The sequence below is a fragment of the Scleropages formosus genome, chromosome 25, assembly GCF_900964775.1.
Source record: "Scleropages formosus chromosome 25, fSclFor1.1, whole genome shotgun sequence".
Taxonomy (NCBI): Eukaryota; Metazoa; Chordata; class Actinopteri; order Osteoglossiformes; family Osteoglossidae; genus Scleropages; species Scleropages formosus.
Genome location: NC_041830.1, coordinates 1,601,922 through 1,746,100, shown reverse-complemented (window position 1 = coordinate 1,746,100; position 144,179 = coordinate 1,601,922).

Here is a 144,179-nt window from a genome sequence, read left to right as displayed (position 1 = left end):
CCCATGAAGAGTCTAGGTAAAGGACCAGACACTATTTGATTACGACATTTCCTTCTGGCCTTGTTACACATAGAAATAAATCGGCTCTTTAACACCTCAGATTGCTGATAACGAATATCATTACAACCAACATGCACCATCATAGTCGACACGGCATTATCGGCCAGAGAACTGATACGAGCCGCCATGTCGGACACACGTGCACGTGGGAAACACTTTACCTTTACATTTACACTTCGATTCCCAGGTCCCCGAACCTTAACATTTTGGACAGCTGAATCCCCCAAAATGAGCACATTATTATTATTATTATTATTATTATTATTATTAGGTGAACTGCTTAGAGCCGAAAATCTATTTTGGGTTTGGACGGGAGAACCCGAACCAGGAATCTGTGGCATAGGCTTTGCTTTATTCGACTTTTTACTCCGAACAGTAACCCAGTCGCCGTCTCAGCGCTCCGGGGTCCCCGGCTTCTCATTAGCTGTACTGGGGCCTGTAAGTGTCGATGCCGAGTTTGACACTACGGGGGCATCGGGACACACCGAGTCCAACCAACTCTCCGTTTCTTGTATAGAAATCAAATTCTAAGTTAATGCGCTCTTCTAAATCGCGGACCTTCTGCGCCAAGTCATTATTTGTCACGCTGTAGCATGCCAGGGCAGTCCGAAGGGGGGGCAGAGCCGGGGAAGGAACAATGGCAGCTGACAGTAATCAATGCTTCTATTTCTTCCCCCAGCTTGATCAGTGAAGGGGGTGAGTCTGAGGACTTCAAGGGAGAGACAAGCTCTGGAAGTGAGACAGCACAACCCTGAGAGTGACAGCGACCCTGAACTCCACGTTCCCTACCGAGCACCCCTAGGAGACACCAGTTCCCTGCACCCCCGTTTCCCCCTCCCCCATTTTCCTCTGAGCCCCGCATTCAATAAACCCTCCCCCCCGCTAGCAACTCACGTGACTCTGTCGGCCCCTTCTTCTTACACACGCATTTAGAGCAAATGAAATGTTCTACAGTGTTAGCAGGTTCAACTAAGCAATACATGTTACATGATACACAACACACCAGTGTGCCGTCAGATAATATATTTAGGATGGAACTTACGTCGACATGGGACTCAATTCTTTCCAAAGATGCTGTCTCAGCTACCAGTGTTTGACTCCATGCTCTGCCTCGCTCTGGACGCTTTTAAGCCCGGATTCCAGAGAAGTTTTGTTCTAAACATGCTTTTTAATTTGATTTTGTCAAAGATTAGGCAGGCATTTGGCATGATTGGTGAAAAAAGGGTGATTATTGTATGGCTCAGGGAAGCATTTTTAAATTGAAATTAATGATAATTGAGAGTAGGGGGGCGTGGTGAGTTTGGACGGTGCCCACTGTGTGGCGGGTCTAGGCTTCGAGCCCTGCTTGGGATGCCTTTTAACAGACTGGCAGCCTGTCCAGGATTAGTCCCCTCCCCCTCCGGCCTTGTTCCCTAAGTTGCTTGGTAAGGCTCCAGCTTACTGCAACCCTACTCAGGACAATCAGTTATGGACAATGGTTGGAAATTCATAGTTTTCTTTAACATGAATTCACTTAAAAAGTACATTTTCAGGAATGCATTACGCTGGCTATGCAAGTGAATCTCAAATCTGAGAAATCCTGGAAGTCTGAAGGCAGTTAGCGTAGCAGTACACTCGCCCTCCATTATTCGCTCTCCTCTTGTCTGGTTTTTCACATATCCAGTCCATGACCACTTATTGCCAATTGGGCCAGGCTGGCCTTTTTCCCATCTGCCACATCCAGTCCGGATGCAACATTCAGTGAAGCACAATAAACTGACGCAGCATTTGAACATTTCCCCAAGCAGCTACGTGAAAGAATGTGTGAAACCCATGGCATATGTGGGCACAAGGTATCAATGATCCCATCTGTGTACTCAGTTGTTTATATACTCAAAATCCAACCATTGCACTTAAATTTTATTATTATTCATTTATTTAAAGTGGGTCAGAATGGTGAGGAAGTTGTTGGATATATGTCAATGTGTGCCAGTAAAACCACATTCGCAATTCCAAAAAACTTTGGTGATACCTGTACGTTTCAAAAAGCTTTGTGTCATTATAGTGCCCTTGAACGTGGCACTTAATTTTAACTGTAGCATTAACTGACTGCCTGATATTGCTAAAATGTAGCAGGGTCTGGATAAGAAAGGAACTCAGCAATGAATGAATAAATAAAAAAAGAAGCAACAAAATGAATGGATTTGACTTTTTCTTTTTCTCTTTTAGAAATCTCTTTACATTTTAGCAAGATAAAAAATACTTACTTCTCTACAACATAGGCATGAGGAGATCGCTGTGCCTGTTGGGTAGTAGTGAGGAGGACAAGGTGCTAAATTGTCTCACTCCCAGCTCTTCCAGCTAATGGACCTTAGTGAAATTGCCGCCCAGCTGGCTCTTTATCTCAATAACAAGGGCCACATGAATAAGAGGACCAGCTGCACTGCTGATGAAAAGCAAGTGGGATTCTGGGGGAGGAAGGCTGCAGTGAAAGATAGAAAGGTGGGGATGGCTGCAAGAGAGTGCAGGACATATTGATGGCTAATTTGCTTTCTTGTTGACTCCTTTTGCTTTTGTCACAGCAGCCATAACATTCCATCTCCAGCATAAATATGACTCTTGTTTTACAGAAGTTCTTATTTTTTCCCTTTGTTTCTTTTCTTGTATTTCCATGTCATGTGTCTGCTGCTGCCTTCAATGTAATTTCCTTCCCACACAGGTATACTATGAACTAAAGTTTATGATCATAACTAAAAAGAAGTTCATGCACTATGCACAGGAAATTGAAATAACAGTCAGGTAAAAATGAATCAGTGTTAAAGACAATTGCTATCTTCTCTTTAAAGGGTCTTCAAAATGTGGTCTCTCTTGATCATATACTGATTATTTTTATACTGAGGCCTACTAGAGGCACGTTAAAATTTTTCTGTTACCACGAGGAAAGTACTGTATGCCTAATACAACTCAATTTACACTGTAATGTCTGACTGACATGTTAAAAAACACAAGTGAGGATTTCAGGGGACGATTCCCCAGGTCCACATTGGATTGGGTGTTTTATTGTCCAAATCTGAATTTCAAACAGCAATCATCCAAAAAGAAAAGAAAAAAAAAGGAAGAGGGGAAAACAAATGAGATAAAGGCATGCTTGGTGTAATTCCCACTGTTTGGAAACTGATCTGGGACTCCATTGCCATGAATTTCTTAACGTCGGTTCTTCCCTCTGAGTCACCTAGTTGGCAGACAGTCATCCTCAGTGTATCTTTCTGAATTGGTCCCACTGTTGCTGCTTTGGTCGGCCCGGTGTCTGCTGTTGCTAGTAGTGCCATTGCTTTTTTGTGTGGTGTGACCAGTGGGGAGGACTGGTTAGATGATGTGCTCTTTGAGACGCACTGGCCCAGGATGCCTCCTTGTGTTCTCCTTCTCTCCTTTCCTGTCCTACGCTGATGAGGGAATGCAATTCCAACGTGCTGGAAAGTGACAACTCCCTGCCCTCGGAACTGTCCCTGGTTCTGAAGGCATTTCTCCACTACTGGCATCACAAAAAATTTGAATAAATATGCAAACATATGATGCTGTAAGCATTTCTCATCAAAGGTTTTTAACACATAAATATAAATCTATTTCTACATGAGTTAGTGAAGAAAAAGAAAATAGTATCATGCAGTCATTACAAGCCTCACGCATCACAACTCTCCAATGGTGAAAGTTTGCACTTGTCAAGACAAATGTTATTGACACTTGGGCATGTGTCTTCTGGTACCATGGGCATTTTTTCACCCCTTCCTCCTCACTGCACACAGCACAGCTCTCATGATTTATTTACAACCGTCTGTGAACCTGAATGATAAAACAAGCCACCTTGTACCAACCCCAAAAAACACCCCTACAGTGGTAGAGAGAACTTCTATGTGAGCAGCATTACCTTTGGGGAAATCATTGCTTGTGAGTAGGAAATACCGTCCTGGGGAACACCTTAATGGTACCACCTGCTCAAAATGTTGCTTGGAGATGGGGATACGTTGATGTTGATTTGGATTTAGATTTTTTCACGTGTTGTACCTTAGTTTCTATCACCAGACGTGACTGACAGCACAGAATTTTCCATGGCAGATGTTATGTTTACTTTACACACCCGCTATTATCAAGAGACACTCAGTGGATTGAGCCACAGTAGTTAAATTGTTTCTTCTGCACATGCAAAGTGTTAATCACTGTGTTGCATGTTGAAAGAATACATGGACATGCACATTAATATATGCATATATACATTATAGTTATACAATTATAAATAAATGATTTCTAAAACCAAAATTGTTTAACTATTGTTGCACTTGTTCATGCTTTCCATCTGCAGGTAATCACTAAGTATACTACGCCAAATATATCGGACATAGATCTCATATTTAGAATAGTCAGAATATGAAAAAATGGTGAACATGACTGACAGGCACGGAGTTAGTCGGGTTCACAGGGAACTGCTTTAAGGAGAAGGAAAGTTATTCATGGCATTTCTTCAAAGAAAGGGATTTTTTTTCCCCCTGCAATGCAGGAAGGCTTCGCTGTGAATTTTCCATTCCCCCTGGAACCCTTCTGGAGAGGCCAGTGGTAGCCAGGCTGAGATTAAAGGGCAGAGTGATTTCAAGGTGGAGGAGACTGGGCTGGGAAGTTCTTTGGTAAAACCCCCACTTATGTGTGTTGGAAACAGGCACATTTCTTTACTGTAGAAAATCCAAAATACACTGAGGAATAAAAAGGGTGGTTGAAGAGAATTTCAGAGATAAAACATATATCAGGATTATAGCTGCACCCTGGGAAGTTTCTGGAGTTTTTCAGGGACATTCTGAAACTCTTTGGCTTCATGAAGAACACTAAGTCAGTGGAATTTTCTGGAATAATGCAAACCAATTTAAAAATATCTAGATGATGTAGGACTGGTCAGTATTGGGGGGAGCGCGGTCCTGCTCTCTGGTGGGTCTGGGGTTCGAGTCCTGCTTGGGGTGCCTTGCGGCAGACTGGTGTCCCGTCCTGGGTGTGTCCCCTCCCCCTCCGGCCTTATGCCCTGAGTTGCTGCTGTGACCCCGTATGGGACAAGCAGTTCAGAAAGCGTGTGTGTGCGCCTGTGTGTGTGCGTGTGTGTGTGCGTGTGCGTGTGCGTGTGTGCGTGTGTGTGTGGTCGGTCAGTATTGATGAAGGTGGCAAATGTCCAGTATATTAGTCTTGTCAAAGAGTTAATAGTCCCAAGGAAATGTAGCGCCCCATACATAATCACAAAGGGCTCTAAAAGAGGAACCAGCACAGTCTTGCTTTGTGTACTCAAGTTCTCTCAGCTCTTCCAATCCATATGCTGAATAACTGCTCTTGCTCAACTAGAAGTTCTCATGTTCACATCTTATCACCAAGTAACGTTTCAATGAGAAGCTCCATTTCTTGGTTCATGATTGTCAAGTGTTTTTTCTCCACATACAAATTCAGCAACTTCTTTTTCACATTTGACATACATTGTGCTAAAGAAACAGGGAAAATAAGTTTTAATATGGTAGTCAGAGCTTTCCTCTATTTTACCATTTTCATAAATACAGCCAGTGCATTACATGTTTGTATTGTACCACAACTAAGTGTTTCAGCTCAACAAATTCATAAAGCTAATTACATTTCAGCCTGAGATTTAATGAAGTACTTTAAGTACTTATTTCCAATGCGACACTGAAATGTTTACTATATTTATTTAGTAATGCAGCACAGTTCACCTTCTGAAGACCCATGTTACCTTGTGTATCACTTTGGATTATCATTGACCATATATCTGTTGCCTAATTTCACAACAGTGTCACCTGTTATACCCCTTAGACTATAACAACATCAACACCCAGCAGTTACAGCATTACTGCACTCCTGTGATGAATATTTCTTGGATGATCTACACCTTTTACTATCCTGTACTTCATATGCATGCTTTTATAAACATTATCTGATACCCATACAGGGGAGCGCAGTGACATGGGGGTTGCAGTGGCACAGTGGGTTTGGCCAGGTCCCGCGCTCTGGTGGATCTGGGGTTTGAGTACTGCTTGAGGTGCCTTGTAATGGACTGGCATCCTGTCCTGGGTGTGTCCTCTCCCACTCTGGCCTTACGCCATGTGTTGCTGGGTTAGGCTCCGGTTTGCTGTGACCGCACTTGGGGAAAGTGGCTTCAGACAATGTGTGTGTGTGTGATACTCATACACATATGATATACATGCACACATACACATGTAAAGTAACCAAACATATAAATAAGCATACAAATAGAGTTAAATAGGTAGAAAAGCAAATGAACAACCACAAATCAAAAAAAAAGTTAGCAAGTGTATGAACTGGACAGACATATTGAACTGCAAGAGGGGAGGAGGTCAGTAGATGGCTTCTAAGAACACCACAACTGTAGCAGACTGTTGCTGAAAATGCTCCTGTGCTTGAGCGAGCCTTTCTATTTTCTACTGATCCAGCTCTCATACCATGTGGTAATCCTAGTGCTCCAGCATTTCACCACAAAAAGGATTATGGCAGTAATAATGCACTGGTAGGACACCTCAAACAGAGTGCAGTACATTCCAAAGGACCCCCTTCCTCTGACTACAGGCCACCAATTGTTACCAGACCCACCACCCCTTGAGCCTCCTGAAGTCCACCACCATTTATTTATTTCTTTTTATTTTTAAAGAGCGCTCTTCTCATGCAGTGACAAAGAGCGCTTTAACACAGGCATACAGCAAGACAAACTGATACAAACAAAGAAGGCAGTCAACTAATGGCTACCATAATGAAGAACTTATTACAGAGCTATAAGTAGGCCTACTGGCCACCGGGGGAAGGAACAAAAACTCCCAACTGAAGGTTGAGGGAGAAAAAACCTCTGGGGGTCCACGGGCCAGTGGTTGCCCACCCCTCCTGGGCTTTCTAGAAAGTAACCATTTGTAAGCCAGTGTGTAACAAGTAATTATAATGTTGGTAAATGGCATCCTGGATCCCCAGCTCAGCACGGAACGTCTTGATCATCATGGCAGATGGACATCATCCTCTGCCAGCACGGGATTCGTCTGTCACCACTGGCCAGCCTCCTCAGGTCTTATGTAGCAAGTTAGTGCTCAACGAGAAGATAGGACAGAGTTAGTAATTTGTTACTTAAGCAAATTTAAAATGCATTTTTATAAAGGTGATAAAAAAAACAACCAAGGCAGATGGAATTACATTTCGAGGTGGAATGCCTGAGTGAACATGTAAGTCTTTAGTTGGGATTTGAAAACAGAAACAGACGGGACATTTCTGACAGTAGCTGGTACACTATTCCACAGTTTAGGTGCTCTATAACTAAAGGCGCAACCTCCTCAGAATCCCGTCTACAAAGGAATCGCCTCATTTTAGCCATCCAGCAGGACACCCAAATCCTTGACACGATCCGGACGCTTGAAGGTAATACCATTTGTTGTAAAGATTGGTATGATTATATCGAGAGTTTTAGCATCACCACCCACCATAAGTACCTCTGTTTTACTGGCATTTAGAGGTAAAAAATTATTACTCATCCATAATTTTATACTGGTAAAACAATTAGCTAAAGACACCACATGTGATGGATCATCAGGCTTGAACAATACATAAAGCTGTGTGTCATCGGCATACGAATGGAAATTCACATTGTGCTTGAGAATAATATCACCCAGTGGTAACATATAAAGTGAGAACAGTAATGGACCCAACACAGAGCCCTGCTGCACACCATACTGAACTGTAGTAAAGATGGAGGGGGTGTAGTCGTCAGATTTCAATACAAATTGTTCACGGTTAACTAAATACGATTTAAACCACTTCAGAACAGTACCTCTTAGCCCAGCCAGGTTTCCAAGTCTACTCAGTAAGATACTATGGTCTACAGTATCAAACACAGCACTCAAGTCTAGTAACATAAAAATAGAGATCTGATCAGTATCAGAAGAAATGAGAATATCATTAACAACACGTGTAAGTGCCGTTTCAGTGCTGTGACCAGTGCGGAAACCAGACTGAAATTTTTCAAATATATTATGGTGATTAAGATATTTTACAATTTGGGACGCTACGATTTTTTCTAGAATTTTGGATAAAAATGGTAGATTGGAGATTGATCTAAAATTACGTGGGTTATTACAGGCCAGATCCGATTTCTTCCATGGCGAGTTTCTTACAGTTCGAATAAGTTTAGTTTTTGGTGGAGCTGCAGAGTTTAGGGTGAATTTTACCACCGCATTATAATCTAAAGCCATTTGATCAATATCTACATTTGTTCCAATATATGAGCTTCTAATATGATCAATAATTTTAGCTGTAGTATTGTCATCAATATGCCGCACGATTTTGGTCTTACTATTGTCAGACGGCACCTGCAGGTATAGATCAAAGGTTACTAAATGATGATCAGAAATAGCCTCGTTTAAAGGGATAATATTAACATGATGAACATCTACGCCGCAGATTATGACGAAATCAAGCATATGGTTACGGGAATGAGTAGGACCGGTAACAACTTGAGTAAAACTGACGGAGTTTAAGAGAGAGAGAAAACTATTAGCGAGAGTATGCGACGACACGTCTACACGAATATTGAAATCACCAAGCAGGATAATTTTGTCATGATTAATGATTAAATCAGTTATCAAGTTGCTAAATTCCTCGAGAAAAGAGGAGTACGGTCCAGGTGGACGGTAGATAAGGAATATAATTATTGCGGTTTGCTGAAATCTAATTGTAGAGCTTCAAATGACGTGATATTTTCACGATTTCTCTCTGTGTTATTTGTAATCTATTATATTGAAAAGAACGCCGACTCCACCTCCACGATGTACAGAACGAGATTTATGGAAATAATCATATCTGTCCCGAGCGGCTTCTATTAGCGGAATCATATTGGACTCACTGAGCCAGGTTTTGGTAAAAAAGAAAAGATCGGACTTGTAACTAAATATTAAGTCGTTTACTAGGACAGCTTTACTTGTTAATGAACGAATATTCAACAGATAGCATTTTATATTGCAGTTTGGCCTCGGTGGTAAGTTGAGAACGTTTGTTTTAATGTGTTTTAGGTTTCTGGTGCAAGCGCTCTTATTACTAAGTCTCGTTAAACGTCGTGGCCTTATAATAGTTTGAATGTTTTGGCTGCACTTAACGCTTTATTTAAAGTTTTCAGGCCCTCACTGGACATAGTACAAGAAACCCCATCACATGAGAAATGACTACTGATATCAGAACAAGTAACAGACCCATCAATACACAAAGCTGCTAAAGGAGATGATCCATGGACCATGAGCCAGTCCTGCAACTTGAAGGCCAAGTTCTGGTTCTGGAACAGAACAAACAAACCTCTCCAGTTGAGGTGTGCACCATCACACATGAAAAACCTGGGCCTTTCCCAGAAAGCATCCCAGTTATTAACAAATGATATACAATTAGAGCGGCACCACGTCTCCAACCACGTGTTAAAGGACACCAGTCTACTGTACATCATGTCCCCCATGAAGAGTCTAGGTAAAGGACCAGACACTATTTGATTACGACATTTCCTTCTGGCCTTGTTACACATAGAAATAAATCGGCTCTTTAACACCTCAGATTGCTGATAACGAATATCATTACAACCAACATGCACCATCATAGTCGACACGGCATTATCGGCCAGAGAACTGACACGAGCCGCCATGTCGGACACACGTGCGCGTGGGAAACACTTTACCTTTACATTTACACTTCGATTCCCAGGCCCCCGAACCTTAACATTTTGGACGGCCAAATCCCCCAAAATGAGCTGAGATGTGGTTGGACTCGCTGTGTCCCGATGCCTCCATAGTGTCGAACTCGGTGTCGACACTTACTGGCCATCCAACCAATTCTCCGTTTCTTGTGTAGAAATCAAATTCTTAATGCGCTCTTCTAAATCACGGACCTTCCGCACCAAGTCATTATTTTTTACGCATTTCAAGCAAATGAAGTGTTCTACAATGTCAGCAGGTGCAACCAAACAAAACATGTTACATGATACACAACACACAGGTATGCCGTCAGACGATACATTCAGGATTGAACTTACGTTGAGCAAGGACTCCATTCTTTCCAAAGACGCTGTCTCAGCAACCGGTGTGTGACTCCACGCTCTGCCTTGCTCTGGACGCTCTGCCTTGCTCTGGACACTCTGCCTCGCTCTACCATCATGTTCTTGGGGTTTCCAAGAAGTAGCTGGTTCAGTTTGCACCGCTCAGCAAAGTCTTTCACTGGGTTCCTGTACTAGTCCTCCTACTCGTTCTCCTCTTGAAAACTTCTGCAGTTGAAATGATTCCATGTTGTGCTTAAAATCAGAGGTGAACAGAGTGTACAGGAAGGGAGCCAGGACTAGTCCTTGATTCCCACCCAGGCAGTTTGAGAAACTGCAGTCATTTCCAGTATTCTGTGTCCAGTACTCATATTTGCCATTCCTAAAATTTGTGGAAAAATTTTGCTGAGCATTGGAGTGGAAGCTTTTATGACACCAGTTCCTATAAGAGGGCTCACCTTCTACAGGCCATGAGAGAAGCTTGTGGAATATATGTGAAGAGTCGTGCCAGGAATAGATACGACTCACACATCAGTTTACGTTCCCTGCTGCCTGGTCTAGGAAAACATTTCATGTGATGTTGATGAAGATGTCTAGCTTGATTCAGCTCAGAGGTGTGATGTAGATAAATAAGAGAATAACATGCTCTCTTTCGTGTAAATAAATAATGAAATGTAATTACATTGGTGTATATAAAATTTATCTGAAGCCTCAATCTGTTACTGGATTTTTTAAAAAATTTACAGTAAATAATGTACATTAGGAGTTCTATACATGGATGACAAAAGTGTTTGTCAGGTGCACTATGTGGATTTTTGAAATGTGCATTTTGTGAGACTTTTGGGTCCAAAATTGCATTCAGATGGAAGGTTATATATTTTTGACCCAAAAGTATTAGTTTGAGAGGGGGGGGCAGTGGTGCAATGGGTTTGACTGGGTCCTGCTCTCCAGTAGGTCTGGGGTTCGAATCCCGCTTGGGTTGCCTTGCGACGGGCTGGCGTCCCGTCCTAGGTGTGTCCACTCCCCCTCCAGTCTTATGCCCTGTGTTGCTGGGTTAGGCTCTAGCTCCCCACAACCCCATATAAGACAAGCGGTTTCAGATGGTGTGTGTGTGTGTGTGTGTGTGTGAAGTATTAGCTTGTGTTGGCTGTCAGAACTGTAGTTCATATACAGTTGCAGGTGGGTTTTGATTTTTGTTTGTAGAGTTTTGTGAAAATGGAGTTTTAATTAGAGAAACGTGTGAATGGTGGAGGGGGCGCGGTGGCGCAGTGGGTTGGACCGCAGTCCTGCTCTCCGGTGGGTCTGGGGTTCGAGTCCCGCTTGGGGTGCCTTGCGATGGACTGGCGTCCCGTCCTGGGTGTGTCCCCTCCCCCTCCGGCCTTACGCCCTGTGTTGCCGGGTAGGCTCCGGTTCCCCGTGACCCCGTAAGGGACGAGCGGTTCTGAAAATGTGTGTGTGTGTGTGTGTGTGAATGGTGGTGAAAAACTGTAATTACCCCCTCCTCCAGGTAGCCCTTAAGTATAGTATATCTGGACTGAAGGTCTAGAGGAAATACTTTATTTATAAAGAGTCATGACTGATGATGGAAGTGAGCACTGCTGTTACCACTTAAAATACGATTTGTTACCTTTATTATTTTTGTAAGCACAAATGCATCTCACAACAGACTCAAGGCTTAGTTACATACTTATCTGAAACACAACTTTTTTGGTGCACCTGCTTTCATAGAACACATACCCCAATATCCACTTACAGATGTGATTTGTGAATAGGAATATAGATAAATACAGTTGAAATACACAACAAAGGATATCTGGAACTCACTGGGGCCAAGGCTAAGAACCAAAAGGGTTTAAATTTTAAGCTCCTCATGAGGGAAACAAGCAGGTGGCAGAGGTAGAGGAAGACAGTGTTGTAGTGTAGGGAGTGAACAGATCCTACAGGTTTCAGAAGTGAAATCCCTCTGACCTTCTTGTATGACATAACCAGAGTGTTGGACTAGATACTGGAAACCAGTGGAGAGAAATAAGGAGGATAGTTATATGGAAACATTTTGGTAGAAAAAAGTCCAGCTGCTGCATTCTTCAGCTGAAGATACTTGATAGCAGAGGCTGGGAAATCAGGCAGTAGGGACTTACACCAGTCCAGGTAGGACTCATAGTAGCAGGAGGAGAAGCAGTGCGCAATGCACTTCAGATCAATTTGATCTTTACTTTGTACCCAAACTACAATTCAGACAAGGAGTATTTTTGTCCTTTATTGTTAACAGAAGGGGGTGCAGTGGCACAATGGGTTTGGGCATGTCCTGCTCTCTGGTGGGTCTGGGGTTCGAGACCCGCTTGGGGTGCCTTGCGATGGAATGGCGTCCCATCCTGGGTGTGTCCCCTCCCTCTCCAGCTTTATGTGCTGTGTTGCCGGGTTAGGCTCTGGCTCGCTGCGACCCCGCTTGAAACAAGTGGTTTCCGTCTGTGTGTGTGTTGTTAACAGGAGCATCAGCTGCTGGCTTTAGACCCAAAGGTTGCAGGGTTGACGCTCACTTCAAGCAAGATAATTGTCGAAAATTACTCTTGTAAAAATGACCCAACCTTGTTAATGGCTAGATAAGTGTAAGTATGTTAACATTGTAAGTCAGTTTGGAGAAAAGTATCAACTAAACAAATAAAGGTGAACCATATTGTAGTTTCTACATTGATAAGAAGCCCAAGATGCTCCTGGAAATGTCTACATTTCCCCATTCAAACTCATCACAAGAGCACAAAGCATGAAGGTAAACAAATAAATTAACAGAGGAAAACAAATGTAAAAATATTACAAGGATCGTTAGAATGCATGTGTGAAAACTGCAGTGCCTTAAATACAATAACTGGAGCGGAAATATAATTTTATTTTTCCATGTATAATAATAATGACATTTTACTGTTTATTTACAGTTGGCGGTAGGGTGGAGCAGCAGGTTGGGCTGAGTCCTGCTTTCTGGTGGGTCTGGGGTTCGAGTCCCGCTTGGGGTGCTTTGTGATGGACTGGCATCCCGTCCTGGGTGTGTCCCCTCCCCCTCCAGCCTTATGCTCTGTGTTGCTGGGTTAGGCTCCGGCTCGCCATGGCCCCACTTGGGACAAGTGGCTTCAGCAAATATGTGTGTGTGTGTGTGTGTGTGTGTGTGTGTGTGTATATTTACACAGTGATGTATTGAGAAGGGCAGGTGTTTGACGGAAAATCTCTGAAAAGAATTCTGCTTAAAGAGAGATTTCCCACACTGTAGAGTTTATCTGATGATGTTCACAGAGCCTCGAAGTTGGCTTTGAAATGAGCCCCTCAATTATCCATAAAGCACTGCAAAAAGATCTTCCTACAACAACACAAAGGAACAGAAAAGAATCAATTCAAATGTCCATACCAGAGTGAAACATAACAAAATACCATTCTCAGTTAATAGCATATCTGTTTGTAGGGAACAAAAACATTAAAACACTGTTTGGACCTTTGTCACTAAGTGTTCTGAGGACCCTTTTCATTTGGAAACCCATCTATATTTTATTTTTAGAGACATTTTGCTATTATTGCTACCCTTAACCCAAGCAGCAGACACATGTCATTTATTCTGTTTATATCTTAACTTTCAAATATGTCAGTTGAAAGCACTTTCACCTATGGCTAAAATCCCTAATAGAAGTTTAATTTTTCTATTCTGGTCTACAGAGAAATATGAGTATTTGTAACCCAATTATAGACCATCCATCCATTTATTGCTTTTCTGGTTACAGGTTGGAGTGAGGCGTGTAGTGGTGGTAAAATTAGCGGCAGGTGGCTAGTAATGGAAGGCAGCTGGTGGTAATTAAGGAAGTGTGGCCTTGGTGTCATGTTTACTCTGAGAGAAGGACGGACTCAAGCGCAGAGTAGAGAAATGAGAAGTTTAATCAATCCAAATCGGTATCCAAAAGCAGGTCGTGGGGCAGGCGAGGGTCAGGCGATTGGCAGACAGTACACGAAGGTCAAGACAAAGAACGTGGTCAGAAAACAAAGGCAAAGGTCGGTCTCGGGCTGGGTTGACTGTCGCGACATCATACAGGAACCAAGAGAGGCAAAACTAGGTTCCACACTCTGACTTGCGCGTCATCCCTCTTTATGCTCACTTTCATCAGCAAGCGGCAGGTGTCGCCGGTGAGGTGGGTGCACAGGACGTGACACTTGGTAATTAAGTTGGTTTAAGTTTGTGGAGTGGGGCATTTGCAGTTTCTGCTAGTAGGTGTGGAGGTAATCCAATAATGATTTGAGGTTGTGAAGGTGATGAGTTTATGAGTTTAGGTGATGTATGGAGCTATAGTTTAACTGGAGTAATTTTGTTCATGGAGTTTCTGCATTTGTGGAGGGTGAAGGGCATCTGATGTGTGAGGAGTGGGTTAGTCTGGGATGCTAGACTGCACTGTTGAGCCTTCTAGAGATGTCGTGGGTCTAATTCAATGAAAAAACGACAAAGAGAAGTGCTTTCTTGACAACCTCAGTTGCATATCTATGTTGGTACTGTGTGGTTGTGCTGGGTAGGGAAAGAAGTTAAGCTTCTTGGTCTCAAGTTATGGAGAGAGAATTGTTGGCAAGGCTGGATGTTTTCTGTAGCTTCATGATGATGTTGGTTGGACTGGGTTCTTGTGTAAAGGTGTAATAGACGCATGGGGTGTGAAACATCATGTCCTGTATATATTCAATGTTTCAATAAACCTCAAGCCAGAGAGGCTGATTCTTACATTGCAGCACATTCTACCTCAGATGTAAGCACACATTCATCCTCTAAGGGAAATTCAGTCCTTACTGACCCAAACAACATGCCTTTGAAATAGGAGAAAACATCATAAGGGAGAGAACATACAAACCATGACAGAGATAATGCATGACCAAAACCCTCAACCCATGCAGCACTGTAGCAGGAGAGACAGTATACACAAGCACACTGTCTGAAACCACTTGTCCCAAATGGGGTCATGGCGAACCGGAGCTGAACCTGGCAACACAGGGCGCAAGGCTGGCAGGGGAGGGGACACACCCAGGACAGGATGCCAGTACATCGCAAAGCACTCCAAGCAGTACTCCAACCTCAGACCTACCAGAGAACAGGCCCAGATAATATACATCGGCTACACAAAATAAAGGGATGCATAAAATGTACACACTATTTTAATTTATGCAAACTAAATCACTACTGAAAAAATCAACAGCACGTGTGGCTGAATGCAACATGTTACATTCATTCACTTAGAAGACACTTTTCTCCAAAGCAACTTACAAGGGATACTATGTAGCATTACTACACACCTTATTCACCAAGGTGACTTACACTGCAAGATGCATTAGTTACAATGGGTCACTCATCCATACATTAGTGGAACACACACGCTCTCCATTACTCACACACTATGGGTGAACCTGAACGGCATGTCTTTGGACTGTGAAAGGAAACCAGAGCACCCAGAGGAAAGCCACACATGGGCTGAACATGCAAACTCCACACAGACTGAGTGGGGATCAAACTCAGATCTTCTCACACCACCCAGGAGCTGTGAGACAGCAGCGCTACTCACACTGTCACCGTGCCACCTTTTTACATTTACATTTACATTCATTCATTTAGCAGACGCTTTGGTCCAAACCGACGTACATCTCAGCAAAAACACAATTTGTGCATTACATTAAGAGAAAGAGACATGGCTGCAGATATGTGACTCTTAAGTAAACCTAGTTTGTTACCTTCCACTTGATGCATCGATGTTCATCGCTCGAGTAGGTGCATAAAACGCAGGATAGATGAATCCTGATAACCTCTTATCAAATTTATTATTTTTTTATAATAAGATAAATGAACAATCACATACAATGCTGAAGTAGTGGCTGTATAAAGGCTTATCTGGGGATGCTTATGAAGTTACAATGCATGAACATTTACACCATACATGAGCTGGAGAGATCTTGGGCAAAATGGGTCCAGAAAAGGTGAGTTTTCAGACCCTTCTCGAATGTAGACAGAGTTTCCTCAGTTCTGAGTGAGAGGGGAAGGTCATTCCACCACAATGGAACCAGAACCGAGAACCTCTGTGCTTTATCTATTGTACGCGGGACCACCAAGAGAGCAGAAGTAGACAAGCGAAGGGGTCTAGCCGGGGTGTAGCGGTTGATCGAGTCCTATAAATAGCTGGGAGCAGCTCTACTGATGCATTTGTAGACAATAACCGGGGTCTTGAATTTGATTCGGGCAGCTATAGGAAGCCAGTGCAGAGAAAAATTAAATTATTTTATTATATTAAATTAAATTAAATAGCTCTTGCCACTAATGATGACAACAGGTAATGAGAGACTTAGAAAACCTGGTTACCCTTGAAGGGACAAAAGTTTGATTCCCTGCTTTTGCTGCAGTACCATTGAGTGAGACATTTACCCTGGATTGCTACAGTCAAGTGACCAAGGTGTGTAAATGGGTTAACAGTTGAGTTGTGTATTACTTGGAGAAAAGCGTCAGATGAATGATATACAACACTATACAACAAACTTGAATATCACTAATTTAACACAAGTTTCTAAATGAAATTGAAACAACTGAACAGAAGTTTGAAAGAGTTAAAATGTTGGTGCCCAATCTGTATTTGTTGAACATGACTACGGAGCTGGTACAAACAACCATTATGGAAGTCACTGCTCAATTATAGAACATCTAAAGAATAGAGGTGACCTTTAGCAGCGATTTCCATGTTGAAAGATGATAATGTTCGAAATAAACATTTTTGAACATGTGGAGACCATTATTGAATCTTTTCAAATGTAGTCTTTGAGTTACAATTGTCTCATCCCTAAATCATATATAAACAGATTGTCAGCAAGTTATAATGAACTTTACAGAAAGCAAAATAACAATATATAATAAACAGTTAAAACTTGAAGTATGGCCATTTGGGATATGACAATTGGACTTTCCAAAGAGTTTCGTTTCCAAAAAAGAAAAAAAAAAAAAAACACATTTCTTTGCAAAACTGTACACACGAAAATCTAGACCCACACACAAACGGAAAAAAAACCACAGAGATTCAACACAAATTTACACTTTTGAGAGAAAAATAAAAGTCGGTGCCCAAATATCACACATATTTCACTAAACCCAACAGACAGCCTGATAAACACTGATGCGGTTAATGGATAGCACTCATAATTTGCTAACTCTGAATTTTAAAAAATGCAACACCAGATTGATAGTTTAGATATACATTTACCATTTTTTACCATTATAATTCCATTTATTTATTCAAACAAAAGGGAGCTGCTGATTCTCTTATCACACTTCTAAGCTTGATCAGGTAAAAGGTTTTCATCAACATCACATGTCCTTTTTTTGCTAGGCCAGACAACAGGAGAAGTAAACTGATGTGTGTTGGATCCATTCCTAGCACAACTCTTCACATACTGTATATCCCCACAAGTCTTCTTCGTGGCCTGTAGAAGGTGTGCCCTCATAGGGACTTGAGTCATAAATCTTTTTTTGCGAAAAATCCCTCAACAGGGCTTAAGAATGGTGAATTTGGATGCGGAGGGTGTGTGGAACACCGGGGATTATTGTGAAACGAGTTGTGGACCAGAACCACAAGATGGAAATTGCCTTTGTCACAGATCTTAACATACTGTACATGAACTGCTGTGTCATACCCGGCTGTGGAAGGCACAGGGTTCCATACATTGTGGAGAAAAATGATATGGAGGGTTGTGTTATAGAGCCCAAGGGTGTCACGATGCTGGAGGACTCCATGCTGGTTGGTAGCTACACACTGTAACACTTCCCTCACGCTGATCAGGGACTTGCATAATTTCCCTGCTTCCCAATGACATTTCATCCCTATCTCCTCCAATTTGTGAGGTTGAGCCCAATCTCATCAAAATACATATATTTTGTTGGGCTTTCATTCATATCAAGTTCAAAGATTCTTTGACAGTAAACTTAGTAGTTGTATCAGACAATGCTTATAGAGACAGCTGGTAGCAGAGTGGTTAGAACTAGTGGTTAGAGATGTTTTCAGACTCAAAGATTACAGGTTTGATTCTCACCTCTAACTGTAGTACCCTTGAGCAAGGGACACACACACATTGTCTGAAGCTGCTTGTCCCAAGCGAGGTCATGGCGAACTGGAGCCTAACCCAGCAAAACAGGGAGCAAGGCTGGAGGGGAAGGGGACACACCCAGGATGGGATGCCAGTCTGTTGAAAGGCACCCCAAGCAGGACTCAAACCTCAGACGTACCAGAGAGCAGGACCCGGTCAAACCTGCTGCACCACTGCACCCCCTTTGTATAACATACTTACCCTGAATTATTCCAGTATAATTACCAAGCTGTATAAAAGGGTAAATACCTTAACATTTTAAGTCACTTCAGAATTGGAATAATATTTGGAAGTGTTATAGAATTGTGTGTATTAAATACAGAATACTAAAAGTTGCAGAATGTGTAAGAAACCTATATTACAAGGGTACAGTAATGTGATAACTGTACAATTTTAGAGGTGTCAGCATGGAAACTTGCAGTGAGTTACCAGCACATACTAATATAGTTCTTTCACTGTTTCTTTCAAATGGGACTTGATAGACTTGTTTCATGCACATTAAAACCTTTGGAGGATACAGTCAATGGTTGTCAGCTGACCTGTTCAGTTCCATTACAGGTGGTTCCACTAATTTCACTTCATGATGTATTCGCGACACGGTATAGTACATCACTGACACACTCTGGATGACACTATAACTGTTATTAGATTATTTTAATTTCTGAAATTATGAATAATTGAGGTTATACTGAAGCGCCACAGGTTTGTCTTGACTGTCTACCAGCTTGGCCAAACCATGGATGAGCAAATGGTAAATCACAGCAGCCCAAATCTAATTTGAGACATTAAGCCATCTTGTGCATCTGTCTCTTTCCACATTTCTTGGAACTTGTTTGGTCAAACCATTTTAATCATAAATTAAAATGAAATGAAACTGAAATTTTACTCATCAACTGAGCAAAAATTTTTACTCATAAACATTACTCATGTCTTTTTTTTGTATGTACCTTGCTCACTGATCTCCTGAGCTCATTGTTATGAAAGTCAGTGTGATGTTTACATTTTAGTCACTTACCAGACGCTTTTCTCCAAAGCAACTTACAACGAACACTATGTAGTGTTACTAGCCCACACACCATATTCACCAAGGTGACTTACAGTGCTAGATACACTACTTACAATGGGTCACTCATCCATACATCAGTGGAACACACACACACACACACACACACACACACACACACTATGGGGGAACCTGAACAGCATGTCTTTGGAGTGTGGGAGGAAACTGGAGCACCCAGAGGAAACCCACGCAGAGGCAGGGAGAACATACAAACCCCCAACAGACTGAGCGGGGATAGAACCCACGTTCTCTCACACCACCCAGGCGCTGTGAGACAGCAGCACTGCTTGTAAATGAAAGCATGAAATTTTATCAATGATTCTGGTATCTAATGAAGTGTTACATGTGACTTGTGTGTAAAGCAGGTGAATTGTGCTTGTATTTTGAGCCACATAGTCTCTTTCTTTGGACATCTACTTCTTGCTTTGTGAGTAGGGTTTATAAAAATCAGTTTCAGTGGGTAGATGATTGTGTATAAATGCAAAACCCTCTCTTTGGCTTATTAATCCCCATTGGGAAATTCAGTCAGGCAGTTGCTGCACCGCCTGTTTGTCTCTGAAGTATGGAAGGAAACAGGAGTTCTCCTTTGTAAGGGGGCAAAAACTATAGAGAAGGAAAACCCACAGGACATTCTATGTCATGTTATGTATCATATGTACTTTGTCTGGCTGAGATGTAATAAGTTATCACTGCAGCAAGTAATTGTTTCAGTGGTAAAATGTTAAATTGCATTCATTAAAAATCTCTGACAGCCTATATTTTATGGAATACACAAGCAGTGCACACATCATAGTGTCCATTCCTCATGTTAAAAGAAAAAATTGTTTAAAAAATATGTTAAAATATGCACGTTTTATACAGACATTTTTAGTGTAACTAGAAGTGCACTTGACTTGTGTAAATCTTTCTGAAGATTAAAGATGAGCCCTCGACCTTTACAGAAGGAAATGTAGTCCCTTTCCCTCCATGCCCTCTTATTTCTCTCTGTAGTCCAGTTACACAAAGCCTCTTCTGTCTCACTTCATTTTATACAAGATTACACAAAAATTGCATCTGCACTGACACTATGCATCCTAATTGTATATACAAAAGGATTTCATTATATCACTGTCAGTCAGGTTACGTCTCTTGCTTAACAATAGAGTCTCAGGCCCCAAACCTGCAATCCATTGGTCTGTATAAAATAAAGTATGTGGCACTATCAACTGAAATGGTTTTTCAACTTAAAGTTCTGAGATGGAAATTGCTATAGTATTTTATATGATAGTCTTTAGTTAAATGTATATTTTGTAATATTATTTTAGTCAATATAAGGATGAGGTCAGTGGTGATAAGGTCTTCTTTCAGACTCATGCACTACATCTTAAGAACACATCCAGTTGTGTTGACAAAAATGTAACTTGTATGACAAGGGTGACTAATTTTTCTGCGTATTGGTTCAACTGTGTTTACAATATGTTTAGAACTAGCAGACTGTTTGCTCCAAGCTGTCAGATGTTTTGGTAAATCTGGACAGCACAGCAGGAGCTCCTGCTGTTCCATAGCAGCAGAGCTCAGAGGTTAAAGTCTCTCTGTGCTCTTTGTGTGGGTGTGCATTTCCCTGAGATATTCCAATTTCCTTTTGCGACCCAAGATATTCTGTTCAGGTGGCTTTCTATATATGTTTCTTTTTTCCCCAGGCTGAATATCTTTGTACACTTTACCCTCTATTCAACAAATTGCCAAAAACAAATGGGTGGAATGATAGAAAATCTAACTTGACTAGTTTACTAAATTTAATGAGAAGTCACTGGTAATCCCTAGTATTGCTCAGTTTTAATGTCATTTGTTGGTTTGGTGAAAAAAGCAAAAAAATTTTAAGCACATCTGCAAACATTTCAAGGTTTATTTACAAACTTTAAACATACATAGTTTACCACCCCAAAGTTTCAAAGCAATATGTATTGTGAACTGTTTTGTCAGTACATGCAAGGACCAGCTTTAATAGGTCATGGGACTGCATTCGTAGTCTTGTTATCTTTGTCAGCGCTTACAGGTCACCTGATTGTAACATAGAGACTGGGGCTGCATTTTTATCCCACAAAAACATAATAGTTATTGATTAAAACAGTAAGTACAGTAAAAATAGTTACTCAGAAACACGCACTCTCTCTCTCTATATATATATATATATATATATATATATATATATATATATATTTATGTGTGTGGGTGTTTGATTTCTTTTAAAAACTGTGCACATCAATTTTAATGATGAAGCTGGTTCTTCCATGGGGGGGGGGGGGGGGGGGGGGGGGGGGGGGGGGGGGGGGGGGGGGGGGGGGGGGGGGGGGGGGGGGGGGGGGGGGGGGGGGGGGGGGGGGGGGGGGGGGGGGGGGGGGGGGGGTGGGGGGGGGGGGGGGGGGAGGGGGGGGGTGGGGGGAACACACTAAAAAAAAATTACAGTCAATTATGTTATTTAACATCACACGCTGAGTAAAAATTTAAAAAGCACTTTTTTAGTATGGGGATGACTTTATGGATGGAGGTATACATAGTAACTTTCTTTTCAAGTTTCTGTATAAGATATATAACAAATGTTATTGAGATCTGTCTCAGTTCTTGACCACGGAGTCAATGACTGTTACCTCTTTAGGCCCTTCTCATTTTGTACTAACCTAAATACTCCTTTACTGTATTCCATAAGTGCAGTTCAAGAGATTGGTTTTTAGGTTTTCATGTTTGATCTGGCTGCACACTCTGCCAATAAAACTCTTATGACATCAGCTGCGTTATTCTTAAATTTTATGGGCTGATTTGGGGCTCAGCTGCAACTCCATCCTAAAGCATTAGAGGAAATGTGAGACTTTATTAAACCAAACATGAAAATGATTTAGAGAACCTTCCCTTTTTAGGTATACAGGCAAGAGCTGCTTCAGTTTAAAGAATGGGAGAAATTGGCTAAGCTTGGTTTGAAACATCCATCCATCTTCCTCTGCTTATCCGGGACTGGGTCACGGGGGCAGCAGTCTAAGCAGAGACCCCCAGACTTCCCTCTCCCCGCACACCTCCTCCAGTTCCTCTGGGGGAACCCCAAGGCGTTCCCAGGCCAGCCGGGAGACGTAGTCTCTCCAACGTGTCCTGGGTCTGCCCCGAGGCCTCCTCCCAGTGGGACAAGCCCGGAGCACCTCCCCAGGGAGGCGTCCAGGAGGCATCCGGAACAGATGCCCGAGCCACCTCAACTGGCTCCTCTCGATGCGGAGGAGTAGCGGCTCTACTCCGAGCTCCTCCCGGGTGACTGAGCTCCTCACCCTATCCCTAAGGGTGCGCCCAGCCACTCTGCGGAGGAAACTCATTTCTGCCGCTTGTATCCGCGATCTCATTCTTTCGGTCATGATCCAGAGTTCATGACCATAGGTGAGGGTAGGAACGTAGATCGACCGGTAAATTGAGAGCTTCGCCTTACGACTCAGCTCCCTCTTCACCACAACAGACCGGTACAATGACCGCATTACTGCGGATACCGCACCAATCCGTCCGTCAACCTGCCGCTCCATTTTTCCCTTACTCGTGAAACAAATAGTGAAAAAAGAAGTGGAAAAGAAAAGTGTTGTGCTTAAGGGAGCTCAAGTTTAAACATCTGGTAATCTGTCTTCTGCTTCTTCCAGTGTGAACCTGTATTCACCTTCCTCTTCCCCAGACATATGCAGTTCTGAAGAAGCTGACACCTCCTTTCCACGCTGAAGCACGTTATCACTTCTGTGGTGTTTGGGTCTTGATTATGTTTTTATAAATTCATTGGAAAAACTCATGAGGTTTCTATTTTCAAGAAATTCGAGCACAGTCTACCAAAATGACAATTAAAATCAAACAAAACAGACACAGAAGATGTTTGGTGCATTTGTTAGGTACTGAGGAACTCAATCGGTCCTGCAACTAAAGCCAAATGTCCACCTTTGCTTAACAGATCATAAGTGCTACTTTCTTTTTTTGGGTGGAGGCAATTGATTCTGTCTCGCAGTTGACTGGTGGAAACTTTTTCATTTCCCAATTGTGTTACACCCCTGCTGGCCATACATTGTTTTAAAGAGGGCCAGGAGGTTGCTACCCTGAGCAGCTGATTGCGAACTGTCTCGAAAAAAGACATCTTAAAGGCTTAAAAATGTCACACTGCTGATACACCAGTGGACAACTCTGTGCAAGAAACAGTTATGGATTACAAACTATATTTAAAGGGAGTGTGCCATTGTTTAGTCATACAGTGGACCTGAGACCAGGAACCATATTAAAAAATACTGGGCCCTATTACTTATTCTGCAAAATTTACTGACTTTTTATGGACCACTGGTTTTGCTTGTCCATTGTAGTAGCCTAAGGATTAAAATTGGATTATTGGAAACTTTCTTTGCGTATAATTAATTTTAAGATTTCACACGCAGGGAGAACAGTACACTACATCAATTGTCCCCTAGTTATAGCGAACATAAAACTTTGTTTTTCACTTTCAGTACTAAATAGTATTTTCTGAAAGGCAAAAGCCTGAGGAAAAACTGCCATGTCCAGCTCATTCTGCCATTACAGACAAATCACTACAAAAGGTTCTAAGAGCAACACCATGCCTAAAAACACATAAAACATCAGACTAAGAAGACGTCACTGGTATATTGGGCTGCTTCCAAATATCAAGGGTGTTCAGTCATTCTCACAATATTCTACTTAATTTCCAAGGGGAAAAGAGACATCTTTGAGTGACGGGCCAGTTGGACTATGGTCACAGACTCCTAGCATGACACAGCGCGAACTCACACACGCGTTTCACAAGGACAGTAACGTGGAGTTACGGCTGAATAAACAGAATTTACACTACAGAGACTAAACTTAAAAGCAAGTAAACATTTTAACCAATGTCTACAAGAACTTCACAACTTACAGTTATTGCTTCCACGGGCGTAGGAAAAACACACAGAACTCAAGACGCTTCCACTATGCCTATCCCGACAGTAGTGCATCATGGAAATAGCACACATGCACAAATTGCGTATTAACTTATGGAAATAAAGGTTCCGCTCAACAAAGCAATTAATCACATGAACTAAACAAATCTGCGGGCAGAACATATAGAAAAGACTGCAGACTAATAAATGTCTTTTTTCTTTGAAAATGCACAAACGAATGCATCCAACTTTAGTGCATTTGTGTTTGGAATCAAATGGCAGTCCGTACTTCCCAAATAGTTCTTGAATTGTATTGTCTTACAATCATGCGTGTTCTGCATCCTTGGGGCACACAGAGATGTAAAATAGTAAAGCATTTCCTTTGGCATGCCTTGAAGTCCAATATAGCTCAGGATTTTCATACTTTTCATATATCTTTCATTATTTTTCACAAACCTTATGAGGATATTCCTCAGCGCTGCCAAGTCATATATACGCTCTTTGCATACATTCTCATTTATTGTGCTGGCTTGTTGCCATAACAGGTAATCAGCATCATATCAAAATTACATGTGATGGTAACAGCATGCTAGAGGTAATACATTTACATTTATTCATTTACATTTATAGATTTAGCAGATGCTTTGTCCAAAGCGACATACATCTCAGTAAAAGTACAATTTATGCATTACGTTAAGAAAAGGAGACATAGCTGCAGACATGAAAGTCTCAAGCAAACCTAGTTCGTTACCTACCACTTGCTGCACTGAGGTTCATTGATCGAGTAGGTGCATAAAACACAGCAAATCCCGATACCCTCCGCCAATTTTTTATTTTTTTTTTTTAGATATAAGACACGGGGGGCGTGGTGGCGCAGTGGGTTGAACCAGGTCCTGCTCTCCGGTGCTTCTGGAGTTTGAATCCTGCTTGGGGTGCCTTGCGACGGACTGGCGTCCCGTTCTGGGTGTGTCCCCTCCCCCTCCAGCCCTACGCCCTGTGTTGCCGGGTTAGGCTCCGGTTTCCTGCGACCCCGTATGAGGCAAGCAGTTCAGAAGGTGTGTGTGTGTGTGTGTGTGTGTGTGTGTGTGTGTGTATAAGATACACAAATAAGCAAGTACAATGCCAGAGTAGTAGCTGAATAAAGGTTGTATTTGGGGATGCTTATGGAATTGCGATGCGTGAACAGTTACACCGTAAATGAGCTGGAGAGATCTTGGGCGAAGTGGATCTGGAAAAGGTGAGTTTTCAGACCCTTCTTGAAAGTAGACAGAGTTTCCACAGTTCTGAGTGACAGGGGAAGGTAATTCCACCACTGCGGACCCAGAACCGAGAACCTCCGAGCTTTACTTTTCGTGCGTGGGACCACCAAGCGAGCAGAAGTAGACGTATACCTCTATGAGAAAGCATGGCAACAGATATTGTAAAGGGCTCAGTGAGATTTCTTTCTTTTCTTTCTATACCATGGATGGCAAGGTGGTGTAGCATGATGTGCTGCCACCTCACAACACCTTGACTATTGAGCATAGGCTCAAACTGAGCTCAGTTTGTGTGGAGCTTGTCTGTTCTCCTTGTGTTTGTGTGGGTTTCCTCCATGTGCTCCTGTTTCCTCCCGAAGTCCAACGACATGCAGTTCAGGTGAACTGAATGTGCTGACGGGTAGGCTGATTGGTCTTTCTGCTGGACAACGTCAGTGGTGTGGAGAGGAAGAACCTGCAGCTGGGCATCAGCTTGTTCGTTAATTCACTTGCTCAGGATTGTGCACTCGAAAGGTCACTCTAGCATTGCTTTTCAGTGCTGACACAACCACAGGAATTTACCAGTGATAAGACTCTACACTGCACTGGTGTAGAGTGAGGTGCCAGAGATTGCTTCCAACGGTCTGAGAGGTCTTAGGATCTCATTAGGTAGCAACTGCCCACCTCAAGCTAGGCAGGCCCCATCCAAACAGGTGCTGCCTCGCTATGGTCCACTTTCTCTACTGGGTGTGTGAGGCTTAGAGAACACCAAAGAAGAAATAAGAACATTTAGCTTTCAGGCTAGGCACTTGGAATGTTAGAACCATGATGTCAGGTCTTACATAAGATCTGCAAGACATGAAAGATGCTCACAAGAAGGCAGTCATCAACAATGAGGTCAGCAGACTGCAGCTAGACATTGTCACCCTTCAAGAAACAAGGCTGTTATCCTCTAGAAGCCTCAAGGAGGAAGACTTGTTTTTCTGGCATGGGAAGCCTCCAGAAGAAACCAAGGAACACAGTGTTGGCTTTGCTATCAAAAAAACATAGCTGACTCCATCACACCATCACCTGAGGCAACTGAGAGACTAGTCAAGATACAGCTTCAAACAGCAGTGGGCTTGATCAATATCTTCAGCTCCTATGTGCCTACATTCACTTCTGCCCAGAAAGCTAAGGACAAGTTCTAAGATTAACTTAGTGCAGTCATCAGCAAAGCCATTTCTCAATGCTGCTGTTCATCCTTGGCAACTTTAACACCAGAGTTGGCAGTGACCACCCAGCTGGTCATCTTGTCTGGGACAGTTTGAAAAAGGAAAGATGAATGAAAATGGTCTGCTCCTCCTTGAACTCTGCTGCCAACACAACCTCTGCATTGCCAACACCTTATTCAACACCAAGCACCAGCATAAAGTATCATGGTGACATCTGTGGTGTCCGAAAAGGAAGGTACACCGTTCTTTGGAGGTTTCCCTGAAACAAAGCACTGGAACACTTGAAGTGTGCAAAATAAAGAGTTTATTAAGAACAGTAGCTCGTGTCACAAACTCACTTCACACCGCGGAACCTCATCTCTTTTTTGCGCAAAAACACCCCCGTTATATATAGTGCCGCCAATAACGGTTCCCACTTCTTTTAGGAACTAACCAATGACAATTATCCTTTGTCAACTTACACCCTACAGGCCGGCAGGAACCTTTCTTTTACAAAACTCTCAAGGATTCGTTCTTGGTGTAAAACACCACAACATCCAAGGTCTGAACTCTGGCACTAGCTTCACCTCATCCTCACATGATATAGCAGCCTAAGTAATGTGATGGCAACACGCAGCTACCAGAGTGTAGACTGTGAAACTGAACACTCGTGTGCAACAAGGTGAGTCTTCAGCCACAAAGACTATTGCTCCAGAAAGGAAGGGAGGCTGTGCATTGACATTGGCCAGACTTGTGACCCACAAAGGTATCAGAGGAAGCCTCGCCCACTTGACACTGACATCAGCAAGAGATGGGAACACCTACGATACAATTTTTACAATATCATGATATCCACCTTTGGGAAGAAGACTGTCAAGTCTGCTGATTGGTTTAAAGCCCACTTTGATATGCTAATCCCCCAGATTGAAAAAAAGAGACAGGCATTGGTAGCATACAAGTCCTCTCCCAGTGAGAAGAACCTGCATGTGCTCTGGTCTGCTCAGAGCCAAGTGCAGCGGGTTGCCAGGCAGTGCACCAACAACTACTGGCTCCAACACTGCTCCAAGATCTAGGAGGCTTAGGATACTGGCAACATCTAAGGCAATATTAGCCATTAGTCCACCACAGAGCAAGACCGCCTTGCTAAAGTCGACCAAAGGAGAAGTCATAAAGGACCGAACAAAGCAGATGAAACACTACTCAGAGCTATATGCCAGAGACAGTACTCACAGAAAAAGCCCTGAACACCACTGAGTCTCTGCCGATTATATTCAAACTTGATGCAGATCCCACCCTGGAGGAACTAAGCAAAGCATTGGAAGCACTTTCTTCTGGAAAAGCCCCAGGGAAAGACAGCATTGCCCCTGAACTCCTCAGATGTGCTAAGGATACCCTCATTCCTGAGCTTCATGGAATCCTTTGCCAATGAAAGACAGAAGGCAGTGTACAACAAGATATGAGGGATACCAACATTGTCACCTTTTACGAGATGAAGGGCAACAAGAGTGATTGCAACAACTATTAAAGCATTTCCCTTCTCCGTGGGAAAACTGTTTACATATATTGTCCTGAAGAGACTTCAAGTTCTTGCAGAGAGAGTCTGCCCCCAGGTCTTAGTGTGGGTTCAAAGCTGCACGGTCCACTATTGATATGAGTTTCTCTGTCAGACAACTGCAGAAAAAGTGGCTGAGACTGGTTGCCACCAAACTCTTCTCAGCATCACCAGGCCATTCCATGAAAACATGAAGGGGACCCTTGTGTACAATAGCTTCATATCCACTCCCTTCGGCATTCTCAGCAGGGTGAAGCAGGGGTATGTCTTGGCTCTAAAACTTCCTGACATCTTCTTTGCAGTTCTGCTAAAATATACATTTGGAACTGTTACAGAGGGAATCTATCGCCGCAGAAGGTCAGATGGAAATCTCTTCTCACTGTTGACACTTAGAGCAAAGACCAAGGTGCTCACAAAACACTTCTGGGATTTCCTTTTTGCTGACGATGTAGCTGTTGCCACTAACACCCAGCAAGTGCTAGTCACTCACGTCCTACTTTGCAGATGCCTGCAAGGACTTTTGACCAACAGTCAACTTAAAGAAGACACAGGTGATGGACCAAGAAGTTAGCATCAAGCTATCAATCACCATTCTCAACTACAAACTAGAAGTCATCCATGAATTTGTGTACCTGCACTCAACAATCTCTCCCGTCCTGGGTGTGTCCCCTCCCCCTCCGGCCTTACGCCCTGTGTGCCGGGTTAGGCTCCGGTTCCCCATGTCCCGTATGGGACGAGTGGTTTGGACGGACTCAACAATCTCAGATAACCTGTTACTCAAAAACAAGATTAACAAGGGCACTGGAAAAGCTGCAGCACCATTTGCCAGGCTGACAAAGAGAGTCCTGGCTAACAACAAGCTAAGTGTACACACTAAAGTGCAGGCATACATAGCCTGTGCTGTTAGCACCCTGTTCTATGCCAGTGAAACTTGGACCGTGCTCTCAAAACAAGAACAGTGGCTTAACACATTCCACATTCTCTGCCTCAGGTGCATACTTGGCATCACATGGAAAGACAAGGTGTGCAACACTGCAGTGCTTAAGAGGGTGGGTACCACTACCATGTTCACCTTCCTCAAACAGGCGTATGCTCTGGCTGAGTCATGTCTCACACTTAATGGACAGCTGATTATCGAAAGGTTTCTCTTTGGAGAGCTGATATCTGGAAGTGTGACCTCAGGGCCCTCTCCTGTCAAACAATGCAATGTGCTGAAATGAACCGTTACTGTACTCACCAAGTGAAGAGAACAGTTCAGTTGTGGTGGGCAACAGGGGAAGAGGGAAGAGGATTTGCAGTCATTCTTGCACTGCCACTGCACAAATAGATTAAAACTAAGCAAACGTTACAGGAAACAACTGGTAGCACACTAGCGCCAACTGCAGTGCATTACTGCAGTTCTGCTTCACTTACTCAAAATGCTTGTGGCACCCCTGGGCTGTGGAAAAGGGGAAAGGTGAGGACGAGGGACTTCAATACACCTGCAGATAATAATTGACCCTATTTTACCCGTTTCTCAAACAATGAGGGGTCCATGGGACCTGGAGCCAAACAGAGAGCACAGACCGGAGAGGAAGAACTACGCCCATGAAAGCTTCAGAGTTCAGCACAACCCGCAAAGCATTTACACAAACCACAGGAAGACACCACTTTTTCTGCCCAGTTCCCCTTCCCTGGTGCACTCAGCACATATAAAAGAAAACCCATTCACTTACTGGAAGCATCTTGCATGTTTATGCCACAATGCAACTTTCAAACTTTTTTTGGGCAAACTTTGAACAAATTTCATAATTCTGGTTTTGCTTTAGAGAAAATGAAAACTGGGTATCAAAAACCAGGGGTCTTTATATCAAAATTTTGGATAAAGAAATTTAGGAAATAAAGGGATACCTGCATTTTAATCCTGAAGCTGTGAAGGGATAGAGCTCCCGACTGAGTCACCATGCTATCCTCAACTATGAGCATGTGAGAAGGAAAGTTATTGCCCAAGTTTTTGAAGAAGATAAAAGAAGAAAGTCCACTCCCATCCACCACATAGCACTTCATGTACACATTTACTCAGTGACACACTAAGAGCAATTTAGAGTCACATTTTCACCCAAACAGCATTTCTTTGGCATGTGGAAGATTTTACCTCCCTTAGAAAAGGCATGTAAATAGAGGAAGAGTAGGCAAATGCTTCAGAGACAGTTGTCTGAACATGCATCCTGGAACTGTCCAGTCACTACACTACCCTCAAGCAATATAATTCTGTAGAGCAGAACTGTCTTATAATTCTATAATAAAAAAGGACTGCACTAAATGCATGTAACTTGATTTAACTCAAGTAGCACAGGCACAAGCACTGAATGTTAGCATTCAGTCAGAACTTGCCTTTGGCTATAAGAGACCAGAAATACAACCTTCAGCAGCAATCACTGTGAGGTTTGAGTTAAACCAATAACGTAAAATAAGGAAAATGTAGAAAGCAGAAAATAATTTAAAAATGCACAAATTGTGTTTTTGCTGAGATGTACGTCGCTTTGGAGAAAAGCATCTGCTAAATGAATAAATGTAAATGTAAAAAAAAAAGTTCATTTTTGTAATATCATGGCTTTTTTTAAAGGTGCAGTTTGATCATTAAGGTAAGGTGTATTAAAAGATAAATGGTAAAATAAATTAGTAATGTTCTTCTAGTGATTTTTCAAAAATATCTTGGATATTGGGGGGAAAAAAGGCCTGTTAAATAGGAAGTTTATAATATGAACATTACACTCTTTTCAGGCAAATTGGCATTTTCATGGTGTAATTTATGGTGCAACGTACAGCTATTACAATGTAAAAGAAACATTATGCATGAAAACACCAGTGTTTTGATGTGTTTTGTCAAAACTGATTGAAATGAGTGTGTGAGATAACCATAAAATGGTAAATAGGCTGATTGCAAATGACCCATTAAATTTATTTTCTGGATAACCATTAGTTTGTAAACACATTTTAAATGAGCATCTTTCCTCCTACTTGTTAATGTATCCTCAACAAGAGTATCAGTCTATATCTATATATAGCTGCCCTTCCAACCCAATAAATACAGCCAATTTAATTATGAAAATTCACATCATCCTTGCAAAGACAAAACAATATGTCTCACAAGAGGAAACTGAATCAGAGCTTCTGGATTCAATTGTCTTTATTCTGAGTTGGGGGAAGGGGAAAAAGGACAGCTTAGGCCCTTTTCTGTCTCATTCTGCTGGGCAAGTCCTTTCTCACTGTCAAGCAAGGGCTTAATAGTGTCATGGCAACCGAGAATTTATTACAGTGGCAATGTTACCTAGGTGTTAGTTGGTGTGTGTGATGATGTTCCATATGCTCCAAATGTGTTTTCTGTATCGTCTACTGACATGTGTCGGTGTACTATCTTCCCTGATACTACACAACAATATTCCTTATAATGTTAGTGTTCTTTTTTTTTTTTTTTTTACAGTCTTTCATTGTAATAAACTAGGCTTCAGAGATGATTATGGAGACATTAAACTGCCCTTAAAAGGGCTTGTGAAATTTTAACAAGTCATGATAACTGCAGCACATTCATGCACAATCTCACAGGAGACTGACAAATATGCAAAAAAATAAAAAAAAAATCAGGAAGGGGTAAATACTTTTTTGAAGCACTGTACATTTTCAGTGATTGACAGTAAAAATATTTTATCAAGAAGCCTGTATTAAACCAAATTTCAGTGAATTTACCAGATCATACCTTTGAATTGGTGATAAACACCTTTCATCAAGCTCCAAGAGCTTGAGGATCAGTCAATCACTAAATTATGTGAAACTAAGATCTACTTTCCCCAGTAGATCTGTTTCTGTATACCACAAAGTTCTCCTTGTTCTTTTTCAATTTGGAGTCATCTTGTGAAGGGTGAGTGTTGGGTGGACTGCTGGCATGAGTAGTACAGACCTAAACAAACTGGACCCTGCCAATGGAAACTGACTCTAGAAACAAGGAATACCTCCTCTCTAGCAAGAAATGAGCCTCAGGTGGGGCCAGTGGTACAGGAGTATCAGCAAGGTTGTCTCACCTGTACACAGAGAGTGCGCTCTACAACCAAACCTCTTGATAAGGGGTGGACTCTACTGCTCTGAAGTTCTTCCTTCCTAAAGGCTCTAGGCAGGTATACAAATCCTCAAAAGCCCCTTGCTGAGGCTTGTGCACCAAAAGGTGCTGCAATGGCAAGATGTGTCTGTGGGTTGCAGACAAATTTCTGCTTGGAGTTGGTGCATAAGAACTAAACAGCAGTCCAGAATAGTCAGCTTTCCTAGGTTTGCAGTGTATAAGAGTGTGCCCCCTATTGACTCTGAAGTCAAACTGGGGAACCTCAGTGCTCATGTCAGGAATGATGCAGAGCTTTTGGTTTGATAAATAGAAACAGCTGCAGCTGAGTTGTTTGACTTCTGTTCCAGTCAAAAATGCCACAACAAACATTACATTTAAACACAATGAGGGTTATAAGTATCCTGTGTTCCAGAATGCCTTAGGCACTAAGTTGAAGATTGACTCTCATCATGTAAGCCAAACTGATGTCATATGCCACCCGTCAACTCATCACCACTTAATAGTGAACTGGATTTGCCTTACAGGATGCCAGCAGACCTGAGAGACACAAAGTTCTGTAAAAGATGTCTGGGAATGACTGGCATGCTGCTAAGTAGGAGAACAAGTCAATTCTCACCTCTCATCCCTTTTCTGGGGAGGCTGAGAACACCAAGTCTGAATAGGTCATGTTCAGAATGACCGTCATGGACAGAATTGCTGTAGTCCAAATGCAGTTGGTACCTCCCCCATTGACAACATCAGACCTACTGGTGGGAAGAAAATCTGTCAAGTATAGAAATGAAGCTCTCTGTACACCTGATTTAGCTTAGAGGCAGAGATCAGCTTCCTTGATCTGATCCCAGCAACACTCCTACAGACCATCTCCCCACAGCACTCCACCTTCATCTCCAAAGTCATAAACTCCTCTTTTCTAGCTGCTTCCCATTTGCCTTTATGCACCTACTTGAGCAATGACCATCAGTGCATCAAGTGGAAAGTAACAAACTAGGTTTACTTAAGAATCACATGTCTGCAGCCATGTCTCTTTCTCAACATAATGCACAATTTTTTTTTTTGCTGAGATGTACATCACTTTGGAGAAAAGCATCTGCTAAATGAATAAATGTAAAACTGCCCTCATTTTACCTCTGGTAAAGAAACCCTCTCTGGATCCTAACTCGGTCTAAAACTACAGACCAGTCTCCGTCCTCCCTTCTTTCAAACGCTGTTATAGGCAACCTGTGATCAACTTTCAGTTCCTCACCCAGAACCATCTCCTCAGTGGAAATCTGTCTGGATTCAAAGCTGGACACTCTACTAAGACAGCACTCCTGGCAGTGTCTGACACTCTCCAGTCAGCTAGAGCTGCCTCCCTCTCCTCAGTCCTTAGCCTCCTTGACCCATCTGCAGCATTCAATACTGTCAGCCACTGAATTCTACTCTCCTCTCTTGGAGAGCTTGGCATCAGAAGGAACAGCATTAAAATGGTTTCAGTACTACCTATCAGATTCTACCAGGTGGTCTAGTAGGGCTCCTGTTCTCTGCCTGTCTCAACTGGTGTCCCACCAAGGGCTCAGTACAAGGCCCTCTACCTGTCTCAAGCTACCACTCTTACTTTTGCCCTTTCAACACCTTCCATAAATTCAACTACCACTACTACACTAATGGTGTAATAGTTCTTCCTCTTATTTCCACCTGGAGCAGACATTTCCACACACATCACTCCCTGCCAATCAAACATCTCTGCATGGATGTCTGGTCACCACTTACAACACAAGCTCTACAAAACAGAGATCCTTCACTTCATAGTGAGCCTGTTTTCCTATCAAACTGGACAACTCACTCATTTTGAGTACCTCCTCAGCTATGAGTCTAGCTTTCTCTCAGCACATCAAAGCCACAATCCAGACCAGCAGATACAGCCTCCATAACATCCACAGGATCGATCCATCCATCCATCCATCACAACAGACACATCAACTACTTGTCCAGCATATGGCAATATCTCACCTGGACTACTACTACTACTACTACTACTACTACTCTATCATATCTGGCCTTCTTAGTACTACCATCAAACCTCTACAGGTACTACAATCCACTAGTGCCTGAGTATCAGTCATTTCAGAGTAAGTGCAACTCCACAACTAAAGGGTGGTAGTTCAGTACCTTAAATCTTGCTGGTCTTCATTGGCTTCAGGTGTCCTCATTAGGGGAACGACTGGCCTCAAGTGTCCTTGTTACTGGAGTGGTGAAGGGCGTGACACGGTCCACTTTTGAAAAGCGTTTTACAGCTCACCTCTTCTGGACTTACTTCACCCCTGATCACTTAAGTTCATGCAACGTGTGAGTGCCCAAGCAACAATGGATGAACCTTCACACAGCTAGTTATATAGTGAAAGTTTATATGCGTGTATATATACACACATTGTCTGAACCGCTTGTCCCATACGGGGTCGCGGGAAGCCCTGTGTTGCCGTGGATATATATATATATATACATATATACACACAAGGAATGTGATTAGGGATCATTGATATTTGGAAACAATTTTATACAGATTCTTGTGTGATATGCATTGGTTCATATCATGTAAAGTAACTGTACTTTAGAATCATGCATCTAAGTCTTTTTTTTTTGCTAATGTAATGTACACATATTTTCAATGAGATCTATGTTGATTTGGAGAAAAGTGTCTCCTAAATAAATCAATGTAAAATACTTCTGGTTTGGCAAACTGTGGTGGTTGTCCCTATATTTAGGAAAGGTATAGAGGAAAATTGGAGGGGTGTGGTGGCACAGTGAGTTTGGCCAGGTCCTGCTCTCTACCTGGTCTGGGGTTTGAGCCCTGCTTGGGGTGCCTTGCGACGAACTGGCATCCCATCTTGGGTGTGTACCCTCCTCCCCCTAGTCTTGCGCCCTGTGGTTCCGGTTTGCTGCGACCCCGCGTGGGACAAGCAGTTCCAGACAGGGTGTGTATAGAGGGAAACTCTATAGGTGGCCTGACCTTCCTTTAAAGTCTGGTGTGAGGGGTGAATCAGAGGTTAACTGGGGGTATTGGGAACTTGAATTTTTACTGCTGTAGCGCTTCATGAGACTGTCCAATAGTTAAGATTCAGATTAAGGAGAAGCAATGTGGATTTCAAGCACTGTACACATCCATGGTAGTAAAGCTAAGTCTTCAGAATAAAATGGCACACTTCAGCAGTGATGAGTCTTCGTGGCCTGCTCAGATCTTCATCAGCTCTCAGGTGGTCATTTAATGTGCTGGATGGCAGCTCAAGGAAATAATTAAGATTAATGCAGCCAAGTGCTAGCCTTAGAAAGGTCTGAGCTGCTTTTTAAAGCTGAATTCTAATGTGCTGTAAATGTGTGAATATGACAGCTGTTGACAAATAATAACCACCATTATTCATATACACTCCTCAAAAAAATTAAAGGAACACTTTTTAATCAGAGTATAGCATCAAGTCAATTAAACTCCTGGGATATTGATCTGGTCAGTTAAGTAGCAGAGGGGGTTGTTAATCAGTTTCAGCTGCTTTGGTGTTAATGAAACTGATTAACTGATGAAACTGATGAAATTAACAACAGGTGCACTGGAAGGGCAACAATGAGATGACCCCTAAAACAGGAATGGTTTTACGTGGAGGCCACTGATGTTTTTTTCCCCTCCTCATCTTTTCTGACTGTTTTTCACTAGTTTTGCATTTGGCTAGGGTCAGTGTCACTACTGGTAGCATGAGGCGATACCTGGACCCTACAGAGGTTGCACAGGCAGTCCAACTCCTCCAGGATGGCACATCAATACATGCTATTGCCAGAAGGTTTACTGTGTCTTCCAGCACAGTCTCAAGAGCATGGAGGAGATTCCAGGAGACAGGCAGTTACTCTAGGAGAGCTGGACAGGGTCGTAGAAGGTCATTAACCCATCAGCAGGACCGGTATCTGTTCCTTTGTGCAAGGGGGAACAGGATGAGCACTGCCAGAGCCCTACAAAATGACCTCCAGCATGCCACTGGTGTGAATGTCTCTGACCAAACAATCAGAAACAGGCTTCTTGAGGGTGGCCTGAGGGCCCGACATCCTCTAGTGGGCCCTGTGCTCACTGCCTGGCACCGTGGAGCTCGATTGGCATTTGCCATAGAACACCAGAATTAGCAGGTCCGCCACTGGCGTCCTGTGCTTTCACAGATTATAGCAGGTTCACCCTGAGCACATGTGACAGACGTGAAAGGGTCCGGAGAAGCCGTGGAGAACATTATGCTGCCTGTAACATCGTTCAGCATGACTGGTTTGGTGGTGGGTCAGTGATGGTCTGGGGAGGCATATCCATGGAGGGACACGCAGACCTCTACAGGCTAGACAATGGCACCCTGACTGCCATTAGGTATCGGGATGAAATCCTTGGATCCATTGTCAGACCCTACGCTGGTGCAGTGGGTCCTGGGTTCCTCCTGGTGCACGACAAAGCCCGAGAGTATTCAGGCAATTCCTGGAGGACGAAGGAATTGATACCATTGAATGGCCCCCACACTCACCTGACCTAAATCCAATAGAACACCTTTGGGACATTATGTTTCGGTCCATCTGACGCCGCCAGGTTGCACCTCAGACTGTCCAGGAGCTCAGTGATCCCCTGGTCCAGATCTGGGAGGGAATACCCCAGGACACCATCCGTCGTCTCATTAGGAGCATGCCCTGACATTGTCAGACATGCATACAAGCACGTGGAGGCCATACAAACTACTGAGTATCATTTTGAGTTGCTGCAATGAAATTTCAGCAAAATGGACCAGCCTGCCGCATCATTTTTTCACTTTGATTTTCGGGGTGTCCTTGAATTCAGTCCTCTATAGGTTGATAATTTTCATTTCCATCAAACGATGTGGCATCCTTTCATTCCTAACACATTACCCAGTCCATATCAGTATAGTTATCCAGCATGATTTTTTTTTCCCCATTGAGATCTGTTGTCTTTTCAAAGTGTTCCTTTAATTTTTTTGAGCACTGTACTTTTCAGTTTTTCACTAAACAGTTCAAATTGTTATGCATATTTTGCAAATAGTACAGAAAGTATGACATGGTTTAAATGCCAAAATATAGTGTTTTTGTTATTGTACCTTCTGATTTATTACTGCGTACATGGATAGTTAAAGTGTAAAATTTTATCCACAAAAATGTTTAAAAAAGGACACCAGTCTGAAGTGGCTGCAGATTATGAAACAATTATCTACATATATAATGCATACCACTTGGCCTGGGCCTGGAATAGAAGCAGAGCTATACTGCACCCTGCAAGGACAAGAGCTAAGTAACCCTGATCTAGACGAAGATCAAATGTTATTTAAACTGTTCATTTTTTGGCATTCCAACAGGTATAATGACACATGGCTGTTCTGTCCTGTGATATATCGTTCTCTATATCAAGCCTAAAGCATAACTGACAGTGAAATTGCCACAGAGTAATTCTGGAGTACATTCTAATCCACATCTCACTCCTGGCTGTGTGCATTAGTGAAGGAATATATTAAGTACTCTGCTGCCATTTCAGAGGTATCACCACCCCTCAGGGCACCAGGATTAATTCTGACTGATTCAAATCTAGGCATGTGGTTCCATGGGGATATAGCATGACTGTATATGACATAGATGAGATAACAAAATCTTAATGGGTGGATCAAAGGGTAGCTGTATAGCTTGGTATCCAGGAAAGTGATGATTTGTATTTTGATTTATGCAAAAACTAATGATTGCTCTGGCATTATTCTTGACTAGTAAGAATACACAAAATTGAAGGCATTGTTTTTTTTGAAAATGAAAAAGAAACTACATGAATTCTAATCCTTCTTCCCAAGAAATATTAAAATTTTAAGCCCAATCATCAAAATTCAAGGCAGAAACTAAACTCTAAGCATTTCCTTGAGGAACAGGAAAGAGGCTTTAATGCTGGTTATAATTAGGTTCCTTAAATTACCTTCATGATAAGTAACTTCACATTTATACTCATTTATATATTTATATATTCATTTACTTATCCAATGCAGGATTGCAGTGGTTCAGAGCCGATACTGAAAGAATTGGACATGAGGCAAGTTACACCTTGGAAAAGACACCAGTCCATTGCAGAGAAGTCACAGACATGCAGTCATTAATTCACCTGAGCACACTGAGAGGAAACTGGACCATCCACTGATACCCCATGAACACGAGGAGAACATGTCCACTTCTCACTGACTGGACTTGAGTTCAAATTAAAGCCCACAGCCCAGGAGTTATGAGGCACCAGTGCTATCTGCTCTGCTACCACCCCCCGCATTGATACAGCTGGATAGTCCACATTGTACCAAAGGGTAGGGTGCTGCCACAGGGCTCCACCTCGGACTTGATCCAGCAACTTTCATCTTATTGGCTTGTACCAGTAGAAGCTACATCAGGTAGAGCCCCAGAGATGAATTTGATCAAATTATGTAGAGAATTTGACAGATAACCTCACTGATTAATGCATAGAGTGACTATGCTTAAATTGCCCTAACTTATTGCTTATATTGGCTGTCTTTTTTATTCAACATTTTGTGCATCTCTATGGAAACAAATGACTGTCCTCTAACTCTAGTACGAGGCTTTTTCATTTCCATTTAAATGTTGCATAATTGTGTTTGGCCTCACAGGGAACCTCTTAGGTGGCTAGCAAATGTTCAAGTGTGCGTACTGTGCCATCGCACTGCAGAGGTGACTGTAAATGGTACAAACAAAATCTTCTCACCAAGGCACTGGAACATGATGCAATCGTGGGATGTACATGTTGATTATCCCCTGCCTTGCTGAGGTCTCGAATAACAGTTCAGTCTCAAAGAACCTGCAGTCAAATACACGTAATGCAATTTGTTGCATGACATTTGAAATGATCTTATCTTTTCTTTATTGCACAAATTTTATTTTTATTTTTGGTTACTTTTTCAGAAAGGTTTCAGACATTTTTTTTTGAGACACAATTTTCCTGTCTTCTGTATTTCTTGGTGTCTGTGATAGCTAACAGCTAGTCTTGTATTTACCTTAGCAATTAAATGAAGTCCATTTTATGGAAGTGTATTTATGAGCCCATGTTGTACGATTTTACTTAGGAAGAATAATTAATCTTTCCATTGTCTAAGAGCCAGATGAGGAAAAGTTATGTTTCTAATAACATGTGAAATCATTCTTCTAATCAAGATAATGGATAAAATGGAATATGCTACAAACACCAAGGGGGTGTGGTGGCGCAGTGGGTTGGACCACGGTCCTGCTTTGCGGTGGGTCTGGAGTTCGAGTCCCGCCTGGGGTGCCTTGCGACGGACTGGCGTCCCGTCCTGGGTGTGTCCCCTCCCCCTCCGGCCTTACGCCCTCTGTTACCGGGTTAGGCTCCGGTTCCCCGCGACCCCGTATGGGACAAGCGGTTCTGAAAATGTGTGTGTGCTACAAACACCTATAGTAGAGTCTTGATAATGTTCTTACTTAACTCTTGGAAACACTATAGTGTTCTCGTTGTGTATATTCCTGTATACCACCCACTTTATAGTTCTGATCACTTCATTTCATTGATATTCATCACTTAGTTGTCTGTACTTTTACCCAGCAGTTTGTAAATAAACTTTAGTATATGGATCCTCTTACTTCTCTGTAAGTTTGGTTACACATTTGTTGTTAAAAAAATATTAAAATTCCTTTCATATTAACACTTTAAAATGTGCTGTATTTACCAATTTCAGCTGAATTTTTTTGCCAAAGCAATTTACAGATTTAGCTATATATTGAGATGGGTCATTTTACCAGACCAATTTAGGTTGAGTTCCTTGGTAAAGTGTACAACAGATTAGCAGCAGCTCAAACTACCATGCTACCAGATGCCCACTGAGCCATACTTAAATTTGTGCAGCAAATATATTTGATAATTAAGGGAAAGGTATAATATTCAAGATAGTGGTACCTGGACACGGGCTGGGACCTGATCAACTCTGGTGGGTTTGCTCTGATGAGGATATCAGATGACCTTTGACCTTGGGTTATATCACTAGTAATGTACCCAGGTGCATCATAAGATATGTAATATAAAGAAATAAGGTATGATCCACTCAGTGTAATCTTACTGTTACTTTTTACAAAAGTCATTTAACTACAAGAATCATTTGACACTTGCCTTTTTCATTACTACTGATACAGACTGGCTAGAAATTAGAGGCTGCAGATTTGTAAAGGCTTTTGTGAGAAAATTATTGCATTCCTACTGGTAAATTTATTGTAAAATAATTGCTATGTATAATATTTAAAACAGCAAAACTACAAATGACTGGAAGAAATCACATTTTAGATGAAAATGATGAACACAAAAAATGGCAACAGCACAAAACATGTTAGTGTGAGTGGTTTTTTTGTTGTGCTTCTCTGTTCATCTGTAGTAATAAGTAATCAATAATCAGTCAGTAATAATGAGCACCAAAAGAGAAGACTAAAGAAGAAAGTTATTTTTTTTTAGAGTTCTTTTGGGACGACATGCTGAGGGAACACTGCTCTGTGAGTAAAAGGTTGAATTCTGAGACATTCGACAACAGCATCAATAATAATAATAATAATAATAATAATAATAATAAAAATAATAATAATAATAAGAAGAAGAAGCAGAAGAAGAAGAAAAAAAAAGAAATTGTTAAAATGATTATAGACTCTGCTGCGCTGTGTCAGGCAGAAGAAAATCAAAACAATAGGCAGGGACTTGAACCCCTGAACTGTTGGCCTCTGGTTTTTCTCCATCTCTCACTCTAGGGTAGTGTCATCCTGCTGTGGATACAAGTGGCTTAAATAGAGGAGTCTTGTCAACCAGGTGTTTGTTAACTATAACTAGGTGTATGTGTTATTTATTTTTATTATCATTATTTTATTTTTTTATAGAGCGCTCTTCTCACGCAGTGACACAGAGCGCTTTAACACAGGCATAAGGCAAGAAAAACAGATACAAACAAAGAAGACGGTCAACTAATGGCTACCATAATGAAGAACTTATTATAGAGCTATAAGTATGCCTACTGGCCACCAGGGAAAGGAACAAAAACTCCCAACTGAAAGTTGAGGGAGAAAAAAACCTCTGGGGGTCCACGGGCCAGTGGTAGCCCACCCCTCCTGGGCATTCTAGAACATAACAATTTGTAAGCCAGTGCTTAACAAGTAATTATAATGTTGGTGAATGGCATCTTGGATCCCTGACTTGGCATGGAACGTCTCGATCGTCACGGCAGATGGACATCATCCTCTGTCAGTATGGGATTCGTCTGTCACCGCTGGCCAGCCTCCTCAGCTCTTATGTAGCAAGTTAGTGCTCAACGAGAAGATAGGACAGAGTTAGTAATTTGTTACTTAAGTAAATTTAAAATGCGTTTTTGTAAAGGTGATAAAATAAATAACCAAGGCAGGTTGAATTACATTACGAGGTGGAATGCCTGAGTGAACATGTAAATCTTAAGTCGGGATTTGAAAACAGAAATAGACAGGGCATTTCTGACAGTAACTGCTAGACTATTCCACAGTTTAGGTGCTCTATAACTAAAGGCGTGACCTCCTACTGAGGTCTTATTGATTACAGGTACTTTAAGGTAACCTGCATCTAATGAACGGAGATATCGTCCTGGGATATAAAGATTAATGATCTCACAAAGGTAAGCCGGAGCAATGCCATCTATTGCCTTATAGGTCAAAAGTAGGATTTTATAATCAACTCTATAAGAGACCCGGAACCAATGCAAGGATTTAAGTACTGGTGTTATATGGTCATACTTCCTAGTTCTAGTAACAATTCTCGCAGAAGCATTTTGTACCAACTGTAGCCTGGATACAGTCTGGTACGGACAACCCGACATTAAAGCATTACAGTAATCCAGCCTGCTGGAAACAAAAGCATGAACCAGTTTCTCAGAATCCCGTCTACAAAGGAATGGCTGCAGTTTAGCTATGCTTCTTAACTGAAGGAAGCACGACTTAGTCAAAGCATTTACATGGGATACAAATGACAGCTTTCCATCCAGCAGGACACCCAAATCCTTGACACAATCGGTACGCTTGAAGGTAATACCATTTGTCATTAAGATTGACGTGATTGTGTCGAGAGTTTTAGCATCACCACCCACCACAAGTACCTCTGTTTTACTGGCATTTAGAGATAAAAAAATTATTACTCATCCATAATTTTATACTGGTAAAACAATTAACTAACGACACCACATGTGATGGATCATGAGGCTTGAACAATACATAAAGCTGTGTGTCATCGGCATACGAATGGAAATTCACATTGTGCTTGCGAATAATACCACCCAGTGGTAACATATAAAGTGAGAACAGTAATGGACCCAACACGGAGCCCTACGGCACACCATACTGAACTGTAGTAGAGATGGACGGGGTGCTGTCGTCGGATTTCAATACAAATTGTTCACGGTTTGCTAAATACGATGCAAACCACTTCAGAACAGTACCTCTTAGCCCAGCCAGGTTTCCAAGTCTACTCAGTAAGATACTATGGTCAACAGTATCAAATGCAGCACTCAGGTCCAGTAACATAAGACTAGAGATCTGACCAGCATCAGAAAAAATGAGAATATCATTAACAACATGTGTAAGTGCCGTTTTAGTGCTGTGACCAGTGCGGAAACCAGACTGAAATTTTTCAAATATATGTTATGGTGATTAAGATATTTTACAATTTGGGACGCTACGATTTTTTCTAGAATTCTGGGTAAAAATGATAAATTGGAGATCAGTCTATAATTACACGGGTTATTACAGTCCAGATCCGATTTCTTTAGTAAGGGTCTAATAACGGCGATTTTAAGGGCTTTTGGAACACAGCCATTTAGTAACGACGTATTAATAATATTAACAATAGGTTCTGCAAGCACGGAAACTGCAGCTTTCAGTAATTTAGTGGGGATTGGGTCTAAAGAACAGGTAGTACTTTTCATAGAGCGAATTAGCACGGTAATTTCTTCTACAGTTATTACGTCGAAGTTACTGAGATAGTGCGGACAACTAATATCATCGTCAGAAGTGCTTATGTTTGCTAAAACCGAACTAGAAGGCACTATGGATTTGCAAATATTCACTAATTTATTATTGAAAAATGACATAAATTCATCATTAGTAATGGTAGCAGAAATACATTGTTTATCTTTGTGTTTACCAGTTAAGTAAGCGATGGTATTAAACAGGAAACGAGGGTTCTTGTGATTTTCATCTATTAACTTTGCATAGTATTCGGATCTGGCATGAAAAGTGCCTTTTTATTTTTTTTTAGACAATTAGGCTTGGAACAGTTACCAGCATGGCATGTGTTAGGGTAGCATGGTACCCAGTGTGGTGAAGGGTGTAGGTTAGTATGCTATGTGGTGGTGAAGTGTTCTCCAGTGGAATGTTAAGGTGTTACACGTTCATGTTTATGCTTATGTGTGCAAGTGTGATTCTACCTGCCCAGCATGCCACTGTAATGATAACTAAAGCCTGGTTTACAAAAGGGTACCCTACCAGCAAAAAAGGTAATGATAGTAAAATGAGCTGTAGATGAGAATAAAGGAAATACATTTTATAAGGCACTTCAACAAATGGAGCTCCTCTTAAGCAATCACTGTCTTTTCCAGAAGCCTCGCATTTAGACAAACATTATATAAAATTAAATTTTCTCTGGCAGATAACAATAAACCCCACAAAATATGTCAAGTTTTATTAATTAACCAAACATTCTCATACCATGGTGACTCTGTCAACATATGGTTTGTCCTTATATTAAAGGAATAGCAAAAGAAACAAGACTGTTAAATGGCATAATGGGTAATTAGCTGGCCTTAACCCCCCCCCATCCCCCCAGCCGCAAAGCAGTTTAGTCACTGTGTCCTCCACATACTGTTGAATAGCAGCATCAGGGTGTGCAGCCTCTCTCCATATGCTGTTGTTCCTTATCTGGTGACATTAATTAAAGTGTATTTGGCAAATGATCAAAAGTGCACCTGCCAGTTTGCCATTTTTTCCATAAGTGTATGGGCACAGGTCCAAGTTTCCTTTGAGGGGTCAACAGTTCTCCTGTGTCTTTGTACTGTCTTTTTGTTAACACCATACTGAGTCCTATCACCTGTCATTTTAGTTTGGGCAACTTTATGTGTTCAATAGATATGCACCACATTATTGTTTTAAATCAACTACATTCTGTCATTTTTCCAAAAATAGTTCTCAGACAGGAATATGACTTCCATTTCATTAAAACTCACTGGATATGCTTTACACAGTGAATTTACATTTTTCTAAAACTTGGTCAGGTGGTGATGCAAGCTCAAGTGTCACTTTGGTTGTGTCTTTCCCTTTCATCACAACCTGGGCAGGAAACACACACCAGTAACCTCACTAAAATCACAAGACAAAGACTGAAAAATGCCAGGAAAATATAAACAGGTAATCTACAATTCACAACAAGTGGGACTTAAGACCACAGCCATCCCATAAATGTTATATTATTTTTAAGTCTCAATGTTTGGTTGTAACATTGAACAATGACTTCTTCGTACGTTGCATGATAAGATGAATTGGCTGCATGACTCTAAGGCACCATATTTTGTTTTGACTGTTAGTGTCACAACTCTCCCATCAGTTGTGTTTCACTTACAAAGTGTTTTTTTTGTTTGGGATTCCATTCAAATTACTTTTTATTTAAAATGACTAACAAGCGAAAACACAAGTATTCTGCTGGTGCAAAAAAGACTAAAGAAAGCCTTTAGTAATGAAAATCATACTGCAGCATATAAATATTATTGTTCTGTGCTGCATAGTACTGTTCTATATTAGTTTTTTTTAACATATAAGAATATACACAATAATGTACAGAGTAATGTTTGAAATTAGAAATAAAGCAAAGTTCTATAATGAAATGTAATATTAATTTCTGTATAATGTTTATATATCTTTATCATTTTTTTAATTTGGTCAATATTTTCTTCAAAGAAATTTATAAGGAATACTATTAGTTAATACCTTTTCATCCAAAGTAACTTACAGTGGTAGATACACTACAGTACACAATCTACAGTCAATCAGTCTGCAGCCTTTTATTTTACCTTATTATTGTGTGTTCCACTGGTGTATGGATGAATGACCTATTGTAAGTAGTGTATCTAGCAGTGTAAGTCACCTTGGTGAGTAAGGTGTGTGGGCTGATAGCACTACATAGTATCCATTGGAAGTTGCTTTGGAGAAAAGTATCTGTTAAGCAAATAAATGTAAGTAGGGTGCACAAAAAACAGGAGTGTGTTTACTCTTCTGGTGAAAGGGCTAATGATAACAATACACAAAATAAAAAGCCAGCAAGCAAACCTTACTAAAGTGGACAGAATGCAAAAAACCTGGCTAAAAACCTTGAGCCACTTTTTAAGAACAAACCACTTTCTAACTCCAACCTGGAAACAAAAAAACGTGTCAAAGTCCAAAATAAAGTCTGCTTCCACGTTCCTAATTACTTTTACATTATCTGACGAAAGAAAACAACTAAACAAGTGTACAAGCAGTATAAAGGTGATACAAAGAAAGAATGAAACAAAAATATAAACATGCCAACAAGGAGATAAACAAGAACAGCCCTGTTGAAATCACTACAACAGGTTTGTTAATTCAGTAAGCTGTCTTTTCAATACCTGTGGGATGTCCCACCTTTCCTGGTCCATCACTCCTGGACTGACGATGAGAGACAGTTGTGACTCCAAATCCAAGTCAGGGGAGGGGAAAACCAATGAAGGAAGGAAAATATACACTCAATGTGGACGTAGCAATTTCTAGATCTGACCGTAGCAAGAACTCTGTTGTTCATATGACCCTGATTTACATTTCATTTACATATTAGCTGCTGATGCAAAATAAATGAAACAGAGTGTTAACAAAATAGAATTTATTTTAAAAAAAAAAAAAACTGCCTGTTGCTTGAGAAGTTTGACATGGCCAGTTTTTCATATGCATTATTGTCATTATTTTTCTAGTTTATAAATGACAGTGGCTGATGCTTTGTTTGGTTTATGCCTGCAATGCCACTGAGACAGATATATGAGTAGCAGCATTTTCTGTAAGAATTTTATGGGTCAGCGGTAATATGATGAGAGCTTTAAAATAAATAAATAAAGACCCTTTTTTTAAAAAATAATGCAATAAACAACAAATCCTTTCAAGTACTATCTCATGAACAGGCTTTTTGGTTTACTGCTGAATAATTTTATTCAGTGCAAATAGTTAGTGACTTAGTTTTTACTCCACAGCAGTTTTTTTTTTTTCTTTTTAATAGGTTGTTGTCGTTTAGATCTACTTAAACTCCCACCTGTGCATTTAATAATTACCCACGCTGTAGCATTCCTAGGCCATTTTTAGCTTTCAGCTTTGAAATATGAGAAAATACTGTACTAGCTACATACAGTATATGTACTGGTGTTATATTAATGCCAGAACTCTGTCCAATGGAATGAATGTTTAGCCAGTAAAGGGCTGCCAATGTCACATAATCTAGGTTAACCTGGGATTTTGCTGTGTCCCTCGTGACAAACTAGGAACTATTTGTCTATTTTAACCATCAGCAGCACTGTCACGTGTCAGTATAAAAGGTGCTTTGGTATTTAAAATTTCACTGTTAAAATAATTTTCAGTTTTTGTATTTGCATATTTCTGTGTTTGTGTATTTGCAAAATATATCCCACTCCTTTGCTTCTACAATAAAGCAATTACAGATGCAAAATACTGGGATATATTACCAAGTTCGTATGGAGAAGTTTAATTTATATTTCAGAAAGAATAAAAAATTAATAAAATTAAGAACTTTGTCACATGAAATAGTGCAGCACCTCCAATAGCATGTTAATTTAAGGAAGTGTCACATTAAGCAAAAATGATTGATGTTTAAGGTTTGCCCTTTTACACAGAATCACTAAATCTCTTCAGTCACCAGCAAAAACTCATCAGATATGATCAAAATGTCTAAAATCCCAGATGGCAGGGGTAATGGGGACAGCAGGTAGTGTAATGGTTACAGCTACTGCCTTTGGATCCAAAGGATACAGGTTGATCTCCATCTGTACCCTTGTGCAATGGTACTGTACTGTAGTACCCTGAGCAAAGTATTTATCCTAAATTGTTTCAGTAAAATTACCCAGCTGTGTAACTGAGTAAATAATTATAAGCTTGTAATAACTGTAACCATAATGTTGTAAGTTGCTTTGGAGAAAAGCATCAAATTTCAAGTTTCAAGTTTATTGTCATAGATACAAGTATCATGTACATGTATCATGAAAATCTTCCTGAATGCTTCTCCACAGACTATGCAAGTACAACTGAAATACTGCACAAACAAAACAGTGACAAACAAAACAGTATCAATGACAGTAAATAACAATAGCAGCAATAACAGCATTAACAATAAACAATGGTAACAGTAGTAACAATAATGGTAACAGTCAGAGAACTTAGAAGGAGAGAATGAGAATGCTTAAAGTGATTTACCAATGTGCATAGGTGGAGCACTCCAACTCTAGTTACTAAAGGTGGCACATTGATTAGTGTTATATAGTCTTACAGCAGTGGGGTAAAAGCTGTTCCTGTACCTAGCTGTGCGGGTTCGAATAGACCTAAGCCATTTTGCAGATGGCAGGGAAGAGAAAAGTGCCCGTGCGGGGTGACTATGATCTCTCATGATGCGCATCGTCTTTCTGAGGCAACGTGTGGTGTAGGTGTCCTCGACTGCTGGTAGCTGTGTGCCGATGATTTCCTGAGCTGTTTTGACCACCCTCTGTAGGGCTTTCTTGTCCTGTATGGAGCAGCTGCCGCCACAGGATGTAATACATCAGATTAATGTAATAAGCTTAGGCTCTTGAAAAAAGTTTCTTAGGGACCCTTACTTTGAAATAAGGAAACAATTCTTTTACACAAAAGCTAGTAATTGTTGATTTCATATATGCTCATGTAGTGTGCTGGAGGCATTATTTAATATTTTAAATCAACAATATATCCATCCATCCATCTTCCTCCGCTTATCCGGGGCCGGGTCGCGGGGGCAGCAGGCCGAGCAGAGTCCTCCAGACTTCCCTCTCGCCGCACACCTCCTCCAGTTCCTCTGGGGGGACCCCAAGGCGTTCCCAGGCCAGCCGGGAGACGTAGTCTCTCCAACGTGTCCTGGGTCTGCCCCGAGGCCTCCTCCCAGTGGGACAAGCCCGGAACACCTCCCCAGGGAGGCGTCCAGGAGGCATCTGGAACAGATGCCCGAGCCACCTCAACTGGCTCCTCTCGATGCGGAGGAGCAGCGGCTCTACTCCGAGCTCCTCCCGGGTGACTGAGCTCCTCACCCTATCCCTAAGGGTGCGCCCAGCCACTCTGCGGAGGAAACTCATTTCTGCCGCTTGTATCCGCGATCTCATTCTTTCGGTCATGATCCAGAGTTCATGACCATAGGTGAGGGTAGGAATGTAGATCGACCGATAAATTGAGAGCTTCGCCTTACGACTCAGCTCCCTCTTCACCACAACAGACCGGTACAATGACCGCATTACTGCAGACGCCGCACCGATCCGTCTGTCAACCTGCCGCTCCATTTTTCCCTCACTCGTGAACAAGACCCCGAGATACTTAAACTCCTCCACTTGAGGGAGCAACTCCCCCCTAACCCGGAGGGGGCAATCCACCTTTTTCCGATGGAGAACCATGGCCTCGGATTTTGAGGTGCTGATTCTCATCCCCGCCGCTTCGCACTCGGCTGCAACCCTCCCCAGTGCACGCTGCAAGTCTTGACTTGATGAAGCCAACAGGACCACATCGTCCACAAAAAGCAGAGACGAGATCTCGTGGCCACCAAAACAGACACCCTCCGTTCCCTGGCTGCGCCTAGAAATTCTGTCCATGAAGATAATGAACAGAATCGGTGACAAAGGGCAGCCCTGGTGGAGTCCAACATGCACCGGGAACAGGTCTGACTTACTGCCGGCAATGCGAACCAAGCTCCTACTCCAGTCATACAGGGAACGAACAGCCCGTAGCAACGAACCCCATAATCCCGAAGTACCCCCCATAGGATGCCACGAGGGACACGGTCGAATGCCTTCTCCAGGTCCACAAAACACATATGGACTGGTTGGGAAAACTCCCATGAACCCTCCAGCACCCTAGTGAGGGTATAGAGCTGGTCCAGTGTTCCACAGCCAGGCAAAAACCGCATTGCTCCTCCTGAATCCGAGGTTCGACTATCGGTTGGATTCTCCTTTCCAGTACCCTGGCATAGACTTTCCCAGAGAGGCTAAGGAGTGTGATCCCCCTATAGTTGGAACACAATCTCCAGTCCCCCTTCTTAAAAAGAGGGACCACCACCCCGGTCTGCCAGTCCAGAGGCACCGTTCCCGAACTCCATGCGATGCTGCAGAGGCGTGTCAGCCAAGACAGCCCCACAACATCCAGAGACTTGAGAAACTCCGGGCAGATCTCATCCACCCCCGGAGCCTTGCCACCGAGGAGTTTTTTGACTACCTCAGCAACTTCAGCCAGGGTAATGGACGAGGCCCCCTCCAAGTCCCCAGCCTCAGCTTCCTCTACGGAAGGCCTGTCGGAGGGATTGAGGAGATCCTCAAAGTACTCCTTCCACCACCCGAGGACATCCTCAGCTGAGGTCAGCAGCGCACCACTTCCACTGTAAACAGCGTTCGTGGAACACCGCTTCCCCCCTCTGAGTCGCCGGACGGTTTGCCAGAATCTCTTTGAGGCCGACCGAAAGTCTTCCTCCATGGCCTCACCGAACTCCTCCCAAGCCCGAGTTTTTGCCGCGGCGACTGCCAGAGCCGCGCTCCGTTTGGCCCGTCGGTACCTGTCAGCTGCTTCAGGAGTCCCATGAGCCAGCCAGGCCCGATAGAAGCCTGGGATTCTTCAGCTTGACGGCATCCCTTACTTCCGGTGTCCACCACCGTGTTCGGGAATTGCCGCCACGACAGGCGCCGGAGACCTTATGGCCGCAGCTCCGAACTGCCGCCCCGACAATGGAGGCGCGGAACATAGTCCATTCAGACTCGATGTCCCCCACCTCCCTCGGGACCTGGTTGAAGCTCTGTCGGAGGTGGGAGTTGAAGACCTCTCTGACAGGGGCTTCCGCCAAACGTTCCCAACAGACCCTCACTATGCGTTTGGGCCTCCCAGGTCTGTCCAGCTTTTTCCCCCGCCATCGAATCCAACTCACCACCAGGTGGTGATCAGTTGACAGCTCAGCCCCTCTCTTCACCCGAGTGTCCAAGACATATGGCCGAAGGTCAGAAGAAACGACTACAAAGTCGATCATCGACCTCCAACCTAGGGTGTCCTGGTGCCAAGTGCACTGATGGACACCCTTATGCATGAACATGGTGTTCGTTATGGACAAACCATGACTAGCACAGAAATCCAATAACAACTCACCACTCGGGTTCAGATCAGGGAGGCCGTTCCTCCAAATCACGCCCCTCCAGGTATCACTGTCGCTGCCCACGTGGGCGTTAAAGTCCCCCAGTAGAACGACAGAGTCCCCAGTGGGAGCGCTTTCCAGCACGCCCCCCAGGGACTCTAAAAAGGCCGGGTACTCTACACTGCCGCTAGGCGCATAAGCACAAACGACAGTGAGAGACCGTTCCCTGACCCGAAGGCGTAGGGAGACGACCCTCTCATTCACCGGGGTAGACTCCAACACATGGCGGCTGAACTGGGGGGCTATTAATAAGCCCGCACCCGCCCGCCGCCTCTCACCTTGGGCAACGCCAGAATAGTGGAGAGTCCAGCCTTGGTCGAGAAGAGTGGTTCCAAAACCCAAGCTGTGAGTGGAAGTGAGCCCGACTATATCTAGACGGTATCTCTCAACTTCCCGCACCAGCTCAGGCTCCTTCCCCGCCAGCGAGGTGACATTCCAAGTCCCAAAAACCAGAGTTGGCGCCCGAGGTTTGGGTCGGCCGGGCACTCGGCCCCGACCACCGCCCAAATCACAATGCACCGGCCCCTTACGGTTTCTCCGACAGGTGGTGAGCCCACCGAAGAGCGGCTCCACGTCATGGCTTCGGGCTGAGCCCGGCCAGGCCCCGTGGGCATAGACCTGGCCACCAGGCGCTCGCATGCGACCCCCCCCCCCCCCAGGCCTGGCTCCAGGGTGGGGCCCCGGTGACCTCATACCAGGCGGGGTAAACGAAAGCCTTGATTTTTTCTTCATAAGGGGTTTTTGAACCGCGCTTTGTCTTGTCTGTCATCCAGGACCTGTCTGCCATGGGAGACCCTACCAGGGGCATATAGCCCCAGACAAAATAGCTCCTGGACTCATTCAGGCACTCAAACCCCTCCACCACGGTAAGGTGGCGGTTCACGGAGGGGATCAACAATATATTGAATTCAAAAATTTTCACTTGAATATATTTGAAATCAACAATATATTGAATTCAAAAAACATTCATTTGTGAAATACCCAGGCTTCTCTTATTTGTAACACTTCCTGTTCCTAAATTAGAACTAAACACTGTCATTGCTGCTAAATACAACAAGGGAAGGATTAAATCAGAAGAAATAAAATGTATGTCTCCTTCCAGTGCCCTTTGCCATATAGAGCTCAGTCCTTCTTTAAATCTCTTTTTGGGTCTTGCTTGATTACCTGAGCAAGGTGGCCAGGTGACAAGCCTGTGATACTGCAAACAAAGGAGCCACGCTCTGCTTTCAGCTGTAATGGTTTGTGGTCTGTAAATAAATAAAAAAAGACCCACTGCACATCCACAACTACACATTTACAGCTAGAAAGTTGGATGTCAAGGGGATGCAGTGGTGTTGCGGGCTTGGCCCGGTCCCGTTCTCTGGCAGGTCTGGGGTTCGGGTTCTGCTTGGGGTGCCTTGCGATGGACCGGCATCCTGTCCTGGGTGTGTCCCCTCCCCCCCTCCAGCCTTGTGCCCTGTGTTGCCGGGTTAGGCCCGGTTTGCCATGGTCCTGCTCAGGACAAGCGGTTGTAAACTGTGAGCTGGATGTTTTCAAGAACTGGTGACTCTAAAGTGTGTGCATCAGTAATGGTGTGTTAAATTTTGTTGTACTTTTTAATGGGTATGTAGAGTAATTGTAAGTAGCCTGGTGCAGTGTACCTGGCATTGTAAGTTATGAAATACCAGATACTCATAATAATAACTGAACATCTTTGCAGCTGTTGTTATGTTACCTCTTGACTTATTGTTGTCTTCCCTAGCTTACTACAAATGTGCAATTATTGCATTACACTCTCTGAAGGACACACAAAGCTGGCATTGAATTTCGAGACATTGTCATGCATAAATCATGGCCACACTATGGCCCATTCTTGTTAGCAAACATGCATTCATTTTGATTGTTGCTATGGCCGTGGCTCATGACTCTCTGCTAATAACTCAGATGGGACCACAAAATTACCTGGATTTCAACGTGCACTGCTTTTTGTTCTTCCTCCTGTTTTTCAATATGCATTCCAGTCATTTCCCCATTGTATTTCCTTCACTTAGACAATAACGCTTTTAGCTGCTAAAGGCTTTTGTGTGAGAGGCTGGCAGCAGTGGGTGGGGAAGGAGCCAAATTATCTCAGCTTCGTATGGATAAGAAGGCAGTGGTTTGCAGTCACACAATACCTCAATTTGGTGCCCCTATAGTCTCTTACCTTGCTACAGATTATTAGTGTTTTTAGCTCAGACCTGCGTGTCCATGGAGGAAATATTTCGCTTGCTCATTTTACTCCAGTACCAGAGACGTTTTAGGGCACAGGGGAAAAAAAGCTTGGGATCTGGTAGTGCTGACCCTTTCTGCGAACAGTCATTGTTGCTTTAGAGAAATGAAAACAATTTAATTTAATAATTTTTAATCGTAAAATCCAATAAGGCAAAAATATTTCAAAGAAATTTTCTGATTCAGTTTAGTCAGCTGCACAGTTTTGTCTTATTTCAAACCATTTACAACAGAGCTGCAATTTCTTTTAAGAGTGTGAAGAGCATACACAAATGAAATGTTCTTAAGAGCTTCGGGACACAGGAGGACTTAGGCCACTTGAGCTACTGAACCCCAAACACGCAAGAGAAGGATTTATTCAGTGGGTGGCCAGCCATTACTGTTTCATGAGATCTTTTGATATAGAGCGGAACAGAAGATGTCATAAGTCTTAGTTTCCCCTCTCAGATTCCTGGCCGACCTGTGTCTATCGGACTCTTGGCTTAGCCCTGTGTGGCACAGCTAGGGTGAGTTGGATGCTGATTAATATTAAGCAGCATGCAACACTCTCCTGTTCTCTCATCAGAGCCCTATGTACATTTGGCAGGCTGCCTCAAGAGGTTGCTCTTTGTATTATTCATGCTTATGTCACCAGTATACGTGATAGATGTGCTTGTTCAGCATGGAATGTGAACTTCGTAATCCGCAAGGAGTAAGCCACACAATGTGGGAAGAAGATCAGAGTTCAAATTTTACAGGAGATCTTGCGTTCTGACTACTCTCATACAACAGTGATGGATTTGCAATGGTAAATCTGAGTTTTGGCTTAAATTTGATTTCAGAATCAAACAAGGGACTAAGGCAAATGGTTACCAGCGAGCACAGTAACCACTAACCATATGCAGAGGCGTTCTGTATAAATGGAAGCCTTTTGAACACCTGACAAATATCAGTTTTTTTATTTTCAGGGTGTTGGGGGGTGGTGGCGCAGTGGGTCTGGGGTTCAAGTCCCGCTTAGGGTGCCTTGTGACGGACTGGTGTCCCGTCCTGGGTGTGTTCCCTCCAGCCTTACACCCTGAGTTGCCGGGTTAGGCTCTGGCTCCCCGTGACCCTGTCTGGGACAAGCGGCACTGAAAGTGTGTGTGTGTGTGTATGTGTATTTTCATGGTGGGTAATGTACTAGTCAAGGACCTCAGTGCACAAGAATGGGTGCTCTTGGTAACACTCTTGACCAGTAGAACTGCTCTAATAAAACAAAGAACCCTCATTATGACAACAACTACACAATCTGCCTGCTGATTCTGTATATAAGAATACCATGCAACCGTACTTGGGTCCGCATCACCCTGGCAAACATGACAAGAACATGTTGCAGAAGAAACTCTCAGCCACCTTTTGCAGACCTGAGATGAGGAGTGGTCTACAGGGTTTAAAGAATCAGTCTATCAATGACTCACTATTGGTAACCACTTATCAAAGTGGTGGTGGTGGTCCCTTACTTATCCCAGAAGCACAAGGCGCAAGACTAATCGTTGTACACCCTGGATGGAATGCCAGTCCATTTCGGGGTAAGAATCAGTAGTGTTGGTAACAATCTACAGAAGGTTCGTAAAATTCATAGTAAGATGTGGCCAAGGCACTTGAAGGACCACAAGAGATACCAGAAGCCCTGCAGGGAGTTGTATTGTTGTATATGGTATAGAGCAGTAAGTAACAAAGTCCTGCAACAGATTTGGCCACCATAACCTTTCATACACTAAGTGCAAGGTTCTATGGGTCTCAGGATGTTCAGAGCTTAAGGAACTATGGATCTATTGTAATGGCAGAGTCTTCTGTGAAGGGAAACCAGACAGCACAATGGGCAGCAGAATGCAAAGCTCCTCATGTACAAATAGGTAATACAGGAACAAGTTTATCTGTTTTTTGATTGTATTGATAGAAGCATAATTCTGTGATGAGGAAATGTACTACAAGTTCCTTTGGCCAGGTCTTCATGAGGCTCCTAGCTACTGTCACGCCCACATCCTCACACCAAGCAGACGCACCAAGCAGATGCACCTCCAGAGGATCAGGGAGACAGGGCATAAAAGGGATGCCCCAAACATGCCGGATCATGGAACCGTACCTGAGCAGACCGCAGCCTCTTTACCACCGATCGATTTCTCCCGTGTCCCCGTTTCCTTGTTTCCTTCCCCATCTTCCTACGTCTCCCTAGTTTCCCGACCTCTGACTTTGTTTCTGGACCCTGGCTTTGGATTCTCCCTCGTAGGACGTTTGATCGTCGGTGACCTCCTGCCTCTTTTTCATCTACTCTTTAAGCCTGCCCTTTGCCTGCCGACACGACACAATAAAACGTGCACCTGCAATTGGGTCCGGCGCTTCTTTTCCCGCTCATAAATATGACAGCTACAGTGGTTCCTCATATGAAGGACCAGGAGGAGCTCCCTGATGGATGGACTCAGGAACAGGGGCTGGGGAAGTTACACCTACTACATTAGATGTTTGTTTGGAACACTGTCTACATTGGACAGGTTAACCCCAAAAATGAAAAGGTCACTGTTTTATTCACTTAATAAATTATGGGAAAAATGACAGACAACCTCCAGTGTTTGAAATTATGGTCATGTATTCTAGACACATGAAGTCTGAGTCATCAGTTGTGCTACTCGTATTCACAGCCTATTTCACAATCGCCAGTCTGTCTCATTAAAATCGCTTCTGTATTGATCAAATCCTCCAAGGAACTGAAAGCTTCAGAAAATATAAATAACTAAAATGTTTCTTCTTGGAATTTTACTCGGGTTTACCTTGTCAGTATTTTTTTTACTATTTGTTTCTTTTTTTTTCTTAATTTTGAACAGTCCCCTGACACACATACAGCAAGTATGTTTGAAATATGGAATTTAAATTTTTAAATTTGATGTATGATATTCTGCATATATAGAGTGCTCTAAACTTGAACAAGCTGAGGTGAGACAAATGTAATGCTTTGTGTTGAAAGGTGGGCCTTGCACAACCAACCCATTTCTGCTCCCTCCTGCAAACTCTGATCCAAAAGGACCAAAACTGACACTGAGGTGGACAGGCTCTTAGAACTCTGAATAAATAATGGGCTCCAGAAACATCTGCAATGTTCACCATCATGAATGATGCAAGCTCCTGAAGCACATACTCTTAGAAGCACCCTGCTTTTGCAAACCAGGTAGCCTCCAATGGAAGGTCATCACTGATCCCTTGCATGTAGAAATGAAGCCTCGGAACTTAACAACCTGGACACCTGGCTCTCACAGTCTACAGTCTGGTCTAGTTTAGAACTACTTCTATACTGTTTTCCAGTTTCCACTTGCCCTCTACCCCTCCACCGTCTTCCAAATACAAGTCTGTATACAGAATGTCACCTGTAATGTTAATCTCTTTCTAGCCCTATGTTAGTATTGCAGGTTGTAAATTACACCTGTACCTGTGTTTGATGTTACTGTACAGGAACAGGCATATCACTCATTTTATATCTTGCGTGTCTTTTATAAATGTCCCATCATCCACATTTAAAAATGTTTCTCACCCTTTTATCATAAATTTCTCAAATATGAGGCGCAAATTTTTTTGTTGGTAAAAATGAACTCTTAAAAATGGCATCATAAACTGAACATTGGTGAACATGATAATTTATGAATCAGCTCATTTAAATTTTATTCAATTCTACAACTATACACATAATTGTAATTGTATCGTACCTCAAAAAAACCTTTTGGAAACTTACTACCTTTGTGGCAACTACACAATGCAGGATTATGCTTCAGAAATCTGTAGTTTAGAACAGATGCTGTACTGTTGCTGTACTTGTGGAAGGCAGAGACACCTGTAACAGATGAAAGCATGTGGTGGGAGCAGCCTAGAACCATTGACATGAGGGTGCTCATATTCCTGAATGCAGGAAACAAACAGACAGGTTGAGAAGCAGTGGGAGACTGTGATATTAAGAACACAGCTGCACAACCCTGAGCAGAGATTTTCCTGATTCACCCTATATAATGTGGCTGATGGAAGAATGTAAAGGAGATGCCCTTTACAAAGTGTGACATGAACAGTGCAATTAAAAAAGACCAATTTGGATTCTGTATGGGAATTGTAGTCAAACAAACCAAAATGGTGGTCGCTGGACTTCAGATATTGACTTGCACATTCTATCTATCTATCTATCTATCTATCTATCCGTCCGTCCGTCTGTCCATCTGGAAAAAAGCACAGGAAGAAAAAGGTCTTACACAAATTCACTGGTGGCAATAGGGTCCTAGTTGCACAGCATTTAGATATTATACTACATTTGAAAACAGACTGCTTAGTGTGTGCTTTTGGAGCTCAGTTAACCTGTCTAGTGTTGGACTGTGTGGAAATTAAAAGCTTGGATTTTATTTATAAATGAAACATCACTAGCCTGGGAGCCAAAGGAAGTGGAAAGGTCTCTGCAAAAGGATACTTTGTACACCAGGTCTGCATCTAAGCAGGGCCACTGTTAGTGTTTTTAGCAGCCCTAGGCAAAAATCAATCTGGCACCGCTTAGAAATCTGTCTATAAATTAATAAAGGTACACCTACTGTGACATGGAGCCACCAAAGGGACTATCAGCACCCAGGACAGCTCCCCGAGGTAAGGGAACACGGCACTAGGCGCTGCTCCCCAGCACAGCACCAGTAACCAATTTCCTTATTCGGAGCAGAAACAAAAGAGCACGAGGGAAGGAAGGGAGTTATGAAGGCACAGAGTGGGTTGCCAAATGAACGTGGCTTTGAATTTCATGTACTGGTGGCCACTGGCACAGCTACACCAACAACCTCAGTGGTACAGGACCATAGGAGACCCACTCTTCGAAAGTCATCCTTGGCTGAACTGCTTCAGCTTTTTTGATGTTTATTGATTTCCCCCTCACTCTTTTTTTAATTTGGACCACTGCTCGGTTCGAGTAGGAGTCCTCAAACAGAGGTCCATTTTTTCATTTGTTGTTGGAAGATTAAAGTCAAAAACTAAATGCCTGGAAAAGCACACATTGACCTTCCATGGTTCATTTCATCCATGTCTTCCTCCCTTTCTGCTCACAATCCCAGAAAAAAAAAAAAGTATTCTTGATGTTGATACAAATAGATCATGAAGTAGAAAAATAACATTTCATTTATTAATTAAAATTTAATGTTTTATGTAATTACTTATGATGGTTGGTAGGGTAATGGCTACAAGCTGCTACCCGTGGACCCACAGGTTCAAATTTCACCTCCAGCTGTAGTACCCTTGAGCAAGGTACATACCCCAAACTTGCTCCAGTAAAAATTATACAGCTGTATAAATGGGCAAATGACTGTAAGTCGTTTTGGGGAAAAGCATCAGCTAAATAATGGAATGTGAACATTATACAGTATATGCACTGAATATATATTTCCATTTATACTTTAAAGAATCAAAATGGACTTTCAAAACTGAAGTCTGTGAAGGATAGAAACAGATACTATTTACTGTGTAGAGTTACAGTTCAATTTTAGAGGAAGTGTTGCCTACAACACTGCAGCATTTTAAAGACGTGAGCAGGTGATGCGGCATACCATGTTTAAATTATGTATAAACCTGGAGACCTTTTTCAGTTTTCGAGCAAAGCCATTTATTGTTAAACTTTTTAAAACTATTTTTCTCCAATTACAAATACAATTTACTTCTTGACTTCAGCAGCAAAATTTGGCGCACCTGAATTTTGTCACCTTTAAGTGATTGCCTAGGTTAGCTTACTAGCAAAGCAGGTAAAAGCAGACACAGTCTAACAGAGACAATCAATGGCAACATGTATGAAGACTCAATACCTGGACAACTTGACAATCAAATGTGGTGTGTCGGCTCACTCTTTCACTGGATGGAGGCCTCTGCAGGCCTCTTGCTGGTCCACTTTCTGGTGTAGGCTGTCAGTTTGTAATTCAAGAATGTCTTGCTCGTGGGGAAGGCATTCCTGGTGTCAGATAGTGGAATGTTGTGCTGGAAACATTTTTAGACATCACAATGCTTAGAGTAGTACTTTTCCCAAGTGCTTGCTCTGCAAAGCAACATCAAGACCATGACATGTGAGAGCAGTTCTCTTGCAACCTTCTGAATGTTAATATATCACACAGTAACCTACTCATGTTGCTTTATTCGAAAGCTTCAACTGAAACACTAAATAATTTCCCTATTTCTAAAGATCGCTGTAATACTGAAAGGCCTTTGGAGGTCAACATTAAATTGATGTTATATTGCTTTGATAGCATGAACATTATATGTAAAGTGGTATATATGAGGTGTTATTTTATTAAAAATTAAGTAGGTTTTATCAGTGAAAAGCTGATGGTGTAGGGTGTGTACTGTTTTGCTGGTGTGTGGAGTGTAACTAATCTATTTTGAAATTTAATTTCTCTGAAATACAATGCACTTCGTATCTTGCTTTTCACTTTGAGTTGACTTCTAATGCAGTCTGAATAAACAGTGTATTTTCTTTAGGATGCTGATAAGAAGCATATTGCATCTGCTATTCAACTTCATGCATAGACAACAAAGCTCTAGAGAATCAGCCGCAATTTCTAACAAATAAATTTAAAAATAAAGTGAAACTTTTCACTTCCAGCCAATATCACAGATGCCCCTGTAATCATTTCCATGCAAAATTAAGCGTATGAATCTGACCTCTTCTTCTTTGACTTGTTTGACCTCCCTTGTCATGCTATCTTCAGTGTTTTCAAACAAATTTCATTTCAAACAGCCCTTTAAAATCTCAACACATGCTGGAAGGCATTTATATAATCTGGATTTTTGCAGCAAAACATCTCAGAAGAAACTGCCTTTACATAACTTTTTTGCACCATCTGTTGTTGATTAAAAAATTGCCTTAAGATCACCGCAGTCATGACTTAGATAAACTTAGATAAGTTATTAAAAATTGATGCTTACTTATTTATCAGATTTTTGGGGGCCCTTTTAGGGGCATGTACTTATTATCTGCCAGTAAAGCCAAGCTTAGCGACGCAACACAGGCAATGCGCCCTAAAATCTGGCCAAGTCATTACTGATCCCCAAAGCTGCTTTGGATGGCATTGCATTCAGCATGTTTTCATCTGCCTGGATAATTGCTGCTTTATGTGTGTTTATTTTGTGAGACTTTCAGGGCGGGGATACCGAGAATCAAGCTGCTTTGACAAATCCTGCCTGCCCTTCTATGAACCCTCATCCTTGTTCCTGTAAGACTGACATTAAGTTGCATTTTTAGTGCCTTACCTCTAATGGATGGAGAAGCTGGCCATCACACTTAGCTAATCCCCCAGCTGCCTCCTCTTTGGCTCCTCCAATTTATGCCACATTGTACGTGGCACACAAATAAATCCAAATGAAATTACATTTCCTTTCCACTTAAATAGATGGATGTTTTTTGAGCAGATCCGAGTTAAACTCCCATGTAGACAAATGATGTTAAATGAATAAATTACTCTGTCAAAAGCATCAGAAACAAGTACATAAACAAACAAACAAAGAAACAAAAAAATAAAAACACACCTGAAGCACACAATGAGGCAGAATGAAGAGGCCAAAAATCACAATCAGTCCTGGGAAATCTGGAAAAGTCTTGAGTATACTTACAGAAACTCTCTCTACAACCATAAAATACAGGGAAGTCACAGGGGAATCACTGTGAAAAATCATGACAAAAATTCCTCAAGTCAGACTAGAAATTAATTAGACAAAACTGCCAGTCAGTTAGAATGAATTATGGAAGATTGTAAGATCCTCTTGATCCCTGAAGAAATTGACCAAATGTTAAAATATAAATTGCCCAAAAAGTTTGTGGCAACAGGAAATTGAATGAATGAGTGAATGAATGAATGAGCAGAACTTTAGTAATTATAGAGGGAAAACCACTTTGGTTTCAGCACTATGCATACAGCATGTGCATACACAGACACACACACAAATGACAAATCTGTACATACATAAACATATAAAGTAAAAAATGTAGAAAAACATATGAAGTAGAATAATTTGTAAAAAGTGAAAAAGTGAAATTCAGTTAAAAATGTAAATAGGCAAACATTTAAATGCAAGAGGAGAGGAGTGGATTGAAGAGAAATTAACTGCGTGAAGAGAAGTGAGATGGTACAGGTACGGTGAGATATAGAGCAATTCGGTACCACTCCATCATTAAAAGATCATTCACCCCCCTGGCAGTGCGAGAACTCATTGTGGTAGAAATGGCCTTCAATAGCTGCTTGGAGCATCATAACTGCACCCACCTGTTGCTGAAAGTGCTCCGGTGTTGGACCAAGATGGTGTGCACAGGATGGAAATTGTTGTCCCTTGCGGTACTTTGTAGTAAACTCCAGAGTCCAGCTTCATTTCCAGGACTGAGCCAGCCTTCCTGATTAGCTTGTTGATTCTGTTGGTATCCTGTGTGGTAATGCTATATCCTCAACATTCCACTTTGGAAAAGACTGCACCAACAACAGCAGACTGATACAATCAGCGACAGCAACATCTCCAACAGTGACCTGCACCCTCAAAAAACCCTGACACTTCCTAGAAAGTATTGGCTACTCTTTCCATTTTATTCAGGGCCTTTGGGTTACATGTCCTCTTCACCTGTCATCCAGGTGCTTCCCAAGTTACTTATATGTCCTCACTACCTTCACCTCCACTCCATCAGTCCTCAAGGGACACAGTGAACCCTTGGGCTTCCTGAAGTAATTAATCATCTCCTTGGCCTTTCCAATTTTGATCTACAACTGGGTTCAACTGACATCACTTAACAATGTTTAGCTCAAAGTTCCTGTGCTTATCCATCCCTGATACACCGAACAATTGCTGTGTCATCTGAGAACTTCTGCAGATGACACGACTAAGTGTTTTGTACTTATCAGAGGTGTACAGAGAGAGCAGGAAGTGTGCCAGGACTGTCCCATCAGGGGACCCAATGCTTGCCACGGTCATGCCTGGCACACAGTGAAGCACCCTGACAAATTAAAGTCCGCCAGTCAGGGAGCCCAGGAAACAATGCATGGGTCCACCTATATGGACTGAAACTTCTCTCTGAACAGCCCAGGCTTTATGGAGTTGAACACATTTGAGAAATCAAATCATGTAAGTGATAGTTACAGTGCAGCCTGCATTGTCTGGATTGAAGTAAGCTCCGTTGAGCAGGTAGATGACAGTGTCAGCCACTCCAATGTAGTCCTAATAGGAAAACTGGAAGACAGTGCAGACCTGGCCAGAGTTTAAGGTGAGCTAGGACCAGCCTGAAGTTAGAGTTTCTGGCCAGTGGTCAGTCACTCTGCTGGCTGACTTTTCTTTGAGACAGATACCCAACAAAAATGCCTTCCATATGTTAAGGATTTTTACCAGGCTCAGGCTCAGATGGAATATAAACAGCAGTACTCTCCATAATTGATTTGTACACACCTTCAGCCCTCTCTGATAAATGCTGCCTGACCCTGTTGCCTTCCCGTGTTGGAGTCTTGCAAGATTCTTCCTCACTTGAGTGGTTGTTTCTATGGAGTGTCAGAAGTGGTCATGAGAAGAGAGGTGAAGATAACTATGGAAGGGGATGTAGGGAGGTGCTGAGGCAACATACACTGATGATAAAATATACCCTCCGTCTCCTGCAGGTGGCTGTGCTCAAACTCTGTTTCTGCTGGGTGTATAAAAGAGAAGTTAAATCAGACCATAAAAACAAGAGGAGCATCTGAGTAAGACCCTGGTGAAGGTCATCCACAGCATCATTAAAAGTTCATTACAAGCTCTCTCATAGAGCACCACAGTGTTCTGACTTAGATTTGTTTCTTTCCCAAACACCACATTACTGGCCATATCTATGCTAAATAAACCTTCATCAATAAACACACTCACCATGCACTCAAAAAACATTTCTCCATATTTCCATATTTTGTAAAATTCCGAAGAAGCTTTCCATTCCAAATGGTATAAGAGTCTCTGTGACAGACCCCCCAATGCAGTATACAAGGAAAGGTCTCCATCATTATCTAAGAAGTTTGTCATTTGACAGGAGATGCTACATTCTCAATGATTGCAAAAAGCTGGTTGCTTTCTCCCTGATGACATGGAACTGAAAGTCTTATTTAGGGTGGAAGAATTCAGTCCTGCTGTAGCTCAGAACACAAACCTGCAGTGGAACTTATAAGTACAGAACCTGCAGGAGGAGTGCTGCCAGACCTTGACCCCTGAGGTAAACCTGAAAAAAAATAAAGCTCAAATCTTTGAAAAGTCAGCAAAATAGACCATTGCATCCTAGGTCAAGAGTTATGAGTACACTCTTCACTTTCTCAGGCTACAGCTCATGTTCACTAAGAGCTTCGGATAGCCAGCTGGTGGACAGAGGTGAGAGCCTGAAGAACCTTTTATGCAATCAAAACATTTCAAACATTTTGATATTTCAATTAAATTCTGTAAAGTCATTCTCTGGACTGTAAATCAAAGAGGTTTGTAGTCATACTAGATGGGGCAAACACTTTGTGAAGGGCCTGCATGTGAAAATGGGAAAAAATTTAATTCTGTAGTTTCACAAGAGATCATGGTACTGTGTGTGTAAATTTGCCACACATCTTGAACATAGACAGAGAAATCAATTTTTTGCCCCACTGAGAGAGATTGCTCCAAGCAGACATCCCTCTGAAAATCACAGTGATGAACCTGAAGTCTACAACTGACACCCTAACACTGGTGACATTCATCTTCAGACCAGTGTGGCTTCACAAACCCAGCCAAACCCAACAAAATCGTTCAGCTGTACAGATTCTTGTTGAGCTGGGGCAAGGATTTTGTGAACGACAATTACACAATGGCCCAGGATCTCTTCTCCATCAGAAGAGATGGAGCAGAAGCTGGTACAAAACACAAAGCGTAGTTAAATATTGTTTAATGCTACAATCTATCTTCATTATGTTATTTTCTTTCTTTTAAATTTTGTCTACAGCTCTGGCAACTTTGGGGGAGCCTATTTGAAATTAATTTAGATTTCCCCCATTCTTGCAGAGTTGGGCCCATAAACTACCTATATCACTCCACAAAAACAATGTTTGTACACAGGATAGAAGGTTTATTCTTACTTGTGCCACACCCCTTTTGTATAATTCCTACACCTTACAGAACTTGTAGGCTGTATTACTATATCTAGATATGGAAGAAGCTCCTGCTCTTATGTTGACCAGAGGACATGTAGGAGTTTGGACCCAAGTACATGTGAGTTTACTAACAGTTGGAGGACAAGGCTGGAAATCGTAGTTGGGACGGATGAAGGGTGAGTGTTTGGCAGTCGGAGTTCGGGTGATGATCCCGAGATGTAGTCAAGTGATGAGGCGAGGGGTCAGGAACCAGGAGACATGGATGAGGTTGTGAGGGTGAAGGGAAGCTGGACATCGAATGCAGGAGGCACAAACGGGACAGTTGTCTGTGACGAGATTCCGCAGGGAAACAGTGGTTGACCGGCTCCCCTTATGCCTAATCTGGTTGATCAGGATCAGGTGCCTGGGACGTTGTGCTGGGCATGACACCTTCTGCTTCAGATATTAACCTTAACTTTACTGCAGGGTACAGATGACAGTTTTTACCTTAAACAAGTACAGTCTAATATGAATTAAGTCAAAACATTAATTTCAGCATTATTGTGCAGTGTCTACACATGTATTAATGTTCACATTACAAGGTCTGGTTTATGTATGTTTTATTGTCATGTCAGTAAATAAATAAATAAAAACACCACTGTTACTATTACAATATTGCAATGAAGCTTATTGTTAGCTGACATACATTTGTGAGGGACATTTGTTAGCCATAAGATGACTCATTTAGTTGATACAAGACACATTCCTAGTGAATCCATACCAGATGCATTGCTTTGTTTGCCAGAGCCATAAATCACTGTCTATGGTTTACTGCTTTGTGCTCATGGAGGATTACATCTGGCCACCTGACTCCAAGATAGATGGTTTTAGTTTCCACAGCATGTCAGCTAGTCACTCCCCCAAATGTCACATGTTAAAGGATGGCCGATGTCATGTGCATGTTCTGGGCAATGTTTGTCTGTTTTGAAAGGAGACTACAGGTCCCAAGGGTCTTTGAGGTTAGTATTCGATGTATTAGATGTATCGTGCAGCAATGAAATGAGTGTCAGACAGTTATTCAGTGGAACAGGCTCATTCTACTGTAGCTCAGCTTGTGGGGCGTCTTGTAGCCTCTGTTCCAGAGCTACTGTGTTTGATGTATCAGACTTGTCCATTCAATAAGATGTGCTGCTTTTTGTTTACTCCTTTGTTAATTCACTCATAGCAGTTTTATGGGTTTCATTGTAAGTATGCAATGATATAACATGTTGTGCACTGCTGTCTATTATCTTCTTCCATTCACTTATTGGTCTCATTTTATTGTGTTTGTCATAAAGCATGGAAATGATTTTGCTGATGAATCGAACAGCACATTTTAATTTTTGAAAATCCGATACGCACCCATTTCTCGCTTAGTGATGTTAATTTATTTTGTGAAACCATGCAATTAGTTGTCTTATGTCTTATCATAAATACGCCTTTGACATTACACTGTTCTTTGAACAGCATTACATGCTCTGTATGCCTTTTCAGATCAAGCAACAAAGGCTTCGAAAAAATCTAATTATATACCCTTTTTATACATATTTTATGTATCACTCTGATAATGTTAAAACCTGTATTAAGTGAATCATTTCAGTAATACATTCAGATGTCACAATATACCTTTTAAAATTACATCCCATTTCCTTTAGAAATTTTGGTTCATATTTAATTTAGTATGATGGACAGATTCAATTTTAACAGACTAAAAAATTTAAAAAATAATCTATGGCAGCGGAGAGAAGTATTAGGCTGATACATCTGAGGCACTCGCAATGGTATTTAGAAACCTGTTCATTACCGGAGTCATTCTGTTCTTTTTAAATAAAGCGGAAATCCTAGCTGGAGAAACAGCAGTTTAAGTGCCCAAACCAAGTGAAAGTCATGTGTTTCAAAGTCTAAGATACTCATTTATATGTTGAGTTTAGGGGGTGCGGTGGCGCAGTGGGTTGACCTGGGTCCTACTCTCCCGTGGGTCTGGGGTTTGAGCCATGCTTGGGATGCCCTGCGATGGACAGGCGTTCCATCTTGGGTGTATCCCCTCCCCCTCCAGCCTTTTGCCCTGTGTTGCTGGGTTAGGCTCCCGCTCCCCGCGACCCCGAATAGGACAAGTGGTTTCAGATGATGTGTGTGTGTGTGTGTGTTGAGTTTACAGGCTCCCGTAGTAAAAGTGGCAAAATAACAGAAGTGCCAGGACATGCTTTATGTGGTAGACTGATGGTGTTACTGAGTGTCAGGTGTGTGTGAGCTTAGGACCTGAGGAAGCCATACCATTTCATGAAGGGAGTCTCCAGTTGTGAACAGTGTCCAAGACACGGTCAGAGAAGTTTGAACCTATAGACAAACGTGCACTGATGGGGGCTGTTCCATGAAAACATTCTTGTAGCTGTTTCACGACTCATGTTATAGCAAAGGGGTCAGCAATCCAGAATTACAATAACCTGATCAGTCCATACGCCCCAGCAAGAGCACTTGCCTGTTCATCAGTCATGGGTTGGATGGTGGAACAAATTGTCCCTCTCCCTCAGACCTGCTGAGTCCTTGTCAGCATCCAAGAAGAGTCCCATCTCTTTGGACCCATTTCTCTCCTTTTCTCCTGACAGCTACATGATGCACACATGATGCTTTGGGCTTCAATGGGGCAAACAAAGACACATCGAAGCTGTCCATGGCAAACGTTTATTAGAACACTGGCACACAGTGAGAGGTATCAGCAAGTACACAAGGAAGTGATACTTTTCATCCAAGAAAACATTTTTCTCTTGAGAACCTGAACCTCAAGCCAGCCTTTCACACTCCCCGAGAGGCATTCACCCTTTTATAATACTTGACAGCCCCCTTTGCCAATGCACAACTATTCTACATTTCCTACAATTCCCGTTATTTACAACAATTTACAATAACCATCTATTCCCCCTCAAAGGGGGTGCACTTTGGAGGACAGGTCGTTACAGTAAATTTGCCCAGCAAATTTAAATGTTGCTGCTATTGGCAATTGCTTCAACAATGTTCATGGCAAAATTATGGGATCAAATAAACAAGCCGTGTTTTAAAAATCAGGTGTTTTTATCTAAACTTCTTTATTTTTGCTTGCATTTTCAATTCCCTAAGTGGTACTGCCAAAAGGCTTCTATGTGGTTCTGGATCAGGAGAGGTGAACTGTGGGCTCAAGGCAGTGCTATATGGGTGCAAACTGGAGTCTGATCAACTGGTCACCTGGGTGAGGACATGTGATACTAGAAGACCTGAAACCTCCATTGACCACAGGTGATATCACTGACCATTTTACCATGTGCATCTTAAGATTATTAATATAAATGTATGTACTGTACAATTCTACTCAATGGCACTGCAATTCAGTGATGGTTAGTTGGATCTTTGACCATCAGGGGAAAAAATATCAACTCCAAGTAATAAACACCAGCTTCTGAATTGGTACATATTGCGGCCAACATATTATTCATATTTGTAGGGTCCTTGCTTGTTTTTATTTCAAATCAAATTCAGATTGAAATTTTGTCACATACACAAACATACACAGTACAGCATGCAGTGAAATGCTTTATATAGCTGGCCGACATAATAATCTAGAAAGACAAATAACAGGTACTAAAATCTAAAGAAAAAATATATATACAATCTATTCATGCATATGTAAGACCAAAATATATAAATTATTATATATTACTGTCGCGGCGGCAATCCCCGAACACGGTGGTGGACACCGGAAGTAAGGGATGCCGTCAAGCTGAAGAAGGAGTTCTATCGGGCCTGGTTGGCTCATGGGACTCCTGAAACAGCTGACAGGTACCGACGGGCCAAACGGAGCGCGGCTCTGGCAGTCGCTGCGGCAAAAACTCGGGCTTGGGAGGAGTTCGGTGAGGCCATGGAGGAAGACTTTCGGTCGGCCTCAAAGAGATTCTGGCAAACCGTCCGGCGACTCAGAGGGGGGAAGCGGTGTTCCACGAACACTGTTTACAGTGGAAGTGGTGCGCTGCTGACCTCAGCTGAGGATGTTCTCGGGCGGTGGAAGGAGTACTTTGAGGATCTCCTCAATCCCTCCGACACGCCTTCCGTAGAGGAAGCTGAGGCCGGGGACTCGGAGGGGGACTCGTCCATTACCCTGGCTGAAGTTGCTGAGGTAGTCAAAAAACTCCTCGGTGGCAAGGCTCCGGGGGTGGATGAGATCCGCCCCGAGTTTCTCAAGTCTCTGGATGTTGTGGGGCTGTCTTGGCTGACACGCCTCTGCAGCATCGCGTGGAGTTCGGGAACGGTGCCTCTGGACTGGCAGACCGGGGTGGTGGTCCCTCTTTTTAAGAAGGGGGACCGGAGATTGTGTTCCAACTACAGGGGGATCACACTCCTTAGCCTCCCTGGGAAAGTCTATACCAGGGTACTGGAAAGGAGAATCCGACCGATAGTCGAACCTCGGATCCAGGAGGAGCAATGCGGTTTTCGCCCTGGCCGTGGAACACTGGACCAGCTCTATACCCTCACTAGGGTGCTGGAGGGTTCGTGGGAGTTTGCCCAACCAGTCCATATGTGTTTTGTGGACCTGGAGAAGGCATTCGACCGTGTCCCTCGTGGCATCCTGTGGGGGGTGCTTCGGGATTATGGGGTTCGGGGCTCGTTGCTACGGGCTGTTCGTTCCCTGTATGACCGGAGCAGGAGCTTGGTTCGCATTGCCGGCAGTAAGTCAGACCTTTTCCCGGTGCATGTTGGACTCCGCCAGGGCTGCCCTTTGTCACCGATTCTGTTCATTATCTTTATGGACAGAATTTCTAGGTGCAGTCAGGGAACGGAGGGTGTCTGCTTTGGTGGCCGCGAGATCTCGTCTCTGCTTTTTGCGGACGATGTGGTCCTGTTGGCTTCATCGAATCAAGACTTGCAGCGTGCACTGGGGAGGTTTGCAGCCGAGTGCGAAGCGGCGGGGATGAGAATCAGCACCTCCAAATCCGAGGCCATGGTTCTCAGTCGGAAAAAGGTGGATTGCTCCCTCCGGGTTAGGGGGGAGTTGCTCCCTCAAGTGGAGGAGTTTAAGTATCTCGGGGTCTCGTTCACGAGTGAGGGAAAAATGGAGCGGCAGGTTGACAGGCGGATCGGTGCGGCGTCCGCAGTAATGCGGTCATTGTACCGGTCTGTTGTGGTGAAGAGGGAGCTGAGTCGTAAGGCGAAGCTCTCAATTTACCGGTCGATCTACGTTCCTACCCTCACCTATGGTCATGAACTCTGGATCATGACCGAAAGAATGAGATCGCGGATACAAGCGGCAGAAATGAGTTTCCTCCGCAGAGTGGCTGGGCGCACCCTTAGGGATAGGGTGAGGAGCTCAGTCACCCGGGAGGAGCTCGGAGTAGAGCCGCTGCTCCTCCGCATCGAGAGGAGCCAGTTGAGGTGGCTCGGGCATCTGTTCCGGATGCCTCCTGGACGCCTCCCTGGGGAGGTGTTCCGGGCTTGTCCCACTGGGAGGAGGCCTTGGGGCAGACCCAGGACACGTTGGAGAGACTATGTCTCCCGGCTGGCCTGGGAACGCCTTGGGGTTCCCCCAGAGGAACTGGAGGAGGTGTGCGGGGATAGGGAAGTCTGGAGTACTCTGCTTAGACTACTGCCCCCGCGACCCGGCCCCGGATAAAGCGGAGGAAGATGGATGGATGGAAATATATAAATATCTGTCTTGGGACAGGTGGCTTCAGCCAGCGTATGTGTGTGTGTGTGTGTGTGTGTGTGTGTGTGAATGTTAAGTTTCTGACAAAACTGTATTCCACACAATAAAAATGTACTTTCAATGCTATATTTCTGTGAAATTTTCAATTTTAATGCTGACTTTCCAAACATCAACCACGTCCCATTGTAGTGGTGCTGCCAACAGCATGACAGTTTCGAGACAAGACTCTTCCTTTTAGCTGTACAATACATCATATACTTTCCTGGGAAAGGTGAGCTGGTGGAACTATGCAACCAATAATGGGTGCAGGGTATTTCGTTTTTGTATTCTCCACATAAATAACAGCAACAAGGCACTAAACACTCTACCTTTTGATGTGTGAATACACCCTAAAAAATAAAACCTTTTCACATGACAAAGACATGATTATAAGCTCTTATTTCATATTGTATACAATTAATAAATGGATTAATTTCCATATACTCATTAATCTGAGGCTTTTCTTCAAAGCAGCTTACAATTGTTTACACATTATTACTGCTAGGTATTTCTTATTAACAGAAGTAATTCAGAGTAGTTTCATTGCATAAGGGTACTAGAGCAGGAGGTGAGATTTGAACCTATAACCTGAGTCCAAAATTATCAGATGTAGCCCCTGTACTGCCTGCTGCCCCATGCTGAATTAAATCATAATGAGTACTATACAATCTATAAGCATAATCATAATGTTCAGCCAGGAAGGTAGCTTAAGTAGTAGTTAGGTGAACCATTGCTGGGACTATGGCACAGAAGGCAATGCTAAACCTAAGTTAAGGAAATGCTTAGCATTACTCACATTTTAAAAACTTTTTCTTTTGTCATTAGATCCCGGGACTTTAATGAAATTCCAGCAATAGTGTGCTGGTGTGTCTTCTGATGTTCTTTCCATGTATTTTGTTCCATTGGCAGATGTTCTGATGTCCAAGTTCGCCCCTCACGGCACCCAAGTGAAAGAATGCCCAAACGGAGTGTAAAATAATGTTCCTAAGTGACATACAGCGCTGCAAAGCTTTATATGTTTCAAGCATATGTTGAGCAGGATGTTCAAGTTCATGTTCAAGGTTTATTGTCATAACTACAAGTACCGTGTACAAGTACTATGAAATTCTTGTTTGAGCACTTCTCCACAGACTATGAACAAAAAACAATAGAGAGTACTGCACAAAAACAAAACAATAAATAATGCCAATAACAATAACAATAAATAACAGTAATAATAAATAACAATAGACAGCCAGAGTACTTAAAACTCAGAATACTTAAAGCGACAATGCAAGTAATGTGCCTATGTGCTTGGAGGGAACAGTCCAACTCTAGCTGCAAAAGGTGGCACATTGGTGAGTGGTGTTTTTTTCTTCAATGTTTTCAGTAGCTGGGTGGCAGGGTGGGACAGCGAGTAGTGCTTCTGTCTCACAGCATCTGGGTGGTGCAAGAGAATGTGGGTTTGATTCCCTCTCAGTCTGAGTAGAGTTTGCATGTTCTCCTTGTGTCTGTGTGGGTTTCCTCCCACAGTCAAAGACATGCTGTTCAGGTTCCCCCATAGTGTGTGAGTGTGTTTCACTGATGCATGGATGAGTAACCCCTTGTAAGGAGTGTATCTAGCAGTGTAGTCACCTTGGTGAATAAGGTGTGTGGGCTAGTAACACTACATAGTATCTGTTGTAAGTTGCTTTGGACAAAAGTGTCTGCTAAGTGAATGAATGTAACTGAAAGCCCTTAAAAACACAGTGCAAGAGTGGGTGCTTTGACTTCATTTAATTTGCATATAACACAAAGACTTCAGGTTTAACTAAAAATAAGTACATATAAGTTCATGAGAACAGATTTTTTTTAACAGTTTCATAAACTGACAGCTGGATAAGGAGGGATGGAGGGGTGCAGCAGGTTCAGCCGGTGTCCGCTGTGTGGTAGGTCTGGGGTTCGAGCCCTGCTTGGGGTCACTTACGATGGACTGGTGTCCCATCCTGGATGTGTCCCCTCCTCCTTCTGCCCTGTGCCTCGTGTTGCCGGGTGAGGCTACAGCTTGCCGCAGCCCTGCTTTGGACAAGCGATTGTTGACAATGGATGCATAAGTACTGTATTATATCTTGTAGCTTCAGATGTCATTTTATATCATAGTAGGAGGGCTACCCTTGACCAAGGTATGTACCATGCACCCTTGTTGTAAAATATTCAGCGAAATATATAATTTGCTATAGACAAAAATACTGGCTATGCAGCAAAAAACTACAACTGCAGTGAAAAATGTAATATTTCAAGGTGTTTTGAATCCTTCCTGTTGCCAAAATAAGCGTGTAGTGCCCTCACCACTCCGTCACTCTCGGCAATGGGCAGCTCTGCCTCCCGCTCACTGCACCACTGCACCGCATCATCTGCAGATAAAAATGTGTCAGAACTCAATTAAAGTTCCCGTCCATCAAATGCATTATCAAGGTTGCATTTTCCACTCTGTGCTCCTGCTGTGTCGTGAGGCAAACACCAAGAGTGGAGAGCAACGCTCTGCTGAAGGTCATAAGACTTAGCCGAGTACACTGATCAGAGTAACTCTTCGTAAGGTAGACATGACACTTGATCATCAAACAAGAACACACTAACCTGTGCAAGTGCCTTTCAGGGTAGGACATAATATTTTGCAATAATTTAAACAGTATATTGTACAGTTTAAGTACTTTATAATGTTCATGGCAGATATTTATTGCACATTCCCAAACTCCATAAATCCTGCATTGCTGAAATATTGCAAGATGGAAATATTGCATTTGAGGTTTACGCAGAGGGTCTTGTTTGAAAAATATGCTGCAGTCTCCCTCTGAGGATTCTGTTTCCAGCAAGCAGAAGCAGAGTATAGCTATTGATGAAGGTCTTCAAGGCCAGGCAGTAAATTCAGCTTTCATGTGCTGACGGAGACTCAGCTTTCCTAGCTGAGGCCCAAGCCTTGAATAATGAATCTGTTGCATCTCAATCACTTGCCAGCAGTCAAAGCAATATAAGTACATGTAAGAGAGAACGTTGGTCATTTGGTGAAAAGGAAATACTTATGTTCTGCTTTTATGCCCACAAGAACCAAGGACCTGGCTATCTATCAAGACCCAAGTCTTTACTCAAAACTTGTAATCCAAACAATCCTAAAATCCATGGACTGACAGGCAATACCCTATATCCTAGTTGCTCAAACAAGGGATACAATATCCAGAAACACCTTCGCTAGGCAACTGCTTCCTGACATAGAAGAAATGCCAAAGCAGTCCTACTCAGGTCTTGGTCAAAGTCCAGCAGTGACATCAGGTGAAAACAGTACAGCTCCAAAATACAATAATCTCTCAGACTGCCAGCTATGAGATCAAAGTCAACTTTATTGTCATTCCACCTACATTTACATTCATTTACTTAGTAGACACTTTTCTCCAAAGCAACTTACAATGGATACTATGTAGTGTTATCAGCCCACACACCTTACTCACCAAGGTGACTTACACTGCTAGATACATCACTTACAATATGTCACTTATCAATACATCAGTGAGACACACTCTCTGTGTCACTCACACACTATGGGAGAACCTGAACAGCATGTCTTTGGACTGTGGGAGGAAAGCAGAGCACCCAGAGTAAACCCATGCAGACACAGGGAGAACATGCAAACTTCACACAGACTGAGCAGGGATCAAACCCATGTCCACTCACACCATCCAGGCACTGTGAAACAGCAGCGCTACTTCCTGTGCCACAGTGCTGTCCACCTATAGGTGAGTTTGACATACATTGGAATGAAATTTTGTTTCTCTCTGGGCCTCTGTGCTACATTGGACATATAGTGCAAGACACTAAAAATACAGGACAGCGCAGTACATGGGCTGGAGACTGGCAGCAATATACATAATATACAATTTACACAGACAATATAAACAATACTAAAAAGATTTACTTATAATCTGTATGATGATGGGGGGGTGCGGTGGCGCAGTGGGTTGGGCCGCAGTCCTACTCTCCGGTGGGTCTGGGGTTCGAGTCCCGCTTGGGGTGCCTTGTGACGGACTGGCGTCCCGTCCTGGGTGTGTCCCTTCCCCCTCTGGCCTTACGCCCTGTGTTGCCGGGTAGGCTCCGGTTCCCCGTGACCCCGTATGGGACAAGCGGTTCTGAAAATGTGTGTGTGTGTGTGTGTGTGTATGATGATGATGTGTGATTTACCACCAGCATCACCACCTTCCCAAGACCTTCATCTTTACCCTTTCTCAAGGGGAGTCTTGAGCAGGTATACTTTTAATAGCAGATGAAAAGCTACGGAATCCAAAGAACTGAAATAATAATAGCAATAATTACACATATAATATATAGTGCCGCAGGTCTTGCTCATTAGCATATACCATACTGCAGCTGAGCTCAAGTGCCTCAAATGCCAGCATTTAGGTTCCTCTGTCAGCACTCAAAACAATGGTAATTACCTTATAGAGGTGGAATAATAGCCTTAACCTGGGTTAACAGACCACCCAGAGACAACAAAAATCTGTGAGTGTGAAGAACTGGCTATTAAAGACTCGCCTACATACAGGTGTGATCCTCAGGTAAAATCACCTACACATGTAAGTGAATTGGGTTCTTTACTTGAGTTAGCCTGTCGATCCAAAGTTTTCAAGGTAACACCTCCCCTGGGAGTGTGAATAAAATTAACAAAGGTTTGCCCTGGTGCCAGAAGAAGGACACAGGGTATCACTGCATCTGGCACATGGCACTCATGGGATTCATTAGAATGATTTTGAGTATCAGAATATATGTTCACCACCAAAAAGGCATCACTGTCACAGCCAGGATGGTCACTATCAAGATCTATCTAAATAATGGAGTCTAGGGCATTTACAGTAGCATCCTCATAGCCACTCTTATCCCAAGTGTTATTTCCTGCCCTAGCACAGGTTCCCATGTGAGCCAAACTGCATGAAGATGAAAAAATTGAAGTATTTTAAATTTAGTCTAAAGCAATAGTTAATGACTGCACAAAGCTTTAACTGAATAAATAAAATTCCACTTTCCATAACATGGGATGGTGCAGTGGGCTTGGCCAGGGCCCATGGTGTGGTGGATCTGGGTTTGAGTCCCACTTGGGGTGCCCCATGATGGACTGGCATCCCATCCAGGGTGTACCTCCCTCAGCCCTGCACCCTGTGCTGCCGGGCTAGGCTCCGGCCTGGTGAGACCCTACTTGGGACAAGCGGTTGAACACATTGTGTGTGTGTGTGTGTGTGTGTGTGTGTGTGTGTGTGTGTGTGTGTGTGTGTGTGTTTTCATAATGCATATTGAAATTGATATTATTTTACAGTATGCAAAGACTCCTCAGGGTTAGTACAGCTGAAACTCCCGTAATTTAGTGTTCTGAAAATTTGCCACCAACATGTACTGCAAATGTTCTTACATATTGCAAAGTTCATGTTAATGATGTCTAAAACAAGAGTTTCGTGAGAAGTCAAGAAAGCATAAAAAAACTTGACCTATTTTAGCTCAGCAGCATTTTTATTATTTTGTTGGATGAGACCATCATTTATTTCCTTGCAAATATTTCGTTTGACAGGCCTTCTTGAGACGCACACTGAGAGAGAGAATAAGCCGTGGACTGAAATGCCAGTGACAAGCTGTCTAATCACTTGTGTTCAGACCAAATCTGGAGGCTTCAGAAATGGGAAAATTCTCACTGGCATCAGCACAGGTTGTCAGGTACCAGCAGCACGGTGCATTTTGAAAGCAAAGCCCAATGTGCACATACTGTATACAGGGGGCACTGCTGGTGTCACACCACTCCAGATCGGATGAAGGCAGTAGGGGCTAAGCCTGAGTACGGGGACAAATAGGACTTTTCATTTCGGTGGAGAGAACAGTAACGCGTGACATTTTATCCCAAACGGCTGCCAATCAAACACACTCCGAGCACAAGTGAAGTGTGACTTATTCTCCTGACGAGCTGCCAATCAAACTAGTACCACATTGTGAGCGCAACATGGGCCTCGAATATAGAGCAGGTTTATACTGGCAGGGTGCTCTAGTTCTGCGTGTGAAAAAAGCCATTTTCTTGTAAATATAGACTAAGAGGTGATATGACTGAAAAAATTAAGAAAATATCAATCAGTGGTTATGTGCATCTTTTTTTCTGCAGCTGGCATCTGTAAATAGTTACTATGTGTCATTTTACTCCATCAGTGCACAATAAGGTCAATTCATGTTGATACTGAAGGTGCTTGTCTCTGAGATCAAATTTAATTATGCGTTTGTTTGGTCGATTAAATTTTCTTTTCATCATAAACAAAGATATAAAAACCCTTTGGCCATTGTAATAAGGGCAATCATTGTAATTTTTGATGTCTACTCCAAAGATGATGCAAGACGAAACGTTGATTTTTTTTTGTTTTTTGTTTAGTTGCTTAGCTGTCTGTGTTGTCCAAGTCGATTTACGATTTTAGCTATTTATCTTTATTCACTCAGTTACTCCGCTATTTACACTGATTTACCCATTTACACAGCAGGATAATTTTCACAACATAAATTCTTATTAATTCTAAGTAACAAACAAGGGCACCACAGCCAGAGGTGAAATTTAAACCTGGGTCCTTTGAGAGCAAGGAGGCACCTCTAACTGCTACCTACTGCCTCCAGTTTGAGAAGAGACGGTTTTTACTGGAGCTTTCAGGTAAGGTACCATGCTCAAGGGTACCAGAACAATATCATGTACTTCTCAGAAGACCACACATCATATTTCAAGTTTTGGGCAGTACTTCATCTGGCCTGCCAGTGTCCAGCTGCTTGTTTCTCAAAGCACAGGGTATGTATGAGAAGAGCTGACAGTGGACAGGCTTAGCATGTCCAACCTGTACACTCTTACTGTTAATTTCGACAAGCACTGTTCAGTTATGAACATACATCTGTGAGGAACAATATCTTCTCAATCCACATTGCTCTGGACGTGATTTTATTGTGTTATGATTGTGTGTCACTGGTGTGCATGACGAGTCATGCACATAGCTTTGCTGTTTCATCTGCTGTAAAACTTAACAATAAGGATACAATAAGGAAGGCCGTACTGGAATATGGGAACATTGAAGGGAACAGTGTTTGCACCATAAGGGGCATCTGGTCCTGTAAAATGGCCACACATGCCTTGATCATTATATGACCTTCATGACTTTCATGAGATGGTTGTCCATTATCATCCACCACATTCATCAGTTGGCAACAGACTTCGTAGGTTGAAAGGCACCCTTTGTTTTCTCAAAGTGTAAACTTCTCCAGATCTAGAAAACAGATGAAAAAGATGACTCATCAGGTCATATTACTTTTTCACATTGTTCAGGGTTCCAGGTTTTTTGCTCCTCACACTAGGATAAAAGTGTTTTCTGAATGGTAGCCCTGCCATAAATTCTAGGTTTGTGAAGCAATCACTGTATATTTTTGGTTGAAACTGGGTCACAGAGGTGGTGATTTTGAGGTTGTACGTTTGGGGCATTATAAAGTGTGAAGGACACTGTGAAATGTCAGTCCTTTCCTTGTTTGTGAGCTTTGACTTGTTGACCACTGTTTCTGTTTGTCAATGCATTTGTTTCATGTGGGCCAGATGTTGTCATTAATTTTGAGACCATTTCCCTTGACACATGCACTTGCATTCTGGGTGCCTACTATTTAGCCAGGGGTGTATGGGGTGTCAGGGAGGGATAGCACCTCTGGTGGATGAATATGTCGCGCCCTCTTCAGGGTGGTTTGTCCACCTTTGTTCCCCACCTGATGCTCGGCTCTCACCTGTGGCTCCCCGTAAGCTGTTTGCATGCGATAGCGGCCACACCCCGGGCAATGGCTTTGACAGGCCGGCTAACCAGGAGAGGGTAGCCGATGGGCCTCAAACCCTCGGTGAGTTAGGGGATCTTCACCCAAGCATGCGAAGACGGATTTCAGCAGACTGAGCGGATGAGACCCACGAAAGGTCCAACGGTCAAGAAGGCGGTCTCTGTAATGCTATGGGAGTAAACCCAGACAGAAAATCCGGAGTGGAGCCCCGAAGGCGGATGGATGTCCTTGACACCTTACCGGCAGCTCCTGCAGTCAGACTGGCATCAAACATATTGCATTACTCTCCTTTGGAACATGCCAACGCGGCCAAGGAGGGGGTTCTGATGATTGGGCATCTCAGGACCCCCGAAATCATTGCCCAGGTTTGCGCCTTGGAGAGATCACTCCAATGAAACAACACGGGAGACAATAGAAACCGGTTACAAGTTCTTACTCGACTGGCGTAGAGAATGAACGCCAGGGATTGTCTCCGACGGTGGGAGAGATCATCGTGTCTCACTGGACAGCGACCGCCCGTCTCAAGCTGGGCAGCCCCCGGCCAATAAGGTACTGTCCCGCCACAGTTCACCTGCCTCACTGGGTGCATGGGGCTTAAGGCTTTCAACCCGACAAGTGGACTGAAAATTAAAGCACCAGGCAAAAGCATAACCAAGAAAAACAGGGAGGTCTTTAGGCTTGCCTGCTGGAATGTACGGTCTATGCTAACTGGCCTGACTGATAATCTACAAAATGTGAGTGACGCATGGAAGACTGCCATAATCAACAATGAACTGAAGAGGGTTCGTGTTGACGTTGCCGCACTGCAGGAGACAAGGCTAGCTGCGTCAGGATCCCTTATGGAGGCTGACTACACATTTCTCTGGCAAGGAAAATCAGACGGTGAACCAAGAGAACACGGGGTGAGTTTCGCTATCAGAAACGGTCTCTTGCAACTGGTGGAACTATGTCCGGGTGGATCAGAACGGATACTTTGCATCAAGCTACAAACCTGTGCCGGCCGTGATCACCTAATTAGTGCCTATGCACCAACCCTCGGTGCTTCGCCCGAAACAAAAAAAACGGTTTTACGACGATCTCCATGCCGTCCTGGAACGCATACCTGCAAATCAGCAAGTATACCTTCTGGGTGATTTTAATACAAGAGTTGGAGCTAATCGGGATTCTTGGCCCTCATGCTTAGGCTATTTCCGTGTGGGAAAAATGAATGAAAACGGACAGCGCCTTCTGGAGCTCTGCACATATCACAACCTGTGCATTACTAACACCTTCTTCAACATGAAACCACAGCACAGGGTTTCCTGGAGACATCCACGCTCAAAGCACTGGCACCAACTGGACTTGGTGATCACTAGGCGAGCAAACTTGAACAATGTCTTCTTTACACGTAGCTTCCAGAGCGCTGATTGCGACACGGATCACTCGCTTGTGTGTTCAAAAGTTAAGCTGATGCCCAAGCAGTTACATCATTCGAAACCCTATGGGAAGCCTCGCATCGATGGAAACAAGGCACTGCATGTAGAGACGGCAAAGATATTCCGTGACTGCCTTGAGAAAATGCTACCCACCAGATGCGATACAGAAATCGTCACCTCGAAGTGGGATCACCTAAGGGACACAATTCACGACACGGCCCTGGCAGTTTTCGGGAGGAAGTCTAGGAAAGTGAACGATTGGTTTGAGGAGTACTCTGACGTGATGATTCCAGCCGTTGAGAAGAAACGTGCCGCCTTTCTGGAGCACAAACGATCACCCTGCGAGAACACCAAGCGAGCGCTGAGAGCAGCCAGAGCAGAAGTTCAGCGAACAGCCAGGCGGTGTGCGAACGACTACTGGCTCAACTTGTGTAACAAGATTCAGATCCGTGCCAGCTTCGGTCATCTCCGGGAGATGTATGATGGCATCAAGCAAGCTATCGGCCCCAGGCAGAATAAGACAGCTCCTCTGAAGTCCAAGTCAGGTGATATTATAACCGACAAAACCAAACAGATGGAGCACTGGCTGGAATATTTCTCTGAACTGTATGACCTCGAGAGCACGGTGTCAGACACCGCTCTTGAAGCCATTGAACAGTTGCCACTCATGAGTGAGCTGGATGACCTGCCCACGGTGGAGGAACTCAAGATCGCCATCAACCACCTAGTTGCTGGTAAAGCTCCAGGACAGGACGGCATATCACCAGAAGTCATCAAGTGTGCAAGAGACACTCTTCTGCAACCCCTCCATGAGTTACTGTGTCAGTGCTGGGAAGAAGGTGTGGTACCACAGGATATGCGAAATGCCACGATTGTAACTCTCTACAAGAACAAGGGAGACCGAAGTGACTGTAACAACTACAGCGGCATCTCACTCCTCAGCGTTACTGGGAAACTCTTTGCTCAAGTTGTCCTCAGAAGGCTTCAAAAAATTGCAGAGCGGATCTACCCGGAATCACAATGCGGCTTCCGTGCCGGACAATCAACCTTTGATATGATCTTCTCCTTGAGGCAGCTGCAGGAAAAGTGTAGAGAGCAAAGGAAACCCTTGTACGTCGCTTTCATCGATCTGACCAAGGCGTTTGATACCGTCAGCAGAAGTGGGCTTTTCCGGGTTCTCGGCAAAATCGGCTGTCCGCCTAAGCTACTTAAGCTGATTCAATCCTTCCATGCTGATATGCAGGGCACAGTCCGTTTCAATGAATCGACGTCTTACGCTTTTAGCATCAAAAGTGGTGTCAAGCAGGGATGCGTGCTCGCTCCAACTCTTTTTGGGATCTTCTTCGCAGTTCTGCTGAAGCGAGCCTTCGGAAATTCCACAGAGGGGGTTTACCTACACACCCGAAGTGATGGGAAGCTGTTTAACCTCGCGAGGCTTAAGGCCCGGTCGAAGGTACGAAAGGTTTTCATCCGTGATATGCTGTTTGCTGATGACGCTGCTCTGGTGTCACACACACAAGAGGAGCTTCAGCGGCTGATGGATTGCTTCTCTCGCACAGATGGGGCCTTTGGTCTCAAAATAAGCTTTGAGAAAACCAATGTTATGGGACAAAGTACCCCTCAACCTCCATCAATCTCCATCGGCAACTACACGCTTGAGGTCGTTCACACATTCAATTACCTTGGGTCGACCATCACAGATACCGTGTCACTGGAGCCTGAGCTCAATAAAAGAATAGGAAAAGCTGCCACGACTCTGTCCGGTCTCAGCAGGAGAGTGTGGATGAATGGCATGCTCTCCAAGCATACTAAGATCAAAGTCTACTATGCTTGCATTCTTGGAGTTCTGCTCTACAGAAGTGAAACATGGACTTTGTATGCCCACCAGGAGAAAAGATTGAACGCATTCCACCTGCGTTGCCTCAGACGCATCCTCCAGATCTCGCGGAAGGACAAAGTTACTAACAGTGACGTCCTTAATCAGGCTGGATTGCCAAGCATGCAGACCATCCTCAGGCAACGCAGGCTACGGTGGCTAGGGCACCTCCGTCGGATGGATGATGGAAGGATCCCGAAAGACATTCTGTATGGAGAACTGGCCTTTGGTGTACGACCAACCGGGCGGCCTCATTTGCGCTTCAAGGATGTGTGCAAAAAGGATTTGAGAGAGCTTGACATTAATGTGAATGGCTGGGAGGAGCTGGCAACTGATCGTTGCAGCTGGAGGCGGGAACTTCATCAAGGTCTGGGATGTGGCGAACAAAAGCTGCGTCTACAGGCTGAGGAGAGACAAAGACGCAGGAAGGTCAGGTTTCAAGTGGAACATATGAACGGCACCCAGCACATCTGTTGCAACTGCGGCAGGACTGTTACTCTCGATTGGACCTTCACAGTCATGGCCGGCGATGTAAACCACCGTGAGGCGGACAAAACCAAGGCGCAATTCCATGGTCTTTCTAGACTGATGGATGCCAAAGACTATTTAGCCTCTTTGGAACTCTGTTAGCCACCTCACGTTACCATGAAAAATCAGAAATCAAAGTACTGATTAGAAGAGCTCTTTTATAGCTGACACACAAATGGCTAATTGACAATGAACCTAATGTCAAACCAACCACAAGCGCCTCCCAGTGGTGAGGCAAGGACACAGAACAGAATCCAGAGGGAGTATAAATTGGAGAGAGTCACTGCCGGGAAGATGTGGAATCTCATCAGAGTATACACGTCTATAACCATGCTTCGTGCTGTTTGTAATCCAAAGAAAGAGGTACCGACACCTGCTGTGTCCTCGACCACAGTTTGCTACTTCCTGAATTAAAAATCCGGCACTTGGGTTCATCAGCAGCTCTGCCTCCTGCCTGCCTCTGTAATTGTTTATGACACCTAATATGGCTCATTTCACAGCTGTGCTTGTAATTGTGATTTAGTTAAACACCTTTCTGTTTGTGTTATTTTGTCCACCCCTGTACATGTAGATAAGTCCTGGCTGTACAAGTATATGCAGTATAACAAATTAACAAGGTGTGAGTTTGAGGAGTGTATGTCAACGATAGCAGTAAGTACTGTGATGGATTTTTTTTCATGCTGCATTAATAAATATTAAACACATTTTCTGTAAACTTGTGAAAGACAAAATTATTTTAATATAGTATAACATATAGTTGCTTTTTATTATTCGGGCAGTGCTGTAAATGCAGACTTCAGATTTGTGACAAAGAGTAGAAGATTCCTGTGCTGTTCCAAATTTATTTCCCAAGAGAAAATATAAGTGTTTGCAACATTATATGGAGACTGTGAAATGTCTGACTGTGTGTTGTGAGTACAAAGCTTATGTTTATAATGATATGGAAGGATGGTGAGGCATAGCACTTTAGCATAAAATACTGCAAAGCATGTTGTGTAGACATGGTTACTTCCCAAATAATGTAAATCATACAGTCATCCATTATTGAACTGAAAATGTTGAACAATACTACCTTCATCTGCTTTTTTAAGTCATGGAGCCTTGAAAACATTCTATAGACATGCCATATGCAGTTACTTGTAGATGAGTTGCACTTGAAATTATTTGTTTGACCAGACAGAAGAAATAATATAGATAATATCTATAGATAGATATTATATATATTATATAATATAATTTTTTTAAATGTAAATCCAGATTTATGTAAGTCCAATTTAGTTAGGTAGAGAGGTGTCTCTATTTTAAAACAAGGCTATAAATAATTTATAATCATTTAAACATCTTGCTTAATTGTAATAATCAGGTTATCTAAAGCAAACATATGGTGTGACATAGACAGTCAAGCTTACCAATGCATGTCTAGACCAACCACCCTGTATGATTTTTTACAGCGTAAAGTGGGGAAACAAGCCACATGTGTTCCTCCCTTGCCTCGAGATTACGCTATTGGTCACCAAGAGCCGGATTCGTTTGGCTGGCACTTGCACACACATGTCGGGGAAAATACTCCCTCTTCATACAAGTATGCTTTTGGAGGGTCATTGTCCTTTTGACCGTTTGCATACAGCAAGGGATCCTGCAGCTGACACTGGCACACAGCAACACATAAACCCGCTTAAATATATGAACAGAACACCCCTTTCATGATTGGCATGTCATTTTCCAATTTTTGGATGGGAAAGGAACCCCTCTCCAGGACAAGCCAACAAATGGAAATGCACGTCTGGAAAACGGGAGGAAAAAGTGGTAAATCTTCCCCTGACCTTTGTAGTGCCAGCCTTTTCCGGGGGGCTGTGATCCATCACGCTGGCTGACACCCGCCATGAGGTGACTGATTCTGTAAACGGCGGCGCTAAATGCCCCAAAAAGTCAATTTGATAAGTGTCCTTGGCGGGATGCTGTGACAGAGCTTCGTCTCCTGACTGATGGGAAGGGCCTTGCTGGCTCCCCGCCATGGGAATGACATACTGTATGTGCTTCTGTTCCACAGGTGAAGCAGTTCTCTGCGTTTCGGTCACATTCGACCATGCTGTAATGGTGATGTGGTTAAGGAACCTAGACTGAAAAACCAATCACTGCTGATCTGAAGAATATATCTATATATAGATGCTTTAAAAATTGTCTTGCACTTAGTGAGGAGTCAAAATAACAAATTTAGCATACACACATATTTAAGGCAACTAGTTATCTTTAGACATGATGTGTTTCTCTGTCAGGGGGTGTGGTGGTGCAGTGGTGCAGTGGGTTGGACCACAGTCCTGCTCTCCGGTGGGTCTGGGGTTCGAGTCCCGCTTGGGGTGCCTTGCGACGGACTGGCATCCCGTCCTGGGTGTGTCCCCTCCCCCTCCGGCCTTACGCCCTGTGTTACCGGGTTGGCTCCGGTTCCACGTGACCCCGTATGGGACAAGCGGTTCAGAAAATGTGTGTGTGTGTGTGTGTGTGTTTCTCTGTATAAAAGTGATGAAAAAACATTTTGTACATTGAGGAGAGACTTTTTAGGTAGTTTTTTAAAGCCACACATTATTTTTTAATTTAGCCTAGACTAAAAAATGATTTTCTGTCTAAAATCTAATCAACTAACTGCAATTTAGTACAAAATGTGCCAAAATCTACATCTTACATCTGCCTACAGGCAGATTTTGCTCCCCTTTTACTACTTAGAATGAGAAATAATAACTTCAATAGATTAGGCTTGATGGTGTCATTTAAATACCTAAACAGTCCTTTGAAGGTAAAATTGTTGATTGAGGTTTAAACATCCTAGCCTATTAGCTCCTTCCAGATAATGATTGGGGGGGCGTGAAATTAATGTCAGATTATTAACGAGCTCAGCAGCATCATTACTTTCTTCCTACAGCCCTAAAAAACATAATCACCGCCAACATTAGCTGGGTATTGTACAGTATAAGTTCACAAAAATTGACTCCTAACAGCCAAAAAGATAAGTTCAGTTTCTGCAGTCACAACTTCTTTCATCAGCAAACATGACAGGCTGCTGCATTTATTTTATACAAAATGTCTGACAGTTTATTTTTATCACTCCATTTATAGCTGTATAGTGTTTTTTTTTTTGGCTTGTTTCTTTGCTGTGTATCATAATCTCCAATTCAAAACAGAAACGAAAGTTAGTTGCATTGAAAAAAATCAAAAAAGTTTCTTTGTGCTATATTTTTTATTAAAATTATATATATATATAATTAGAGGGGCGCGGTGGCGCAGTGGGTTGGACCGCAGTCCTGCTCTCCGGTGGGTCTGGGGTTCAAGTCCCGCTTGGGGTGCCTTGCGACGGACTGGCGTCCCGTCCTGGGTGTGTCCCCTACCTCTCTCCAGCCTTACGCCCTGTGTTGCCGGGTAGGCTCCGTGACCCCGTATGGGACAAGCGGTTCTGAAAATGTCTGTGTATATATATAATTATATATATATCCAGCCATCCCTTCTCAATGACAGCTTGAATATTAATATGTAATAGTAGTATTAGTATATCTTATAATAATGTATCTTATAATGAAGGATGAACCTCGGTGCAGCAAGTGGTAGGGAACAATCTAGGTTTGCTTGAGATGTTCATGTCTGCAGCTATGTCTCCTTCTCTTAATGTAATGCATAAATTGTACTTTTGCTGAGATGTACGTCGCTTTGGACAAAAGCGTCTGCTAAATGAATAAATGTAAATATAAATGTAATAGTAGAATTAATAGTAGAATATTAATATGTACTGAAGAATTGCCGTATTTCCGCACAGTTGGAATAACACAGGCACGTGCATAATTAAATAGAGGGGAAGGATTGGGATGGTTTGGTTTGGGAGCAGCAGCTAGGATTTATGTTGTACTTTAAGATGAAATTGATACTGAGTATTTACACCCACCTTGTCCAATGCTTCCTTCTGCAAAACTTGGTTTCCTTGTTTCACTCTTATTGCTTCAGAGAAAGAGGTGTGGTGGTGCACTGGCGCAGTGGGTTGGACTGCTGTTCTGCTCTCCGGTGAGTCTGGGGTTCGAATCCCACTGGGGGTGCCTTGTGTTACCCCGTAGGCTCCAGTTCCCTGCGACCCTGTATAGAACAAGTGGTTCTGAAATGTGTGATTAGACTGTAAAATGTGAGATGCTGTCTGATTGTTTGACTAATTGAAATATTTAGCTTAGGAATGTATCCAACACAAATATGTAACCTCACTGTAAATATTTTTGAGATGTCTCTCAGTAGATGTCTGTTTCTTACAAGATGGAAGACAGATCTACGGGCCCTTCAATGGCAAAGCCAAAATGACACCAATGTCAAGAAATGCTGTATTATTACTGAATTCTATTTTATTATCATTTTTAACATTCATCTGTAGGAATAAATGGTTATGATCAGTTTTTCATGTAGTTCTGTGACAAATTTTTGTCAGCATTCTTCCTACAAGTGGTAGACATTTAACCTGGTGGGTCAAAACCATTTAGCTGTGGACATTTTTTTTGTCATCAAATTTCACTCAGTTTGATGGCTCACAGTAGGTGAGATGATTAATTAGACCATGCATTACAATAACTATCTAAAAGGGTTATAGTACATCATAAATCACTGTGATCACACCATTAGTAAAAACCATGGTCAGTGATGCATATCCAAGTTATATTTTTTTCAGAAAAATGGGAAATACAACAGAATCATCAGTTTCTTCTCAGTTTCGACAAAAAAGTTCACAGATAATTACGATGAAATATTACTTTCATTCATAAACCCAGTGGCTGACGGACCTTGCCAAAACTGTGATTGTAAAAAGCTTGCTTTCTTTTCTGTCCATAATTTGTACTGGGGCACATCCTGTACATTTGCACATGGTACACTATGAAAAAGTCAAAAACTGATAGTACAACACTTTATCACAAAGTTTGAGGCAAACATGTGGTTTAGGTAGAAAATTATTGGAATGGAATCCAGTTCATAAAACTTTTTTTTTGGGTATTACAAGTACAGAAACGAATTGAGAGTGGGCAGCACACCAAGCATCCACTGAAATCCATAACCAGAGTAACACTTCTCATTCTGAAAATGTTCAAATGCAATCTATGGCACCTCATGCTTTGGATGATTTTCTGAGCTGGGTACTGGGGGTTAGAGCCAGGTGTGCTTCATAAGTGTTGCACCAAGACCCTTTAAAAATGTGTGAGCACTTAAGGGAATCAGGTTGTTTCCTGATCTCAGTTTATCATCATTGCATCATCATTGGCATCCATCAGTCTAGAAAGACCATGGAATTGCGCCTTGGTTTTGTCCACTTCATGGTGGTTTGCATCGCCGGCCATGACTGTGGAGGCCCAAACGAGAATGACAGTCCTTGCCGCAGTTGCAACAGATGTGCTGGGTGCCGTTCATATGTTCCACTTGAAACCTGACCTTCCTGCGTCTTTGTCTCTCCTCAGCCTGTAGACGCAGCTTTTGTTCGCCACATCCCAGACCTTGATGAAGTTCCCGCCTCCAGCTGCAACGATCAGTTGCCAGCTCCTCCCAGCCGTTCACATTAATGTCAAGCTCTCTCAAATCCTTTTTGCACACATCCTTGAAGCGCAAATGGGGCCGTCCGGTTGGACGTACACCAAAGGCCAGTTCCCCATACAGGATGTCTTTCAGGATTCTTCCATCATCCATCCGACAGACATGACCTAGCCACCGTAGCCTGCGTTGCCTGAGGATGGTCTGCATGCTTGGCAATCCAGCCTGATTAAGGACGTCACTGTTAGTAACTTTGTCCTTCCGCGAGATCTGGAGGATGTGTCTGAGACAACGCAGGTGGAATGTGTTCAATCTTTTCTCCTGGTGGGCATACAAAGTCCATGTTTCACTTCTGTAGAGCAGAACTCCAAGAACGCAAGCATAGTAGACTTTGATCTTAGTACGCTTGGAGAGCATGCCATTCATCCACACTCTCCTGCTGAGACCGGACAGAGTCGTGGCAGCTTTTCCTATTCTTTTATTGAGCTCAGGCTCCAGTGACACGGTATCTGTGATGGTCGACCCAAGGTAATTGAATGTGTGAACGACCTCAAGCGTGTAGTTGCCGATGGAGATTGATGGAGGTTGAGGGGTACTTTGTCCCATAACATTGGTTTTCTCAAAGCTTATTTTGAGACCAAAGGCCCCATCTGTGCGAGAGAAGCAATCCATCAGCCGCTGAAGCTCCTCTTGTGTGTGTGACACCAGAGCAGCGTCATCAGCAAACAGCATATCACGGATGAAAACCTTTCGTACCTTCGACCGGGCCTTAAGCCTCGCGAGGTTAAACAGCTTCCCATCACTTCGGGTGTGTAGGTAAACCCCCTCTGTGGAATTTCCGAAGGCTCGCTTCAGCAGAACTGCGAAGAAGATCCCAAAAAGAGTTGGAGCGAGCACGCATCCCTGCTTGACACCACTTTTGATGCTAAAAGCGTAAGACGTCGATTCATTGAAACGGACTGTGCCCTGCATATCAGCATGGAAGGATTGAATCAGCTTAAGTAGCTTAGGCGGACAGCCGATTTTGCCGAGAACCCGGAAAAGCCCACTTCTGCTGACGGTATCAAACGCCTTGGTCAGATCGATGAAAGCGACGTACAAGGGTTTCCTTTGCTCTCTACACTTTTCCTGCAGCTGCCTCAAGGAGAAGATCATATCAACGGTTGATTGTCCGGCACGGAAGCCGCATTGTGATTCCGGGTAGATCCGCTCTGCAATTTTTTGAAGCCTTCTGAGGACAACTTGAGCAAAGAGTTTCCCAGTAACACTGAGGAGTGAGATGCCGCTGTAGTTGTTACAGTCACTTCGGTCTCCCTTGTTCTTGTAGAGAGTTACAATCGTGGCATTTCGCATATCCTGTGGAACCACACCTTCTTCCCAGCACTGACACAGTAACTCATGGAGAGGTTGCCGAAGAGTGTCTCTTGCACACTTGATGACTTCTGGCGGTATGCCGTCCTGTCCTGGAGCTTTACCAGCAACTAGGTGGTTGATGGCGTTCTTGAGTTCCTCCACTTGAGTTCCTCTCAGTTTATCAGCACATCACATACGGTATGTCCTATAAATGTCCAACACTTATTACACGTGTATACAGTTCTGTTGGCTTGTCATATTCCATGACTGGTAAATCCAACCATTGTAGCTGTTTCTCGAGTAGGACATCAACCCACAGTTTCAGAAGAGGTTGTCACTTTGACAGTAACTTTTTATGTTTCTGGTGAGCTGTAGTATCTTCCCTGTCCAGCTGGTAATTTAATGGTGGGTCCTTCAGCAACAGTTGCCTCCCATTCAGTTTTCCCCTGACACTTTTGTTTTGTTCCATGATAAATTACACTGACTGGAATAAAGAGCTCTGGCCAGCTGTGTAGACAGCGGAAGGATTATGTAAAAATCACAAGGCGAATGGTAAAACTAAGAAATCGAAAAATATTAATAATAAAACATAAAAAACAGTTTTGCTGCAAAAAATGTCACTTACCTTTCTGGTTTATTTTGATAATGTTTCCCTTGTTTATATGTTAATGCAATATCAGAGATTGTGAAAAAAATGCTTAATGTGAGAACAGATTCATTAATATCTCAGTTTATTGTAACTCTATAAGCTCCATCGTTCCAACAAATGTTAAGCTTTTCCCAGATTATTTCCAACCAAATTTCTTGCAAGGAAGGCAAATGCTGTGTTTCTCCAGTCCCTGATGCTTTTTTTGTGAGCCATTTTTACGCACACACTTTCTGAACCGCTTGTCCCATACGGGGTTGCGGGGACCCGGAACCTAACCCAGCAACTCAGGGCGTAAGGCTGGAGGGGGAGGGGACACACCCAGGACAGGACACCAGTCTGTCACAAGGCACCCCAAGTGGGACTTGAGCCTCAGACCCACCGGAGAGCAGGATCCGGTCCAACCCACTGCGCCATCGCACCCCCCGAGCCATTTTCAGCCCTATCAAAATCTTCAAGAGAATATTCAGCACCACGGACAGATCTCACTTTCCAATAAGCCACTGCATACTGGAACGAGCCATCAACAGCAGACTACATCATGTAGGTACACCAGGGACAGCTAAAGTAGTGCTCCCTCCACTGTGACTAAAAAGGTCTCTTTTACATCTATCTTTATCACAAAACTGTTCCTGCTTGGGCCTTTATGGAGCCCAACCTGGCCTGTGATGCTGTTTTTTCAGTTTAACTGTTCCCTACTGGCAGGGGGTATGGTGGTGCAGCAGGTAGTGCTGCCACCTCACAATATCTTGGCTGTTCACGTTTGAATGTAGCTCAGTTCAGTCCTGCTCAGTGTCTTCCTTATGTCTGCATGGGTTTCCTCCAGGTGCTTTGTTTTCCTCCCACAGTCCAAAGACATGTGGTTAGGTGAATTGGCTACTCTAAATGGCCCATGGTAAGTAAGTGTGTATGGCGATCCTGTGATGGAGTGACATCCCATCCAGGGAGTACCCTTCCAGCCTTGCATTCAGTTGTTCTGAGATTCGACACTGTCACAGCCCTGACCAGCGCAGGTGGTTAGTGAAAGTGACTGGGTATTCCTAACTGTACTTTTACCCATCCTGTACACTTTTGGTCACTACAGGCCACCTTAGCTGTTGTTTCATTATTCTGTAATTTCACCTTCTCTGGTTAGTCCTGCTAGGGGGAGCGGTGGCACAGCGGGTGTGGCAGGGCTCGGTTTCGAGCCCTGCCTGGGATGCCTTGCGGTGGGCTGCCGCACTGTCCAACGTCTGTCCCCTCCCCCTTCAGCCTTCAACCATGTGTTTCCGGGTTTGGCTCTGGCTCACCGTGACCCCGCTCAGGACAAGCGGTTGTAGACATTGTTGGGTTGTTTGGTCCTGTCAGTACTGGAGCATCGATCCGCAGATGGTGCAATGTAGACCAGTGATCTAAATTTTGTTTTTCAGCTTAAAGGAGCACCAAGCCAAATTGCAGTTTATAAATGTTAATAACCAATATAATGTAAATCTTTTTACATGTCAGTGATTACACAAATATGGCATTTAGGAATGTAGCATTAAATGAAATTGGATTCCATTAGATTAGATTCTGCTAAAGATTATTAAATTAGGTGTTCCATTAAGTACAGCCATCACCATGCCCGAAATACAGCAGGTATCGCAGATAAAAGGTATCTCTTATTACCTTTTTGACATGGTTGCTTGGTATGAGTTAATTCAACATCATTTTCACAGTTTTTAAGTTACATTTTTTCACCATATACAGTTGGATATGAAGTAACGACTATTACAGATTACTGAGTATTAAATATGGATGAAATGACAATATTGCTTATCTTACATACAGCTCTTAGTACATACAGCTTGTAGTATAAATTGGTTCAGAATGTTCCACTATAAAAGTTATTTCTTCAACATGAATGTTAAGCACATTTTCTTCTCTGCGGATAATTAATGTTACCACCAGAGTCATTTGCACAGGACTGAAGATACAATCTGTTGCTATTTAAAATCAATGAAAAGCATTGATTCCTTAAATACACTCTATTAATTTTATGAAATTACAGAATAATGCAAGGCAAGTGACAAGATCAACTTCAAAGGAAAATCCATGGTTGATCTTTAATCTGTACATATGGACTTCTATATACTGTATATGTTATACAGTGACAAATGTTCTCTTGTGTTGTTCTCCAAGATGTATGTTGCTTTAAACAAAACATCTGCAAAATGTATAAATGTTTTGTTCAGATGACATGAACATGTCCCAAAGAAGTGGGAGTACACTATACATTGTAGGGTATCTACACACATAGTCACCTCCTGCAAGGAATTTAGATCCCTCCAATTCATCTGAACTACATGTCTTTAGACAGTGAGAGGAAACCAGAGCACTTGTAAGAAAACCCACACACTCCACAATAGACTGGGAATCAAACATTTTCAAACCGAAAAAATGTCATCAGATATTTACAGTTAGCTTGTCCATAAAGCTTAACATTAAGAGACATGAATCTAAGGGATGAAGTGTCATTAAGATGGAGTTATGTCAAGGAATCAGAACATGCAACTGCCTGAGGTCCTTTATAAGGTTATTTGAGAAGTAGCTGTACATGGCCTGGCCCAGCTAACAGGTTGCTGCTTTTCCAAATTCTGCATCAGCAGTTGCTTGCTGAGTGGAATTGTTGCATCACACCCTTGGGATCATACAGCCATTGCAAAGTGCACTTACTGAAGTCTTTCCTTCATTGAATTCAGCACTGAACACCGAGTTACTTTTCACCAGCTCAAAGCTTTTGCCTTTTCCACATTACAATATCCTTTGTAATAGAGTGGCAGAATGTTCTCATTCTGTATAAACAGAAATCCCTTTTTCATTGTGGCAATGGAGAAGCTCTTTTATGGTATCTCTGTCCCCTCTGATGTTGGAAGGGTGTACGACTCATCTAGACAGTCTTTCTATGCCCTTTTTTGGTTTTATAAACAGCTCTGGGTCATAGCAACATGCTGGCAGAGTCTACCAAAAGATTGCAAATACATCACACACACAATGTCTGAAGCCGGTTGTCCTGCGCAGGGTCACAGCAAGCCAGAGCCTAACTTGGCAACACAGGGCACAAGGCTGGGCACAAGGGGACACACCCAGGACAGCACGCCAGTCTGTTGCAAGGCAACCCAAGCAGGACTCGAACCCCAGACCCATCAGAGAGCAGAACCTGGCCAAGCCCGCTGTGTCATCATGGCCCCCTGTAAGTATGTCCACATACATAAAACAAGAGTAGAGGGCGAAAAGCTTACATAGAGCTAACAAGTTCCAGAAGGGTGTGCAGATATTTCAGAATTCCTTTGAACTGTCAGACAGATAAAATGTTAGTATTTCAAGTGAAAGACACACTTCCTTCATCCACACATTTGCAGAGGGTGTGGACCACAGCATTAAAATACATTTCCTTACCAAGTATGTAAGAGTAAACAGATCACATTTAATAATCATCAAAAAAAGGAATTTGGGTTGGTGCTTAACTAGAAAATATAAGGGGAGAAATCAAAGCTTTGGTGATTTTGTTCCGGTGGTGCGGTGGGTTGGACCAGGTTCTGCTCTCCAGTGGGTCTGGGGTTTGCATCCTGCTTGGGGTGCCTTGTGATGAACTGGTGGCCTGTCCTGGGTGTGTCCCCTCCCCCCTCTGGCCTTTTGCCCTGTGTTGCTGGGTTAGGCTCTGGTACAACCTAATTCAACTTAATGCCTCCGCAGAAACTATTTCAATCTATGAAAGATCTTAGCTGTATTGTCTTCAACCATGCGGGACATGCAGTTCATTTTATTAGATCAACAGATCTTCAGTCATCCTGTCTGACTGGATGTGTGCCCTTCTAAATTTTCTATGCTAACTCAATATTTTCACATAAGATCCTTGTCATGACAGGGATTTTTCCATAATTTATTTTACTATCAAACTGCACAATATAGCTCAAAGCAGGGGGAGACTTGTTGGGTTTGTAGGAAGATTGCAGCTTGACAACAATATCTACAAACAGCAGGTAGGGTAAAACAAAGCAAAGCATTAACCTCAACTTCATGCTGTGATCACACATATGCTTTAAATGTCGATTTAATTGGACAAATCTGTTCCCTCCAGGCAGTGTCCTATTATGTAATTACTGCACTTTATTGAAATAAGTTCAACTGAGTAACAATGCAAAGGACAATACAAAAATGTTTTAAACACACAAAAAGCATAAAATGTAATACCTGAGAACAGGTATTAAGTAGGGCTGCATAGTGGCACAGTGAGTAGTGCTGCTGTCTCACAGCTCCTGGGTGGTGTGAGAGGATGTGAGTTTGATTTCCACTCAGTCTGTGTGGAGTTTGCATGTTCAGCCCATGTCTGTGTGCCTTTCCTCTGGGTGCTCTGGTTTCCTTCCACAGTCCAAAGACATGCTGTTCAGGTTCACCCATAGTGTATGAGTAATGGAGTGTGTGTGTTCCAGTGATGTATGGATGAATGACCCATTGTAAGTAATGCATCTTGCAGTGTAAGTCACCTTGGTGAATAAAGTGTATGGGCTGATGACAGTTCATAGAGTTTAAGTCACTTTGGAGAAAAGCATCTGCTATGTAAATGGATGACTGTGGTCTTGGTTGCATATGAGAATAAAAAAGGGAAACTTTCTTTGAATTTCTGGGGAGAATGTTCTAGCCTTACAGCATATGTTCATTTGGAAGCAGTTTGCAGGAGATGTAGGTGTCCTTGCCTCATTTCCAACAATATGACCGTCTGAATGTTTTGAGGACTTTAGTGCTATATGCATATCTCGGGATAAAATGCTGAGAAAGGGTCTCTCTTCAACAGTCACAGTGCCATTCACACTTTGCTAAACTTACATTTGCAAAAGGTACAGTACACGTACTCTTCCTGCCCATTACATTTAAATTCATCTCCTGTAGTGAGCTTTTGCTATGTGTGCAGGTTCACAGGTAACTGACAGACAGTTTGCATAAAGTACACTATTGTGTCAGATGTTCTCAGTGCATGTTTGCAGCTGCATAAATAATACATGATAGGGGCTAACAAGCAATGGAAGATTCAAAGTGCAAACCCATGAGGGCGTAACATTGATAGTTTGCAAGCTCAACAAGTCATTAATGTAAAATGCTAAAAAAAAAGTGGTATCCGTTTGCCTGTGTGATGAATAGAGCTGTGGATTAGTTGCCTGGACTATGCATTAAATTTCGAAATAATACCCTTTGGGTTGAAATCAGTTGCAGAGTAAATTCATTGTCAAAGTAAATGCAATGCTTTTGCACTGCTCTAAGACCAGAATGGCTGTCAGTCTACAAAAGAGGTGGCCAGACATTATCTTGAGCTCTGTACGTGCCTCTCAGATGGCCTGAATGGGGGATTGTATTGCTGAGGTCCTTTTGTGCACAGGTCCACCTACTGATGTGATGATAAAAAACTGTCTCTTACAAGAGAAGAGCCTATTCCTTTTTCTTTAACCTTTCTGTAAATTAGGATAGCATGCATGCTTTGTGCTCCCTTAAAGATTATATCATATTGAGGTAAACCTCTATACTGTATTCTCTTGTGTACTTGTTTCCTGGAAAGCAAAGTTTGTATGAATGGAAGTATTGCCCCATGCAAACCTTCATTTTGTATGCTTTGCAACAACTGCTCTGAAATTTGTGCCATTTATATAATATTTCAGTGCAACTAGAACATAGCAACCTGATGCAAAAGGTGCTTGGCACTACCTGGGGTTTATTTATATTATGTAAATATTTGTGAAATAATGGAAAAAGGAGGATGTCTTGAGGTTTAAAAAAAAAGACTTTTTTGTGCAGGTGTAACTATTCATGAAAATATATTGAAAATAAATGTCCATATATTTTTTCATATACTATATTTACATACACCGTCTGCTGTTTCCTAACAGTAGCAGCTTCAGCATTACTGCTACACTTCTGAAAGAGTTTCTGTTAAGCTAATGAGCAGAAGCTGATGATGTAATTTGTCTACAAATGAACACAAAAACATGGATTTATTCAGTTGCTTTTCTTCAGCAGAGATGTGCTGGTGAAAGAGGTGTTGGCTGTAAAGCCAATTTTCCTTGGACATTCGAACCAGCAGAACCAGCAACTGATGAAATACTAACCCATCGGGCTTTAATGTAAAATCAGAGCTGATGGGTACTGGAACAGGTTCATGTCAATTTCCAATTGTGCTCAGGGAAAAGGTACAAGCTTTACCACATATGTTCATTTGGAAGTCCTCAACATGATATGTAGGTATCCTTGGCTCATTCCCACAATAGGATGCTGGCTGGGAGGCACTACACCACAGCCAGGCCACATTACTCCTTTTTTTCCTGATACAACAGGACAGACTCTAACACCAGGAATCAGTTTCTTCTGAGACAGAAGACAAGCTTTTATGCTCAACCAAAGAAGAGACCCAGTTTTGAAACTTCAGTTTAGACAACAGCCATTAAAAGGGTGCTTTGTCTGGCAGCAATAGAGTGTTTGCGCATTTAATTTCTAAAACTCACCATGGTTTGGCCTCCTTCATCACAATTCCCACTGCAAAGCCCTTGGAAGACAAGCCGTGTGCCTTACACTGAGGGTAAGATGTGTAAGTCTAACAAACTCAAGAGAAGCTGTGAATGAAGCCTCAGTATTGAAATTTTCAGTCATTAATGCAAATTTTATTTCTTAATTCATTTGCTGATGATTTTATTTGCATGTCTGGATAATAATTAGCAAAGCTTAATGCCCTAACTTTTGGCTGATCCTCGTCTTGGGAAAGATGTACATGAAAGTGCATTCACTGCATTTTGAGAATGGCACTTTCAAATTAAATACACTTTATTGCTAATCAATGTTAAAATTTAATTTAAGTGCTTTAATGCATTTGTTTAACAAGACGCTCATAGATTTTGAAGGGAAATGGACAATGTCAAAGCAACAGAAGATATTTGTCATAAAACTTTGTGAACGCTGAGACACTGTCATGCTTTGGGAGTGTCTTACAGACACATCTGGTCCTGCTTTTTACTTCAGTAAGAGCCAAAAGTTTGCAAGTTGAAGCACCAGAGAACTGTTCTTTTCCTAAAGCAAGTCAGTGTCTCCCAAGACTAAAAGAAAAAAGCCTGAGATTCTGAGAAGGACAGCAGATCCTTCATTCAGAAAAAAGTAGCCTCGTGGACCATGGTAAGAAAATGAGCCACAATCTGTGTTGTACACCACATTTCCAAAGGGAGAAGGAGCACTGATGGCTATTTCTTTGCTTTTCAACAAAAATGACTTTGTGGTCTTATTGCTGATGAAAAACATTTCTGGAAGTTGCCTTGGAGATTTTCAGCACTGTATTGATGGCTTTGGCTGTCTCAGATGTAGATGCAAAACCGGAGCAGGCCTTTGGTAATGAATAACTTCTAAGTTTGCTACTCTCCCATGGATTACAGCCCCTCCTCAGCCCAAGTATACTTACCTAAACTCCTCACCCACTCACTGATAATGATTGCTTTTCTCAAGGCAGGTTAAAACTCTCAGGAGCCTTTTCTAGAAGCACGGGGAGCAAAACTAGGCAAGATACACTCAAGATATCCACAGGGTGGCCACACACACACACACACACACACACACACACACACACTATGACCAGTTGGGTAATCAATCGATTCACCTGAAAAATGTCTTTGGAATGAGGAAGAAAACGAGAGCACCCAGAGGAAAGCCATATGAACACAGGGAGAACGCAGACTCCACACACAGAGCAAGGATAAAACTAGATACAGTCATGCAGCTTTGGCGCTATGAGGTACCTGCTACACCACCAAGATGCAAGAGGTGGTGTACATAAATACTCTGTTTAAACAGAAAAATACTACAACAGCAACTACTTGCATTGGCTGGGTTTTCAACCAGTTTACACAGCTGAAGGAAACTCTGATACTGATGGCAACTGTGCTCTAGTATTAGTGCTCGTTGTTTGGCAAAACCAAATGAAAAACAAGTATATAAACAAATCAATATCTCCAGTGAAAACTTGATACTTCAAATAGTTTATTTCAGCTCTTTACCCTTGTTTGCTAAACACCTGATGTTTCCAAACACATTCTGTGCCAGAAAATTTTTCATAACCCCCATCACCTGTGTGAAACATGTTTTCCACCCAATGACACTTCAGGAGAAGAGCAGCTACTGGCCATTTCCTCTGCGTTTTTGGCATTTGTCTCCTTCTATATGCAGTGCTTGGGGAAGAACAACTCATCTGCCCGCCAGGGCTTAGGGTTTTAATTAAAGCAATAGTGAACAGGCACACTTGGTTTTGTACGCTGGCAGAAATATGTCAGTGTAATTAATAGCTCCCAATAATGAGTGCAGGTAATTAAAGAAGTTGTAACTCAGAAACCAAGGGGATGGAGATGAGGTTGAGGGAATTTTTGTTACTGCTGTGATTTATTATCATTTTTTATTATCATCCTTATTTTTATTATTGTTGTCGTTCTTTTTCTTCTTCATTGTCTTCTTCTTCTTATTGTTGTTATTGCTTGTTGCCAACATCTTCATTTATAGCAAATACAAAAAAGAAGACAAATAACATACTGTGAGAACCTGTTAAGCTATTTCCTTTCCAATACAGCCCAAACTACAAATGTATTCAACAAGTCTAGAAAAAAAACATGAAGTGGTTGCCAAATGAGCAATATAGCCTCAATGGAATTGTCTGTGGTACCTCGGTTTGACAGTAGAGTGCTAAAAGGGTAAACAGTACTGTAATTACAAGTAAATGATTTTCCTTTGTGTGTGTGTGTGTGTGTGTGTGTGTGTGTGTGTGTGTGATTTTCCTTTTAAAATATTGTCGTTATTACTCCATGTTACGGGAATTAGCCAGTGAAATCTCCTCCCGTATAGCTTATTTCATATATTGGCTCACATTTTGCATTATGTCTTGAAAAATGTTGAAAACTGAACATCTTTTTGCATCTTACTAGAAAGAACTATGACCTAAATTACCCACAATTGTTCATATGAAGTCTCTAAGTTAATGGTTGATTGATTGATTGATTGATTGAACAAACAAAGCTATTCATTGCAGGGGGAAATTCTGCCTGGCTGCAGGAGCATACAAAATACAACATACATACAGACATACATTGAAGAAACAAGTAAAATAAAGGATTGGTAAGTAGATTAAAAATGATAAGTTGATAAATAGGCCAGTGTATTTACACAAGTTCAGGCATAGAGAAGTGAGGTAGTGTAGGGTATAGTGAATTAGCATAGAGCTGTTCAGTATCACTCATTCATCATTCCCTGGCAGTATGAGGACTTAATGTGGAGCCCCATGGCTGTTGGTAGAAATGACCTTCAGGAGCTCCTTGGAACAGCACAACTAGAGCAGCCCATTGCTAAAGGTGCTCCTGTATTTGACTAAGGTTGTGTACAGAGGCTGAATATTGTTGTCCACGATGGACTAGTTTATTTAGTGACTGTTTCTGTGAGATGTCCTTCAGGGAGTCCAGATTCACTCCTAGGAATGACGCAGCCTTCCTGATTAGCTTGTTGATCCTGTCATCCCATGTGTCAAAAAAAATCATAGCAGCAACAAGGGGCTGATAGAACATCTCCATCAGTGATGCATATTCCAAAAGTCCTTAGCTTCTTAAGAAACCAAAAGCATGTCTGTTATCTCCATGTAGAGGGCCTCTGTGTTGCATATCCACTCCAACCTGTTGTTCAGGTGCACCTCGGGGAACTTGTATGTCCTCACAATGTCAAGCTCCACTCAGTCAGTTCTCGCAGGGCACGCTGAATCCTTGGGCCTCCTGAAGTCAGCAATCATCTCCATGGTCTTTCCAGTGTTGAGCTGCAGCTGGGTTCATTGTGCACCACTCAAGAAAGTCCATTACTAGGTTTCTGTACTCGTCTGTACTCGTCCTGCTGCCCTGCGCTGTCATGTAAGAACTTCTGCAGATGAAATAACTTTGTGTCGTACTTAAAGTGAGATGTGCATAGAGTGAACAGAAAAGGAGCCAAGACTGTCTTTCGAGGCACTCCCTGTGCTGCACATGGCCAAATCTACCACACAGCCAAGCAGCCATGATGGCATACTGCAAATTGAGACAGGTAGCTATAAATGTGGTTAACGTCATAATAATGTTAGTATCACTATTGTTTGATTGTGATTGGTATGAGGAGTGTGATTTAATTAAAAACAATGTAGGGTTTGAGTTCATGTTTCTGTTGTGACAGGGCCAGGAGGATTAACTAAACAAAATCAGCGGAGCACTGTTGTGTGATTTTTCTTCACACACGAGAGCCTGTTCACCACTGGTTGAGGGCTGCACTTTCACCATTTGCATCTTTGTCAGCATCTGTCGGCAAGTCCACTCTATGGTTGCACCTATGAGGGTGAAACAAGGATGCACTCATTCTGTCATCCAACTTGAGGCTGCCCTCCTTGGCAGTCTTCACAAGTCTGTTTATTAGCATTCCCCAACAAAGCAACTGTGTTCCATGTGTCCACTTGGGACACCTCCTGGTGCTGGACCCTTTGTCTCAGCGGGGAGCTGTTTGCGGTGATGGATTGTCAGCAAACTATTCCGTGTCCCAGTGGATATTTTACAAAAAAATTTAATTTGTGGCACTGCACTGAATACTATATTAGAATTCTGAGGAACATCTACACCAGTTCTTCATATAAGTTCCATACAATGAAAAGAATCACTACAGTAACTTAAGGAAACATTTTCTCATACAACGTTAAATTCAGGACAATGCCATTTTTGCACATTATTCTTTCCCTTTCTCACATATCCTTTGTACAATCCTGAGAACACTGCAGAAGACCACACACATGTGCTGACCCTGACAAAGATTATTCCCAACAACTCAACTCCTATACCTTGTTAATGATTGAGGGAATCATTCAACACCATGGCAAAGCAAACATGTCATCATTCAAGTGAACATTGAAGGAAATCACAGAATCAAATACATTCATGTAACTACACAGAAACTTATTTGTGTCATGGTTCGTTTCTGAAGGAACTGTCAGACTCAATTGCAGAGCGGACAGGAGTTTATTTCAAGGAAGAACAGGAAGCATGGTCAGGGACAGGAGCAGGTCTTCAATCGGCGAACGTTGTACACAAGGACAATCCAGAAAGGTGGTCGAAAAACAGGCAGAAGGTCAAAACACAAGAAAACCGATATGGGCGAGCGGTTTGGCGAACAAGATTCTGCATCCGACTTCGTTCTGCCTCTGTCTTTCATGCCTCCGTCTCTGTCGAGCCCCAGGTGTGCCCTGTCATGCTGATGATGTGGGCGTGGCAGGACCCCCTCCTCCAGGGGAGGCTCCAGACGCTCGACGGGACTCCGGTGGACAGCCGCGAGGTTTTGGAGCGGGCCTGTCCAGATGGTCCCTGTGGAAATCAGAAATAAAAGTAGGGTCCAAGATATCCCGGGCCGCCACCCAACTCCGTTCCTCCGGCCCACACCCCTCCCAATCCACCAGATACTAGAGGGTCCCACCTTGGCGACGAGAGTCCAGAAGTGCCTGAACCGTGTATGCGGGCCCGCCCCCATTCTGCAAAGGAATCGGAGCGGGAGCGGTTGGTGCTGACTGATGAAGAGAGGTGGCTACTGGCTTTAGGAACGACACATGGGAGGGGTGCACCTGGAGGTGCCTGGGTAATTGTAGCCAATAGGTTATGGGAGTGACCTGATGCAGTACTTTAAAAGGCCCTAAATATCTGGGGCTGAGCTTTTTTGACATGTATGGTCCTTGGAGGCATCGGGTGGATAACCAGACTCTCTGACCTGGCAGGAGGGAGAGGGGTCATCATCGGCGGTCCTCCTGCTGTTTGATCCAAGCCTGCCGCCGGAGGAGATGTTCCTGCACTGTCTTCCAGACTCTCTTGCTATCCCTGTACCAGGCATCCACTGCGGGCTCATCACTGGATTTTGGTTGCCACGGAAACAGAGGTGGTTGATAGCCTAGGATGCATTGAAATGGTGAACACCCAGTCGAAGTATGGGTTAGTGTGTTGTGGGCATATTCTGCCCAGGGCAGGTACCGTACCCATTGCTTGGGTTAGTCGACACAGTAACTTCTAAGAAAGCGCCCGATGTCTTGTTGGAGTCTCTCCACCTGTCCATTCGCCTGTGGGTGATAAACTAACCGTGACTCCTAGCTTCCTCCAAAAGGCCTTCCATAACCTCGTGGTGAACTGTGGTCCACGGTCGGACACAATGTCTTCAGGGAGGCTGTAGAGGCGAAAGACATGGTGGAATAGAAGTTCAGTTGTTTCTAAGGCAGTGGGCAGTTTGGGCAGGGGTACCAGGCGACAACCCTTGGAAAAGCGGTCTATGGTCAAGATTGTCGTCTTACCTTCTGAACTTGGGAGGTCTACTATGAAATTCAGGGCTATTTGGGTCTTTCAGCAGAGGACAACTTTCTGGAAAAGTAGGCACGGGGTACATCTTCGAAGGGTTACCTTGGCATTGAGATAGTACAGAACCGACCCCGGTTTCTGATGCATCAACTTCCACGATGAAAGGGAGTTCGGGATCAGGCTGGTGAAGAATAGGGGCAAATGTGAACCAATGCTTCAGCTCATCAAAAGCCCATTGGGCTTCTGGGTTCCAGGAAAGCCGGTTTGCTTTATTGGCTGTTAAGGCAGTCAGAGGAACTGCAATAACATTGATATTTCGTATGAACCACCGATAGAAATTTGCAAAACCTAGGAAATGTTGAAGTGCCTTGGTAGTAGAAGGATGGGGCCATTCTAGTATAGAGCGGACCTTCCCTGGGTCCATGGCAACGCTGTCTTGGGTGAGTATGAATCCAAGGAAGGACATCTGTTTCTGGTGGAACTCGCACTTTTCGAGCTTGACATACAAGTGATTCTGGAGCAGACGGTGTAGAACTTGTCTTACCAATTTGATGTGGTGGTTTATATCCAGGGAGTGTACCAGGATGTCATCAGGTAAATGAGGACCCCGTTGTTGACCAGGTCTCCAAGAACATGATTGACGAATGCCTGGAAAACATTAGGTGCATTAGTCAGGCCAAATGGCATTACAAGGTACTCATAGTGCTCCATGGTGGTGCTGAATGTGGTTTTATACTCATCTCCCACTCTTATACGAGTGAGATTATAGGCACTTCTTAGGTCTAATTTCGTAAATCATTTGGTGTTACGTACCTGTTCCAATGCCGCTGTGATTAGAGGCATGGGACGGGGATACTTGACTGTTATGCAGTTCAGCCCCCTATAGTCTATGCAAGGACGCAAACCTCCATCCTTCTTCTCAATGAAGAAGAAACCTGCGGCTGCACTAGAGATTGAGGGACGGATGATACCAGAAGCCAGCGCCTCAGAGATATATTGCTGCAGAGCCTGTTGTTCGGGCCGTGACAGCGGGTAGATTCGGCTGCGCAGGGGAGATGTACCTGGTAATAGGTCAATGGCACAGTCCCACGGCTGATGAGGTGGCAGCTCCGCTGCATGGGTGCGGCTAAAAACCTAGACCAGATCTTGATATTCCGGAGGGATCAGCGTCTGTTGGACAGGCTCTGTCCCTTCTATGGATGTAGGTCTGCAAGGCAACTTCAGACAACCCCCTTCACACTGGTCTCCCCAAGCTGTCAATTCCCCAGACCTCCAACAAAATATCGGGTCATGACGTGCGAGCCATGGAAAGCAGAGAATTACTGGAACATCTGAGGACATGGTCAGGTAAAATTGTCATGTCTCATGATGGCAAGCCCCTATTGAGGCTTGGATAGGTGCTGTCTGCACATCTACAAAACCCTTACCTAAGGGTTGACCATCCAGAGCATTGACTTTCAGGTGTTTCGGACATCAGGTTATGGGTATTTTATGGAAATCAGCAAACTTAGCATCCATAAAGCTCCCAGCGGCACCTGAGTCAACCAAAGCTTGCACCATCACCCTCCCAGTTCCCCAGGACAAAAAGATGGGAATCGTTGAACAATTACAGTGGAGGATTCCACTCACCTGGGGTTCTGGACAAACGGGGCACTGGAGCCGACGGTGGCCAGGGTCCCTGCAGTACAGACAGAGATTGTCTTGTACTCTCCACTGTCTTTCCGCAGAGAAGAGATGTCCATACCCCAAATGCATGGGTTCTGCTCCCCCTCTCTTGGGTCCGGTTTGTTCTGGGGAGGCACGACGCCGGGGTTCCCGGTCCCACATTGCATGGTCCAAGGCCACTGCGGTGTCAATGAACTGATCCAGTGTCCATTTGTCACCCTGGAAGGCCATTTCCTTTCTGACACAGGAATTTAAACCCCATCTGAAACTGGCTAAGAGTGCTGTGTTACTCCAGCCACTACGCACCGCTAGAGTACGAAATTCTATGGCATAATCGGTCACCGACCACTCCCCCTGTCGGATCTCAAACACCCAATCACTTATACTTTCATCCGACAATGGACGGCCAAACACTGCTTGAAAATAGGCTTTGAACTCCTTATAAGTGGACTCAGTGCAGCTGTCCCGGGAGGCAGTGCCCAATCCAGCGCCCGATCGGCAAGGAGTGAAATGAGGTATGTGATTTGGCTCAGATCTGAGCTATACATGTGTGGCATGCTGGAAAATACTAGCTCGCACTGCATTAAAAGCCAGCATATCAAGTGGGGTTTCCATCAAACCTGGCCGGAGGCAGGAAATGGGGGTCGTGTTGCGGTGGCGGCGTAGCAGACGGCTGTTCTGGTCCTGAAGCCGGCGCTGCTGGGGCAGCTTTTGTCAATGCGAGCAGCCCTTGCTCCTACATCGTGTTTACCAGAGATTGGAAAGCTTCTGCGAGGCTGTTGAGGGTCTGCTTCATCGACCCCAAGCAGGTTCCCTGGGAGGTGAGTGCCCTTTTGATGCAGTCTAGCTCCGCTGAGTCTGCTCCATTGGCAGAACCTTCTGTCCTGGTTCATTCAGGAAGGACCTATCGGACTCAATTTCAGAGCGGACAGAAGTTTATTTCAAGGAAGAACAGGAAGCGTGGTCAGGGACAGGCAAAGGTCTTCGATCGGCAAACGTTGTACACAAGGACAATCCAGAAACGTGATCGAGGAAACAGACAGAAGGTCAAAACACAAGAAAACCAATCTGGATTCAGGAAGGAGAAGGAACACAGGAAGAGGACAAGGGCAATGATGAAGGCAAGGCAAGGCAAGGCAAAGAAAAGGCTGACTCTTAGTGAGTGAGCAGTTTGGCAAACAAGGTCTCACATCCAACTTTGTTCTGCCTCTGCCTTTTATGCCTCCGTCTCCGTCGAGCCCCAAGTGTGCCCTGTCATGCCGACAACGTGGGCGTGGCAACTTGGGTTTAGTGCAGAGCAGCATGACAGAACAACATCCTATCACACTGGCAGTTGCAACAAATCATAACCATTCATGAATGTCAATATGCTATTTACATTGCTTTTACATTTATTCAGTTATTTTTGTAGTGATGTACAAGTCAGAGAGAGCAAATATAATACAAGTAATATCACAACAGAAACAGCAGATTCAGTGCTTCTTCTACTTTTTATTATTATTATTATTATTATTAAAAAATATTTTTTTCTCCAAGCGACTTATACCGTTTAGTTGCTTACAATTATTGATCAATTTATACAGCAGGACATTTTTTACTGTATTGAATCAGTATAACTACCTTGATCAAGGTCACTACAGCAGAATGTAGAATAGGAGCCTGGGTTTTATGAGTTACAAATACACCATAAAAATGTTCAGACTGAATCAGTTACTTCAGTCATTCTGACACACGGAGGTCTTTCAAAAGGCAGGACTGATTCAAGGTGAAAGTAAAACTTCTGTTTTATTCATGTTATTGACAGAAGTAGGAACTGCTGAGGGACAACAGCGAGGGACTGGACACAGGGAATGTCTGGGATGCACAGATGTGCTGTCTGTGCTCTACTTCTCAGGGCTGTGTTCCTCTTCTACCGCTGGGAAAGGTTTACATAAATGGTCATGAAGATATTATACATGGGCCTTCCTTCCTCATTTTGTGGCCAGATCATATTAACAGCTTTAATAACATGAATACACTCACACTAGTGTAAATAAAGGCTAAATCTCATGGTCACATGAAGATCAGCTTGTGTCAAGCAGTTCAATTTAACACCACACACACACACACACACACACACACACACACACACACACACATTTTCTGACCCGCTTGTCCCATACGGGGTTGTGGGGAGCCGGAGCCTAACCTGGCAACACAGGGCATAAGGCTGGAGGGGACACCAGTCCATCACAAGGCACCCCAAGGAGGACACAAACCCCAGACCCACCGGAGAGCAGGACCTAGTCCAACCCACTGCGCCACCGTGCCCTCCCAAGACCACACAGCACCTTTTATATACAAAAATTAATTTTTATTTTGGTTTTTAATTCATTTGAAGTGATCCACATTTGGCCAAGAACCAATCATTTTTCCAATTAGAAATAATTGTAATTTGGTCAAATGGTAATTAACATAGCATACAAGCAACCATTCCACTTATGAGAATTTGACTTTACAAGTAGTTTCACTTCGTACAGTTAAATATTTAGTTTGTTTGTTTTTATTTTAGTTTTCCATTAAAACTTTAAAAGACTTTTTTTTTTTTTTTTTTTTTTTACTTCAGGTTAAGTTTAAATATTGTAGAGCTTCCTGCTTTAACTAGCTTTGTTGTCATTTACGAGGAATAACACAGGTCTGGTGTGGCCCCCTTATTAATTGTTCCATCCAGTTAAATCCTAACGCCCATTTCAGATTCTGGCCACACTTAATGGGATTGCTAGTTGTCAAGGCAAACAAGAGTCCAAGGTGATATGTCACAGACAAGATGCAATTGGAATTAGGGTGTGGGGTGGAGTGGGTTGGTGGTGAGGGGTTCTAATGCAGGGATGATGAACATTTATCATCAAAGGTTGTGACTATGTCACTTATAAGGGACAAATGACAAATCAACCCTAGTTGACATTCCAGAGATTTCCACCAATGTTTTTGCTTCTGGCAAGAACAAAAATCTTATATAGCTAGGGAGAGCAGCAGCTCTTTGTGGCAGCAACCTACATTTCCTGCATAATTTTTTCTTCAGACCTAGTTTTTCATAACTGGCATTATTACCCAGCAGTCTCTCTGTCTCTTTTCTGCTCTGTGAAAACATCAAAGTGTACCCCAGCCTGCCAGCCAGTGGGATCCTCTGAATAAAAACAAGACATGAATTGGAAAATAACTTTTTTTTTAGGAATCTGGACTAGTGGCTCAACTGAAAATATGTGTGGATATCCAGCTTGGTAGAACATAGAAAGAACATATTGCAGCAAATGCCATTGGGCAACTTTTGGTCAATTAATACAGCAGCCCCCAGGTTACAAACGTTCAATGTACATACAACCCGTAGTTATGAACCACCCTATAGAGCCTATTATATTAAAAATTCAAGTTACATTGGAAGATTCGTAATGACAAACAGGTGCTACTTTGTGACGCACATCAAAACATTGCATGTCTACAGTGGTTCCTTGGCTCGTGAGCACAAAGTAGGACAAAGACTTTGTTCTTTTCAGTCAGACTGTCATGCCCACAACGTTGCACCCAAACATCCGCACCTGCCCGAAATCAGAGCAGCAGGGTATAAAGAAGCTGCACCTATACACCCTGCTTGTGGAATTTCATTGGAGAAACCTGTCTCTCCAGCAGTATTGAATGAACCCATGGCAACCTACCCATCCTTCCAAACCGCTTGTTCTTCTCACTCCCTTCTTCCTGCTCCTGATGTCCACAGCTCTTGACACTTCCATTTCCTTCTCCCCAAGACCTACCCTTGTGCATCAACCGACCCACGCCTGTCCCCATTTACATTTATTTAGCAGGCGCTTTTCCCCAAAGCGACTTCCAATGAACTCTCTGTAGTGTTATCAGCCCACACACCTTATTCAGCAAAGTGACTTGCACTGCTAGATACCTTACTTAGAAAAGGTCACTCATCCGTATGTCAGTGGAACACACTCTCTCAGTCACACACATTACTATAACTTGACCAGCATGTCTTTTGCCTGCTACCTTGTGTACCAACAGTAAAGCTCCCATGATTGGATCCACACACACACACCCCTACCTCTGGCTTTAATTTTTTTGTTTTTACCCTCAAAACCATGGCACTAAAGCGTAAATGTGATGCAAATGATGGTGATGTGTCAAAAAAAAGTTCAAGTTTCAAGTTTATTGTCATAGATACAAGTACCATGTATCATGAAAATCTTCCTGAATGCTTCTCCACAGACTATGGACAAAGACAATAGAAATACTGCATAAACAAAACAATGACAAACAAAACAATGACAATGACAGTGAGTAGTGCAGCAGCAATAGCAATAAATAACAGTAACAGTAGTAACAATAATGCCAGTTGACAGTCAGAGAATTCAGAACGAGACAATGAGAATGAGAATGCTTAAAGTGACAGTGTAATTTACCAATGTGCTTGGGTGGAGCAGTCTACCTCTAGTTACTAAAGGTAGCACATTGGTTAGTGTTGAATACTCTTACAGCAGTGGGGTAAAAGCTGTTCCTGTACCTAGCCGTGCGGGTTCGAATAGACCAAAGCTGTTTTGCAGATGGCAGGGAAGAGAAAAGTGCCTGTGCGGAATGACTATAATTTCTCATGATGCGCTTCGTCTTTCTGAGGTACCGTGTGGTGTAGGTGTCCTGTACTGCTGGTAGCTGTGTGCCGATGATTTCCGGAGCTGTTTTGACCACCCTCCACACAGGCTTTCTGGTCCTGTATGAAGCAGCTGCCACCCCAGGATGTAATACACCCTGTGAGGACGGACTCCCCAGCACACCTGTAGAAAGTGATGAGGACTACAGTGGACATCCTGGCTTTCTTCAGACGCCTGAGGAAGTGGAGGCGTTGATGGGACTTTTTGATGGTTAATGCTGTGTGCTCAGTCCATGTGAGTTTCATAGTGAGGGTGACCCTAGGAATCTGAAGCTGTTGACCCTCTCTACAATGTCCCCTCCTATGTATATGGGTGAATGAGCCATATCCTGTTTCCTGAAGTCAATCAGCAGCTCCTTAGTTTTACTGACATTGAGAGACTGGTTGTTGTCCTGGCACCACTCTGCCACGAGCCTCACCTCCTCTCTGTAGGCTGTCTCATCGTTGTTAGTGATCAGACCCACAATGGTGGTATCGTCAGCAAACTTTATGATGGTGTTGGAGCTGTGACTGGCCACACAGTCATGTGTGAACAGGGAGTATAGCACTGGGCTCAGGACACTTCCCTGTGGAGTGCCAGTGTTTAGGATCAGTGGTGAGGAGGTATTACTGCCAATTCGCACACGCTGGTGTCTGTTGGTGAAGAAATCCAAGATCCAATTGCACAATGTGACACTCAGTCCCAGCTGTAGTAATTTCTGGATCAGCTTTGTTGGGATGACAGTGTTAAAAGCTGAGCTGTAGTCTACAAACAATAGCCTTGCATAGCAGTTTTTATTATCCAGGTGAGACAGAATGGTGTGAAGTGTGTGTGATATTGTGTCTTCAGTGGATCTGTTGTGGCGGTAGGCAAACTGCAGTGGGTCCAGAGTGTCTGGGATGGTGTCCTTAATGTGTCCTAGCACCAGCCTCTCAAAGCATTTCATTGCAATGGGGGTCAGTGCCACTGGGCGATAGTCATTAAGGCAGCTCACTTTGTTTTTCTTAGGAACGGGGGTGATGGTGGTGTTTTTGAAACAAGTGGGTACAGTTGAGCTTTTTAAGGAGGTTTTAAATATGTCCGTGAAGACAGTAGCCGGTTGCTCGCTGCATGTTTTTAAAACTTGCCCTTAAATTCTGTCCGGACCAGCAGCTTTGCGGATGTTGACTCGGCTAAAAGTTTTTCTCACCTGTGCCACAGAGACGGTGAGACCAGTGTTATCATGTACTGTAGGGATTCGCAGCGGGGGTCTTTTTCCTCAAACTCGAAGCGGCCATAAAACGCATTCAATTCGTCAGGGAGAGACGCAGCGGCACCTGTCAATGACCGCCTCTGTGGTTTATAATCTGTTAATGTTTTGAACCCCTCCCACAACCTACGTGCATCTTGAGTGCAGTTAAACTCTGATTCCATCTTCCTGCCGTATTCCCATTTCGCACTGGAGATGGCTTTGGGAAGCTCGTACTTGCTCTTCTTGTACGCGTCTGTGTCTCCGAACTGAAACGCGCAAGTTCAGTTAAGTTAAGTAAACTGTGGCCATGAGCACAGCCGAGAACTCCCTGGGCAGGTAGAACGGTCAGCATTTGATCAGTAGGTATTCAAGGTCCGGAGTGCAGTTCTGTGCAGTCACTTCCACATTCGTGCACCATGCGTTGTTAATACGAAAGCATACGCCCTCTCCTCTCTTTATCCCTGATGAATCAGTCCGATCTGCACGCTGCGTGCTGGCGGTGAGCCACGTCTCCATAAAGCAGAAAACACAGCAGTTCCGTAAATCTCTTTGGAATTTAAGCAGCCCTCTGAGATCGTCCAGTTTGTTGTCCAGAGACTGAACGCTGGACAAGAAAATGCCGGGCATCGGAGGTAGTAGCCCGTGGCGTTTCGCTCTCATCTGAACGTTGGCCCTGCAGCCCCGTTTCCGAGTTCGCATCCCTATTAGGACAAGCGGGATGGAAGATGGATGGTTTATTATTATTATTATTATTATTATTATTATTATTATTATTATTATGTTAAAGATGTTTTAGTGTATCTGGAAGTATTTTTTTTCACATTTTTTATGCATAGAAAGGTACATGATATACGATATACTAAGAAAAACATTTGACAAGCTGACATTAGATACCAAACGTACCTAGCTGTTCTGATTTACGTCAAAATCTGACTTAAAGACCTAGGAAGAGAACTCATTCATAATCCTGGGACTGCCTGTATGCTCCCCAGTATTCTGTTTTTTTTTTTTTTATTAAATATTAGTTGAAAAGACCTGGTTTGGCACCATGCTAATGGCTTTGTATGGGATTCTCCAGGAGTGTCATGTAACTTGCCTTGCTCAGCAGAAATTGATCCCTCCATATCCTGAACTGAGGAATTAGTATTGTGTGTTCAGCAGAAAAAAAAAAAAAATCATATCTACCTCCATCCCTTGGTACGTATGCAAACCTTAACTGGTAAGGGTGTTAATATAATCCTTGATCTCTGAACATATCTCCAGATCCTCTGTCAGTTTGATCATTTCATTTATACTGCACATTAATATCCACAGATGTTTTACTGAAGAAAGTCAGGATAAGTTCCTTACTCTAGTCTACTGCAGAGGTGTTCCTCATGAGACTCGGGTCAGCAATTGTTATTTTTTAAGTTTGCTGCCTTAACCACATTTCTGCTTGCACATCTGGGCTATTCTACAAAGCCTTTTCAGCTCCTCCTAATGTTACAAGATAAAAGAGAAAACACTCAGACAGAGAGACGGACCGACGGATAGACACTCTAGTGCATGTTTCACAATTTATGATGCAATATGTAAATGAACCTGATATAACATTTTACTGGATCAAAGAAAAATGCAAAGCTTTTCGCAAGAGTGTCTATCCCAAAATAAATGTGAATGTTAAAGTCATTTCTTGTAATTGTCCTTTCAAATGAAGTAGATAAACTTCTGAAAATCCCCAAACTCAGCCCAAAAAATCAATACCTTCTAGGGACTCTGAAAATTTCACATCACCTAATTCAGTTTTTGTATCAAACATCTGTGTCAGGTACATGGATTCTGCAAAGACTTTAATCCATTAGGAGAGGTTTCACCTTCTCAGCTAAACATATCTGATTGTCTGATTTGTTTTATAACTCTCATGTACACCAGGGCCGGAGACAGGAGGTAGGACCCAAGTGCAGGATCGTTTGTTTGTCCAAAGGGCAAGGTGCAAGACATGTTTGGGGACAGATATGGTCAAAGAAATGAGGGACCTACGTCATTTTGAGGGATGTCCAAGATCGGGGTCATAGTCCAAAGCGGTGGTCAAAGATGAGGGAGTCAAGATTTGGGGGTGAGGATTCAGGGCTGGGGCGGCGTGGCAGGAACACAAGGTGAGGGACATAGAAGCACATTGACAACGCAGAGAGGGTGGTCGTCTCACAGAAATTCTGCAACCTGGGAGTGGTGGGGTGGCTTCCTTTATACTCACACGTGCTGATGTCTGCTGGGTGCGTTCAGCTGAGGTGAGGTCGCTGGTATGGCAATATTATAATGTAAGCACAAGTTTGAGCGGGAAAATGTGTTTATTGTAAATAGTTGAACTATGGGTAAAATGGAATTGTGTTTAACCACTGGGGGGACTTACAGGGAATATAAGTGGGTAGCTGTGTTTGCCACTGGGAAAAAGGAGGGAAACCCGAAGGGGCAGAAAGCAGGCTGGGAAGGCTGGCTTGAAATGCAGGTCCTGGAAGAAAAGGCGTCCTTGGATCAAAAGTGTTATTTCCCTGTGTGCCGGTGTTCCAATCAACGTTTGAAATGAACGCTGTCTGTTTGTCCTTCTTTGCCCCATCCGAACCCAGAGCTCAGCGAGCTGCAATATCATTAACTAGAACTGCTTTATATATAAAATACCAAGTGTTCAACAGATGGCACTTAAAAACACCCTGAATGTTTCTTAATCTTATTTCAAAGATGCTACAATAAACTAATTTAATGAAAGGACTTCTAGTAATGTGTAATTGTACAAATAATCTAAAGGTGGTATGTTCACATGTATGAGATCAGTAAACTGGAGACACAGCTTTTACCCAACACAGGGCGCAAGGCTGGAGGGAGAGGGGACACACCCAGGATGGGATGCCAGTCCGTCGCAAGGCACCTCAAGCAGGACTCAAACCTCAGACCCGCCAGCCAGCGGGACCCGGCCAAGCCCGCCGCGCCACCACACCCCCTACTCTACCACACACACACACACATTATCAGAACCGCTTGTCCCATACAGGGTCCCAGGGAACCGGAGCTTACCCGGCAACACAGGGCGTAAGGCCGGAGGGGAGGGGAGGGGACACACCCAGGACGGGACGCCAGTCCATCGCAAGGCACCCCAAGCGGGACTCGAACCCCAGACCTACTGGAGAGCAGGACCTGGTCCAACCCACTGCGCCACCACACCCCCCCACCACATACAGTACGCTCTTATTCCAGGCTCACCTTTCGATCACTGAGACCATGCAGTGGACTGTTACTGATAATTCGTGGATAAAATTAAGTTGTTCTTTCAAAACATCAGACATATCAGACCTGTATGGGCAAAAATGTTCAGTGTTAATGAAATCCAATGGAGCCCCAATGTGAAAAACTCGAGCCCCAAGAATGCAGTTCCCATGCAAACACATTTGACATTCCTGACTGATGCTTCCTAACAAGTCCTTCAAGTTCTTCCTAACAATGAGATCTACAGCTATAGATCCCCTTAAGATTGATCACCTAGAAGCTCTCTTGTAAGATCGTGGTTCTGTCAGTACACAACTCTCATTTTACACTTTTACTTTAGAAGAAGCCAAATAATCAAAGTGGACCAAATTGAACTTTTTCCAGTGCATGTCAACTGTTGATCACTTAAACTCAAAGTTTCACAGCAATCCTCTACCGGACACTTTCCACACCAAATGTAAAAATTTGCTAGTCTGCTCATATCAAACTGAAGGAGAAAGAGATGAAATGATCATTCTCAGCTCAAGGCACTAAGATTGTTGACTTACCTCATGCAGTTGCCAGCTGTTGATTTCTCTGTCTGTACAGGATCAAGTCAAAGTCAAAGACACAAATGAGGCTCTTCTTTTTTTCTGATGTATTTCTGCAAAACTCTTGCTGTTAAGTCCTGTTGTCCGACATAGATGACAGCAGCCTACTGGGGCTCAGAACTAAATTTCCTTGTTGTTTTCCTAACAACACACATTGCCTGCTTTCTTAGAGCTAATGAAATCCTGAGTGGTTTTCTGCAGCTGGTCTTTCGATCAGTGGCAAAGCACCCAGGTTTGCTAAAGAGAGATTAAATTCAAGTGAGATATCGCAGTAGAGCATTGTGTTACAGAAAGTCTGCCGTTTTGGTTCCTGAGGAAATATTGTAATGTACTGTAGGGTAAACTGTGGACCACCGGACTGTGTAGATGTGCTTTTGTGAATGGCTGAAGTATTTGCATTGTGGGGGAAATGAGCGCTTTGAGGGGAAACATTAAGTTTTCATCGGCCACAAAATGGCAGTATGATCAGCTCAGCAATAAAAACAATATCTTCTTCAGACTATTATGTAAAATAAACATGTTCATATTTGTATTGCACAAACATGCAGAAAGCACCATAATCCATGAAGCTACATTTGAGCAACATTTACATTTATTTGTTTAGCAAATGGGGGGGCGCAGTGGCACAGTGGTGCAGTGGGTTGGACCGGGTCCTGTTCTCCAGTGGGTCTGGGGTTTGAATCCTGCTTTGGGGTGCCTTGCGACGGACTGGCGTCCCGTCCTGGGTGTGCCCCCCCCCTCCAGCCTTATGCCCTGTGTTGCCGGGTTAGGCTCTGTTTCCCCGCGACCCCGTATGGGATAAGCGGTTCTGAAAATGTGTGAAAAAAATGTGGCCTCTTGTGAGGCAGAAGAGACCACTTGAGCAGGACAAAGGTGAAGGAGAGTGTGTTTTCATACAAGGTCACTTTTACAATGTATTTTATTTTTTTTACGATGCATCACAGTTTATGCATTAGCCTACTCTGCCTTTCATATTAAATCTGTGTTTTTCACATAGGCAGCCTTGAATGAGCAACAAAAAGCAGAGCAGATGAAGAGTGAGGGTTACGGTTAGGGTTAATGTTAAGGTTAGGGTTAGCCAGAAGTGTATAGTGAATGTGACTTTTGCAATTACATTTCCAAAAGAAAAAACTAAAGTGGTTAAAGATGAAGGAAAATGAATGCAATTTTGCAACCTTGCAAAATAACAGAAACAAAAACTATCAGAGCAGTGGGTAGCACAGCAACTGGTCCCTCATGTGAATCGTACTCCTGCTGCAATACCTTTGAGCAAGAAACCTGTCCTGTCATGCTCCAGTTTCGATATTCAGTTTTTTTAATGGGGAAATCATTGTAAGCAGCTTGGTATACGAAACACACACACATTCTAAGTTGCCCCAGGCAAAGGCATTAGCTGAATAAAAACTATTAATAATAATCATGTACAGAAAGAAAATCTCCATCCCCTTTTTATTCACTTTCTTCTTCTTCTTCTTCTTCTTCTTCTTCTTCTTCTTATTATTATTATTATTATTATTATTATTATTACCACCTTTTAATCTTCTTTGATTATTCTTGATTATACTATTAATCAACTTTCTGTTTTTTATTGTTTTACACCCCATTATATATTGCTTGTATGCTTTGTCTTTCCTTTCCTTCACCTGTGTCCCTCCAAAGTAGTGCACTATGGCCAATGTCCATTTTATTTTATTTTATTTTATTTGCTCATGACAAGGGGACGCAGGGGTGCAGTGGGTTGGACCGGGTCCTGCCCTCCAGTGGGTCTGGGGTTCGAGTCCCGCTTGAGGTGCCTTGTGATGGACTGGCGTCCCATCCTGGGTGTGTCCCCTCCCCCTCCGGCCTTACACCCTTGTGTTGCCGGGTAGGCTCTGGTTCCCCGTGACCCCGTATGGGACAAGCGGTTCTGAAAATGTGTGTGTGTGTGTTCTCATGACAAGTGCAGTAGTGGATCAGGACTGGAAGGTCATGTCTTTATTCATGCCTGTGAATTTTGTGTGCCAAAATCCATGGTACCACATAGTGTCACTGTGCCAGTGGACCAGAGTGTGTCAGTGAAGTGCAGCGTGTGACGCATCACAAATTCCACAGAACAGGAAGAATAGTAGCAAAAATGGCAAATTGAAGAACTTACTCTGTATGTTAATCGTTGGCAGCTACTTCGTGGCCTCAGCTTTTGCGCTTCATTGAAGGCATAGTGGGAGGTTCATGGTAGAGAACTGAAACGCAGCAAGTCAGAACAAAACACAAAACTTCAAGAGATGGGTGCCAGTTTGCAGGCTGTGAAATATTTAATAGGCAACCAAAGACATCCTAAGCCACACAAGAAGCCCTACGGTAGCTGCCAGCCAGAGGCATGGCATCCTGACTATTAAATGTTCATTCCCGACAGCCTGCCCTCCTGTATCATCTTTACATGCCTGTGACTTTTTTCCATTTGTCTCCGAGTTTCCAGCTCTCAGTGTGCACCGCTGCAGGAAACCGCCCCATTCAGAGCTGGTCAGAGGTATGAAAGAACAAAGAATGAATAAACAAAAGCTGCCGGGACTATGTCACCACCCCTTTGACATCTGAAAAGCCCCATTAACGTTTAATTTTCCTCAACCGTAACTGTACCCTTGCATAAATTGTACCCTCATTTGGGTCACGCTCGCTGACATGAACCTCTTTCTCAGCAGATGAACTGCTAGCTTGTTTTCAGCTCACCGGTGACTAAGGTGAGATCGGATGCAGGAATTAGGCTGCTAATTAGCCGTAACCAGAGAGGCCACAAGATCATCTCTGCCACTGTTTCAGTTTTCGCTTCACCGGAGAGACGGCGTTTCCGAAGAAGGAAACATTAAATACACAAACCCCAGCCACCCCAGGGATAAAGATGTTTTCTAATTACATATAAACTGTACTATGGGCTGGGGGTGCGGTGGTGCAGTGGGTTGGACCACAGTCCTGCTGTCCGGTGGGTCTGGGGTTCGAGTCCCGCTTGGGGTTCCTTGCGACGGACTGGCGTCCTGTCCTGAGTGTGTCCCCTCCCCCTCTGGCCTTACGCCCTGTGTTGCCGGGTAGGCTCCGGTTTCCTGTGACCCCGTATGGGACAAGCGGTTCTGAAAATGTGTGTGTGTGTGTGTGTGTGTGTGTGTGTGTGTGTGTGTGTGTGTACTATGGGCTACCTGGAACTGGGGACAGCTGGTACCCTAGTGGTTAGATCTACTGCCTTTTGCCCAAAAGTATATAGGTTTGAGTTTCACCTCCAGCTGTAGTATCTTTCAGCAAGGTATTTACCCTAAAATTACTCCCCTGAAAATTACCCAGCTCCATAAACTGGAAAATAACTGTAAGCTGGAGAAAAGAGTTAGCTAAATGAGTAAGTTTATTTACTTATTTTTTCATTTATTTCAGGTTCACATTCAAGTTCAAGTTCAAGGTTTATTGTCATAAGTACAAGTACCATGTACGAAGTACTATGAAATTCTTGAGTGCTTCTCCACAGACTATGACCAAAAACAATACATAGTACTACACAAAAACAAAACAATAAATTATGCCAGTAACAATAACAATAAATAACAATAACAAAAAATAGCAATAGTAAATAGCAATAGATAGCCAGAATACTTAAAAATAAGAATACTTAAAGTGACAATCTAAGTAATGTGCCGATGCACTTGGAGGGATCACTGCAATTCTAGTTACAAAAAGGTGGCACATTGATGAGTGTTGTATGCTCTTACAGCAGCGGGGTAAAAGCTGTTCCTGTACCTCGCAGTGCAGGTTTGAATAGACCTAAGCCGCTTTCCAGACGGCAGAAAAGAAATAAGTGCCCGTGCAGGGTGACTATGATCTTCCATGATGCACATTGTTTTTCTGAGGCAGCATGTAGATGTCCTGTACTGCTGGTAGTTGTGTGCCGATGATTTCCGGAGCTGTTTTGACCACCCTCCACACAGGCTTTCTTGTCCTGTATGGAGCAGCTGCCACCCCAGGATGTAATACACCCTGTGAGGATGGACTACACAGCACACCTGTAGAAAGTGATGAGGACTACAGTGGACATCCTGGCTTTCTTCAGATGCCTGAGGAAGTGGAGATGTTGATGACCCTTTTTGATGATTGATACGGTGTGCTCAGTCCATGTGAGTTTCATAGTGAGGGTGACCCTAGGAATCTGAAGCTGTTGACCCATTCTACAATGTCCCCTCCTATGTATATGGGTGAATGAGCCATATCCTGTTTCCTGAAGTCAATCAGCAGCTCCTTAGTTTTACTGACATTGAGAGACTGGTTGTTGTCCTGGCACCACTCTGCCACGAGCCTCACCTCCTCTCTGTAGGCTGTCTCATCGTTGTTGGTGATCAGACCCACAATGGTGATATTGTCAGCAAATTTTCTGATTGTGTTGGAGCTGTGACTGGCCACACAGTCATGTGTGAACAAGGAATACAGCACTGGGCTCAGGACACTTCCCTGTGGAGTGCCAGTGTTTAGGATCAGTGGTGAGGAGGTATTTCTGCCAATATGCATACGCTGGGGTCTGCTGCTGAGGAAATCCAGGATCCAGTTTAAACCTTAAACCATCCAGTTTATTTAAACCATATATCCTTTAAAATGTCCAACATACCGCGATGGGATAAAATTGCTTCTAACTTGCCTGTAGTGTGTGACAATGTGAGTGGATGTGTGTGATTGGTGTCGGTATTTGTTGTCGGTATGAAAATTATATTGAATTACATATATACTTGTAATATTTTAAAATATGCTAAAGTTATATAAAGCTACTGTCACTTCAGACTGAGATAACCGGGGTGGAAAGTCCCAAGTGCAGAGTCGTTCGTCTGGAGTCAGAGGATCAGGCAAGTTCTCAGTATCGGGGACAGGTGGAGGGTCAGTCGATTGGTGGTCGGGGTCAGAGCAGGAATCCATGGGCGAGGTCAGGAGACGAAGCGAAGTCAGTCGAACGGCGATTGGAGTTGAAACGAAGGTCCGTGGACGTGGTCGAGAAACAAAGCTAGGGGTCAAAACCAGAGAACGTGAACTTGAGATGCATATGAGCGAGGAGTCACAAAGAAGGGTGGTTGTCCCTGACGAGATTCCTCAAAGGTATGGGAGCTGAGGAGGGTCTTTTAAATGGTGAGCGGTTAATCAGGTGCTGGAACAGAGTCAGGTTGTTGTCGGTTGAGTTGTGGGTGTGGACGTGACAGTTACATAATCATAACATTATTACATTTCTAAAACATTTGTAATTTTCAAGATTGTAGGATACTGAACACAACTGTTAATTGTTGAGTGATAATACTTACTGTCCTACTAGTGCTTCTTGTACATACAGAGAACTGAATACAGTAATACCCCAGATAGCACCAGGATATGTTCCTAGAAAGTGGATTGTCAACTGAAACAGTGCTCAAGGGGGTCATTATAACATTCTGTTTCATCAGATAGTTGAAAATACAAATACAGATCAAAAAATGAACTTTAACTGAATGATTTTTACTGTAGCTTCGTGACGCTGAAAGAACATGTAACATGTGTGAGAAGCACACACTGCACCTGCACATGAGCTGTGTGTCACAGTGACAGCTCACACCCAAAGCAGTGAGCACAAGCTCAAAGTGATCACCGTATAGAACATCAAAACTCATTTTTACACCCAGTCTGCTTCAATGAAATTGCTCTAAATGGGGCAGCAGGGTATTGCATTATTTTGTTAGTAAAGCAGGAGAAATAATCATTTCCACTACCCACACACTTTCTGAACCACTTGTCCTATACAGGGTTTCAGGGAACCAGAGCCTAACCCAGCAACTCAGGGGGCAAGGCTCAAGGGGGAGGGGACACACCCAGGACAGGACACCAGTTTGTCACAAGGCACCCCAAGTGGGACTCAAACCCTAGACCCACCAGAGAGCAGAACCTCGTCCAACCCACTGCGCCCCCTGTTTCCCCTAGCTTATGTTTCAAATAATGTATAGAGTACAAATATTTAAATTCTACTAAAATATAGAAAAACTACTAAATTCTACTAAGATGTACATAATTCAGATTAACAGAGTAAACTGCTTTTCTAAATTCATCATCTTAATACAAGAGGGACAGCTCAACTGGTGACAATACTGCTGAAAACATTACTGGTTCCTCCCTTTATGCTCTCAAATTCCCTTCATGGATTACATTACCTACTTACTTTGAAAATAAAGAGATTTATACTGCTAGACTCACATTTAGTATGTCAATCACAGCATTCCTGTTGTGTAAGTAAAGTGTGCTAAAATTCACCATGTTTCCATCTAAACTGTACAATATGGTATGTGATCCTGTGTGCCTTATTGCTGACTTATCGGAAACTGAAGCTGTTATTTCAGATTTTTTTAGCAAATGTAGTAGATTTATAATGCAATTAAATGCTCTTTCACAGACAGCCAACACAATTTGAAATTCCATTGTGTTTGAGTTATTTTATTTCATTTGCTCAGTGTTTGGATCTTCTCACCAACACGTTAAATATGTTTTATTATAAGAAAAAACAAGAGCCGAAAGTGAACAGAGCTACACAGCTCTGAATTCCTCATTTTAAAGGTTCCGCTAAAGGTCCAATGCAATCAATCACTTTAAAGCAACGCATTAGTCTCATTCCAATACATGCAGTATGTAACATAATGTATATACTGTATCTTGTCTAAGTTACAAATTACCAACTATTTCTTCTTCTTGAGCATTGTCTCCCTACATAAGACCTGAGGAGGCCGGCCGGTGGTCACAGATGCACCCCCATGCTGACTGAAGATGATGACCAACTGCCATGATGGATGAGACGTATCATGTTGAGCTGGGGATTCAAGCTACTATACAGCAACAATATCATTATTACTTGTAAACTGGCTTAGAATTGTTACTTAATCTTAAAATGCCAGGGAGAGGTTGGCAGCCACTGGCCCTTGGATCCCCAGAGGTTTTTGTCTCCATCGATTTTCAGTTGGGAGTTTTTGTTCCTTTTCTCTGTGGCCAGTAGGCATACTTATAGCTCTATAAAAGCATTATATTATGACAGTAGGTAGTCAACTGTCTTCTGTGTTTCTTTATCTCATGTGTTTATTTTTCTTGCCCTATACCTGTGTTAAAGCGCTCTGTGTCACTGCGTGAGATAAGCACTCTATAAAAATAAATTGAATTGAACTGAATATATGTGGAGTCCAACCCAGGACAGGAGGAGGGAACATTGTGATGGACTGCTCCCAGGAACCCACCTCTGCCATAACTGAATGATGACAGCAAGCTGCCTCCCCTTCAGAACCTATTCCTTGCACTATAAAGGTAGCTGGCCTGAGGTCTCTGACAACGGAGTTTAGGTGGACGATAGGCTAGAGTGTAGCCTCAAGAAAGGGCTTTTGTTTGGTTCTTACTTGAGTTACATTTATATTTATTCATTTACAGACAATTTTCTCCAAAGTGACATACATCTCATAGAAAATGCAATTTGTACATTACCTTAGGAGAAAGGGACATAGCTGCAGATGTGTGATTCTGAAGTACAGTTAGTTTGTTTCCTTCACCATATGTACCAACGTTCATCACGCAATAGTTGCATAAAACTTTGATAGACTAATTCTGATCACCTTCCTACAATTTTTTTTTAAAGGTACACAAAAATTTACATACAATACGGGAGTAGCGGCTGCGTAAAGGATTGATCTGAGCATGATCATGAACATTTACACCTTACATGAACTTAAGAGATCATGGTCGAAGTGAGTCCGGAAAAGATGAGTTTTAAGATCCTTTTTAAATGTGGTCAGAGATTCAGCAGTTCTGAGGGGGAGGTCGTTCCACCACAACAGAGCCAGAACCGAGAACATCTGTCCTTTCCCTTTTGTGTGTGGGACCACCAAGTGGGCAGATGTGGAAGCGCGAAGTGGTCTGGTTGGATGATCAAGTCTTGTAAATAGCTGGGAGAAGTTCTATTGATGCATATAGGCCATAACCAGGGTCTTAAATTTGATCCGGGCAGCTATAGAAAGCCAGTGCAGAGAAACGAGTAGAGGAGATACATGGGAAAGCTTTGGCAAGTGAAACACAACTTGGGCAGCAGTATTCTGTATCAGAAATAGATGTTTGATGGCAGTAGCAGGAAGGCCAGACAAGAGAGAGTTGCAGTAGTCCAGACGAGATGTCACCATGGTGTGGCCTAGTAGTTGGGTAGAGTCAGCTGTGAGGTAAGGACGGATCCTGCAGATGTTATGCAGGATGTATCTCCAGGTCCGGGTTGTCGCTTCAATGTGCTAAGAGAAAGATAGACTTGAGTCAATCGTCACTCCCAGACTCTTAGCTGAGGAGGTAGGCAAAATGAGTGAGTTGTCCAGTTTGATGGAGAGAACGTGACAGGAAGACAGGCCAGCTAGGAGGTGTAGGATCTCTGTTTTGGAGGGATTGAGTCGGAAGTGGTGATCTGACATCCATGCAGAGATGTCTAACAGGCAGGCAGCGATGCACGCGGAAAAGTCTGATGCTCCAGGTGGAAAGGAGAGGAAGAGCTGGATATCATCAGCGTAGGAGTGGTATTTGAATTCATGGGAGGCGATGATAGGGTCAAGGGAGGAGGTGTAGAATGAGAAGAGTACAGGACCCAGGATCAAACCCTGTGGGACACCAGTTGTGAGAGGCAGAGGACCATTTGACAGGATCTGTTTCCTTACTGGGGGGTGCGGTGGTGCAGTGGGCTTGGCTGGGTCCTGCTCTCTGGTGGGTCTGGGGTTTGAGTCCTGCTTGGAGTACCTTGCAATGGGCTGGCATCCCATCTGGGGTGTGTCCAGCCCAGCCTTGTGCCCTGTGTTGTCAGGTTAGGTTCCGGTTCGCCACAACCCCGCTTGGGACAAGCGGTTTTGGACAGGGTGTGTGTCCTGCTATGTCTGGCCTTTGTTTGGCCCTTTTGCTGTCTCTGCACCACAACTGACCACAATGCAGATTTATATGGTCCATGAATGTTTTATAAACAGCATATGGGGTATGGGAACATGTTGGATTATTAAAGACTACTAAACCCTACTAGGGGGTGTGGTGGTGCGGTGGGTTAGACTGAGTCCTGCTCTCCGGTGGGTCTGGGGTTCAAGTCCCACTTGGGGTGCCTTGTGACAGACTGGCATCCTGTCCTGGGTATGTCCCCTTATGTGCTGTGTTGCCAGGTTAGGCTCCAGTTCCCTGCAACCCTGTATGGGACAAGTGGTTCAGAAAGTGTGTGTGAACCTTACTACGCTGTTGATTGGCTTATTGTATTTTTCCCTGCTTCTACTAGCATGCACAGTATTTACATGGTTAACCTTTAAAGTAAACATAGTATTTGGCTTGGTATCACACAAATGCTTCCAAACAACCTTTTCCATTACTTGCTTATTCTGTATGTGACATGGCCCTTCCGGTGTATCCACATGAAAGTGGTGCATTAATCTCATCACTCTTTTTCTATCCACTCGCCTCGAGTTCCAACAAAGGCGATATCAGGCACTGTCAGACTGGTTCTCATTAGTGATGCGTTCATCAAACGAAGCCCAGCTTGAGGTGTATTGGTCTACTTGAATGTAAATGACTTTATGAAAGTGGAGATGTCAGTCTACTTTGGTGCAACGGGGAATGGTGGGGAATTTCTCTGTACTCCATGTATATCTTGGAAACTGTTGGTCAGAGTGCATAATGCAACAGACACCTACAAGCAAGTGGACCCCATAAAAAAACATGGTGTTTGAAGATGCTCCTATTTTGCACAAATACAAACCTTTTTTCCTCTTCTTTTTCAATCTCAAACACATAATAGTAAGCAGACCAAATTTTCACAAAACTGTTAAAATTTTGCTTTGACTTCTGCTGCCCAGCATTATGTGTGTGAGCTTGTAATAATCATAACCTTAACATTGTAAGTCACTTTGGAGAGAAACGTCAGCTAAATGAATAAATGTAAATGTAAATGTAAATGTAAATGAATAAATGTAAATGAAGTAGGTAATGTTGTGTGCATTCAGTAGGTTTCACTCCAGCTCTGTCCTGTTCCTCAAGGAAAAGAAATATATTGAAGTCTATGATTATTCTGAAGAACTGGAATAGAATGTAAATTAAATATTAATTAATTGTGTAAAATTACTATACATGTTCAGCAAAAAAGGGCCTCTGTCTATGAGTTCATTAAATTGACTTAGCTCACCCCATTGATAGACTCAGGAATGAGTCTGCTACGGTTAAGCTACTTACTATGATTTACCCATTCATAATGACCTTGAACAAGGATAGTAGAGCAGAATTCTTCAAGTTGAAGGCAGCAGCACTATCCCTTACGCTACCTGTAGATGTTATGATGGTGTCTTTCAGGTCAAAATCCCTGGAAGCTGTGTAAAAGATTGCAGGGAATATGCCAAATTTTGAGGCATCAGATACAAGTTGAACTAATGTCTCTCTCATTATTAGGTTGCATTCAGAATTACCACAGTCATGTACTTCTCTGATAAAAATGGAGCATTATGGAAATAAGACCAGGAAAATGTGCTCATTCAGTATTGCCATATGATGAGGGTGCCTGGACAAAAACATTGACAATACTTAGTTTTATAACAGATTATTACAGATGTCTATTTCCTGCTGATAACTCGCATCTTACAAAAATGGCCTTGCTCTGATATTACTTTAAATGAAATTCTGCTCCAGTTGCTTTTTAATGTTTAGAGTGAAGTCACGACCTATACAGCCCATGTCATTAATGCTTAAACACTCTACAGTGATGAGTTCTTGCAGCAGTTTGAAGAAAACGCTTTAGTGAATTTAGTGAAGGTCTATACTGAATTTCTTTTTACTACGGTATTTTCTATTATTAAATATCCTTTCTTTTACCTCAACACCAGTATGGAGACTGTGGTGGGGTGTGTGACAGCATCTCAGGACACACAATGTTCCACATCTTGTTCATCTCAATGCAAGACATAGATTTTGTTTTATTAATATGACCAGGAATAAGTGTTCGGCCTGCTGCAGCTGCCCATGCATATTTGAAGTATAATGTCAGACTGTACTTTTGACATAAGAGAATATGCCTTTTGGGAGGATCCGTTATATTCTCTTCATTTATCGCTTGCCTTCTTCCCACATATGAGTGAGGCACCTGTCAGTTGGAAGGGCTGCTAATGGAACTGTCATGAGTATTATTTGTTTCGTTTACTGACCCCATCATTTTCCTGGATGCTATCAAAAGCACACAATGACAGCCCTCCACTGACCTTGGGTCATCTGTTTTTCTTATGTTCCCTTCATGTATTCATTTATTGCAATTCTTCACATCATTTGACACTTCAAATGATTTACACTTATTCATTTAGCTGACATGTTTCTCCAAAGTAACTTACAATGTTAAAGTACAATTACTTACCCATTTACACAGCAGGGTAATTTTACCGGTGTAATTTAGGGTCAGTACTTCACTCAAAGGTACTTCAGCTGGAGGTGAGATTCAAACCTGAAACCTTCTGGGTCAAAACATAGCAGCTCTAAACACTGAACTACCAGCTGTCCCAGGTTCAGATGTTCAGGCCTTTGGAGATGTCTCGCATTCATATGGACACTTTGCATGTCAACGTGTGCTGCAGACTGAGAGTTTAGCTGCAGATAATGAGTCACTGACTGTTTTGTTATTTTATGGATGGAAGATAATTTCCGGTGGCTGAGGCTGGACAATGGAGATGTATAAGGCAACAAAACATAACCATTTTTCACAGCACAGTCTAAGAAGCTCCAAAAGGGTGACCTGACATTCAAAAATTCATTCAACTTATCAAACAGTTCAAGTTTTGACTTTTCTAGGCACTTCAGTTGACCATATATTTGTACAGGGAGCTTCAAGAATATAGAGGGGAACAAATCAATTCTTGGTTAAAGATTGTTTGAATGGTTCAATGAACACTGTTCCAGTAAGTTTCTGTCCTGTCACATTCTCAGAATAAATGTGCCAAAGTATCCAGAGCGGCCTTACATTTAAAATGCAGCTGAGATGTCCTCAGAAATATTTTATGATGAAATGCTGGAGCACGGTACATTTCGTGAATGAGCCATCCATCTCTTTTGTCATCCATTTCTGGAGCTCACTTTGTCTTAGCGTCAAAGGGAGATCTGAAATAAAGACAGTATAAGACCACAGTGATTGTGTGGCTGAGATCCCCAAATATCTAACATTTCTGCAGGTTAGAAGAATGTTGAATAGTCTGACTCCAATGTAGTGGAATGACTTCTGTCACTCAGAACTGCTGAATCCCTTACTAACATTCAAGAACGAGCTCACAACACATCTGTTTCAGACTTATTTCTCAAATGATTTCCAATAAACATTATGTCATCTGTTTAAAAAATAATAAAGAATAGCAAAATTCTATATGCAGTTAATTCCTATAATGTGTACTGGTGTGTACAGCGGTATGAGATAAACTGTACTCAAGAGTCACATGTTTGCACCTAGAGCTCTTGTTATCATTTTTCTGAGATGTACATTGTTTTAGTGAAAAGCATTTGATTAATGAATAAATCAACTGTAAATGTGAATGAAAATGAATATCACAAAATTTTGAAACATCTTAGCATACTTACTGTTTTCACAATTACATGATTATTTGCACCTAGATTCCCACTCCATTTGTGTGGAGTTTGTGTATTCTCCCCTGTAGGGATGAGTTTCCTCCCAAAGTCCAAAGACCTGCACTTCAGGTGGATTGGTGTCTCTGCTTGTAGTGTGTGTGTGCGTGTATGTGTTGGAAGGCAACCCTCCGATGGATGGCGTTCTGCTCAGGATGTACTTTGTGCCCAATGATTCCGGAATAGGCCCCAGATCAAGGTAACCCTCCTTAGGAAAAGCTGTTATTGAAATCTGATGGCTACATTATTACAGTTTTACTTTTATTTATTTACTTATTTATTTATTTATTAATTATTTATCAGGGGGTGCGGTGGCGCAGTGGGTTGGACCACAGTCCTGCTCTCTGGTGGGTCTGGGGTTCGAGTCCCGCTTGGGGTGCCTTGTGACGGACCGGCGTCCCATCCTGGGTGTGTCCCCTCCCCCTCCAGCCTTATGCCCTGAGTTGCCGGGTTAGGCTCCGGTTTCCTGTGACCCCGTATGGGACCCACGGTTCCGAAAATGTGTGTGTGTGTGTGTGTGTGTGTGTGTGTGTGTGTGTGTGTGTGTGTGTGTGTGTGTGTGTGTGTGTGTAATTATTTATCACTGTCATGTTGCAGGGCTACATGGAGCGACAGACTCAGGTGCATGGCTCAACAAAGTCCTTTACGATCCCCTGGGATGTGGCACTGGCCAGTCCAGGTGATCTCTGTGGAAGATTGCAATAAGATCAGGATCCAATATGTCACGGGCACTCACCCAGGACCTCATCTCCGGTCCGTATCCCTCCCAATCGACAAGGTTCTGCAGCACCTCCTACTGATGGTGGGAGTCCTGTAACTCTTTGACGGTGTATGCCGATTTCCTGTCAACCTGCACCAGAGGTGGAGGTGAGCTGGATATATCCAGCTATAAGAGTGAGGTCCCACAGGGCTTCAGAAAGGACACATGGAAAGTGGGGTGTGTTCTCATGCCCGGTGGCAGTTGTAGTTTGTAGGTGACTGGGGATACTCAACGGATTACCTTGAATGGTCCTATGTGCCTAGGGCTGAGCTTCCTGGAGGGCAGCTGCAATCGGAGGTCCCTTGTGAACAGCCAGACATGCTGTTTGGGTACAAAGGACAAAGCCCGCCTCTGTAGGTCGGCCTGGCGCTTGCACCAAGCCATGCTGGACTCTAGATGGTTTCTGACCAATCGCAATGTCTGACTACTTTCCCAGTGTCAATCCTCCACTGTGGGCACCTGGCTGGGTGTGGTCTCCCACAGGAACAAGGTAGGTTGGTACCCCAGTACACATTGGAATAACAATAACCCGGTGGAGATATGGATAAGAGCATTGTGGGCGTATTCTACCAAAGGCAAGAAACAGGCCCATTGCTGCTGCTTTGAGTGCAATAGGATCTTAAATAATGGGAGATGTCCTTCTGGAGGTGTTCGCCCTGACCATTAGCCTGCAGATGGTACCTCGAGGTGAGACTCATCTGGACCCAGAGTCGGTCCCAGAAAGCCCACCAGAGCTTCGAAGTGAACTGTGGTCCTTGGTCCAATACAATGTTCTCCAGTAGGCCAAACTGTCGGAACACCTCGATTGCCAGAATCTTGGCAATCTCCAATGTGGTTGGGAGCTTGGGCAGAGGGATCAGAAGACTACCTTCCAGAACCTGTCGACCAAAGTAAGGATTGTGGTCTTACCATCCAAGATGGGGAGATGCACTAGGAAGTCTATGGCCCCATGTGACCACGGCCGAGAGGGGATTGGCAGGGGTTCCAGAAGGCCTGTGGGTTTCAGTGTGGGGGTCCAGGTCTGTACGCACGTGGTACAGGCCTCCACATACTCTCAGACATCGTCTGGCATGGATGACCACCAAAAACAACCCTGAAAGACAGAGAGAGTCCTCTGGACTCTGGGATGGCCCATGGATGGAGAGTCATGTGCCCATTGTAACAAGATGGATCGCATCTGGGTAGGCACATACTCCATCCCAACTGGTGTTTCTGATAGAGTGACCTCGGAAGCCTGGGCTACTTGCAGGTCCTGGAAGAACTGCCATCGAACAAGAGTGACCACGCACCCCTTGGGGAAAATTGCCTCTGGGATCTCTAGAGCAGGTTCAGAATCATGTAAAAGAGAGAGAGCATCTGCTTTGGTTTTCTTGGATCCCAGTCTGTAGGACACCGTAAACCAGAACCTAGAAAACGATAAGGCCCAGCGAGCCTTTCAGGAGTTAAGTCGGCAAGCTGTCTCCAGGAATTCCAGATTCCAGCAATCAGTCAGGACTAGGAAAGGATGGACGGCACCCTCAAACCAGTGCCTCCATTCTTCAAGTGCCAATCTGATAGCTAGAAGTTTGTGGTTTCCGATGTCATATTTGCATTCGGCAGGGGTCAGTTTCCATGCGAAATAGGCGCAGGGGTACAACTTCAGAGGGTCCCCTTGATGCTGTGACAGGACGGTACCCACTCCGACCAGCGAGGGATCCATCTTGACCACGAACGGCAGGGAGGGGTCAGGGTGCCGGAGAACTGGGGTGAACGTGAACTGTGCCTTCAGGTCCTGGAATGATCTCTCGGCTGTGTCTGTTCATGGCAATTGTGTTCCCTTAGTGGTTGTGAGCGCCATGAGGAGAGCTGCAAGAAAACTAAAACTACGAATGAACCGGCAATAAAAGTTTGCGAACTCCAGAAACCATTGGAGCACCTTCACCATGGTGGGTCGGGGCCATGTGGTCAGGGGACAGGCGAGGTTCAGGCAACGTGTAAACAGAATCCAATGGGGAGCCAAGAGCCGTGGTCAGACAAAGTGAAGATCTGAAACCAAGGGGAAGCAAACAAATGAGGGCCCAGGAAGTACACGGGATCAGAGCACTGCGGTGTCTCATGAGGATGTACCACAATGAAAAGCTCCCGGGATGCTCATTTTATGCTGGCTCCTCCTAATCAGCAGCAGGTGTTGCTGAAGACGTGGGTATGACAACCATGTGTTATTCATTTATATATTTTATTTATTCTGCATTATATTTTTACCCTTGTGTTTTAACTTACGTTTCTTTGTGTCTTTTGGAAATTTCTGGAATGCCAAGCTTCTCTGTGGGTGGGCCATTTTAGGAACGTGGAAGGGATATGAAGGGGGGGCAAGGGGGATACTACAGGTGCAGTGGGGCCAACCAGCTGTGATGGGTAACATCTAGTGAGATCCTACAGATATTTAATAATCCAGTTTTTAAGCTTATTTGTGTCTCATCACTGAAAATCTGAAGAACCTGATGGTCCGAATTGATCAGTTCAAACTTTTTAAATGTTTGAATAAAAGATATTAGCAGTCTCTGGTAACATGAATATTGCTCCATGCTAGTCTGTGAAGAATTGCATCAGACTAGGTATCAATTAATCATTTTCTTTATTTGCACATGTCAGTAATGAAATCTTGTCGTGGTTTCCAGAGACAACACACCAGACCAGGTAGTTTGTAAATGCAAGTAGACAGAGTACAAATACAGAGTAACAAAGCCGAGTTGGTCTGCAGAGCAACTGCCAGACAACTCTCAAGCAGTACCTTTTATACAATTTTGGATTAACTAGACACTTCTTTTTTTCTTACGTGGTCCAGATCCCACTTTGGCTCTGGCCACTATTTTTACGGCTGTTTTGGTTAAAAGTCACAGTGGCACCTACTAAAGTTTGCCTGATTCCTATCTTGACATGGATTTTGGACTTTGCTGTTCTACTTCCTCACGTGCTGGTCTCACTACTCCATTATTGTGTTTTAAAGGCACAACTGCCTTCAAGGGATCCCCTTGATTGATTGCTACTGGTTTAAATGTATCTCCATTGCAGGGCATATACCTCAGCTGTGTTTACTCTTGCCTGAGTTAGTTTCAGATCACATACACAAATCACACGTAAACTTTACCGTAATCTCACATTTGATATAGATGCCCCAGTCATTTTAATTCTTCCACATACGTAAGTAAGCAGGTTAAAGTAACTATATCCCCTTCAACCTTCCTAATCAGTTAGATTCTAGCAGCTGATTAAGATTAGATGTGACAAAAATTCCCAGATACCTTAAACCAGTTTGCCGTTTCAAATTGATAAGATTATTTAGAATGAAAAGGACTATTACGTTACCAGAGACTAAGAGAGATCAATTTTATAATATGGAAATGTATTATTGTAGGATATCACCTTCCAAATGTTTGACTATAAATGTAAATAACCGAGAAAAAGATGAGCATTGCTGGCAGTCTCTTCCTAGAGGGAATATGTGTGATAGCAAGTATTCATTTTTGCTAAATGCTACAGGATTAAAGTATATAGCTAAATGATGCAATGTATTCATTATATCGTCTAATAAAGATATTACCCCATGTGAACCTTTTGAAAATAGTAAAAGAGGTAAAGGAGTTTACCATGTGACACAGATTATTTTTGCATTAAGAGAAAAGTCCAAAGTAGGCTTTTGCTTTTTGTCCACTATTGTTAGAACACCGAAAAAGCTATGCATTTTATCTGCACCAAACAAATCCAGCCCTCCCAGGTATAAGAATTTTTGAGAGTGAGTATCTAACCTATAGACCAAAATTTTGCTGTCATTTTAAAGCCCGTGTTAAGCAAACTAATTCCAAGATTCCTAGATGTATCGATGTGCCCATGTTTAAGCATGTTGTTAATTATTACAATTTGTATGTCTCGGGCCACAACTTCTCATACAATTCTCCAGGAAAACCTTACAGTCCTGGGGCTTTTCCCAAAGGCATGATTGGATCGTGTCCAAGATCTTTTCGGAAAGAAAATGGGACATTTAAAGAAGTGTTGCCCTCTTCAGAGACACTTGGCAGTGATAACCTTTCCAAATATATTTCATCAGCTGAACCTTGCCCCTGGGAAGCATGAAGAAAACTATCGAACTCTCAGAAAGTATTATTAACCAGCAGGGTGTCAAATGTAATTAGACCTTAGGGTGTCCACACAGCTGCCGTATTTGATACATTCTGTTGTGATTTCAGCTGATAAGCGAATACGGCTAAGCTTATTCCCCAGTTCATCATAACTACATTTTGTAAGTAAAAGTGACTTCTCAATATGAGCTGTAAAAGCAATGTTGTAGTATGATGTGTAAAGTCCATAAAATTAACAGATTTACCAGATCCAGTTTGTCTGACTTGATGATTGTTTGTTTATATGCTTGAAGTGCTTTAATTCTAATTCTCTTTTTTTTTGGACTCTTCAGTATGCAGGTTTCGCTGGCAGGAAACAGATGATAAGATATCTTTGTATTGTTACATGTGATGTGTTTCAAACGGAAGCAACTGAAATTACAGAAAGATGATTTTCTTGCCAGCTGGTAATTTTTCTCAAAAATTTCTGCAGAATTGGTTAATCGATCAATCACTCACTCACTTATTTACTTACTAGTAGAAGTCAGGGTCATGGTGACCAGGCACTTGTCCCAGCTGCTATGTGCCGAAGGCTAAGTAGTTCAGTGCAGGGTTGCCACACACAGATGCAGTCACTCACATATTCATACACTCCTGGCAATTTAAAGTAACCAGTCCATCTACAACTCATGTCTAGATGTTGAATGAGAATCTATGTAGACAGAGGGAGGACCTGCTGACTTCACACAGCCACAGCTGGTTTGAACCTATCCCAAAACAGTCTTGGCTCCATGAATTAGCAGCAATGCCATAAATGCTTGTGAAAACAGTCATCAAGTTGCTGAAAGGACCATCTTACTATATAAATGAAGTTATTAGAAATAAATAAATAACCTAATCTAGTTCTTAGGATATAAGTACAAAATCTCTCGGAGGAGGGATACAGATCTCTCCAAATATCTACCAAATCTAATATGTGCTTGTATCCTTAACGGTAGTGGAGGACTTTGAACTTCACTGCAATTGGTGAGAATTTGTTCAAATTCCACCTAGTTTACAATTTATATCACAAGAAAGGCATCCAAATCCATCCAAATCCGTATCAGTATTGATTAAATCATATAACGTGGGAAATGAACAGATGGGAATCTTTATTTAGTGTAAAAATTTGAAATTCTGTATCGGCCAGACAAAACGTCTGGGATCATGCTAAGTCACATTGCTGATAATAAAGAAATAAAGAGGTGTTGCTATAAATGTACATGGCAGTTCCTCATTTGTTGGAGCTAAAAAGCAGAGTTGACTAACCCAGTCATTTTTAAGTTTTAATTGTTCCACTGAGGAAAGGTTTCTGTTTCTTCTAGTAATGCTGTAGCAGTTTTTATTATTATTATTATTATTATTATTATTATTATTATTATTATTATTATTGTAAGTTGTTGTTCCTGTTGATCTTTATCTTATGTTAATCATATGACCTATACCCTTAGTGTTCCAAGTAGTACATTTAAGCGGACAACTCAGCTGACCTTACTGTAATGGTGTAACTCTTGTAATACTGTATGTCTACTAACAGAAGCCGCTCTCCGAATCTGAAGTTGCTGACCTCTTGATGTTGCGCAGAGCCACCACCTGCTCGCTTGATCCGATCCCGTCATCACTCCTTCAAAACATTTCCCCGCAACTCTCCTCCTTCATCTCTTCTATCAACTCCTCTGGCTGTTTCCCAGCTGCCTTCAAAACTGCTCTAATTTCACCTCTGTTAAAAAAATCCTCCCTGGACCCCAATCTGGTTGAAAATTACAGACCAGTCTCTCTCCTCTCCTTCCCGTCCAAAACCCTTGAGCGGGCAGCCTGCGATCAACTGTCCGATTTCCTCACCCGGAACCATCTCCTTGATGGTTATCAGTCTGGTTTCAAAGTTGGTCACTCCACTGAGACCGCCCTTCTGGCGGTATCTGACACTCTCCAAGCTGCTAGAGCTGCCTCCCTCTCCTTGGTCCTCATCCTCCTCGATCTGTCTGCAGCATTCAACACTGTAAATCACCGGATTCTACTCTCCTCTCTTAACCAGCTTGGGATCAAAGGTGCGGCACTCAGTGGTTTGAGTCCTACCTCTGTGACAGATCCTATCAAGTGGTCTGGCGGAGCTATTGTTCTTATTCTCTGCCCCTCTCAACCAGTGCCCCTCAGGGCTCGGTATTGGGTCTTCTTGTTTTCTCCATCTACACCTCCTCTCTTGGTCCGGTCATAGCCTCCCATGGATTCAAATACCGCTGCTATGCTAATGATACCCAGCTCTTCCTCTCATTTCCACCTGGTGCATCAGACATCTCCACTGCCTGCCTGTCAGACATCTCTTCATGGATGCCTAATCACCACCTCCAACTCAACCTCTCCAAAGCAGAGATTCTTTACCTCCCAGCTGGCCTGTCCTCCTATCACGACCTCTCAATCAAACTGGACAACTCACTCATTTCGCCTAGCTCCTTCACTAAGAGTCTGGGAGTAACGATTGATGCGAGTCTGTCATTCTTTCAACATATCAAAGCCACAACCCGGTCCTGCAGATACATCCTGCATAATATTCGTAGGATCCGTCCCTACCTCACTACTAACTCTGCCCAACTACTTGTCCAGACCATGGTGACTTCCCATCTGGTCTACCGCAACTCTCTTCTGTGTGGCCTTCTGGCTAATGCCATCAAACCTCTGCAGCTTCTACAGAATGCTGCTGCACGAGTTGTGTTTGATTTGCCAAAGCGCTCCCATGTATCTCCTCTACTCACCTCTCTGCACTGGCTTCCTATAGCTGTCCATATCAAATTCAAAACCCTGGTTACTGTGTACAAATGCATCAATAGAACTGCTCCCGCCTATTTACAGGACTTGATCAACCGGTGCACCCCAGCCAGGCACCTTTGCTCATCTACTTCTGCTCGCTTGGTGGTCCTGCGCACGAAAGGCAAAGCTCGGAGGTTCTCAGTTCTGGGTCCATTGTGGTGGAATGACCTTACCCTGTCACTCAGAACTGCAGAAACTCTGTTTGTTTTCAAGAAGGGTCTGAAAACCCACCTTTTCCAGATCCACTTTGCCCAAGATCTCTTCAGATCATCTATGGCGTAGCCATTCACACATCGTAACTCCAGAAGCATCCCCAGATACAACCTTTATTCAGCCACTACTCTGATATTGTACTGCTCATTTGTGTATCTTATAATGTTTTATAAAGAAATTTTTTTTTTTTTATTTTAAAAATTGGTCTGGGTATCAGGATTTGTCTGTGTCTTATGCACCTACTTGAATGATGAAGCTCAGTGTAGCAAGTGGCAGGGAACAAACTAGGTTTGCTTGAGACTTTCATGTCTGCACCTATGTCTCCTTATCTCAATGTAATGCATAAATTGTACTTTTGCTGAGATGTACGTCGCTTTGGACAAAAGCGTTTGCTAAATGAATAAATGTAAATGTAAATGTAAACAGAAACAATGGAAACAAAAACCCATGAGCCAGTGAAATAGAAAGCAGAGTGAAAGAACAATATTGCATCCAAGCAAAGGAACAATGGCATGAACAAGAACCCTAGCAACACACAACCCTCCGCCCTCCCCTCCCCTCCCCTCCCTTCCTCCAAAAGACCTGTTGCTCAATGCACAAACTGTGAGTGTACAGTGGAGACTACTCCAGTTTCTACTACTTCCTATGGTTTCTATATGCACCACCATCCCAGAACCCAGGATAAATTAAAAGAAAGCAAAGAATTAAAACACCCAATAATAAGGAATGGTCCCACTATAGACTATTAAAGAGAGAGAGATACAGTATGTAGATCTTGCACACATGTGTATGAACTTCTCTCAGTCCTCACCAGAAAATCATTTTTTGATTCCAGGATGTCAAAGAGCCACATCATTCCATTATGGAGACATCAGACCTAAGCTGAAAAAGCAGTAGGATATCAGCAGGGAAGTTGCAATAGAATCACAAACAAGTGCTTTTGAAGGGGATATTCCTTCTTTGCTCTCTTTTCGTGTCTTATTTTTTGGAGAAACATGGAAATGAAAGCAGTTTATTTCATGTAAGGGTGTTCAGGCCAGGTGCACTCGCAGATCTACCTGTATCTCAGTTGGAGAATTAGCCAGGAGGTCCATTCAAAACGACAACATCTTTTGCAGGAATCATTTAAGTGGAACATTGCCTTCAGCATTCTCAGGTAAAAGCTTATGTTTGTACCTGCTTTTCTTACAGTTTAACTTCTTGCTACTTGTGATTCATCTTGTGATGTAGGTATTTTCTTGACAACAGAAATCCTGTATTTCACCTCACCAAACCGGGTTTCTGTGTTGTTTACTCAATTGGTTTGGCTAAGTTTTATGTCCGCTGCTGAAAAAAGAGGAATGAAGCTTCTGTAGCTTAATACCGAAAAAAAGAAAACATCTTGCCGTAGCAACCAGTGTTTCAAGCTAAACTGCAGTAGCACTCATTCAGCCAAAGATAGCGCTCATTTGCCAATGAAATCTTCCTTTCATGATGTACTAGCAGCACTGGAGACACAAGCAGCCATTTCAATGGAGATATCTATAGAAATGCCTCAGGCTGTGACCCCGAACTGACTTCTTCTTCCCAGCACTTTCCTTAGCTCTTTCATCCCTCTTAAAACATGTACATGAAGAGAATGATTAGTTCCTGACATCCTTGGAGGAAGAATTGGTGAAATCTATCAGTTTTAACCTCTTACAGTGAACAAAGTTGGAGATAAAGAGTAAAATTGTTTCTAGCAAAGAGGAAGAACATAATCAATCATCTTTTGTCCAGGCCACATGACCTCCCAGGGCTGCAGCATTTCTTTTCTCTGACAGTTCTGCTCTGGTGCTGTCATTTTCCCTTGACACTGTTCTCTCATAGTTTCCTGGGGAATGTGCTTCTTGGAATTTGTTTTGTCAGTTGTGGATTGGTCAGTGGATCGCTGAGGTGCGTTGGCTCACAGCAGTGAGGATGCTGGATATCATTGCAGATTACGAGATGGATACTGCCATGGGAGAGTGCTGCAGCAATAGAATGAATAACTCATTAGACAATGTGAACTAGACCGTTAGGTGCAGATGGTGATGATGATTGCTCTTGGGCAGTTTGGTGTAGTCTTAGTTGTCTGGACTGATTTTTCTCAAAACCATGGCTAAATATGGTACACTTTGTGAGATCTGAGGTCCAACAGTTTTAGTTCTCCTATCTATCTGTCTGACTGTTGCTTGTGACCCCCCTTTCCCTCTTTCAGTTTTTTATTCACCCATTGTCTTTCCATAAATTGTGCTAAAATTGTGTGAAAAAATCTCATATTCACTCTCTTGCTATACCATGGTTTTTCTCATATCACTCCCCCCTCCCCCGCCGCCCCCCGCCTCCCTCTCATAGCTATTCCTTGTGTCACTTCTGTCCCTGAAAGCATCCATCCCTGTCCCCATCTTTTCATTAACTTGTCAGGTTTAAATCCATCCCTCTGGTCCACTGTGCTCAGAATCATTACAAAGTCCACTCACAGCTATCAGCACACATATAATGAACATTAACATGTTGTCACTGTTCATTTCCCCCAAGCTTCTATAAACCACAGCCTTGGCCTCTACTGTCAAATGTTTCTTTTTGTAGGAGAAAGAGACTTCTTTGAGAGCTGTGACTCTTCTCCTTTTTAATGTTTTCTGTTTACATTTTATTTGCAAGGATATGTATTGCTAACATAAAGAGAGAAATAAAACAGAGTTCTGTCATTGTTAGCAGAATGGATTTCTGGGCAAGAATCTGAAAACTTGGGATGCTGTATTCATGCTCTTTAATGTTATGGCACATGTATATATAGGATTGGGCCCTGATTCTTTGTCCTGCCTCTTTGAAAGATTTACATTTCGCTAAAGCTTCTGGCAGTTTTGTAATCATACACTGTTCTTCATCGCTGCACTGAAGCATTTTATGTGTTCAAGTAATGTATTTATGTTCAAAAAAATTTTTCTTCTCTTTTATCTCTCCAGTCGGCTTGAACAGCTTTCCTCGCCTAGCTCCTCCTCGACCTGTCAACCACCAGATTCTTTTCTCCTCTCTTGGCCATCTTGGTATCAAAGGAACAGCACTAAACTGGAATCCTACTGTTCAGACAGATCCAACCAAGTGGGGCTCCCGTTCTTCTCCTCTGCCTCTCTCAACTGGTGTCCCACCTATCTTGGTCCTGGGCCCTCTACTCTTCTCATTCTACACTTCCTCCCTTGGCCCAGTCATAGTCTTCCATGGATTCAAAAACCACTGCTATGCTGATGATACCCAACTTTTCTTCTCATTTCCACCTGAAGCACCATACATTTCCGCACACATTGCTGCCTGCCTGTCAGACATCTCTGCTGGGACGTAGCCCGGCAGGGCTCAGCCCGAAAAGGCATCGTGGGGGGACCACGTGGGTCACCACCTGCAAGGTCCAGGGGGTCTGGTGCTATGTATACCTGGGGGCGGGAGGGGGTGGGGTGGCGCATGGCGTCACGGCCCCTCGCGACGAAAACTGGCTCTTGGTACGTGAAATGCCACCTCACTTGGGGGGAAAGAGCCGGAACTGGTGCGGGAGGTTGAGAAATACCAACTAGATATAGTTGGGCTCACCTCCACTCACAGTGTTGGCTCTGGAACCAAACTCCTCGATAAAGGGCGGTCCCTCTCCTACTCAGGAGTTGCATGAGATGAGAGGCGCCGGGAGGGTGTGGGGGATACTCACAAGTCCCCGGCTGGCTGCCGTACAGTTGGAGTTTGCCCCGATGGACGAGAGGGTCGCCTCAGTGCGACTTAGGGTCGCATAGAGGAAAACTTTGACTGTTGTGTGTGCTAATGCACCAAACAGCAGTTCAGAGTATTCGGCCTTCTTGGAGAAGAGGGGGAGGGTTTCTGGACAAGGCCCCACCTACAGACTCCATTGTCATGCTGGGGGACTTCAACGCTCACGTTGGCAATGACTGGGAAATCTGGCGGGAGGTGATTGGGAAGAACGACCTGCCCGATCTGAACTCGAATGGTGAAATGTTATTGGACTTCTGTGCTAGTCATGGTTTGTCCATAACAAACACCATGTTCGAACACAAGGATGCTCATAAGTGTACTTGGTACCACAGCTCCTTGGGCCAAAGGTCAATGATCGACTTTGTAATCGTTTCTTCTGACTTGAGGCCACATGTTTTGGACACTGGGGTGAAGAGAGGTGCTGAGCTGTCAACTGATCACCATCTGGTGGTGAGTTGGATCAGAAGGCGGGGGAAAAAGCTGGACAGACCTGGCAGGCCCAAACACATAGTGAGGGTCTGTTGGGAAAGTTTGGCAGAGGCCCCTGTCAGAGAGATCTTCAACCATGTCCCGGAGGAGGTAGGGGACATGGAGTCTGAATGGACCCTGTTCAAAACCTCCATTGTGGAAGCAGCCAGGCACAGCTGTGGCCAAAAGCTTGTTGGTGCCAGCCAGGGCGGCAACCCGAGAACCCGCTGGTGGACACCAGTGGTGAGGGAAGCCGTCAAGCTGAAGAAGGAGGCCTTTAGGGCCTGGTTGGCTCTGGGGACTCCTGACTCAGTAGACAGGTACCAGCAGGTGAAAAAGGCAGCAGCGGCTGTGGTTGCAGAAGCAAAATCCGGGGCATGGGAGGAGTTTGGAGAGGCCATGGAAAACGACTATCTGTCAGCTTCCAAGAGGTTCTAGAGAACCATCTGGCAGCTCAGAAGGGATCGGAGGAGTTTCGCTCAGACTGTGTTAAGCAGGAGTGGAGAAACTCTGACATCTGATGAAGATATTTTCTGGAGGTGGAAGGAGCACTTTGAAGAACTGTTAAACCTGAGTGATATGCCTCCCTTACAGGAGTCAGGGCCAGAGGCTTTCAGACTGTCAGAGTCCATTTCTCTGGTGGAAGTCTCTGAGGTAGTTGGTAAGTTCCACAGTGGCAAAGTACTGGGGGTGGATGAGATCTGTCCAGAAATGCTTAAGGCCCTGGATATTGCGGGGCTGTCATGGTTGGCACGCCTCTGCAATGTTGCATGGACCTTGGGGACAGTGCCCTTGGATTGGCAAACTGGAGTGGTGGTCCCTATCTTTAAGAAAGGGGACCGGAGAGTGTGTGCTAACTATCGGGGCATCACACTTCTCAGCCTCCCTGGGAAAATCTATGCCAGGGTGCTGGAGAGGAGGCTCCGGCCAATAGTTGAACCTCAGATTGAAGAGGAACAATACGGATTCTGCCCTGGCCGTGGAACAGTGGACAAGCTTTTTACCCTCTCACAGATCATTGAAAGGGCATGGAAATTTGCTAATCCAGCCTACATGTGTTTTGTGGACTTGGAGAAGGCCTATGACCGTGTTCCCTGGGAAATTCTGTGGGAGGTGCTTCGGGAGTATGGTGTACCGGGGCCACTATTGTGGGCCATTCAGTCCTTGTACATACGGAGCGAAAGCTGTGTCCGCATACTCGGCATTAAGTCAAGCCCATTCAATGTGGGTGTTGGACTCTGCCAAGGTTGTGCCTTGTCTCCACTCCTGTTTGTGGTTTTTATGGACAGGATATCAAGGCGCAGTCGAGGTCAGGAGGGCATTCTGTATGGGAGTCGGAAGGTGACGTCTCTGCTTTTTGCAGATGATGTTGTCCTTTTGGCACCATCACATGGCTGCCTCCAGCACGCAGTGGAATGGTTGGCAGCCGAGTGTGAAGCGGTGGGGATGAGGATCAGCACCTCAAAGTCTGAGTCCATGGTTCTTTCACGGAAAAGGATGGTATGCCCCCTCCAGGTAAGGGGAGAGTTTTTGCCCCAGGTGGAGGAGTTCAAGTATCTTGGGGTCTTGTTCACGAGTGAGGGAAGAAGGGAGCGTGAGATCGGTCACAGACTGATCCGGACTGTACCAGACTGTAGTGGTGAAGGGGGAGCTGCGCCATAAGGTGAAGCTCTCCATTTACCGGGTCGATCTACATCCCTACCCTCACCTATGGTCATCAACTCTGGGTGATGACCGAAAGAATAAAATCATGGATACAAGCGGCCAAAATAAGTTTTCTCCACAGGGTGCTGGGACTCACTCTCCATGACAGGGTGAGGAGTTCGGACATCCGGGAGGAGCTCAGAGTAGAGCCGCTACTCCTTCACATTGAGAGGAGCCAGTTGAGGTGGTTCAGGCATCTGATAAGGATGCCCCCTGGGCGCCTCCCTTTGGAGGTATACCAGGCACGGCCAACCAGGACGAGGCCCCGAGGTTGGCCCAGGACCTGCTGGAGGGATTATATCTCACAGTTAGCCTGGGAATGGCTGGGGATCCCCCAGGCTGAGCTGGAGGAAGTTGTGGGGGACAGGGGTGGCTGGGCCTCTCTGCTCTCCTTGCTGCCACCGCAACCCTTTTAGGACAAGCGGGACAGAAGATGGATGGATGGTTATGGCCTGCAAAAGCATCAAATGATGTGCTCCCAGATATCTACAAGACTTCGTCACCCACTACACCCCAACCAGACAGTTATGCCCCTCCACCTACGCCTGATTGGTGGTCCTGCGTAGAAAAGGTCCAAAAGCACAAAGGTATTTGGTTTTGGCTCCAGTTTTGGTGGAATGACCTCCCCTTCTCATTTAGAACTGCTGAACCTCTCTCTAAATTTAAGAAGGGTCTTAAAACTCACCTCTGCTGGATTCACTTCCCCCATGATCTTCTAAGTACATGTAATGTGTAAATGTTCATGCTCTATAACTTTAAGATCATAACTTTTGAATAACAGATAACCTTTCACGCAGCTACTTGTGTGATGTAAATGTTTGCTTTAAAATAAAAAAAACTGTGATTAGAAATGATCAATTATTTGAATAAACCTTTATGCAGCTACTTGTGTGATGTACATTGGTTCATATGGTGTAAAGAAACGAACTGTACTTTAGAATCACTCATCTTTATCTCTGTGTCTGTCACGCCCTGTCCTCGTCCTTGTTCCTGTACCTGTTCCTGTCCGCCCCAAATCCAATCACCCTGTCTCTGTAATGTACACATTGTATTTTCTATGAGATGTACGTTGCTTTGGAGAAAAGTGTCTGCTAAATGAGTATACACACACACACACACACACATTCTCAGAACCGCCTGTCCCTTACGGGGTCACGGGGAACCGGAGCCTACCCGGCAACACAGGGCGTAAGGCCGGAGGGGGAAGGGGACGCACCCAGGACGGGACGCCAGTCCGTCACAAGGCACCCCAAGCGGGACTCAAACCCCAGACCCACCGGAGAGTAGGACTGCGGTCCAACCCACCGCGCCACCGCACCCCTAAATGAGTATATATAAAATGTAAATGTTTTATCATTCATAAACTTAAGAAGGGCGTAAACAAGTAATTGTTTGGGTTACATACACCCATAGATAATGAAACACTAAAAAAATGTGTTAACTGCTTCACTGAACTGTTAATCAATGAAATAACCATTTCTGCAGGACCCCAGGACAAATATCCAGCATTTATTGAAAGATTATATAAGGTGGAAACAGAACTGAGTCCTGTAAAAGCGAGGTGAATCATCCGTCTTCACCACTGTAGCGAGTTGTAATCCTCAGGTGGAGACAAGAAGCAGGTAAATGCAGAAAGAAGGCAGAATCAAGGTTATTTACACCAGAAGTAAAAGCAATCTAGGCAGTAACTTTGAGGCACCAAAATTTGGGAACATAACATTTTGCTACTAAAATCAAGAAGTAATAATAGTTTTGTAAAAAAAAAAAATTAAAAAACGTGCTTCATAATAACGAAGCAGCTTTATTAGAAATTGTGTCACCTTATAATCATGTAAACTATCTCTGACACATCTCTTTGTCTTTGAAATGTAAATGCAACTTTGTAGATAACATTTTCAATTAAACTATCATTCTATCTAGTAAATAATTTATATCTATTTGTCCTATGGCAGACGTGGTGGCATAGCGAGTTTGGCTGGGTCCTGCTTTCTGGTGGGTCTGGGGTTTGAGTCCTGCTTGGGGTCCCTTGCGATGGACTGGCATCCTATCCTGGATGTGTCCTCTCCCCCTCCAGCCTTGCACCCTGTATTACTGGGTTAGGCTCCGGTTCACTGTAACCCTGTTTGGAACAAGTGGTTTCAGGCATTGTGTATGTATTTGTCCCATCAACCAACTTCAGGTTTGAAAATAAGTACTTGACATTCTGCCGGATGGGATTGACCAACTGACTGAAGTGTGGTGTTAGTAGTTCTTTACTGTGCAATGAGGGTCAGGCAAAGAGTGGTCAGAAACAAACATGGGTCGATCGATTAGCATACATTGTCCAAATGAGAGTTACAAGAATTGTAGTCAGCATGGCAAGGCAAAGATCAAAAACCAGAGACGTTATTACACTAGGGACAAGGAAGCAAACAGGAATGGAGTGCTGCGGTTTCTCTTTGGGAGGTTCCACATTGAAGAGCTTCCGGGATGCCCTTTTATGCTGCGTTCCCTCAATTGGCAGCAGGTGTCGCTGAGGGACAAGTGGATGAGGGTGTGACAGTATGCCCCCTTCACGGGCAGCTCCTGCTGCCCTACACCAAAGAGGAGGATGCCCCCGGGGGCGATGCGTTGGATGGACTGGATGGTCCCTGTGGACGGCACTAATCAGAACAGGGTTCAAAATGTCACGAGGGCCCACCCAAGACTGTTGAGGCCATAACCTTCCCAATCAACCAGGTACTGCATCACCCCTCTCTGGCATTGGGAGTCCAGCAACGCCTGCACTGTGTAAGTTGGTTCCCCATCCACCTGCGCCAAAGGGGGAGGAGGGCTCGTGGCAGACTGCTGGAGTAGAGAGGTCCTGCAAGGCTTGAGCAGTGAAACATGGAAGGTGGGGGTATACTCACATTCCCGGAGGCAGGTGGAGTTTGTACATTACGGGGTTACCCAGCAGTGCACCTTGTAGGGCCCGATGTATCGAAGGCTGAGTTTCTTTCTTTCAGATCCTGTATGGAGAGTCATAATCGCTGCCCTGGCATGAAGGATAGAGTCCGCCAATGTTGATCTGCCTGTTTGTATTGTTCGGTGCTTACCCAGAGGTGGTCCCGGACCGACCGCCACATCTCACTGCTCTTCTGGTACCAGTTGTCCACCGCTGGCACCTGGCTTGGAGGGGTCTGGAAAGGAAACAAGGTAGGTTGATACCCCAACACACACTGAAAGGGTAGCAAAGCAGTGGAGGTGTGGGACAGTGCACTGCGGGTGTATTCAGCCCAGAGCAGGTACTAGGCTCACTGCTGCTTCTTCTGGCCGCAATACGTATGCAGGTATCTCGAGATAACTTGTTCTGGGCATTCGGCCTGGCCTTCAGCCTAAGGATGGTACCCTGAAGTGAGGCTTACCTTGACCCCCAACCTGTCTCAGAAGGCACTCCATAGCCTAGATGTGAACAGGGGGCCCCGGTCCGAGACAATGTCCTCTGGCAGGCCAAACAGCCGGAACACCTGCTGGAACATGACTTCCGCCAACTCCCAAGGGGGTTAGCAACTTGGGGAATGGGATCAGGCAACAAACTTTTGAAAAATGGTCAAATAAGGTGAGTGTGGTGGTCTTACCTTTTGACATGGGGAGGTTGACCACAAAGTCTACCGCCACATGGGATAATGGATGGGAGGGTGTAGGCAGGGATTCCAGCAGGTCCACGGGTTTCAGCGTCAGGGTCCTTGCCTGGGAGCATGTGGTGCAAGCTTCAACGTAGTCCAGAACGTCATCCAGCATGGAGGGGCACCAGAAGTGCCCTTGCGAAAGGGAGAGTGTCAACCAAGCACCAGGATGACCTAAGGCGCTGCAGTCACATATGCCCACTGCAACAGGAAGTACCTCATCCTGGTGGGCACATAGTCCTCACTGTCAGACTTGTCAAAGGGACCTGCCTCGGTTGCCTGGGCCTCCTGTACTTCTCGAAAGAACTGCCATCTCCCTGGAGCAACCATGCAACATTTGTGAAGGATCAGCTCAGGGTTTTCAGGTACGGGTTCTGGGTCACGTATTTGGGACAGGGCATCCGCTTTGGTGTTCTTGGAACCTGGCCAGTATGACACTCTGAATCTGAACCAGATGAAGAACAGAGCTCAGCAGGCCTCACCTGCGTTGAGCCAGTGAGCCTTTTGAAGGTATTCTAGATATCTGGGATAAGTTTGTAGCCCCCACACAGTTTGTTCCCATGTGTGGTTGGATGTTTGGGGTGGAAAATGGTTATATAAATATCCAGGGGGTTATGGTTCTGTAACGTGACGTTTTTTTGTTGTGCCTGTATTGTACATTTTCTTTGGTGTTTGTTGGTGGGAGAGATGTCATTTAGGGACTGCCCAGTCAGTGCTGGTGGGGAAAGTGCTTGCGACCTCATGGGGCGGGATTTTCCGGGAGAGAAGGGAAAGAAGACGGAGGAGGAAGAGAGTTGGAACACCCCGTGGGGAGAAAGGGGAGTTTTTTTGAGACCGGGCGAGGAGAACGAGCGGTTTGGGTTCGATCTCACTCGGGTGTTTTGGAAAAAAAAAAAGGCGCGAGCAACACAACCAGCCAGGGGGCAGTCAGTTAGATTTTGAGTAGTTTAAGGGAAAGAGGGGGAACGGAGCACGTGTGGGAGACACCGCGTTGCACCGAGTTTTTTTCGGGAGTTGGGGAGTGGAAGGTTAGGGTTTGGCCAGCATGACTGGACCCGGAGACAGTGTCGCCAGGACTCGCCATCATCGCTCCACCCTCGCTGGAGAGAGGGTGGATGTGAGGACAGGTCGCTGTCGGTTTCCTGCACCGCACGAAAACCCTGAGTAAGGGCGGGAATTTCCCTCGGTGGTGGACAAGGAGCTCCAGAATAAAAAGCACGTCAACGAGACGACGGTAC